This window comes from Lampris incognitus, chromosome 9 (genome assembly GCF_029633865.1).
Source record: "Lampris incognitus isolate fLamInc1 chromosome 9, fLamInc1.hap2, whole genome shotgun sequence".
In the NCBI taxonomy this organism is placed as follows: domain Eukaryota; kingdom Metazoa; phylum Chordata; class Actinopteri; order Lampriformes; family Lampridae; genus Lampris; species Lampris incognitus.
Genome location: NC_079219.1, coordinates 13,091,048 through 13,224,023, shown reverse-complemented (window position 1 = coordinate 13,224,023; position 132,976 = coordinate 13,091,048). Strand labels below are relative to the sequence as shown.

General features: G+C 45.0%; 4 protein-coding genes across 5 annotated transcripts; all 4 read left to right on the top strand.

Annotated features, from left to right (window-relative positions):
• The first annotated feature begins 38,491 nt into the window (after positions 1-38,491).
• On the top strand, positions 38,492-46,094 carry si:dkey-79d12.5 (protein BTG4). Its single transcript, XM_056286359.1, has 5 exons — positions 38,492-38,710; positions 42,180-42,357; positions 43,635-43,772; positions 44,020-44,377; positions 44,635-46,094. The coding sequence occupies exons 2-5, from the start codon at positions 42,185-42,187 to the stop codon at positions 44,830-44,832; spliced, it is 867 nt and encodes a 288-aa protein (XP_056142334.1). The 5' UTR covers positions 38,492-38,710; positions 42,180-42,184; the 3' UTR covers positions 44,833-46,094.
• A 1,400-nt stretch (positions 46,095-47,494) lies between these two features.
• On the top strand, positions 47,495-73,225 carry kcnn4 (potassium intermediate/small conductance calcium-activated channel, subfamily N, member 4). Its single transcript, XM_056286915.1, has 10 exons — positions 47,495-47,872; positions 54,588-54,683; positions 57,722-57,874; positions 57,935-58,188; positions 61,104-61,239; positions 65,230-65,340; positions 67,904-68,025; positions 69,700-69,769; positions 70,347-70,513; positions 70,651-73,225. Exons 1-10 carry the CDS (start codon positions 47,495-47,497, stop codon positions 70,652-70,654), a joined length of 1,491 nt encoding a protein of 496 aa, XP_056142890.1. The 3' UTR covers positions 70,655-73,225.
• An 11,592-nt stretch (positions 73,226-84,817) lies between these two features.
• Positions 84,818-111,998, top strand: smg9 (SMG9 nonsense mediated mRNA decay factor). The gene is made up of 13 exons (XM_056286352.1): positions 84,818-85,260; positions 92,109-92,183; positions 92,274-92,508; positions 92,643-92,740; positions 92,923-93,035; positions 96,934-97,045; positions 99,147-99,242; positions 99,438-99,523; positions 108,475-108,581; positions 108,666-108,773; positions 109,738-109,863; positions 110,028-110,172; positions 111,344-111,998. Exons 1-13 carry the CDS (start codon positions 85,114-85,116, stop codon positions 111,420-111,422), a joined length of 1,527 nt encoding a protein of 508 aa, XP_056142327.1. The 5' UTR covers positions 84,818-85,113; the 3' UTR covers positions 111,423-111,998.
• A 6,237-nt stretch (positions 111,999-118,235) lies between these two features.
• Positions 118,236-123,591, top strand: LOC130118060 (phospholipase A2 inhibitor and Ly6/PLAUR domain-containing protein-like). 2 transcript variants are annotated; one of them, XM_056286370.1, is made up of 5 exons: positions 118,236-118,323; positions 118,475-118,621; positions 119,242-119,352; positions 119,495-119,670; positions 123,396-123,591. In XM_056286370.1, the coding sequence occupies exons 1-5, from the start codon at positions 118,254-118,256 to the stop codon at positions 123,402-123,404; spliced, it is 513 nt and encodes a 170-aa protein (XP_056142345.1). In that variant the 5' UTR covers positions 118,236-118,253; the 3' UTR covers positions 123,405-123,591. The 2 variants fall into 2 exon arrangements, with proteins under 2 accessions (XP_056142345.1, XP_056142344.1); XM_056286369.1 differs by lacking the exon at positions 123,396-123,591 and having other exon boundaries at positions 119,495-119,882.
• Positions 123,592-132,976: the final 9,385 nt, after the last annotated feature.

The window sequence follows — 132,976 nt, the reverse complement described above, 5'->3', positions numbered from 1 at the left end:
TCATTTTTCATATTATCATTATCAGCCTATTTTTATCAGCCAGCCAATTAAAAAAAGTCCGCTGCACAACATGCGCACTTCCAACGCAGCCTTAATTCCCCAAAGCACAGCACGACACTCACTCCAACAACACAAACACAGAAGAGAAGCATTGAGGAGTCAGACCACTTTTCTAAGGTAAGAGGAACATGCCAGATGCCATAAAACCCACTCGGTTGGTAAGAAAAGCATGCCATAATGTTAGTTACAAAACTCACTCCGTAACTTTAGTTTCTCTGTCTCCCCCCCGCCCTTACCCTATTCGTCCATTGCAGCGACAAGGACCATCTAGTCATCCTGTGATGGATGACTGATGACTTGCACGATGATTAAAGTGAGGAAGAGTTGCACATCATCAACCCCACTCAGTCGTCCGAGACCAGTGGCAAGACTAGCGAGACGACTGGCAATGGAGACGGATGCAGATTTTTCCTCAGGGTTTCTTCCCGAAGTCTTTCCCGTAGACGAGTATACCTGCAAGGCAGCGGAGATTCTAAATCAGTTTTCCTGCTGAACTGCCTGACAAGGCTAACGAGCTTCATCTAAACGGGTTTGAAATCAGAGTTGTCCTTCTCTTAGATTGGCTGCCAACCAAGGCTAACGAGTCCAATCGACCCACCTGGTTATACCACTGGGAACCCGGTCGCCACCGCAGCAGACTTTGTGAAAACAGGAGGTACCTCGAGAAGGTGCTGCTGTGGACACATTTGCGTAGGAGTGGCCATATGCTAAGGTCCTGATGGACCCGCAGCGATCACTACACCAGGAAGCAAGAAGCCACCGCACCACTTCGCATTCCTTTTGGCAAGTAGGACATCTGGCCCAATACTCACCATCTCCCCCTCCCACACACACACACCAAAGAGCATAACGTCGGTCCGACATGAACTCGACAACAGGTTGTCAATTCAAACAGAACACAAGTTCCACTGCTGTGCTTAACCTTCAAATGTAACTAGGCTCAAAGAAAAAAGCTAATGTGTGATATTTTAGTTACATACAGAGTGTTATTGTCAGTGTTGTGCATGAACGCGCTAGAAGAGTAGCGGTCATTAAACGTGGTATTTACGTACAACATATTTTGATGTCATATACAACATCGTTAATCCCAGACGATGATGTCAGGTGGTAACCCGTTGCTAAAAAAGCAGCGGTCATTGCTACCCAAGTTCCCTTCGGGGATGAATAAAGTTTGACTGCCACAAATGTTATTTGTGTCTTGTTTGGTGTGTTTTGTTTGCATATGTTTATGTAGTTTATCTTCCAAGAATATTGATTCATTTTTTATTAAAACTACCCAGGAAGTACGTTAATGTACTATGTTGTACAGGGACACATTTAGTTGTTGCTATTTCCTCCAAGAAGAAACGTGAAGTAGAAGAAGTTTTTATACTCCGCTTAAAAGTTTGAGTTTAAAAGTGATATTGCATTGCCCGTTTGAAGATTTTATGTTTGTTCAAGTGGACTTGTTCCCTCTTGGTTGTGTGAAGCCAGCGAAGTACATTCATTTTCATATTTTTATGTTTCGTCACGCATATTTATAGTTAGGTTTCTACAGTTTGTGTGTGATATGAAGGCGTGCTAATTCTGTACATTGTCATGTATTTGAACAGTTCGACAGTGGATTTGATGATAGTGATGCGGAATGAAGTACAATTAAGATGAATAAATCCATCAGTAACGGAAGAACCACGATGTCATATATTTCCTGGTGGGATTTATATAGAGTATTTCTGGTTCTCATTCAACACTATGATGTACAACATATTTTGATGACATATACAACATCGTTTAATCCCAGATGACGACGTCAAGTGGTAAAGCGTTGCTAAAACAGCAGTGGTCGTTAAATATGGTATCATGTACAACATATTTTGATGTCATATATGACATCATTAATTCCAGACGACGAAGTCGGGTGGAAACGCCGAAATCCTATTAGGGATACATTGTTACTTATGCACTGGTGGCAATGATTGCACGCTGGTGACGGACATGTAGGAGGAGGCTCTTAAAGCTCAGAGTAGCCGATTTTAAAAAAAAAGAAAAGAAATTAATGTGAACTTAGTGTAAAATTCAAAATAATGAATGTGAGCATGAACCAGTTCATTTTAATCTCTGTAACGTTAGTTTCTTTGGCTTTCTTCCCCTCCCACACACACACACCAAAGAGCATAATGTCTGTCCGACATGAACTCGATAACAGAGAACACAGTTTTCACTGCTGTGCTTCACCTTCAAATGTAACTAGGCTAAAAGAAAAATGCTAATGTGTGATATTTTAGTTACATACAGAGTGTTATTGTCAGTGTTGTGCATGAACGTGTCAGCCCGCCCTTTCACATGGAACTAGATTCTCTCAACCACAGAACGTCCATCTGATTCTGCTGGTCTGCGGTGTAATAACGTGCGCTGCATAGGTGCACTTATGCAAAGGAATACGGACATTCTGCAGTTGAGAGAACGTAGTTCCACATGAAAGGCCATCTGACGGCAAGATAAAGTGGTGAAAATATTCAAAACATAGCGTACACTTAAACCAATTTTATTTTCTTAGGTGAGCCTTTTCTTAAATGGCGAAAATGCATTTTGTCTGTGTCCCATTTCTCAACTTCCGTGCCAGCTACTCCTGCTGAATCTCCAAACTGGTAGCGCACAGACTCCCATCTACTGCAAGTAATACACTGGCTATCGATAATTACCTCATACAACCCCACTTCAAAAAAACCCGAACTATCACTTTAAAGATAAGAGAATGGGAAAATAATGACACTAATGTATATTTTTTCCATTCAGTTCAGTCAAAGCCTGCTGGGAGCACTTCAACCAATTTATGTGGAGTCATTTTAATATTATAATTATTCAGTTTGATCAAAGTTTACTTCCTGCTGTCCATGCAGTTTAATTCATTCAATTTTTATGTTTTGAAAGTTATTTATTTTTAATTAAAAAATAATTCCACTCAGATTATTATCTCGTGCCTAAAACATAATTCAATGTATTTATTTATTTATTTCAATATTTTCTGTGTTGCTGTAAATTTTGGCACAACATTTTTTACATTTACTGCAACTGAATATTGGCCCCAAATGTCGGCTATCAGCCTCCATAACTTACCAATAATTGGTATCAGCCCTGGAGAAAAAAAAAATCGGTTGACCCCTAATACTAACACATTTTAATTGCTCTAGTTACACTCTTTTCCCAAAATCCTTCATTTATACTAATGCAGCATCAGAGTGAATGTACTGGCCATTGGCTTGCATAAAAAAATGTGAATCCAAATTCAACAGTCTAGTATTCAATCTCTCATGGGAGGCCAAAGAGAAATGATTTATTTTTTTTCGCATTGAGATAAAAAAACTGATCAACATTTGAATGATGTTGATTGAAAAAGAGGATCATATTGCTTCTCTTAAAAAAATGTAAAATACTGTGTGAATTTCACGTTTGCAAGAAATGTATGCAAATTAGAACGCTCAGCGTATGCTTCTTGCATGTTACCCTCCTTCAAGCAAACATGTCCTTCAAAAAAATTAAAAGGATACAAAGTTTGGGCTAAGCAAGGGATTAAACTGCAGAAATCTGTAAAATGTTTTTTAAATTCAATTTCATTGTAATATGTTTTAGAATACAATGAAATTCTTGTGTTCTTTTAAGTGTGCTGTGCAAAAGACAAACATAACATTGTGATATTTAGCACCTTTCTAAAGTTTTTGATGAATTCTATACTCTTCCTCAAATCATTTACACGATAAGTGAAGTTCTAGTTGGTGCTGTGTTTATCACATAACCAGAAGAATTATGGAGCATATGAAGCCTATGTGGGAACTGTGGACCAGTAGGAGACCTACTTCCACACTAACTCAGAAGCAGCTAGTGGCTCAATGCTCAAACATCAGCAGAAGGAAGCTACTGTCACAACTTGAGATAGACAGGCTTCAACAGGATGACTATAGTAGGCAGGCGATACATGAAGACAGACTCCAACCAGCTATGACAGCTGAAGCTACTGAGGTTCAAATGAGAATTATGGCCAAACTAAAGACAGTTAATCCCCGGGCTTGGCTTCCACGACTCAGTAACAAGGTATCATCACAACGCTTGCTTGCAGATGTGAACTCAGCCTTATGGAATATCTAAGCTGCCACCATAACAGAGACCAATGAGTTTGTATATACCACTGCAACCGTAATGCTGGAGATGCTTGGGTACAGGATTAAGAATACAGGTCACCAACAATAGCCTCCATGGAATAGAAGGCTGGAAGCCAAGATCAAAGCAGCACGGAGAGATATTAGCCAGTTAACAGAGATACAGAAAGGTATTATGAAAGGCAGGCCCTGGTTGAAGAAGTACAGCAAGACATCCATAAGTGAGGCCCTGGAAACTGCCAAACAAAGGCTCACAGCTCTGGCAACCAGGCTGAAGAGCTACACAGAAGAAGCAGCAGCTAAGAGAGTAAATTGTCTGTTCCTCAAAGAACCATCCAAAGTGTACTCCCAGTTGCAGAGTAAAAAGGGAATAACATCAGAACCACCCAGAGCAGAGACTGAGTGATAATGGAAAGATATATGGAAAAAGGAGGCATCACACAACACCAATGCCCAGTGGCTGGCGGACCTGACAGCAGACAACAGCAGCATCCCACAACAAGAACCAGTTATCCGTGCAGTGACCAACATCCAACGATGAGTCTCAAGCATGAAGAGCTGGACTGCACCAGGCCCTGACATGATTCATGGCTACTGGCTGAAGAAGCTAACAGCACACGAATGCACACATGAACGTCTGGCGTTACAGATGAGCCAGCTGCTACCATCAGGGTCTCACCCTAACTGGCTAACACAGGGGAAAACAATACTGATCATGAAGGATCCCCACAAGGGTACAACACCTTAAACCTACCGGCCGATAACCTGCCCCTCCATAACATGGAAGATCCTGTCAGGCATCATAGTAGCTAAGCTTAACGGGCACACGAGTCAATACATGAGTGAAACTCAGAAAGGAATTATGAACAACACCAAAGGGTCAATGCATCAACTAGTGGTTGATAGACAGAGCAGTCACACAAGACTCTTAAGATGAGACAGACCAACCTGAGCGCAGCCTGGTTTGACTACAAGAAAGCCAACGATTCAATGCCCCACACATGGTTACTGGAGTGCTTGGCACTATACAAAGCCAACAGAAAATTAATAACCTTTATCAAGAACAATGCAGCAGTGGAAAACAACACTACAGGCCAACTCAAAGACAATCACACAGGTAACCATCAAATGTGGCATATGCTAAGGTGATGCACTATCCCCGCTGCTGTTCTGCATAGGCCTGAACCCCCTCAGTCAGAGCATAACAAAGAGTGAATAAGGATACAGGTTCAGAAGTGGTGTTAAAATTATCCACCTCCTATACATAGATGACATCAAGCTGTATGGCAGGAATGAGCGAGACATTGACTGGCTGACTCACCTCACCAGGATCTACAGCAATGACATCGGGATGTCATTCGGACTGGACAAGTCAAGTGAGGTTAAATGGAGACAGAAAGAGGAAAGGTGGTGAGGACTGAAGGGGCTGAATTGCCAAATGGCAAGATAACAGACATACGGGACAGTTACAAATACCTGGATATTCCACAGGCAAATGAAACCACAAGGAGGCAGCAAGGAGGTGAGCTACATCCAAATACCTCCAGAGAGTGAGGCAAGTAGTGAGGAGCCAACTCAATGGGAAGAATAAGATCCAAGCCATCAACAAATATGCCCTACCAGTCATCAGATACCCAGCTGTAATAATAAGCTGGCCAAAGAAGGAGGTAAAGGCCACATTTTTCAGGACACGGAAACTCCTCACAATGTACAGAGGGTTCGACCCAAAATCCAACAGCCTGAGACTGTATGATAAGCAAAAAGATGGGGGCTGAGGGTGAGTGAGTGTCAAAGCCACTATCAAGGATGAAGCAAGGAACATCCACGAGTTCATCAGAAAGAGGGCCTCCCAGGACAAACTGCTGAATGAGCACCTCAAGCAGCACAAGACAGAGAGTGGGGTGAGGGGGGGGGGTTATCATGGAAGACTAAGCCCCAATGGGATGTACCATCAACAAATAGAAGATGTGCCTGATAGAGAAATCCTACCAGTAGCAAGAAAAGGCTGGACTGAAGAACAGCATAGAGGCTCTGATCATACCAGCACAAGAACAGGCAGTCAGCATCTGATTGGTTGAGGTAGAAGTTTACAACACCAGATAAGACCCAAGATGTAGGCTGTGCAAAGATGACCCTGAGACAGTCCACCACTTAGTAGCAGGGTGTAAAATGCTAGCTGAGAAAGGGTACAATAAAAGGCATAACCAAGTGGCCGGGACAGTGTACACGGACATCTGTACCGAATACAGACTGGAAGTCCCCAAGTCTAAATGGGAGGCACTGCCAAAGGTAGTTGAGAATGGCAGAGCTAAGATCCTGTGGGACTTTAAGTTCCAGACTGACAAGCAGGTGCTGGCTAACCAATCAGACATTGTGGTGGTCAACAAGGAACAGAAGACAGCAGTAGTGATAGGTGTAGCAATCCTGAGTGATAGCAACATCAGGAAGAAAGACCATGAGAAGCTAGAGAAATACCAAGGGCTAAAGGAAGAACTAGATCGGATGTGGAAGGTGAAATCCAAACTAGTCTCAGTGTTGATCGGAGCACTAGGGGCTGTGACCCCAAAACTGGGAGAGTGGCTTCAGGCGATTCCATGAACAACATCTGAGGTCTCTGTCCAGAAGAGTGCAGTCCTTGGAACAGCTAAGATACTGCACAGAAGCCTCAAACTCCCAGGCCTCACAGGCCTCTGGTAGAGGACCTGAGCTTAAAGAAAGACACACACCACTCAAAAAAAGGTGAGGGGGAGATTTATTGAGATTCTATATATATATATATAGGTTTTTTTTTTTTTTTGGGAAACTGTCAATGGTGTTGATAAACCCAGCCACTGAGGATGCACAAGCCAGTGCATCCTTAGTGCCGGTCCCAAGCCCGGACAAATGGGGAGGGTTGCGTCAGGAAGGGCATCTGGCGTAAAATCTTTGCCAAATCAAATATGCGGATCATAAATAAGACTTACATACCGGATCGGTCGAGGCCCGGGTTACCAACGACCGCCACCGGTACTGTTAACCAGCAGGGTGTCGGTGGTAACTATGCTACTGTTGGGCGAAGGAGAAGGAGAGGGGGAAAGCATGTCCAGAGGCAGCTAGAGAGGAGGAAGGGTAGGCATGTGGAGGTGAGAGTTGGAACTTTGAATGTTGGCACTATGACTGGTAAAGGGAGAGAGCTGGCTGACATGATGGAAAGAAGAAAGGTAGGCATACTGTGTGTGCAAGAGACCGGGTGGAAGGGGAGTAAGACCAGGAGTATTGGAGGTGGGTTCAAACTCTTCTACCATGGTGTGAATGGGAGGAGTAATGGGGTAGGGGTAATTCTGAAGGAAGAGTATGTCAAGAGCGTGCTGGAGGTGAAGAGAGTGTCAGAGAGAGTGATGAGTATGAAGCTGGAAATTGAAGGTTTATTGCTGAATGTTATCAGCGCATATGCCCCGCAAGTTGGGTGTGAGATGGATGAAAAAGAAGAATTCTGGAGTGAGTTGGACAACATGGTGGAGAGGGTACCGAAGGAGGAGAGAGTGGTGATTGGAGCGGACTTCAATGGACATGTTGGTGAAGGGAACAGAGGTGATGAGGAGGTGATGGGAAGGTATGGAGTCAAGAAGAGAAATGTGGAAGGACAGATGGTGGTCGATTTTGCGAAAAGGATGGAAATGGCTGTGGTGAATACATATTTCAAGAAGAGGGAGGAACACAGGGTGACGTACAAGAGTGGAGGAAAGTGCACACAGGTGGACTATATCTTATGTAGAAGGCGCCATCTAAAAGGGATTGGAGACTGCAAGGTGGTGACAGGGGAGAACGTAGCTAGGCAGCATCGGATGGTGGTCTGTAGGATGACTTTGGAGACCAAGAAGAGGAAGCGAGTGAAGACACAGCCGAAGATCAAATGGTGGAAGTTGAAGAAGGAAGACTGTTGTGTGGAGTTCAGGCAGGAGTTAAGACAGGCACTGGATGGTAGTGAAGAGTTGCCAGATGGCTGGACAACCACTGCAGAAATAGTGAGGGAGACAGCTAGGAAGGTACTTGGTGTGTCATCAGGACAGAGGAAGGAAGACAAGGAGACTTGGTGGTGGAATGAGGAAGTACAGCAAATTATACAGAGGAAAAGGTTGGCAAAGAAGAAGTGGGATAGTAAGAGAGATGAAGAAAGTAGACAGGAGTACAAGGAGATGCAGCGTAAAGCAAAGAGAGAGGTGGCAAAGGCAAAGGAAAAGGCGTATGGTGAGTTGTATGACAGATTAGACACTAAGTAAGGAAAAAAGGACTTGTACCGAATGGCTAGACAGAGGGACCAAGCTGAAAAGGATGTGCAGCAAGTTAGGGCGATCAAGGATAGAGATGGAAATGTGCTGACAAGCGAGGAGAGTGTGCTAAGAAGGTGGAAGGAATACTTTGAGGGGCTGATGAATGAAGAAAATGAGAGAGAGAGAAGGTTGGATGATGTAGGGATAGTGAATCAGGAAGTTCAGCGGATTAGCAAGGAGGAAGTGAGGGCAGCTATGAAGAGGATGAAGAATGGAAAGGCAGTTGGTCCCGATGACATACCTGTGGAGGCACGGAGATTTTTAGGAGAGATGACAGTGGAGTTTTTAACTAGATTGTTTAACACAATCCTGGAAAGTGAGAGGATGCCTGAGGAGTGGAGAAGAAGCATACTGGTACCGATTTTCAAGAACAAGGGCGATGTGCAGAACTGTAACAACTACAGAGGTATAAAGTTGATCAGCCACAGCATGAAGATTTGGGAAAGAGTAATAGAAGCTAGGTTAAGAGGAGAGGTGACGATCAGCGAGCAGCAGTATGGTTTCATGCCACGAAAGAGCACCACAGATGCGATGTTTGCTTTGAGAATGTTGATTGAGAAGTATAGAGAAGGCCAGAAAGAGTTGCATTGTGTCTTTGTAGATTTAGAGAAAGCTTATGACAGAGTGCCGAGAGAGGAGGTGTGGTATCGTATGAGGAAGTCAGGAGTTGCAGAGAAGTATGTAGGAGTGGTGCAGGATACGTATGAGGGAAGTGTGACAATGGTGAGGTGTGTGGTTGGAATGACAGATGGGTTCAAGGTGGAGGTGGGATTACATCAAGGATCGGCTCTGAGCCCTTTCTTGTTTGCAATGGTGATGGACAGGTTGACGGACAAGATCAGGCAGGAGTCTCCATGGACGATGATGTTCGCGGATGACATTGTGATCTGTAGCGAGAGTAGGGTGCAGGTTGAGGAGAGCCTGGAGAGGTGGAGGTATGCACTGGAGAGAAGAGGAATGAAAGTCAGTAGGAGCAAGACGGAATACTTATGCGTGAATGAGAGAGAGGGCAGTGGAATGGTCAGGATGCAAGGAGTGGAGGTGACAAAGGCATTTGAGTTTAAATACTTGGGGTCAACTGTCCAAAGTAACGGGGAGTGCAGTAGAGAGGTGAAAAAGAGAGTGCAGGCAGGGTGGAGTGGGTGGAGAAGTGTGTCAGGAGTGATTTGCGACAGAAGGGTATCAGCAAGAGTTAAAGGGAAAGTTTACAAGATGGTTGTGAGACCAGCTATGTTATATGGTTTGGAGACAGTGGCACTGACGAAAAGACAGGAGGCGGAGCTGGAGGTGGCAGAGTTGAAGATGCTAAGATTTTCACTGGGAGTAACGAAGAGGGACAGGATTAGGGAACGATTATATTAGAGGGACCGCTCAGGTTGGACGGTTTGGAGACAAAGCAAGAGAGGCAAGATTGAGATGGCTTGGACATGTGTGGAGGAGAGATGCTGAGTATATTGGGAGAAGGATGCTGAATATGGAGCTGCCATGGAAGAGGAGAAGAGGAAGGCCAAAGAGGAGGTTTATGGATGTGGTGAGGGAAGACATGCAGGTGGCTGGTGTGACAGAGGAAGACGCAGAAGACAGGAAGAAATGGAAACGGATGATCCGCTGTGGCGACCCCTAACGGGAGCAGCCGAAAGTAGTAGTAGTAGTCAATCGTGTTGATAAAAGCGCTCAACAAATGAAGAGCGGATATCAATGTAGGGGGAAAATTTTTTTTAATCCATAAGCAGTATTGTTTGTTTCATGTGTCACGCACTCATCAGCTGCTAATGTGATTCAACAAAGAAAACACACAGTATACGTTGCCCCACGTCGCGCCCCTAATTTCGGTAGACAGCAACCATTAGAACTACTACAACCAATGGGGCGGGTAGTTACGATGCACAGTAACCAATGGTGGGGTAGAAAACAGTACAACCAATGGGGTAAGGGGTTGGGGCTTGTTTTGAAAAAGCACTTAAATGACCAGGGCACTGTTGAAATAGGATACATATATAGAATACAACAAGGTAACGTCAAATGGGGTAATTTATGTATATCATATAATGGGGTGGTGTCGGGGCACAACTGGAAGGGCAAGCAGTTAAAATATAAAAAAATATAACATCTAATAAATGCCATGTGTATCATCTAATGGGGGAGGGGGGAGAGAATAATAAAGACATTTTACTTGTAGTTACAAAGAAGGTTTTTTTTCGGTGTCTACAGCTGGTGGCCAATCTGTTTCTACTATTCAAGGTAGACATAGTATCACGTCTGCAAATAATAAAATACTTTTCTGCCAAGCACAGGTTACATCTTTCACTGCTAATTGAATATGCATTGCTCTTTGCAAGAATTTTCCATGAAATGAGAGTAATGCATATTCAATTAGCGGCAAAAGATGTAACCTGTGCTTGGCAGAAAAGTATTTTACCATTTGCAGACCGATATTATTGGCTGAGTTAATCTCACTTCCACCATAGCTCATATGGGAAGTGAGAGGATGTTTCTAGGTTCTCAAAGTTTTGGCAGATGTTCTATATGTTGCACATTTGAATGTTTATCATAATTTCCTGCGTATGAGCAAGAACACCGCCTCTGTCTTAGTCCAGCATTTTTATTGTTGCGTGCTAAAACTAAGTGGCATTGGTCTGGCTTCAGCTGGGTATGACGACTGAGTTGATAGATTAAGGAATTTTAACTGAAGGCAAAAACAGCTTAGAAATACTTGTAGATGTAAAAGAAAATGTCACTTTACTTTTCAAAAAACAAAAAAAACAAAACAAAAAAAAACGCCTATCTTGTTAATGTGATTTGACAGCAAAGCACCAAAGTGAGCAAAGCAGACTTTTTCAATCTAAAAAGAAGGCACTGCTCTAATGCACTGCAAATACAAATAGGTATCGACCCACCTTGAGATGGAGGGGGAGCTGCATGACTGAGGAAGGTGTGGTAAAGGGAGGGAGGAAGGTTAATAAAGGTCAAAAGATGGGTGTGCAGCATTCTGTCTTGCCTTTTGTTTAAGCAGCAAATATACCATCCATACTTAACCACATTACTAGAGACCTGGGAGAAAGGGACAGGCCAGTGGAGGAGATACGGGGGGGGGGGGGGGGGAGAGAGAGAGAGAGAGAGAGAGAGAGAGGGACCCAATTCCATTAGAGACAATTCTCTCCTAATGCATATAAACTATTCCCCTGCCCAAGGACAATCATTACCTGAGGGGAAAGAGGCAGCGTGTGTGTTAGGGGAAGAGATGCTGGCGCTGATCTTGAAAGGGCCTGTGCAATCGATCACATTAAGCTCCCTGTGAAAGAGAGAAATCAATATGTTTTTAAAGGCGAAGTAGGGTGCATGTGGTGTATGCGTGTGGGCTTCATTGATGCCACCATCAGACACATGCAGAAGAGTGGCTGTTCCTGAAAAAGAACGATCAGAACTCGAGGTCAAGCAATTTCATCCCCAATACTTACATACAAAGTCACAGACACTTATGAGAAATGCATACCTGACAAGTATCTTTTATGTGTGTATGATAAGTGCCCTTGTGTTTTGCTATTATCACAATGTACACAGATATCCCTGCAGTGATTATAGAACACACCAACGACATACTGATGGAGGGGCAATAGTTTTTGAATGGAGAAAATTCTGCAGAGTCCAGACCAGTTTTGGGTCTTTAATACTCTCCCTCAGCTGTAATTGATGAGGGAAACCAAACAACCCATAACTCTTTGACCAAATTAATTGCTTCTTCAAAGGCTCCAAGAAAAAAAAAAAGAGCGATCAGTCTTAAAGTCAATGACAAGATAAGCCTAGTAAGGTAGAGATCACGGATGTGCAATGAAGAGAATGGAATGAATGAATGAAGAAAGAATAAAAGAAAGAAAGAAAGAAAGAAAGGAAGGAAGGAAGGAAGGAAGGAAGGAAGAAATGAGAGAAAGAGAGGCAACTAAATCGTTGATAATTATCAAAATCATAGAATCATCAAGAGAACCAGTCACACTTCCAGCATCTCTCTCTCTCACTCACTCACTCACTCACTCACTCAGACATGCACACACACACACACACACACACACACACACACACACACACACACACACACACACACACACACACACACACACACACACACACACACACAAACAGAGCAGTCATTTGGAGGATGGACTAATGATCCATCAGAGGAGGGTGGTACAAACCACAATGAAGAGAAATCCAGTCAAATACAGATTGTCCTAATACCTGTACTGGCACCAGACAGTTAGGGAGGCAGGAAAGAAAGAAAGACAGAAGTAATCGTAATAAGCCTGTTTGAGCGAACAATGAGCGAACTCATGGATCAAAAGGTTGACAGAAAGACAACAATAACGCAATGAATAAGAAAAAAATGGCCATTTCCCTTTACCCTGAATCTGAAAACATTGAAACCCTGTTATGAAACATATCCTCCTGGCCCCCATGATACCTTGCGTGAATTATGGGCGCGACTTCTGGCGCGTCCTGTCACTGAACCGGAACTGGCGTTTTCCATGGTAACGGTACGCTAACCATCTCAGAACGATTTGTATGGCGTCCCATTCATTCATGAGGATCTAGCAAGCCAAATTAGCTAATGATGTGGGAACACAGCCTCACGGAGCTCAAAAAGGGTGAAATAAGAATACCTTTGCCATCCGTAATAGATGGTTGGGAAGATGATGTGACAAAAGTGGCCTTGTATCACGTGCGGTAGCATTTTTAGCTATTTTGTTGAGTCCGTTGCCTGTGATGGTAAGGCGATGAGCAATTTAAAAAGCTCAGAGACGTACCAATATCTACACAGCAATAAAGCCGGCCGGGTGTTATTTAAGGATGTTGGTAATGATCTTGTCTACCTAAAAGCAGATAGAGCCAAGTCAGAGCCTGCAGGTATCTCCTAAGGCTTGGATGCTAGCATCAGTGACAGGTGACATACAGACAGCGGGTTGGTCATGTATTGCAGGGCCAGGACGCTCTTGTAGTCATGCAGCAGCAATTATGTGGAAGGCCAGGAAAATAATGATATGAAAAGACATGAAAAATTTGATTTTTATTGTGATATTTTTACAAATAAATTTACCGAACCGAAAATTGTACTGTACTTCAATTAATTCACTGCTTAATATGATGTTGTTGTTGTGGCACACAACCTCAAATCTCACAACTAACTACGTACATTGTAGTCATGTACTGTGCCTGAGTACAACTTTGAGGTACTAACACATTACTTGAGAATTTACATTTTATAATATACTATACTATACTTAGTGCCACCTCGACCAACTACAACAGTAGAAGTGATTAGTACAACAGTTCAACTGATTAGATCTAGTAGTGATTCCACTACTAGAGTTCAACGCTCCCAAGTGTTGAACTCTAGTCGTGGAATCCCTGTGTAGAGCAGGCAGTCTGTATCATCTTTCAGTGTAACATCTGCAACAGACAGCGACCTCTCAGGGGATGGTGTTGTTGTCAAGCCACATGTGATGGTTGCTCCTTTGGAGTAGCTGTGGTCCTCCATTGCTGGGTCTGCCCACTGTGTTTGGGTATCATGAAAGGTCTTTGAAATAGGACCTGGCTCCTCAGAAACCTCCATCTCACCAGACTCATCTGCAGGTAATACATAAAGTGGCATATTTAGGTCGCAACCTTTTTTTATTTAACCTTTATTTACACAGGTAATCCATTGAGACAACGGCGTCTCCTTTTTAAGAGAGACCTGTCCTGGAACGAACATAAACAATACAACACTGAGTCACAGACAGACAGGTCGATCAGTACAAAACACAAAAAACCATGAGATGTATTGCTTCAGTAGTTATCAATTCAAGCAGATGGAAAAGTACACAAAGATTGACAGAAATTAAATGTACACAAATTTAAAGTACAATGTTCAGATAATATGAATTAATGATTAGTTCATGATATTATTTGTGAAGGATCTGGAAAGGCAAATAATAATAACAAATTAGGGCTGGCTATTTTAAATAAACAATTTTTAACACTGTGCCTTACTTGTAGCTGCAAATAAGCACTCTAAACCAAGTGGTGTTTTATGGGGGACTAGGGTTTGCTAATCAGAATCTAACTTGCACACAGACATCAGGATACAGAGACTGGGTTTAATATTTTCGAAATAAATATTCTGTACCTATTGGTTAAAATGGGGAATGAAATTAGCACCTGCCAAATAAAGGGTAATGTCAAATGGCCGTGGCAAGTACAAATTTCAGGTTGCCTGACTGTCACCATGGCAGACAGGTTTTTCTTATATATTAGCATTTTTAAAAACAATGCTTCAGTTAAGAATAGTCAGGGATAGTCAGACTCTAAAAACTGAAAAAACATGGTGTAAACAAAGCTAGCAAGCTAGTCGACATCACATTAACTTACCTAGTTGTGACATGAGTCCTGATGAGTCGGCGTCTCTTCTCAGGTGGCCTCTCGTAACCCAGAAAAGGTGTTGGGTAAGGGTTATCCAGTGTTGGCTTCTTATCAACAAATGAAATGAGGGGGGGGAATACACTGAGGGGCTTTTTTAAGTTTCAGTTCTTTAGCCAACTTCTTTTTGCCTCGTCGTCTTGTGGGAGGCGATGGAAAGTGTACCATCGCTCACAGGAACAGTCTGATTTAGTTTTAGACTTATGGTCAAAGCGCTCCCATCTATGCCACTCATTAAGTTTCGTCTGGTTGTACGTACAACCATGAATTGCACATTGTCCCCGAGCACCGTAATGACAGTGTAAGCGGTTATTTTTTTGCCCGGTGCGGGATTTGATACGGGGTGTACTGCACCACGAGGCGACATCACTAACCGCTCGGCTAAAGGGTCAGACCCGTTAGCTAGGGACTAACGTGTCTTATTAGTAGTTTACAGTCGTCACCCTCCCCGGAAGCGCGCCCTCGCGCTTTGTTATTCCCGCGCTCCGAAGAGACTTCTGAGGATCTGCACACTTCCGGATCCCACCGCTGCCACCAATGTAACCGGTTATTTTTTTGCCCGGTGCGGGATTCGATACGGGGTGTACTGCACCACAAGGCGACATCACTAACCGCTCGGCTAAAGGATCAGACCCGTTAGCTAGGGACTAACATGTCTTATTAGTAGTTTACAACAGTTTATATGTAGGTTAGCAACTTTTATCACCTTTTTTAAAACACGAACAGCAGTAGCTAACACTTCTTAAGCCAAATCTGCTGCCGGTCTGTGATACTGCTTCCGCCAAACACCAGGAAGTTTTTACCCATAATCGTTTCCCCAGTGACCCCCCCCCACCCCAAACCCCGGGAAACTTGTGGATGGAGGTACTTGCATTGATGAGGGAAAGCTGTTACTAAATATCAAACTGATTTTTTTATGTGATAAGAAATAGCTACTCGCTTATATTATATCTTAGCTCTATCATCGCTACCTTTAGTTTCTTTGTGTAAGCTTTAGAAATATGAAAACGAGGGTAACTTTGAAGTGAATCTTAAATAAACCTGCCCTCCAGTGGTCACACTGAAAACGTAACAGTAGTAAGAGGAACATGTAGTAAGAGGAAAGAAACAAATTTATCGAGCGTATGTCCTGAAGTGTACTGGTCATCGTGCATACCGGGACAAATTCCAGTGGGCCGATGGACCGTCAAAAAAATAATTAACAGGCCCTGTGTGCCCTGTCATTCGGCTGTGCACATGAGAGCGTGTTGTGTGTGTGTTCTGGGAGTGGGCTCACTGGCCAATCACAACCAAGTTAGTTAATGCTGTTAATGTTCTAGATGCAAAAGTAGCGCACAGCAATGAGATGGCCAATGAAATTCATGGACAAGAAAATATCAAAAAGTAAAGGAGGGGCTGAAAAAAATTAGAGAAAAAGGAAGCAGGCATTAGAGGCAAGGCCTTCCAAATGTAAACAAGCATTAAACCATCCAGACCCACAGTGCACATGTGCTGTGCGTGTAGGTGGAGCAAGGCAGTGTTCAATGAGAATGGCACGGGGAATCAGCAAATAGCAATTACATTCCAGGGATTAGTCATATCCTAAAAGTGTCATGAGTAAAACTAGGCTAACTATATAAATAGCTAGCTTTGGCATATCCTCACCACTTTAACGTTATTTGTTGTCCTCTGTGTGTCCATACATCGGTTGCTAGCTAGCTTTGGCATGTCCTCACCATTTTAACGTTATTTGTTGTCCTCCGTGTGTCCATACATAGGTTGCTAGTGTGGGAAAATTTGTTTAAGCATCTACAATCAATAAGCTTATTTTATACAATATACGATTATTTTTTATTAACTAAGAATCAAATGCGGTATTGTAATGGTAACTATTATAGGTAATCAATTATGGCAGCCTGTCCAGGTTGTCTCCCTGCCTGCCGCCCCATGACTGCTGGGACTGGCTCCAGCATCTCTGCGACCCTGAGAGCAGGATAACCGGTTCGGAAAATGGATGGAACTATATGAAAATTGGAAATGATGGCATAAAATACAGCAGGATAAGAATTGTAGCATGCTGACAAGACCACTTGATAGTGTTCTCTGTAATAGGCCACATTGCCTAAAAGATTTAAGACACCAGTAGATTTTGGAAACCCAGATCAATGTCTTAACAAGAAAATCATGGTGTACAATGGGACACGATCTAAGGTCAAAGGTGTGGTCTAAGGTTAAGCTCCACAATAGGTGGGGTTAAGCTACAGTATCAAATAGAGTGCTTAGGACAGGTTGTTTCAGTTGCTCCATGGACCAGCTCAGTATATTATTGTATCTTTTTGCGGATTATTAACAATAAACTTACTCACATCAGACTTGTAAGTAATGGACATTGACTGGTTGACTTTTTTTTTCTTTATAAATTTATCTCTGATTTTTCCCTTTTTCTCCCAATTTAGTGGCCAATCGATCCCTTTTTTTAGTTCAATCATTCACTCTCGTACTGCATGTGTCCGCCAACTGCATCTCTCCGGCCGGCAGTCTCGAAGGAGACGCCTCGCCACTTTTGTGACAAGGCGAATCCAGGCCAAACCACTGCTTTTTCCGACACGCACACAGACGCATTCATGTGACGAACACAAGACAACTCCACCCCCCTCCCGAAGACAGCGTTGCCAATTATTGCCTGAAGTTTAACAAAAGAAACACAAAAAAAATAAAATAAAGAACATGGAAAAATATTGTGCATACATTTATACAACGATTGCCTTCACTGGAATGCACTTTTATCAATTTTATAACACTTTTTTTTGCCATATTTGGAGTGAGCTCTTTAGAACAACATACCAAGGCTGTCGCCGTCGTGTGACGAATGGACAAAGATGTTACGTAATGCACGTGACCACAACCCTCACCACTAGGAGAGTACAAGAGAAACTCCATATATAAAGAACAATAACTTAATATATTTTGCCGAACTTCAACAAGGTTACAACATGTAATATCCATCTGTTACACTAGCGCTGAAGATGATAATTGGATGGTTGATTCTCTGTGCTATGTTTGCTGGAGGACTGATACATTTGGCCTTGATAAATTACTGGCAGTAAGACTAGTGTGGATAGGTTGGCTGTATTATTCTGCGTTGTCCTGTGTTTTCTTGTGAGTGTGGAAAACGGTAGATATCCGCTTAAAGTCAGTCATGCCTCTATAAACACCATTCTCTCTGTGTTGGGGGAGCCCCGACTCGGATTTGAGCAGGCTCTCTCGCTGAGTCGGGGAGTGCGGTTCCCTTACTGGGATTCGAGCGAAAGGCTCTCTGAGTCAGAAAGCGTAACTCCCTGACCAGGATTGAACAGACAGGTGTCACAAAGAATATAACGCCTGTGGATACCGCTCTTTGTGTGTGTCAGAAATAGGCTGAATGGGCAGGTAGTCCCCCCCCCTTTTTTTCTCAAGCTGGTTTGCAGTCACGTGATTCCGATGACGCGCGAGGTTCAGATGGAGGGCAGGAAATGAAAAGCAGAACGTCTGTGAATGTTCTCATTCATCCAGGTCATGGTTATCCAAAGGAATTGAATCGAGTGCAACTGGACTTGGTATATATCCATGAAGACGTTTCGCCTCTCATCCAAGAGGCTTCATCAGTTCATGCCTTTCTGACTAGACCAAGCTAGTCTGACTGGCTGGTGATGAAACTCAGATATGATATTTATCCTCTTTGGGGTCGTTATCAGAGCTATTGATGTCCATGGCTCTTTGTGTTCCGATGTTTAGCAACGCCCATCGTTATCAGAGGTATTGATATGCATATGCGTGGCTCATTTGTGTTCCGATGTTAAGCCACGCCCGTCGTTATTAGAGCTATTGATGTGCATGGCTCTTTGTGATCTGATGTTAAGCAGCGACAGTCGTTGGGGATGTTAGTTTCGACTTCGTTAGTGCTCCATTCAGTGGTCATGAGTCGTTGGAGCCGTTAGTGACCGACTGTTGTTCTTGGAGGCTAAGCTTCTTGAGTATCCTGGGTAGAGATGAAAGGACGGCATTGTAAGTGGGAGATAGGTGGTGTCGCAGACCTCCTCCTCTGTTGAGGGATGGTTTTTCCAGTTTCGCATAGATGGCTTCCTTAACCCCTCTTTCAAACCATCTATCTTCCCTGTCCAAAATGTGTACGTCGCTGTCCTCGAAGGAGTGTGTCTTCTCCTTTAGGTGTAGATAAACTGCTGAATCTTGTCCTGAGGAGTTTGGCCTTCTGTGTTGGGCCATCCGTTTGTGTAGCGGTTGTTTGGTTTCTCCTATGTATAGGTCAGTGCAATCCTCATTGCATTGTACAGCATACACCAGATTGCTTTTTTGGGTGTGTGGTACATGGTCTTTGGGATGAACCAGTCTTTGTCGGAGTGTGTTGCTGGGTTTGAAGTATACCGGGATGCAGTGTTTGTTAAAAATTCTCCTGAGTTTCTCGGAGACCCCAGAAACATACGGGATGACTATGTTATTCCTTTTCTCCTCATCGCTCACCCGGTTGGTCTTTTTGGAACGTGTTGCAGTTTTCACAAAGGTCCAACTGGGGTAGCCGCAGGTTTTTAAAGCTCCCTTCAGGTGTTTTTTCAACAGTTTGGTTATATGCTCCCTTATGTCCCTATACTGTGTTGGTGAGATTCTTCTGTAATGCTGGGTCACTGGTACATCATCTGTCACATGTATCTCATGCTGCACTTTTATCACTCCTCATCCTCAGCTACAAATATATGAGAGTACTTCTCAAGTAACTCCCCAACAGGGCCTGCTGCTCTGGGCTACCTCCCACTTTAACCTTCTCTAGAATGGACTGTGTAACAGGTGGCTTGCTCGCCTCAGTGTCCACAGTAACCCGTTCAATGTCTGCTGAAATTCTCTGGAACTTCACTTCATGGGGCTCACCCCCGCTGATGCTCTCCATCCGAGATGGCCTCCCTGGCCTCGTCCTAGGCTGCAACCAAACATCTTCCTGAGACACACTCACAACCTGGACCGGGAACACATAATTCTCTGATGTCACTACTAAGGTGGGCACGAGTAGACCCCCTGGTAATGGAGCACTAACAGTCTCAAACAGCCATAAAGGGCCATCCTCCTTCACAATCTTGAGTCCCTTGGCCAGCACTGTAGCTACACAAAAGGCTGGTAGGTGGATGATGCCCTTGCCAGACACATGGGTGAAGCTAGCCTTGTCTACTACGCTGACTGTATGCATTTGCTGAAATGCCAGCTTCCAGCCTGACTCAAGCTGTCCACCTAACTTGGTGTCAAATTCTGTCTGCACCAGTTCTCTGCATCTCTTAATGATGTTCATGCCTAACTGTCCCGGAACTGAAGGGGCGAATCTTTAACAATCAGGAACCCACACGCTGGGATGGTTAAGTCCCATTGCCTCCATTTCTAGCTCCAGAAAACCTATGTAAGGTATATTCAACCCATCAACTGCAGTTATCTTTAACCTCTCAGATGTAGAAATGAGGTCCTTGTCATTTCCAGATAAATGTTCCCTGGGGAAATGCTCTGAAATAGTACTAACATGACTATCAGTATCTAGTAGACATGATACCTTTACATCATTTATTTTGATATCTACTACTCGGCATTCACCAACTGCATGTTCTAGTATTCTTTCCCAACTAAGTGGCGCTTTAGTTGAGCCACTAACCTCCTCTCGAATTGCCTGGCTCATTGCAACTAAGGGAGTCAGTTTTCCTGAGTAGCAGAGGGCTCTGGTGTCCCCTTGTCTTGACAGCTTTGTGTCTGGTGGCACCTCTTAGCCAAGTGCCCTACCCCTCTACACTTGAAGCAGCTGGGTTGTCCATCCTCATCATACCTTGGCAGCAGTTTAGGTCCACGGCTTCACTCTCTGCTTGTCTGCTGGGTCTGGAGCGCTGCCATTTCTTTGAGCGCAATGGTGAGTTCAGACACATTTTTTCTTAACTTGGCTATCTATTTATCTTGCTGGGCCACTGCTCTCTGAATAGCATCTAAAGGGTCAGGCTGATCCTTCTCTACTGCAACAGCTGCACAATGGGAGTCACTAACTACCTGAGACTGTACCTGCCTGTTCTTCACAGCCCTGGGCCCCAGAGGCTTACTGTCTTCCATAGACCAAAGGATAGCTTCATTACGTATTTCAAGAAGGCTAGACTGGGGGGTTTGTGCTTTACAAACTTATGGCACTCCCTACTAAGTGGGGGATCCCCCAACCCCTCAATGAACTGGTTTCTTAGCATTTCTTTCTATCTGGGTAAACCTTCTCTTGACTGTTTACCTACAGAACTTAAGATCTGAGACAAGGCATGGGAGTAATCACGGAGGTCCTCACCATCAAACTGCTTATGACTGTAGAAAGTCTGCAAGAGTTGGGTAGCACTGCGTTTTTCTCCAAATGCATTTCTCAAGAAGGCAAAGCTATCACTGGGCTGTCCTGACTGGTCTCCCAAACACAGTCGCACCTCCTCTAAGGCAGGACCTTTCAGCAGTGACAGAATAAAGTCCAACTGTTCCTCCCCAGACTGTTCTCTAGTCCTCAAAACTCTCTTTACCTCCTCAATGAATTCACCCACTGACCTCCCATCTGTAGCATATTCACCACTAAAGGCTTGGATCTGACGCTCATGTGGCACACACACACACACACACACACATATATATATATATATACACTCACTGGCCACTTTATTAGGTACACCTTGCTAGTACCGGGTTGGACCCCCTTTTGCCTTCAGAACTGCCTTAATCCTTCGTGGCATAGATTCAACAAGGTACTGGAAACATTCCTCAGAGTTTGGTCCATATTGACATGATAGCATCACGCAGTTGCTGCAGATTTGTCGGCTGCACATCCATGATGCGAATCTCCCGGTCCACCACATCCCAAAGGTGCTCTATTGGATTGAGAGCTGGTGACTGTGTAGGCCATTTCAGTACAGTGAACTCATTGTCATGTTCAAGAAACCAGTCTGAGATGATTCGAGCTTTATGACATGGTGCGTTATCCTGCTGGAAGTAGCCATCAGAAGATGGGAACACTGGTCATAAAGGGATGGACATGGTCAGCAAAAATACTCAGGTAGGCTGTGGCGTTGACACGATGCTCAATTGGTACTAAGGGGCCCAAAGTGTGCCAAGAAAATATCCCCCACACCATTACAACACCACCACCAGCCTGAACCGTTGATACAAGGCAGGATGGATCCATGCTTTCATGTTGTTGACGCCAAATTCTGACCCTACCATCCGAATGTCGCAGCAGAAATCGAGACTCATCAGACCAGGCAACGTTTTTCCAATCTTCTATTGTCCAATTTTGGTGAGCCTGTGCAAATTGTAGCCTCAGTTTCCTGTTCTTAGCTGACAGGAGTGGCACCCGGTGTGGTCTTCTGCTGCTGTAGCCCATCTGCCTCAAGGTTCAATGTGTTGTGCGTTCAGAGATGCTCTTCTGCATACCTCAGTTGTAATGAGTGGTTATTTGAGTTACTGTTGCCTTTCTATCAGCTCGAACCAGTCGGGCCATTCTCCTCTGACCTCTGGCATCAACAAGGCATTTTCGCCCACAGAACTGCCGCTCACTGGATATTTTCTCTTTTTCGGACCATTCTCTGTAAACCCTAGAGATGGTTGTGTGTGAAAATCCCAGTAGATCAGCAGTTTCTGAAATACTCAGACCAGCCCGTCTGGCACCAACAACCATGCCACGTTCAAAGTCACTTAAATCACCTTTCTTCCCCATTCTGATGCTCGGTTTGAACTGCAGCAGATCGTCTTGACCATGTCTACATGCCTAAATGCATTGAGTTGCTGCCATGTGATTGGCTGATTAGAAATTTGTGTTAACGAGCAGTTGGACAGGTGTGCCTAATAAAGTGGCCGGTGAGTGTATGTATATATATATATATATATATATATTTTTTTATTTTTTTTTTTTATTTTTTTTTTTTAAAAGAACGTGTACTACTACGACTGGCTCTGTTAGCCATTGTCTCATCCCGCCACCTGCTTATTTCTTGTACTTGGTTCTGTAATTCTTGTACAATATTTGAATTACGATCCCCTTCCCCTGAGACCTGGTTACGCTCATTGACTACCACACCGCCATCATCAGAGTCATTGGACATGGTTCTAGGTGTCACTTGCTTCAGAAATGAATACAGTCTCTCAGTCCAATGGGAGTATCAAGGATACTGCTGGCACGTGCCACTGGAAGATGAAGACTCTGCTGTTTCTGGAGGTCTTGGGACTGGGGACTCTGTAGCTGGAACCACCGCAACAGAAACAGGCAAACCTTCTCACTGGCAGCAGCCACTGTAACTGGCACACTCTGGAACTCCGCCGTCTCACTAACAGCTGCTCTCACACCAAACTGGCCACTGGGCTGGATTCTCTGACTGCCAATCTTCACCACTGCCATATTTTAATAATCTAAGCTACCTTACTGTTAGCCAATTTGCGTTTAAATAACCCCCACTCCTGGTACCAATATTGTGTAGCCTATGGAATTAGGTAGCACACAGGACACAATTATTTCTTTGGGGCTTCTTTTATTTTCGGCAGCTTCCAAGGCTAGGAAAACATACAATATGATGTACAAAATACGGCAGTCGGCTTACAACTGGACGAACAGAGTAAACAGTTGGCAAACAAGCTCACTCAACTGCAGCTAGGAGATTTGTCTAAGTCAAAGAAAGTCAAAGGAAAGGTGCAGGCTCCTGTCGTGAGGGCCGAGTTGCAGGTTCCAATTTTGAGGGCTGAAACACAAGACTCCAGCACCAATCACGGTCCCGGTAAAGGTGCTGTGAACACTAATCCCAGCCAGCACCATTGCAGTGGCTCCATCAAATGCAGGACCACAAACGGTGCCACCCATACATGTGTATGTCAACCAAGCGAGAGGTGGTTACCGACCACAACCAGGTAAAGGACAATACCCAAAAAGAGGTGGCTTCACACATAGAAATTAGAGGGCTCCACCACACAGACAGCCACCTCAGTACCCCAGCCATGGACTGCAGACATCGGCTAACTAGCCTGATGGGACAGTGTGTTGGGGATGAAATCAAGTTGGCCATCATAAGGACACCTGTCCCTTCAAACTATGGACAGGTCTGGCCATGAACATGTAACAACAGGGGTGCCCAGAGAAGCCAAGGGGGTAAGTATTGTCACCAATGCTCTCAACACAATCACGAGATGAACCCACCATTCCGATAGTGATCAACCAACAGGAACATCAATTTATGGTGAATACGGGGGCAACATATTCATGCACTGGGAAAAAAAAGGGTGCAACCTTTTGTGCACTACACAATTGTGAGATATGTGCGGCATATAACAACAGAAAGGCCTTTTCAGCGCCAACTGGACACATTCCGCCGCCTGCTGGACCATTCAGACATCTTATGATAGACTATGTGGACATGATCACACTAGTGCAGAACAAAATATACATGCTAGTGGTTGTGGACAGGTTCAGCAGATGGGTGGAAGCCATACCCACTGCCAAACTAGATGCAGCACCAGTGGAAAAAACTTTTGTGCAAAGGGGCGTTTCCCAGATTTGGCATACCAGACAAGATCAGATCGGACAAAGGGGCACATTTTGTATCAAAAACAATGGCAACTGGCTTATCAAAAACTACGGAATGCCCTGTGATGGCCTGGCGGCCTGTCCAGGGTGTCCCCCCCCCCCCTGCCGCCCAATGACTGCTGGGATAAGCTCCAGCATCCCCACGACCCTGAAAACAGGCTAAGTGGTTTGGATAATGGATGGACAATAGCAATTGTCACAGAAGCATTGGGAGGTAGATGACGATTTGGATGCGTCTACCATCCACAGTCACAAGGGATGGTGGAATGGGCCAATAGCTGCCTAAAAGCAAAAATAGCCAAAATATGTGCAGACAGCGATGGCAATATTAATTGGGTAGATACTATGACGTCCTAGATTACATTAGGAACCAGACTGAGCCAATCCCGGACATGTTTTGGCTGTGTGGGTAGGGCTGGACAATTAACATAATTTCAATTACGATTTTGGCTTCCGATCATAAAAACAAGAAAATCGAAGTAAAACGATTATTATGCCGCGCGGCGTGCAGGCCAGTGTTAGGTTGTGCTGTAAATGCAATGCACCCGTCTTTTCCATGTAGTTGTGTGCCCCGCCCCTCCCCTAAAGCTCAAACAGTTTCACTTTTCCTGTGCGTGTTAAGAGGTCGGAGGGGCGGCGTGCGTTTTTCAGTCTTCGAGTGGAAAAGAAAGGTAAAACCAATTCAGTCGTCGGGAAACACTTTGGTTTTGAGTCGGACTTGGAACAGACTAAAATAGTGTGCAAGATTTGTCACACGGTCGTGTCTGCACCCCAAAGCAACTCGACCAATTTGTTTAATCACCTCAAGTCCACTCACAAAGTGGTCTATGACAAAACTATAAAGGAGCAAAAGACACAAAAAAGTAAAAGCTCGTCGACTTCAGCCAGTGCCACCGCAACAGTCTTCTATTAAGGACACTACAATGCCACCGCATATCCCACCAGCTCCCGGAGACATCAAGAGATAACAGATGCTGTAACATTCATGCTAGCTAAAGACATGTGCCCTGTCAGTACTGTTAAGCAACCCGGGGTTCAAGAAACTAGTGAATACTTTGGACAAGCGTTACGTGTTGTCATCGCGTAAATCAAATCAATCTTACTTTATTCAGACAACAACAAAGAAATACAACACAAGAACACAAAAACATAGCTAAAAACAGCAGTTCACAAGTCCACAATGATTAAAAGCTATACAGACATTTGTTCCAATGTTTCCAGAAACAAGAGTACCTGGTGTCACGTTGCGTAGGCTCCGTTAACAGCATTATAATTGCATTCTTAGAATCAATTAATCGACACATAGATTTGTACATAAAATTCCTCAACACAGCATGAAAAGTGGGAACATTACTAGTAAACATTTCAGCAGAGTTGTTTTTCAGTTCAATTATATTTTAAGTTCAAAGTCATCGTGTTTTAATGGTTCAATAAACGCATTTATTTTCAAATCAATGAATAATCGTGTTTAATAATCGGGATTTCAATATCAATCAAAATAATCGTGATTGTGATTTTTGCCATAATCGTCCAGCCCTGGTGTGGGAACAATAAACTCCGAGTAAGGCTGCCACCTGCGTGGAAAGGCCTTTGCGCACGTGTCATGCTGTCAGTCTGTCATAATCACATACTAAAAGTGTCATGAGTAAAACTAGGCCGACTATTAGCTAGCTAGCTCTGGCATGTCCTCACCGCTGTAACGTTATTTGTAGTCCTCCGTATCGGTTGCTAGCTAGCCATGTCCTCACCTCTGTAACGTTATTTGTAGTCCTCCGTGTGTCCGTACATCTAGCTAGCTATGTCCTCACCTCTGTAACGTTATTTGTAGTCCTCCGTGTCCATACATTGCTAGCTAGCTATGTCCTCACCTCTGTGACGTTATTTGTAGTCCTCCGTGTGCCCGTACATCGGTTGCTAGCTAGCTAGCTATGTCCTCACCTCTATAACGTTATTTGTAGTCCTCCTTGTGTCCATACATCGGTTGCTAGCTAGCCATGTCCTCACCTCTGTAACGGTATTTGTAGTCCTCCGTGTGTCGGTCGCGAGCGCGTCCAACGAAACATCTCTCGGCTCTTTGCGATGGCATACATAGCCCACGGCGGCAGCTGCGTGCGCACCGTGGGGGGGGTCGACAAACTATTTGGGCATCAACACCCCCAAGCGGTCAGCAACGACATTTAACAGGAGCAGATTGAAACGGTAAAATGGACGTTACATAGGCTAGGCTACGTGTTCATTTGAAACTGCTGTAATTTGTCGTTACAAAACGCCCCCACTGACAGGCTGCTTGACGATGATGATTTATTTCGAACATGTACATAAGCAAGATATAACATACAGAAAAGGCACGGCCAATAATCGGAAGTGCTCAACATATCCACACGTCAAACTCAGCGAACAGATCTCCGTGTAATCACCAAAGTGATAAGACGGGTGTTTGCTCGAGGAGTATTTTATTGGACTCAATTCTTCACAAGTAACAACTTACAAAATAACATAGCTACCGGTAAGTAGAGAAGTAAGACAGTGCACGCCGTATTTTCCCAAAAATAGTTGAAGCTCAGTAACTCATAAAAATCCCCCCAAACTCACTAAAGTGCATCAAACATGTTACACGAAAAACAGTGCAAAATACATTAAAACATGTGAATCCACATCCACATGTGAATCCATTAGCACAAAATGGCGTCTGCGCTCGGCAAAATAACAGGTTGCTGTTACAGCGTGGGGCGCGTTCTCTCCCACACACACATACAAACACTTAACTAAGCTCGACAAAACTCGGCTCTAATTATCTCAAAATATCACAATAACAATCTCTGAACACTTTTAACATATTAGCAAGTTAGTAAAGTCACATTAACGGTTTATAATCTACAACATACCTGAAATAGGGGTGAAGTAATCACTAAAGTGATAAACCGTTTGCTTCCTCGATGAGTATTCTACTGGAATGAGGGAATTACCGCGAATTCCCCTTGGTAGTGGGTGGAGACAGAAGCAATCGAACTCAGACTACCAGATCAAGACCGCTCTGTAGATCACAGTTAAACACCATTACCGCTCAAATTGCATAACAGATCAAAGCAAGAAATGAACAAGAACCTACCATATTATTAATTTGCAACAGACTGTGAATGCATCATTTATCCTTCCAACCTGTCACATATGCATCAGATTATTTGTTACATGTTCGAAAAGGAATAGGAGGAACTATACACTTATTTTCCTACCCCTTCTCACCTACTCTTAAACTAATTCAGCTACTATACAGTTGAAACTCAATTCCCACTGTACTGTATAGTTCAAATTCAATGCAAGTTGTGCTACACAATACAAACTCAACTACTGTGAACAATAAGAGAACATTTTAAGAGAAAAATGAAAAGGAGAGAAAAACGTTACTACTTAAGTCATACTGATGGCATGTTACAATATAAGTCTGTGCCTATTGATGTCCTGGAATATGCTACTTTCCATTGCAAAAGCCTTTGAATATCTACAGAATAACCTGTCAAGAATAAAAGACGCTATCATTACCAGCAAGGAGTAGGGTGCTAAATCTAGTTGACTATGTCGTGCAATTATATTAACCCCCACCCCCAGTCTAATGGCCCAGTGGCCCAGTGGTTAGCAACTGTTGCCTCACAGCAAGAAAGTCCTGGGTTCGAACCCCAGGCCATCCCAGGTCCTTTCTGTGTGGAGTTTGCATGTTCTCCCCATGTCTGTGTGGGTTTCCTCTGGTTGGTCCGGTTTCCTTCCACCATTAAAAAGACCTGTATATTAGGGTCAATACTCCTCTCTGTGCCCCTGACCAAGGCAATGGAAAGAAGACCTGGTGTTGGTTGCTGGGCGCTGCAGCTGCCCACTGCTCCTATACAATAGGATAGGTTAAATGCAGAGAACAAATTTCATTGTAACCAAAACAACTGTACAATGACAAAATGAAGGGGCTTTCTTCCTCTTTCTTTTTTCTTAACTGACTGTCGCATATAATAATAATAATGATAATAATAATACATTTTACTTGTGGGTGCCTTTCAGAGCACTCAAGAACACCTTACAGAACACAGTTAAAAAAAGCAGCACTGTATCAGACAGCATAAAGTCAAAACGGAGCACGGTAGACAATAAAAAGTTAATACTTTTTTAGTATTAGGTAAGTATAAAATCATCATCTACACAAAACTCAATGAAGCATGGATCAAACTGAAAAGTCAGTTTGAAAAGATGCGTTTTGAGATGGGATTTAAAGGTTGAAAGAGAGTCAATGTTATGAATATCTTATGTGAGAGACTTCCATAGGCGGGGGGCAGAATGACTGAAGACTCTAGACCCCATGGTAGTCAAGCAGGCCGATGGTGTAGTGGGTTGGAGAGCAGAAGAGGATCTGAGAGTGCGGGAGGGCATATGGATATGAAGGAGTTTGGAAAGATAAGGAGCTAGGTTATTAAGGGGATAAAAGGTGAGCAGCAGAATCTTGAAGTCAATACGGTATTTAACAGGGAGCCAATAGAGTTGCTGAAGAACAGGAGTGATATGATCTATGTAAGGAGTTCTGGTAATGATATGGGCAGCTGAATTCTGGGCCAATTGAAGTTTATGAAGACAATTGAGAGGAAGACCAAAGAGGATAGAATTGCAGTAGTCAATACAGGATGTAACCAGGGTGCGAATGAGTATGGCGGTGCTGTTAGGTGGAAGTGATGGGCAAAGACGATTAATATTGGGTAGGTGGAAGTATGCAAACCGAGTATTATTGCTGATGTGAGCTTCAAAAGATAATGTGCTGTCCAAGATGACACCCAGACTCTTAACTTGAGGCCTACTAGCACCTACTAGCAGGACATCGGTTTTATCACTATTAAGTTTGAGGAAGTTGTATGAAAACCAGGATTTAATTTCTAGTAAGCAGTCAGAAAGGGAGGTGGGTGGAAGAGTGGAGGTAGGCTTGGTGGATAGATAAAGCTGGGTGTCTGCGTAGCAGTGAAAATAAATGCCAAATTTCCTGAAAATGTGTCCAAGAGGTAATAGGTAAATAATAAATAGGAGGGGTCCCAATACAGAGCAGGCCCGTAGCCAGAAACATATTTTGGGGGGGGGGGTCGGGCAACACTGCCGAAAGCTACCGGTAAATAAAATTCCCACACTGTATACTATAGCCTAATACCCGACCGTACGGTAAATGTCGACGTATTAATGGCCCATAGATAATCATCAATGCAATAATAAATAAAAGTGGGTCTTACCTTATAAAAGCAGGTCCAATCGTCTTTTTTGTCTGCAAAAGATGTCCAGTACCTCTGCCGGCGTCACCACAATGTCTCTGTGCTCCGAGAGCAATGTCAGTCCATGAAGCCGTCTTTCCGTCATTGTACTGCGCATTTTGTCCTTGATCCTTCCCAGACGGGAAAAAGTCGACATGGGCACTGGTGTCAGGAAGCGTGGTCAAAACGCGGAGAAGCTTGAAGATGCTTGGGAACAACTCACTGTTACAGGCATTTAATGCCTCAATGGCATTTTGTGGAACATAATTTGCATCTTTCCATTTATCCCGCCAGGTGTCAATTTCTGACTTTACAACTTCCAGATGCGGTGACACTTCATCAGGATGCAGGTTGGAGAGCGCTTGAGCTGAGCTGTCGTTCAGCATGCTGACCTTAGATGGCAGTAAGGAGCAGAGGTTGGAGATCACATTTCTGTGTTTGCTGAAGCGTTCCTTCATCTGTGATGAATAAAAGTCAAGCATGACTATGAAAAGCTTTTGCCGGTAGTGATTTTCACAGGCCTTCAATGGATCCTCATTGCAGTCCATGCCTCTTCGTGGTCGAAATGCAACCCCATACTTGGCTGCTTGGGAAGAGGTGTTTTGGAAAATCTGCCTGAACTCCATCTCAGAGTTAGCCCTCACCTCATCTACCTGCTTAATAACAGCATCAGCAGCTGAAACGCAACTCACCAAGTCACAATTTTCCTTCTGAAGGAAGGTGGACAGGTGGTAGGTTTTTGCAAGCATCTTCTCACTCACATTCATGGACAGCATGAATTCTGCATTGTCAATTGAATTAAAGAGCTGTGTGGCTTTGACAGATGTGTCTCCTGTGAAGGTTTCACTGATTTTCTGCAGGCTGGATCACACAGGGTCTAAAAGCCCGTTGAATGTAAATATTGGGTCGTGGCGTTCGACCCATCTCGTTTCACACAACTTCGTCAGTCGCGTTTTCTTGCAGTCGGGTAAAAGACGTTACGTCTCGTGTCGCAGACTGCATGCAGACCGCAAAGCCCAATCATGGGAAAAAGTGCAGATTTCCGAGACAATTCCAAAGCAATTTCGCACCATTTGTACAGTGCAGCACTTGTTTAGGACCAAATTCAAACTGTGGCTGGCACAGTGCACATAAACTGCTTGCTTGTGCTTCTCTTTGATTTTAGCTTGGGCGCCATTTAAACGGACACTCGTGGCAGATGCGCCGTCGTATCCCTGGCCACTTTAAAACTGTAAATCAACGCCTGCATTCGTCAACTGACTTTCGCTTGAATTTGGCGATTGCCTCCCCGGTTAACTTCTCGATATCAACAAAGGACAAAAAACTCCTCTCTGATGCTATATTGGCTGTCATGCTGGTTCACGTATCTGACACAGACAGAAAGCTGCTCCCGCCCTGAAACATCTTTCATTTCATCTGCCAACACAGCGAAACACTGCGCGGAGTTTACTTTCTGCACCAGTTTGTTTGTTATCACATCTCCAATGATGCTGATTATTTCATTTTGTACATCAGGACTGCAGTAGCTAGCGTTTGCTGCACATTTACTCAAGTGTTGTAACAGTACTGTGTCGCCAGATGTAGCCCTAAACCCGAGTAAAGCCCTGAAATTTCCGTCATTGTGAGTTGGCTCATTCAATGTCACTGGTCCTGAATCAATATCACCTCTCAGGGCGAGTTCTTGGCGACCGCAAAAAATCAACGTTGCAATGATGCTTTTGAGTTTTTCTCTGTTTTCTTGGACTCGCTTTTTTTCTCTCAGAATCTAGCCTCAGTGAAATTGCATCCATTTTATTGTTGAGAACCATTTGGAAATTGTCCGCTTTCAAACATGCATCCTTGTGATATGCCTTTTGTGCATGGTCTTTGAACGTCTCTAAAGCATGTTTCCAGTCTGAGAAGTGGACATTAATTAGCTTGCCAGCTTTTCTGTGCCCTCCCTTGCCCACATGCTCGACTGCAAACGCAACACAGTGCTTACAAAAACAACCGCCGGACCTTGTTGAGTATACTAGCCAGCCAAACTGGTCAATCCCATGACGTTGGAAACGTAGTTTACCTCCTAGTTTTGTAGGGAATGTTTGTCCGATATTGGCCGTCCCGTCCAGTGAGTATATTTCTCTTCCCTGTTCGTCTGATATTTTCCCACCAATATAATCCACAAAGTCGTGTGAAAACGTTTCCGAGGTAGAGGACGGCGGGCCGGGTCTGCTAATTCTGGCTCCGTCTCCGAGGAGGAGGGCAGTGGGTCTGCTAACACTTGCTCCGGGAAATCGGTAACGTTAGTGACCAGATCATCTGTAATGTTCTTGTTTTTCTTTTTTGAGTGGGGACACGTTGAAACAAAAAAATCAGTGATTTTACGAATATTAACTTTACTGCTCTTGCCTGATTTACAGGTAGCTTTCGGCGGCTCCATTGCTTTTGAAAAGCAAACTATAGATCGACCATTTAGCTAGCTTACCAGTGGCAGGTTGCTTAGCTGACTCGTCAGACCCCTGAGCCAATCAAAAGCGTGTGATTTTATTTGTTTTACGAAACAGACCAATAAGATACATCATGTTTGGAAACAAATTAACTGACAGGTTTAACACCTGTCAGTTACGATAGATGCAGTGTATGAGTAGGCTAGAGGGGCGGTGACAAATAATCAAAACGATAACTAAATAATTATTGGTGCCATTTCAGACGGGCCGTGGGGTTTCGGGGGGGGGGGTTCAGACACGAAAACCACCTACCTGTCTACGTGCCTGATACAGAGCCCCGGGGAACACCGGTAGTAACAGGAAAGGACTGTGATCTCAGTTCTTTTAAGTTGGACAAATTGAGTGCGACCAGAGCGATATGATCTAAACCTGTCAAGGGGGGTGCCAGTTATTCCAACGGAAGCTGATCTTTCTAGGAGGATGTTATGTGAGATGGTATCAAAGGCTGCACTCAGATCAAGAAGGAAGTATGGTTAGGAGCCCAGAGTCAGCTGCCATCAACAGATCATTAGTGAGTTTCTCCAAGGCTGTCTCCGTACTGTGCATGGAGCGAAAACTAGACTGGAATTGTTCAAACAGATTGTTGTGAGTCAAATGAGCGTGTACCTGAGATGAGACTGACTGTTCTTTCAAATGTTTTAGAAAGAAATGGTAAATTTGAGATTGGGTAAAATTATTCAAACTGGTGGGGTCTGCACCAGGTTTCTTGAGTATTGGAGATATTGCAGCTGTTTTGAGAGATGAGGGAACAAGACTAGAGGTAAGGGAGGAATGTATGATATCAGTTATTAAAGAGGATAGAGAAGGTAGACAGGCTTTTACTAAATTAGTAGGAAGAGGGTTTAACTGCCAGGTAGATGATTTGGATTTGCATATAAAATCAGATATTTCAGCAACAATTGAGAATTTAAAACTAGATAGTGAAGAAGAGAGAGGAACATAGAAGGGTGAATAAGGGGAACATAGAAGGGCAAATAAGATGAACTGTATGCAGTATTGTTCGATGAGGTCGACTGTTAATGAATATTTTAAATTTTGGCATTAAAAAAGGTCATGAAGGTGTTACATTGAGCAACTGAATACAGGTGAGGTGCAAGAGTGTCCGGTGGCCGTAAAATATTGTTTACCATGGAAAACAGGGCTTTAGTGTTCCCTTTGGCTGATCCAATTAAAATTGCATAATAAGTTGAGTTAGCTGTGGACAGGGCCTCCTTATAATGAAGTATGTGGTCGTCATACATGTCTTTATGAAAAAGGTCAGTTTTCATGTAAAGGCATTCCAGGCGACGGCCTTTAGCTTTAAGTTTGCGTAGTGCAAGTGTAAACAAAGAGGCAGAGTGGGTAAAGGAAACAGACCGGGTTTTTAAAGGAGCAAGATCGTTAAAAAGACTATAAAGTCCATCATTGTAATGAGAGACCAGTTCGTCTGGAGTGGATAAATTGTCTTTACTGGGGAGGTTATCAATTCCACTAGAAAGAGCAGATAAATCAATATTCTTAATGTTACGGAATGAGATGGAACGTGACAAATTTTTTTTGGATACTGTTAAGTTAACATCGCAAGACACTAAATGTGGTTGAAAATGCACAAATCAGATGCATTGCAATTAAGAGGCGTTACACCAGAGCAGCAAATCAGATCAAGTATGTGTCCTTTGGAGTGCATAGGAAAATCAATATATTGCTGTAATCCAAAACTGTCCTGGCATGATGTAAAATCCCTTGTGAGAGTATTGTTGACCTTGTCCATGTGTATATTAAAATCACCCAGCAAGATTACATAGGGGACAAAGAACGTAAGAAGTTTAGAAAAACAGAAAGTTTGTTTAAGAAATCGTTGTTGGGCTTCAGTGGTCAATAAACAGTGGCTAGTATAGTATAGTGGCCATATACTATATACCTATATACTGTACATATGTAATCAATCCTCACTGGCCACTGGCCTGTAGATGGGTGTAGACTGCAGAGTCTACACCCATCTACAGGCCATGACTTCTAATTTGTTGGAGTGTTGGCCAGTGGCCACTCTTTCAAGGATGAGGATGTGCACATCCTTAATAGGGAGGAACGCTGGTTTGAACGGGGAGTCAAAGAGGCCATCTATGTGAAGAGGGAACGACCATCCCTGCACCGACGGGGGGGGGGGGGGGGGGCTAAGCATACATCTGTTGCCATTTTACAATGCTGTGATTGCAACCATTCCCCAATCCTCTGTGAATCGTACACATGGCCATTGTAACTCTAGTTAATGGTCACGCCCATATTTGCATATGAAACTGATCGTTCAAAGAAGGTTGAAACAGTTCATCTGGATGCAACGTTGATTGACAGATACGTTTCATCACTCATCTAAGTGACCTCGTCAGTCTAAACTGACTGCAGGTATCCCCACCCTTATAAACAATACAGTTGCATAATGACCGAAACCAACGACCACTTTCATATGCAAATATGGGCGTGACAGTTAATTAGAGTTTCAATGGCCATGTGTACTATTCACAGAGGATTTGGAAATGTTTGTAATCACAGCATTGTAAGATGGCGACAGATGTACTCTTAGCCCCCCCCCCCCCCCCAGTTCAGGGATGGTCGTTCCCTCTTAACATAGATGGCCTCTTTGACTCCCCATTCAAACCAGCGTTCCTCCCTATTAAGGATGTGCACATCCTCATCCTTGAAAGAGTGGCCACTGGCCTGTAGAAGGGTGTAGACTGCAGAGTCCTGGCCTGATGTGTTAGCTCTCCTGTGTTGTGCCAATGTAGAAGTCACAGCAATCCTCCTGGCACTTAACAGCGTACACTATATTGCTCTGTTTGTGCCGGGGGACACGATCCTTGGGGTGGACCAGCTTCTGGCACAGCGTGTTTTGGGGTTTGAAAGCCACTGAGACGCGGTGTTTGGAGGATATGCGTATCAACTGTTCTGCCACTCCTGCCACATACAGAATCACCACTGGTTTACGTTTAGACAGCTGTTGTCTTTCTCCTCTTTTTGGTCGGCTGGTGCACTGTTTGTGGCTAGACCACGTAAAACCATGGTCTAGCCATTTTTTAACACTAACAAAATTTATTATCCATCCATCCATCATCCGAACCGCTTATCCTGCTCTCAGGGTCACGGGGATGCTAGCGCTTATCCCAGCAGTTATTGAGCGGGACTGACACCCTGGACAGGCCACCAGACTATCACACAGGGCCGACATACACCCACACATTCATACCTAGGAACAATTTAGTAGGGCTGATTCACCTGACCTACATGTCTTTGGACTGTGGGAGGAAACCGAAGCCCCTGGAGGAAACCCAAACTACACACAGAGGATGATCTGGGACGACCACCAAGGTTAGAATACCCTGGGGTTCGAACCCAGGACCTTCTTGCTGTGAGGCAACCGCACTAACCACTGCGCCACCGTGCCGCTCATTTATTATTATTGTTATTATTATTGTTGGTCAAATGTCCCCCATCACCAACTGCAATTTCACAGTCTAAGAAGGCTAAAATTTTAGTCTAAGATTTTAGACATCTGTCACATTTAATCATCAAATACACCATTCTCCATCTCTCTCTCATCTCATCTCATCTTCAGCCACTTTTCTGGGGTTGGGTCGCGGTGGCAGCAAGCTAAGTAGGGAGCTCCAGGTGTCCCTCTCCCCAGCAACGCCCTCCAGCTCCTCCTGGGGGATCCCAAGGCGTTCCCAGGCCAGACTGGACATGTAGTCCCTCCAGCGAGTTCTGGACCTGCCCCGGGGTCTCCTCCCAGTTGGCCTTGCCCGGTAAACCTCCAAAGGAAGGCGCCCAGGAGGCATCCTAATCAGATGCCTGAACCATCTCAACTGGCTCCTCTCGATGCGAAGGAGCAGCGGCTCTACTCCAAGCTCCCTCCGCATGTCTGAGCTCCTCACCCTGTCTCTAAGGCTGAACCCAGACACCCCACGGAGGAAACTCATTTCAGTCGCTTGTATCTAACCCTCAATCTCACCCTTTCGGTCACTACCCAAAGCTCATGACCATAGATGAGGATTGGAACGAAGATTGACTGGTAAATTAAGAGCTATACCTTCAGGCTCGGCTCCATCTTCACCACAACGGTCCGGTACAATGTCCGCATTACTGCTGATGCTGCACCAATCTGCCTGTCAATCTCCCACTCCATCCTACCCTCACTCGTGAACAAGACCCCGAGATACTTGGACTCTTTCACTTGAGGCAATAACTCATCCTCAACCCAGAGGGAGCAATCCACCATTTTCTGGTAATAATAATAATAATAATAATAATTAATCAATCTTATATAGCGCTTTTCTAAAACTCAAAGTCGCTTTACAATAAACAGGGTGAAACACGACGACAGATAAACATAACACAGACATACAGGGGTGGATGGGAAGGGGGGCTACGAGAGGGAGAAGCGGCAGCCGCACACGACGCCAGCAGTACTCTCCGACTTGGACAGACACAAAAGGGAAAGAGGAGAACCATGGCCTCAGACTTGGAGGTGCTGACTCTCATCCCGGCCATTTCACCCTCCGCTGCAAACCGCTCCAGTGGGTGCCGGAGGTCGCGTTCTGATGAAGCCAACAAAACCACATCATCTGCGAAGAGCAGAGATGCAATTCTCCATCTCTCTATAACAAAATATCCATTCAACATATTTCTCCGTACATAGAAAAGCGAATATGGGTGAACAAGAACACATACTCACATACATTATCTCTCCACTCATCCCACTCCCCCCATGAGAAAACACACACACACACACACACACATACATTATCTCTCTCCACTCATCCCACTCCCCCCATGAGAAAACACACACACACACACACACACACACACACACACACACACACACACACACACACACACACACATACATTATCTCTCTCCACTCATCCCACTCCCCCCATGAGAAAACACACACACACACACACACACACACACACACACACACACACACACACACACACACACACACACACACACACACACACACATACATACTCACATACATTATCTCTCTCCACTCATCCCACTCCCCCATGAGAAAAAAAAACACACACACACGCACACACACACACACACACATACTCACATACATTATCTCTCTCCACTCATCCCACTCCCCCCATGAGAAAACACACACACACACACACACACACACACACACACACACACACACACATACTCACATACATTATCTCTCTCCACTCATCCCACTCCCCCCATGAGAAAACACACACACACACACACACACACACACACACACACACACACACACACACACACATTATCTCTCTCCACTCATCCCACTCCCCCCATGAGAAAACACACACACACACACACACACACACACACACACACACACACACACACACACACACACACACACACACACATACTCACATACATTATCTCTCTCCACTCATCCCACTCCCCCCATGAGAAAACACACACACACACACACACATACCCACATACATTATCTCTCTCCACTCATCTCACTCCCCCCATGAGAAAAAACACGCACACACACAAATAAGAATCTGTGATATTGTGTGACGTGACATTACATGCTAATATGAAATTACAGTAATATGAAATTACAGCTAATATGAAATTACAGTAATATGAAATTACAGTAATATGAAATTACACACACACACACACACACACACACACACACACACACACACACACACACACACACACACACACACACAAATAAGAATATGTGATATTGTGTGACGTGACATTACATGCTAATATGAAATTACAGTAATATGAAATTACAGCTAATATGAAATTACCCTCTCATATTAATAGGCGACCGGACATTTTGAATTAAAGTTGCGTTCGGGTATGTGTTGCTGCGAGTCGGCGGCACGTGTGGAGCTCAAACAGATGTTTTTGTGTCGAAGCACGTGCAATGGAAGGAAGTGCATTACGTGTGCTTTGACTCGGTGCAGGCCTATGGGGACATCGTCTGAGACAACGTGTGCCTGGAACACAACTCGACCCGCATTACTTCACAACGTTAAGTCGGCGGTAAACAAAACCCAGGTTTCGGATCCCTCCCGTGTTTTGATTAGACGTCGCCGCGCGCGCGCGCTACCTCGGCAGTCCATATTAGGACCGGGGTGTGAGTAAAAGCTTCAAGTCAGCTATTGCTCACGGCGATGAGTAGAGGAAGTGAGTCACGGCTGACGGTAATGTTACGTCTCGCTCGCCACGGTCCGCCTCCGCGGCGTGGACGGCCTCGAAACCAGACCAGCGCCGAGCGAGAACAAGGAAGCAACATGTGCCTTCCACAATAACACGTCCTCGTCTGCTGGCTGTCGACCGCGCGCGCGACGGAGTCACGAAAGCCGAGCGTCCCTAAACCGGTTTTAGCTCCCGAGGACTTGACACGTTTGTCGTGAGTAAAGCTCCGTAATTAGACAAATGATGATTTTTTTATTATTATTATTTTTTATTTCTAAATGATAGTATCTGTTTTAGTTGACACGAAACGTACGTCTCCAACTTTACAGGCTTTGTCTCGTTTAGTTTGAGTCATTTTGTACTTTTGGTGAACTAAATACATTGGTTTATGATAGTGCCAAACACACACACACACATACATATGACTGTAAAGTGAAACGTTATAAGACGTGACACGTAAATAATTCTCTGGCGAAACTGACCCGCTCATTGGCAGCCTTTCCACGGGGGGTTTCCGCGCCTACAACCCCCAGCTGCGTTATTTCCAGCCATCTACATACAGGCTCCTGTGTCTATATAGAGCAGTGTGTCTTTCAAGGTAAACTTTGTTCCGTCTTTCTTCTTCTGCTCCCATTTCGTTTTCTGCTCCCCCAAAACCACATGGATACACGACAAAGAGTAGCTACTCGAAGAAACACGCTGCCTGTTTGGAAACACGTTGTTTGTTTGCCTACCCCCTCCCCCTTTTTACTTCCTTGTTTTTGTTGGCGGATACTAAAACTAAAGAGCTGCAAAAGCTCATGAAGTCCCACCGAAACAACACTCGAGCCCCTTTTTGGGCAAATAACACGTGAACTCGTTCGAGCCCTGCAACTGCAGTGGTTTCTGCAAAGTCCCCGTCTCCAATAGTGGCCTGCCTGTTCAGTAATTACACCTATGTGTTGCTTGTGAATGAAACACACCAGCTTGTCTGGCTTCTAAATCAACTTTTGGATGGTGGTGGCAGACCGTGAAGGCTGTCATAGGGGTGAGAAGGGTTAGGATTAAACGTGAAGTATTTGTAAAAACATGGTGTTTTCCCCTCCAGCAGTTGTTCTCTTGCTCAGTAAATGGGTCATGTTGTCTTCGCCTTTGTGTGTCTGGGAGCACTATCAGTGCCCACAGTGATACTGTAATGTAGCTGATGTAATCACATACTCTGATAACACATACACACACACAAATTACGTGATCACAACAAATTTAAGATTGCCTTTAGTATAATTTACTTGTGGTAATGATATCTGTTGGTTAGTGGGGTCGATGCCAATTATCTACTTGTGATTCAGAACATTACTGCCGTAAGGTTCTTGGTATCGTGTTTAAATCAGCTGTGGTTGGGACAACATGTAAAACAAGAACTGAATGAAAAGTTGCAGTGATTGGGGCTCTGTCGTGTTCTCACTGTTATCCAGAGTCCCTACAATGCCGAAGTTGGTTAGAAAAACATCTGTCTGGGTCAAAGCCCTACTAAGCCTCGGGAATGCTTCAAGACTTTCCGCAATTACTTTTGGAGTTTACTTGCTTTGGTTTATGAATTTAACGTCTGTAAAAACAATCTTAAAAAAGAAAAAGAATACTTCCATTCCCCCCCCGCCCTTGCCCGAGACGGGGTGCAATGTGAAAGCACCTGTATTCATTTCAGTTATGCTAACTGGTTTCATCAGTCTCAACTGACTGCAGGTATCCCACCCTTATAAACAATGAAGTGGCATAGTGACTGAACAATTGTTTCATGTGCAAATTGCTGTGACCATTAAGTAGAGTTTCAGTGGCCATGTGTTCTATTCACAGAGGATTGGGGAATGTTTGCAATCACAGCATTGTAAAATGGCGACAGATGTACTCTTAGAGACCCCCCCCCCCCCCGGTGTCTGGGATGGTCGTTCCCTCTTCACGTAGATGGCCTCTTTGACTCCCCGTTCAAACCGGCATTTCTCCCTATCAAGGATGTGCTCCTCCTTGAAAGAGTGGCCACTGGCCTGTAGATGGGTGTAGACTGTAGACTCCTGGCCTGACATGTTAGCTCTCATGGGTTGTGCCATCCTCTTGGCCAGCATCTGTTTGGGTTCCTCGAAGTACGAGTCACGGCGATCCTCCTGGCACTTAACAGCATACATTATATTTACTCTGTTTGTGCCGGGGGACCCGATCCTTGGGGTGGACCAATTTCTGGCATGTTTTTTTGATTTTTAAAGCAAATGAGACATGCCAAACACCGCGTCTACAGACCAGTGGCCGCTCTTTCAAGGATGAGGATGTGCACATCCTTGATAGGGAGGAACGCTGGTGTCAGTGGGGAGTCAAAGAGGCCATCTGTCTGAAGAGGGAACGACCATCCCTGAACCGGGGGAGCAAGGGTACATCTGTTGCCATCTTACAATGCTGTGATTGCAAACATTCCCCAACCCTCTGTGAATAGTACACATGGCCATTGAAACTCTAGTTAATGGTCACGCATATTTGCATATGAAACCAGTTGTTGATCGTTGTTTTCAGTCATTATGCCACTGTATTGCTTATTAGGGACACCTGCAGTCACTTAGATGAGTGATCTCCCACTAAACAGTGTCCAGATGAACGGTTTCAACTTGCTGTCATTACCTTACCTGGATTATTGAGCATGCGTAGACATATTTCCATTTACGTAACTGTTAGATTTACGGAAAAAACTGATTGTAGTGTCTGAGGACTTGCTCCACCCTCGGTTTAATCATACACAACAGCACATGTAATTTGAAAGTTTTTTCACCACCCTAACTCATGACTAATCAGCATATTAAAGCTGGCCTTCTGACCGACTATCGTATTGAGATTTGTAAGTTGTCTTGGATGATAAAAACATATTTGTTAGTCTTGTAACTATTGTAGAGATGATAGGTAAGTTACAGTACACTATACCAGTGTCTCGCTGTACTCAAGGTTTGTAGCTGTATGCATCCATTGCAAATAATTTCCCACGACAACACATTTTTGCAAGATGATGCACCGTGACATGCTTATCATTCTCCTGACACTGTCCAAGTGAAGTCCAAACCACAATAACAAATGGCTGTCACGCCTCAAAATAACAAGGAAACAGGGATTGGCTAGACAGGGGCATCTATAGGTTTTCCATGATGGTATATAACTTGACCATCAATGTTTCTGCTGTGCTTGCAAAATTTGAATTGTGCCATGTTAAACATGCTGCTCAACTACAGTCAATCTGTTTCTGGCACAGCTCAACCCAAATAGACCCACTTTTGGAAAATGAGCCCCATCTGCCCAGAGACTCATGGGTTTGTGTTTGAAACATTTTCTATGTCGACATGACAAATCTAGTTTGCATCTTGTTTGCAAGTATACAAATTGTGGCCTTTATTAACAGAAAGCCATATCCATAGTTGCAGAATGGCCCAGTCCTACTCAACATATAGCTCCCCTGAAGGTAATGGAAAGTTCAGGGGCCACCTACACAGGGAAATGCTGTTATCAGTAAGCCGAAGTTCCTGCTCCCTAACATAACATTGAAAGGCAGTTACTGAGACCAAAAATCCACTATCCTAATGTTTACATTATGAAAACATGGGAAAGCACAAGTATGTCGGCAAAATGGGTTTTTTTTTCTTCACTTTTAACATGTTTTTTTCCTTTGTTCACAGAAACCATGAGAAGAGAGGTGAAGGCTGGAGTCAGCTTCATCAAACGCTTTGCTGTAGAGCATGGCAAGTTGGATGAAGCCAAAGCAGATGTGTTTGCTGAGAAGCTGCAGAAACTTCTATGTGAGAAATATAATGACCACTGGTACCCCGACAGTCCCAGCAAAGGGCAGGCATTCAGGTAAAGATCTACAGCAGTAGTTCTCAGCTCCAGTCCTTGCAAATCACCCCTGCCACTGGTTTTCTATCCTGCCGGGTAGTTAATTATGCCCCTTTTCCACTGCATGGTACCGGCTCGACTCTACTCCCTTTTTTGGTTTTCTATAGGGGAAAAGTTGGGAATAGTAGCTGGTACCTGGTACTTTTTAAAAAAATTTTTCCCTTATTCTCCCCAATTGTATGTGGCCAATTACCCCGCTCTTTATGAGCCGTCGTTGTCACTGCTCCACCCCCTCTCTGCCGATCCGGGGGGACGCCCCGACCGACCAGAGGAGGCGCTAGTGCGGCGACCAGGACAAATACCCACATCTGACTTCCCACCCGCAGACACGGCCAATTGTGTCTGTAGGGACGCCCAACCAAGCTGGGGGTAACACGGGGATTCGACCCGGCAATCCCGTGTTGGTAGGCAATAGAATAGACCGCTACGCTACCTGGACCTCCTCTGGTTCTTTTTTTGGTACCACCTCTGTCGAGGTTCTGAGCAAGCTGAGCCGATCCTAAAAGGTGACGTGAAAACACTGCAGATCACTGATTGGTCAGAGAGAAACTGAACAGCTCTGTTTACAATCAGGACATACCAGCGTGGGACTCGTGAAACTCATATCGGAGTTGATGTAAAAATTTAATTTTTCAGTTAATCTCTTTGTTACACCTAATATTGTTCCCGTGAAGCAGCCATTTCGAGTTGGTCTTGATTTTTTTTTTTTTTTGAGAATAAAACACTCGTGTGGGACACTGGTAGAGAAGGTAGGGAAAACTAGTCAACATGCCCACAAGCATCGGCAGCGCTTCGCCTTTAGGGGGTGCTATCTTCAGGGGAAAACAAAGTCCAGAAAAGTAAAGCGAGTAGAGTCGAGCTGGTACTGCATGGTACCAGCTTGACATGTGCATAGGAGGAGATCTAGGGTCAAGAAGGCTGAAAGAAACTCCCGCATACTGTCTTCTATATACTTGCAGTCAGAGGTCTTTAATAACAATTTTGGTACATTGACCATCAGGTTATAACCTGGCGAAAGTCTATGTACCGATACATTGTTATTAAAGGTATCTGACTTTGAGTATACAGGACAGTGTGCAGGATAGAGAACTGAAATATTCGGGGGTCCCCGGGGAGCGGAGTTGATAACCACTTATCTAGGAAAACTCAAACTAGTACAGTTGACGCTTAAGTTCATATCTTAAGGACAACGATAGAGTTGTAAATCGCCATGTGTTTTCACTTTTTGTACCTCTCAGGTGCATCAGGATAAACAATGGAATACCTTGCGATCAAGTGGTACTCAAGGCCTGTGAGGCGAGTGGGCTGAAGCCCAGTGAGCTGGGCCTCCCACAGGAGCTCACGCTGTGGATCGACCCTCTGGAGGTGTGCGCAAGGTGAGTCACCCTCAGTCACTGGCTTGCTGAGACAGACATTTGGATGACACAGACCCTTCTTGTTTGAATAACAGCCATCTCTCAATCTGGAACCGTGAGTGAACCATCATCATCATGCCCAGAGTGAAATGATGAATGGAAGAGGGGGGAGAATGGAGTCATGGGTGCCAGCACTTTAATGTATGACTGTGCGAGGTTTTACATTGGCATTACTAACCTAACCATAAATATTCTCACCTCCTCACAGATCGAAAGAGACCTGTAGGCCCTTCACAGTCGCACGTTTCACAGAGGGAGAGGAAGAAAAGTTTGAGGGCTGTAGGGATGAAGAAAAAGGTGACTCCTTGGTGGACTCGGCAAACCATGACACATCAGATTACCACTCCGCTACCTCCTCTGATTGTGGTTCAGCTGCATCCAGTGACACAGAGGAAGAGGTGAAAGATGGCGAGGTGGAAGAAGAGCGGGGAAAAGAAAATAAAGGGAACAAGAGTGAAACAATGGAGGAAGATGAATACGTGATTACAATGGTGCCCAGGATCCGTGACAGAGTTCCAAAGGGGCATAGGGATGGAGTAAATAAGCCCAAATTCACCAGAAATCAGGTAAATGAAAGGATTTTTAGAAGGCTTTCTTTCTGACAGTAATGGTGGTAATGTATAAGTAAAGTGATATATTTGTGTGTATGTTGCAAGTGCACACTAAATATCCTTGATGATAAAATTTAGAAGTGCTTCGTTGTCAGGTGATGATACAATTCACTCCCATAGTATCGATGGAGCCAATGATAAACATGCAGGGTCTGGGGAGACTATGCTAGTCCACTTAACTCATTTTCTCCCCTCTCTTTCTCGCTTTTCAGCTCCCTGCTAGTCTCCAGTACTTTTACCACCCTGCACCAGTTTGGCCTCCATATAAGAAGAACAGTCAAGTGTTTTTCACCACAGTGTGCGCACCTCAGCCCCAGCCTGTATTCGGCTACTACATAATGCCTCAACTACCTCCTCAGTTCATTGTACCACAGGCTGCTCTCCAGCCATGGAGTGCCGTAAAGGATTAGATAAAGCCAATAAATGATTGAAGCCAAGCTGATGGACGTGAAGGTGAGAGGTCAGTAACCTTATGGGAGTAAGGGCATTAAACCTTCCCTGAACTGAGCCAATTGTGTTAAATCACTGGGTTTTTTTTTCATGTTTGCCATGACTAAAACATTTCATAAATAATCCAGCTGAAATTGTGAAATGTGCTACTGCCTGTTTCCTTAAGTTTTCCACTGATTTTATATTTTTATACACAGAGAGATACTGTTGATGTTAATAAGGTGCATTAAGTAAGACAAAATTGTGATTATGCAATCTGTGAGTGATATTTTATGATCATGAAATAATCTGTCAAGTCATCTCAATGGACTGAAATCAAAAGGCCAAGGCTCTTCTGCACTGCTAGTTTTTTTTATTAGTATCCTCAGCAGTAAGAGTGACCTTATTCATTCACTGTGCCCTTGGACTATCTCAGGAACTCTCTGCAATAGACGTGATGTCAAATAATGATCTCTTTATAGGTGCTATGTACACAATTACTGAGTCTGTCTGCCTCAACATGGTCCACCGAAAAGTAAAAGTGCACTGTGTATTGATTACACAGTCAACCTAATGCATCATTGTAAAAAACAAATAAGGTTTAGGGTTTTAATCCATTTTAATCTGTATATATGAGTTATTCTTACTAAGCTGCTTGTAAAAAAAATGCAGGTGTTTGTTGTCATCAATTTATGCACATTGCTTTTTTTAAATCTCATTCATTGTTTGTAATTTATTCGGCCACCAGTGGATGGCACTAAAATTACAACTGTTTCATCAAATACTTTTATGCTTATTTATGGCTATTTTTATATTTCATTTCTTGCTTTAAAGTACATGTATATGTTAACTGATTGACTGTTTATCCTTTTTTAGAAACCAGCAAGTCAGCAAAATGTTGAATTTCCAGGCTAATGTGGGCCTGCCTGATAAGCAATTTATTTTCTGTATGATTTTATCATTCTAACTGTACATAGCTCTGCACACTGGAAAGGAGAATCTGCTGGGGGTGTTATATACTTTGAATTTGAATAGATGTTAAATTCTCACATTTTTATGAGCTGTAATTTTTATAACCAGCTTTGTTTTTGTTTTGCTAGTTACTGTGTTTTGATACGTATTTATTTACTAACCTCCAAGTGATGTTGTACTGATATGGAGTAAAATTGCACCATGAACTTTTTTAAACCAGCTATTTTTTTTCTACATTTTCTAATCAGAGATGATTAAATCAGCTGATATAACGTTACAGTGTGTTTTCTTGCCTAAAATGAGGAAAATTGTATTGGTATCAATCTAAATGAAAAGTTGCTTTTTATTATTATTATTATTATTCTGAAAGTGCATTTTAAGCTTGGATACACATCGAGGCTGTTGGGAAGCTCAGTTAAGCACATCTCGGTTCTCTTTTGAAGACTGACTGACTTGAACGGTCTGTAAGTGAATAGTCATGTTATCCTCAGCATGCCAGCACAGGATACTGGGGGGGGGGGGGGGGCGCTGTGTGGGGTGAGCGCGTCATTTAGCCCAAGGCCATGGTGCTGTTCCTCCATGAACAGATTGAGAAGAGTGTGAAGTTGTTTTTTTCTTCTAACGATTGTTATCTTTGTTAGATTGCATTTTTGCTTATACCATTTAAAGGGAATTTAAAGCAATTTGGGGATGTCAGACCGTTTTACGATGCCATAAACTGCTTATCAAACCGGAATCAGAGGCGATGGTGACGAAAAAATAAGACGAATGAAATGTCTGAAGACATTTTTGACAATGCGTTAAAACGCAAACGGGATCAGCCGAAAGTAGTAGCAGTTAAAACGCAAATTTCATTGCCATCTCTGTGCAAAACTTGTTTTCACATCGACCGCCACAAGGTCAGTGTAGCTACTTAACCACCAGATGTCGCTATCTAACCTGGTGTCGATTTCACAGGAGAGTCCACAAACCAAGTCAGCTGAGGAAGAGTAAGGAAATATTGCCAAGGTTGAAAACGGCCCAATCTGGACGCTCCCAAGTCTCACCGGTCCACTCGTGGCACGGTGGACCACATTTAGACACCCCCCCCCTTGTTCCAAGGCCAATGTCGTTTTATTGCAATACGCTTGGCAATTTACCTCAGACAATAAAAAGCAGAATCTAAGCTAAATAACTAAATGTCGCCTGATCAATACTAAACGAAGGGGGTATCGGCACATCTCATTTGAACCGGAGTTTACCGTCTGCAAAAATGAAAGTTCCCCCGCACGCGCAGGCAGGAGCGTATGCAAGCAGCGAATCTCTTAAAAGTCTCGGGTCCTTCACGCGAATACGCGCTGCGACTCATTGGCGAGCGCACGAAACGCTCAGAAACACGCCGCAAAGAACACACACGTACGAGAGGAGTTTAACGCACACCCACATCCACATCCCCTGCAGGAAAAAAACCGGAGCACATTAATTACCCCGGCGCAAATGGCATCGGAGCGCGTAATCACACCGCGCCGATTCGCCGTCCTTCTTCTTTTTTTTTTTTTCTTTTTTTTTTTTAATTTAAGGTGAGCGCTAAAGGGGGCCGAGTGTTTCTCCTTCTAGGTAAAACTCCCGCTGCTACTTCGATGAGTGACGAACGAGTAAAGGGGGCCAGATTAACGGTGCGCCCACCGCGCTATGTTTCCCCGCATACGGGAGCGGAGCACGACCGGAGTGGGGACCGGACAGAGGAAGGGGAGCGCCGGCGCTAGTCGCCCCATACTCGCTCCGGAGATGGAGATGACCAACCTGCGTAGCAACGCAAGGGTGGACTGCACGAACTGCGACGGGCTGCTCGGCAGGAACGGCGGAGACTCCACCGAAGTGTCCGTGCCCCTGTCGCTCCCAGGGAAGCGGACGACCCCTATCGAGGGAGACAACCTCTACAGACTGAGGGACAGAAAGTTTTTACTGGAGGACAAGAAGCGCCTCTGCGCTTGGGCTCTGGGCACTGCTCTTCTCGGAATACTGCTCATGATAATACACGCCGAGATGTGCCCGTTCGTTTATAAACCGGTAAGTCTCTCTGCCTCTCTCTCTCTCTCTCTCTCTCGAGAAAAGAGAAAGATCAACAGCTTCCCTACGGGGCTTTCGCCTCCGACTGAGTTATTCATCAGATTTGGTTATTCAAATGGCTCTTATGCTGAGAACAAAGAAGAGAGAAACAAAGACATGCTTTCCGGGCAAAATGTCATCCAAGGGGGGAGAGCTGTGATAGCCAGAGAGATGCCCCCCTTCTGATAAATGGCAGTTTCGTGGATTTAAATTCGGAGTTAGGTGCACGTTTTTTTGTACGTTATCGTGTGCATTTGCTGGCTCGGATTACAGCTTTTGCAGAGAAGCACGCTGCATTGCTTAACACACGAAAGACCTCTTGTCACTTAAGCGTTGCGATTCTGCGCGAGGGCGTAACAAGGAACTCCGGGCACCATCCTCATGATGTGTGTCTCCGGACCCCCCCTACCCCCCCTATCAGCAACAAATGAAATGACTCATCCATAGTGGACAATACTGATTGGCTGTTAAAACAACATCTTGAAAAATCTTTTGTTCCCAAACCTCCGAGGACTCCATGTAAGCTCGGAGCCCTCGGGTAGTCCACTCCACCAAACAGTATCCCCCTTTGACGCCGCTGATCGTGAGGGTTAGCTAGTTGGTAAAATATTGACCCTTTTTTCCTGACGAACTTGTCCTCATAGCATAGCCTCAGCATCATATTAGTGGAAAACATTCCCAGGCAGAAATGTCAAGTATGACATCTAAAGCAGGAGACTGCCCCCCCCCAACCCACAGAGCATAGGAGATATGAGAAAACAGACACCCTCCATATCTTTTTCACTGAGTGTGTATTAAGTAGGTTAATTACACTTTTAATGATGAATCTCCATTTCAAGTAATTACTTTAAACTGTGCCACTGTGGGATGGAAAAATCCCTGGGGGGGGGGCGTCCATGTCCTACCCGATGTAGCTGTTCGACGTGCCTGGGACGGATCAAAATGTATGGGTCAAGAAGCCATGATTGGCTGACGCAAACAGGTCAGTATGACTGGTCGACCTTATCTGTGAATGTGCTACACACTGGCCAACGCACCATTAACAGGCGAGTATAACATGTGCACTGGCTTTGAACTGTACTCTACATGGCAGATATATGAAATAACGTGGCAAATAATTGGTGTAGAAAGTCGCCGCCTTACTCCACTGCTTTTATTTGTTGCTATAACAACTTTCATGATTAGCAGGCTCTTTAAAACAGCATGAGGAGCAGGCAGCGCAATAGCAGAATCTGCACCTGGGCTTTGAACCTCCCTGACCTACTGATTAGTAGTCCATTTCCAGACACGCCACTTGGTAGCACAGCCTCATGACATTAACATGCAGAACAATGCCAGGCCACACAATCAACAAATTATTAACTCTCCCCGAGTTCCTACGGCACACGCCAGCTCCACATGTGGAAAAAAGCTCTCATGCATGCCACAAAACAACAGACCACCTCCATGCTGCAAAGTCAGTGATTAATTGCAGTGTCAAGAGCCCATTTCTAGCACACATCAGCTGAAATCCTTCGTGTAACCTATAGAACGTGTCCTTAACCCCAGAGTGCGTTTTGGTGTGACGTAATTGTTTAGTTGAAGCGGTGGACATGGAGAAGGGTAGTGTGATGAAATTAACGACACTGGCACGTTTATCACATTACCATTCCAGTTTACAAATATGAACCAAGAACAGGTGTTGTCTGTCCATTCCTAACAACAGACATCAGATTCGGTACCATGGAAATGCTGATGCACTGGAAAAGTTTGTCTGCAGCAGTTAAAACATATTATTTTGGAGAAACAGCATTGCTCATTTAACCATAGTTTATATAACCATTGTCAACATTCATCTCCTTAAAACCTTTTTTTTTTTTTTTTTTTTTGCTTTGTCCAAACCATGAGCTCAAACTGTAACATCCAAGCTCTTACCTCTTCCCTGACTGCCCATTTCTCTGACCCTATGCCGTGCACGTCATTAGACTAGTTATCGTGGGCATGATTAATGCCCGCATTATTGCGTGTGATGAGTTTCCAAACTATTATAGGTGTTCCGCAATTTTTTATTTTTTTTGAGGGGGAAGACTTGGAAAAGTTGTTTCCTTATCCCAACCATTTTACCAGCTGATATTCTAAGCATACCTTTTCATGGTTATGCACGGAGAAGGGCTATTTATGGAAAGTTTTTCCACATTTCACTGCTTCCCCCACAGTGTGATTGCTCACGGTAGTTCAGGGTATCTTTCCACATCATTTAGTGTATAATTAGAGTGTTTGAATAATGTGAGGTTCACCTCTGGAGGAATGGGATATCCAACTTTTAAGTCTTGAACTTGGATGATCAGCTGTGCTTTAGCCAAGTGGGGTGCAGGCCCCGTGGCTACCATGGCGGACACTGAGGTCACATCCTCGGCATTTTTTTCTGGGTCTTTTTTAAAAAAAATTAATATGTATATTTCTTAAAATGTTAAATCAAAGTGACAAATTGTTAAAACTACTTGGTTGTATGGTGTGTTGTGAACAAAGGTTGATATCATCTCGCCAGCCTCTGCATACGCAACTCGTGGGCAAGGGGGCTGTAACTCAACACTTACTACTACAAGATCAGTCAACACTGTGTTTGAACACAGGTTGCACTTTCAAAGCACACATGACTGGTCTTACAAAAACGGTATTGGCAATATGGATGACACAAATCCTCGGGTGTCCGGGTGGCATGGCGGTCTATTCCGTTGTCTATTAATGCGGAGATCACCGGGTCGAATCCCCTTGTTACCTCCGGCTTGGTCGGGCCTCCCCACAGACACAATTGGCCGTGTCTGCAGGTGGGAAGCCAGATGTGGGTACGTGTCCTGGTCGCTGCACTAGCGCCTCCTCTGGTCAGGCTAGGCGCCTGTTCTGGAGGGAAAGGGGGAACTGGGGCGAATAGCGCGAGCCACACAAGTGCTACCTCCCCCTGGCAAAACTCCTCACTGTCAAGTGAAAAGAAGCGGCTGGCAACTCCACATGTATCGGAGGAGACAAGTGGTAGTCTGCAGCCCTACCCAGATCAGCAAAGGGGGTGGAGCAGCGACCGGGACGGCTGGGAAGAGTGGGGTAATTGGCAGGATACAATTGGGGAGAAAAAACCAAAAAACCAAATCCTCTTAGATAATTTAAGAATAATATAGAATGGCAATAATAAAGAAGGGCACTCCGGTTGTATAGTCTACCTCTAGAAGCAAGATTGGTCAATGCCATGAATGATATGCCTGGCTATGGCCTTCCATAGACTGTATTCCACCTGACCTACACAGTCAAAACAGGTAATTAAGAGTCACACCACAAGAACAGAAGCAGAGACTGCGTTCAAGATCTGAGCTTACAAACTATTAACCAATATCGCAGCGTTGTAAAAACCAGGTCCAGAAAGTAAATGTCCAAACCAAGTATTTGCTCCAACCATGTTACTAAACCAGCTGATATCATTAGCTAGTTTTCTCTCCCTAGTTGAGGAGTGCTGTTGACTAGAATCTGCTGGTGCAGTGCATGAGTGAAGCAAATACAAGGTTTGGACTTTTACTTTCTGGACCTGGTTTTTACAACTCTGCGACTATACGCTTTCAAAACGTGACATGTCCAGACTTTCGCGCACAGAATCAATCAGGAGTTTCTGCTCTGACATTTTCAGCGGCAAAAATATTCATGGTGGGAAACAGGCTAAGGCGTTATAATAGAGCTACACTGCACAGCAGAAGCTTTGAATAAACAATGAGCCTACCTTGCTCCAAAAGTGGCCCTTGTGCAAGGTTCGTGGTGATGAAGGATTCACATCAGGGCATATATCCTATGTCCAAAATAAATATGCTCTGATGTATGAGAGAGAAGTCAGTCTTTTCTGGGTCACTGTGCTGTTAAAGATTTTGGAATGACAAGGTTTCCTCATTCCTTTTCCTCTCTCAATACTGCGCCTTCATGTATCAGAATCTTGGTGGACAGGAAATGTACAGGAAATGAGGCACAGATTGTTTTGTTTCAAGTGATCGTTACCAAAATGTCTCAATCGTACCTCACTTATCACTATGGTTCATTGATCAATAATGAGAAATACCACTTCTTTTTATTTGATGGCAAATTAGAATTACGTTTGTAGCACTTCATTTCTTATTTCAAAGGGCATATTATGTATTGGTATATATTTAATCTAAAGACATATTAGGCCTCTTTTTGACAATTTTATACAACTTCCTTGAATCTGTGGTACATGTTGCTAAGTTTTGTTTTGTTGTGTTTTTGTTTTTTTTTTGGCAAAGAAATAACCCCCCAGGTAGTATGGTGGTCTATTCCATTGCCTACTAACATGGGGATCGCCGATTCGAATCCCCGTGTTACCTCCGGCTTGGTCGGGCGTCCCTACAAACACAATTGGCCGTGTCTGCGGGTGGGAAGCCGGATGTGGGTATGTGTCCTGGTCGATTCATTAACGCCTCCTCTGGTCGGTCTGGGTGCCCGTTCGGGGGGAGGGGGAATAGCGTGATCCTCCCACGCGCTATGTCCCCCTGGAGAAACTCTTCACTGTCAGGTGAAAAGAAGCGGCCGGCGACTCCACATGTATCGGGGGAGGCATGTGGTAGTGTGCAGCCCTCCCCGGATCGGCAGAGGGGGTAGAGCAGCAACCGGGATGGCTCGGAAGAGTGGGGTAACTGGCCAAGTACAATTGGGGAGAAAAAAAAGGGGGGGGGGGATAAAAAAAAAAAAAATAGAAAAAAAAGAAAAGTTTGAATCAAATTGTAATTTTCCAAGTCAAAAATTTTCCAGCACCTCTTTCTTCCTTTGTATTGAACGCGCCATTTTTGGCAGGTGTAGCAACCACCAAATTTAGAATTAATCATTTCCGTCCTTGTCTGGCTACCCCACACCCAAGAGTAAAAGAAAAATGTTTTACAAACTGGCCAGTAGGCTACAGTACATTAGGTAAGCAGTGTTCCTGGCTCCAGAAAGCACAGCTAACCGATTAATGCTATTTCTTTGCTTGTGTCCCCATAACATATATACCTTTGTTTATTTATTTGTTTGTTTATTTATTTATTTTTAGGTTTTTTTTTTTCTTCCCCCCTTTTTCTCCCCAATTGTACCCGGCCAATTACCCCACCCTTCCGAGCCGTCCCAGTCACTGCTCCACATGCCTCCTCCGACACATTTGGAGTCGCCAGCCACTTCTTTTTACCTGACAGTGAGGAGTTTCACCAGGGGGGGACGTAGCTTTTGGGAGGATCACGCTATCCCCCCCAGTTCCCCCTCCCCCCTGAACAGGTGCCCCGACCGGCCAGAGGAGGCTATGGCTACAGCTCATGACCTCGTTTCTAAACTCCTGGCTATGGCCCTGGTGTGGTGTTCACCTCTCTGACCCTCTGTAATCCATCCATCCAAACCGCTCGTCCTGCTCTCAGGGTCGTGGGGATGCTGGAGCCTATCCCAGCAGTCATTGGATGGCAGGCGGGGAGACACCCTGGACAGGCTGCCAGGCCATCACAGGGCCAACTCACACACACACACACACACATTCACAGCTAGGGACAATTTGCGCCTCTGTAATGAGTCCCTGCAGAATTTGAACAATAAAGAAATGTATCAGCACATTTTGACCCGAAAGCTCACCACATTGTCCAAAGTCAGTGAAATAAAACCGTAATGTTTACATGAGGTCAAGTGGATCATTTGAATCATTTCCACTCTTCTGAATTCACCCAACACCAATGGTAAGCAATGCTTTCCACCTTTCTTCACACGTGCATCTTGGTTCACGATATGATGACACTGAACTGAATTGGACCAGATATGAATAACTTGGGCAGATGGATGCAGCTGCTTACTTATAACAACAGATCAGACCACTTTAGTGTCTGCAGGATGTAGCGGGTTTTAAACCAAGTCTCTGGAGGTGGTGCGTTCATTGTATGCTCAAGACTGCGAGAGAGGACGACCCCTGTTAGGGTTAACCCGAATAATCTAATTTCGAACTATTTCCGAAAGGGGAAAACATTACAAGAACAATTTTAGAAACTCTCTAATGAACTCTCTGCTACGGAATGTCGTGAAATGTTAAGCTTTTGTAGAGTCTCCTAATTGGCCTTCAAGTGGATGCTACGGGAGAAATTGTGGAAAACAAACCACCCTGCCAATGCACGTCACACCATAGCACCTCACACACTTCAGCTGCCTTGAGATGAGGTCTGCAATTATCTCTTCTTTATTTATTTATTTATTTGAACCGTAAGCTGCATCAGATTCCCTCCCGGTTAAAACTTTCATCGACGTTGCCTCGTTTGTGTGTCCGCTCAGATGTCGTGGGATAGAGAGCGTCGCCTCACGCCTGTTGATTCGATTGGGTCGTGCTGAGAACCGGCGCGGCGTGCTTCTCGCTTCTCCTCGAGAAACGCTGCAAATTAGGAGACTGAAAGGGCATTATTTTAAGCCCGCGTGTACGTTTTCTTTTCTTTTCTTTTTTTTTCAGGGTGGGGTTGTCAACAGTTTCCTCTTGGCCATTATATAGCTGTCATTATCCCAGTGGGCATTACAGGCCCAAGGGGTCAGGGCATTCCATAAAACAAGGTTCCTGGAAAATTGCACATGGAAATTAATTAAATCTGAGCTGTTATAGAGTTGCATTAAACTTCCCTTTCATCTCTTATCTTCCTCCCCATTTCCTTCCCAGGGCTCTGACTATGCCTTCATCATCAACTGTTCCATTAGCATGTCCACTGGGTGTCTCCTGATCCTCATTATAGCTTTCCATTATAAAGACATCAGGGTAAGTATGCCCTTTTCTTTTGTTTCCAGCAGTTCAGATAGGTGTTTGGAGCATGTGCGTGTGCTTAGTTGTGAGTGCACATGTGTATGCCTTTAGGTGCAACTTTGTTCCTATTCGAGGGTTCGACATTTCATGTGTCTTGCATCTTTGTTTTGGTATCGGTGATGCCTTGTCATCTGAAACTAAATAGTCTTTTAGTTAAACGGTTCAACTGTGCCAAACTGTCAGTCAGCATTAGTGTTCAGTGAAATGCAAAACGAACACCAAGGATACCGTAAAACCTAGAATATTGTGTAATGTGAGTACTGTTCCGTAGTAGAGCCACTATTTCATATTACCTTGCAATTAACCATTTCCCTTATTTCTCCTGTTTAGAGATTTGTAAAATGTTATATATATATATATATATATACATACATATATATACATATATATATATAATCCAGTGAGTCAAGTATTGTGATTATTTTGCTCCTTATTTGTTGAGCACTTTCCCTACCATTGAGTGTTTCTTTTAACAGATATATATATATATATATATATATATATCAACAGTGATATAGGAAAAAAGTTTTTTTTCCTGTATCCTTGTTGATATTCCGCTCCTCATTAGTTGAGCACTTACAACACCATTGACAGGTTCGGTAAAAAAACGCGTTATATATATATATATATATATATATATATATATATATATATATATATATATATATATATATTAACTACTTTTTTTTAACTAATCACCTTAACCTCTAGCTTTATTTTCTTAAACGTTGTGTTTATGTGTAAATGTTACTGTGAGTAATGTACTAAGTCAAATTCCTGGTAATGTGAAAACTTACTTGGCTGATCCTGATTCTGAAATAGGGAGGAGTGTATGTAGCCTAAATACAATCATAATAAATGATGAACCACACATTTGCAAAGTATAACACATTCATGGCAGGCTACTGGTGAGGTAGTCTAGTCGGTGCTTTGTCATACAATGTTTTTGGTTTGTCTGCTGTCCCTGTGCGTCTTTGACAAGGAGGCCAATGCAAATGTTAAGCCGAGATAAGGATGGAGGAAGGTTAGGGGTGGGGTTGGCCATCATAGTAAGGCTAGGCAGTTTTCAGTAATAGCTAAATGGAAACTTCACCTTCAGGCAGCATGGCTCAGGAGGTAGGGCAGGTCATCTAGTAATCAGAAGGTCGCTGGTTTGCTCCAGGGCTCCTCCAGAGTGTGTTGAAGTGTCCTTGAGCAAGACACTGAACCCCCTAACTGCTCCTGATGAGCAGGTTGGTGCCTTGCATAGCAGCCTCCACCATCAGTGTATGACTGTGTGTGTGAATGGGTGGATGTGAGACACACTGTAAAGCACTTTGAGTGGTCGGTAGACCAGAAAAGCGCTATATAAATACAGACTATTTGCTTTTCTTTCCTCTCATTTCCAGAAATGATTACAAATGTAGTCACACCTTCTGTAATGAGTGAAGGACAACCCATGTGACAAATCGGTAGACAGAAGGAGTGGTTTTATGAGGAGCAGTTAAAGGGCGTCGCCATCTGTGTTCTTTTCCTGGTTGTTCAAATGGAAAGGCCCACTCAGCTGTTAGCAAGAAGCAATGACAGGGGTTAGTGCTGATGCCTGACCCCCCCCCCCACCCACCCACCCACACACACACCCACTCAGACTTCACTGACAGTGTAAGCATGGAGACTGACGAAAGTGTTAAAGGAAAGTGCAGAAACCTACGTCAGGTCACATGGGGAAAGGTTTTGAGAAAGGCTTAGGAAAATAGCATTTTGATGCTACAACATACGTACTTCTACCAAAATTAGAATTTTTGGATTTGAATACATAGGGAACACCACTGGGAAGCCACAGAATGATGTAAAAAAAAACTCAGGGATATTTTTAGGCTTGGATCCACTCCTATCATATTGATCTCAAGCAGCGCGCGTCATGAGAATGGCATTTGGCGAGAGGGAGGATGAAGGGGTCAATTTCTCTAATATTTTCACCTGCTATGTGATTCGCTGCCACTAGACTTCCCCCAGACCTCGCGCTGCCTGCCACATCCTCCCGTCTCCCGCCACAACCGATTCCTTCCAAATTGGCACCCGACATTCACAAGTCTATCCCCGCACCCCTGTTCAAATTTCAAGTCCGGTTGTTCGGTTTGGGCTGCACCAGGTAACAGGAAATGGTGAGCGAGGGGGCTTTGGTGATGCCATAAGAGTTATAGCTATCAGAAGGGAAAGGAGAGGTGCATTCAGGCTCAGGGTATTTATGTTCACTTTTCTTTTTGAAGAAAATCTATTTCATCACATCAGATATTTTTGAACCAAAGAGGGTTTGAACTGCGGACTATCCAGCACACAATTGCTTTTCGGTTCTCACACTTGTGAAAACAGGCCTCAACCTCCATCTCATGACAAACTATTACATAATGCCTCCTGTCATTATTTCTCCCCAGGTCCATTTAGTAAGTCCTAATAAAAGTTGAATAACAGAGAGGGGCATCTGGGTAGTGTAGCGGTCTATCCCATTACCTGCCAACACGGGGATCACCAGTTCGAATCCCCGTGTTACCTCCGGTTTGATCGGGCACCCCTACAGACAAAATTGGCTGTGTCTGCAGGTGGGTTGCCGGATGTGGGTACGTGTCCTGGTCGCTGCAGTAGAGCCTCCTCTGGTCGGTCCGGGCGCCTGTTTGGGGGGAGGGGGAACTGAGGGGAATAGCGTGATCCTCCATGCACTACATCCCCCTGGCAAAACTCCTCACTGTCAGGTGAAAAGAAGTGGCTGGCAACGCCACATGTATCAGAGGAGGCATGTGGTAATCTGCAGCCCTCCCCGGATCGGCAGGGGGAGGGGGATCAGCGACCGGGACGGCTTGGAAGAGCGGGGTAATTGGCCGGGTACAACTGGGGAGAAAAAGGGGGGAAAATCCACACACAAATGTGAAGTGATTGATCCTAAAAAACAAACAAGAACAATCTTCATTTGACAGCCACCATTCTCACTCTATCTCTGTTTGCCATATTCCCTTTAGCTCTTTGTCATCGATCACAACCAAGTGGATTGGCGCATCGCTCTGACCAGCCACAAGGTTCTTGTCATCACTCTGGAGCTGTTGGTCTGCGCCATCCATCCTATCGGCACCTACTGGGGCGTCGGCCTCCCCATCCGTGAGGCTAGGGGAGAGGTAGAGGAGATCAACTCCTCTGTTTTAGCGCCGCTGTGTGTTTCCTACCACCACGGGGAGGCCCTGATGGACACGGAGTTGCTGTTGTCAGCGTTGATGTTCCTCCGGCTGTACTTGGTGCACCGAACTATCCTGCTGCACAGCAAAGTGCTGCTGAGTGCCTCCTATAGGAGCATCGGCTCGCTCAACAACATCAACTTCACCTTCCGCTTTGTACTCAAGGTACTTATGAACAAATATCCGGCGCGCACTCTGCTGGTGTTCATCCTCTTCTTCTGGCTCGCCGCATCTTGGATGCTCACCTTGTGTGAGAGGTAGGTCAGAGCAGTATCTAAAGTGAATTATTTTGGATTGCTAATTTAAAAAAAAAGTGTGACCAATGAAAACCCCTGTAGCAGCCACCAATATTGCCTTCCCTCTATCTTGGTAGTGATGTCTTTGACACGCTTTCATTTAACTTGACGGCAAGCACATACAAACAACCTCCTGGGATCACAGTGTTATCTATTGTCTCACATTTTTTCAACAATCCATGAAGCGAAACCGACATATCTTATTTCTTGTCAATTTGTAGTCTGATGGGGGTTTACATTTGAGCTCGATTATTCATGTCCAGATGCTGGAATATACCACCGTACTAAAGTGAAATTCCTTTCAAGTGAAAATCCATTCTAAAACATGATTCATGGGTGTCCGGGTAGTGTAATGGTCTATTCTGTTGCCTACCAACACGGGAATCTCCGGTTCGAATCCCCGTGTTACCTCTGACTTGGTCGGGCGTCCCTACAGGCACAATTCACCGTGTCTACGGGTGGGAAGCCAGATTTGGGTTTGTGTCCTGGTCACCACACTAGCGCCTCCTCTGGTCAGTCGGGGTGCCTGTTCAGGAGGGAGGAGGAACTGGGGGGAATAGCGTGACCCTCCCACGCGCTACGTCCCCCTGGCGAAACTCCTCACTGTCAGGTGAAAAGAAGAGGTTGGTGACTCACATGTATTGGAGGAGCCATGTGGTAGTCTGCACCTCTCTCCAGATCAGCAGAGGGGTAGGAGCAGCAACCGGGACCGATCTGAAGAGTGGGGTAATTGGTCGGATACAATTGGGGAGAAATATTCCGTTACCTACAAACACGGGACTCGCCGGTTCAAGTCCAAATGTTACCTCTGGCTTGGTCGAGCATCCCTACAGACACTATTGGCCGTGTTTGCAGGTGGAAAGCTGAATGTGGGTATGTGTCCTGGTCACTGCACTAGCACCCCCTCTGGTCGGTCGGGGCGCCTGTTCAGGGGGGAGGGGGAACTGGGGGGAATTGCATGATCCTCCCACGTGTAACGTCCCCCTGGCGAAACTCCTCACTGTCAGGAGAAAAGAAGCGGCTGGTGACTCCACATGTATCGGAGGAGACATGTGGTAGTCTACAGCCCTCCCCGGATTAACAGAGGGGGGTGGAGCAGCGACCGGCACGGCTTGAAAGAGTGGGGTAATTGGCCAGATACAATTGGGGAGAAAGGGGGGGAAATCCCCCACCCAAAAAAGTGAAAAGCCATTATAAAACATGATTCACAAATTTTACTAATTTGATCTTAAACAAGTCAGAGTACATTTGCAAACTTGTGTTAATCTTAGTTGTGCTTGCACAATGATAAGAAAGTTCTCGATCTTGATCTCTCTTCCAACGGAAAGCAATAGACTCTAGAGCTTATGCTCAGGCACAAAAACAAAACAAAAACATAATAATGATAAAGGCAAGTGGCTGATTCTCCAGAGATACGGATGTAGTTTCTGTTTTCATAACGGCTCACAGAAAACTGCAGTACGGCTCATGTATGAGCAAAAGTTTAAGTCTGCAAAGGCAATCGTCCGCATGTTGGCCACGGAGCGCCTCGCTCTGTGCGCCACAGACAAGAATATTGCTTCTGCAACTTCCGGTTTCGGCAGATATTTTCATTTTCGACAAATATCGATAGAAAATTCTGTTAGAAGGAAGTGACCGGAAAAATAATGTGCCTTGTGGCTTCACCTCCGTGAGCGGACGCCGAGCCCGCGCCGAAGCGATGCCTTGAATTTACATTCACATTTACTTGAATTCACATGCGGACGCGCTGCCATTACTGCGGTGTCCAGTGAGGGTTTACCTGCCCGTGGCTGGCAGGGTGTCAGATCGGCCGCTTCGGCCATGCCCGTGAACCCACGTCGCCGAGAGAACCAGCACGTGCGGCTGAAACGAACGAAGGCGTTTCCCCCCGCCGAAGCGACACGTGGCTGGGAAGGGGTCCAATCCCTTAAACATCGTTTCATGTTCGGCGTCTGAATACAAAGATGCCGTGTATGAAAACGCAGACACAGTATTTGTGGCCTCGGTTGCGGGTAATGTAATCACTGCAAGAATGTCGGCTCCGCTGCGCCGGGAATTTTTTTGTTTTGTTTTTTTGATTCGGGCTCGAGTCTCCTTTTTCTTTATCGCAACAAAAAAGAAACCCCGTCTCTTGTGTCTCGAGCGCATGTAAGCACACAGACCTCACTACCAAGAAAACCTTACACGTGGAAACAAAAAGAGAGACTTGGCAATTTCACATTTCCCCTCAAGCCTTGATGGTCAATTTGACTTTCCTATTCAGAATGGACTCCCAATAACTTATTTAATGATAATTGTTTTCTATTTCAGTGTTCTAGCAAATTGCTCTTTAATTGGAGCCAAGCAAACATCAGTCGCAGACCTCTGCAGACTGTTTGTACAGTATGACGACATTTACTCATTTGATCCTCAATGGGAGGTTTCGCCTTCACGGGTTTTCACTCGTCGATCTCGCGTGTTTCGACCTGTCAGCGGTGATAAAGGGACCGAGGAGTGACATCCGGTGACCCGATAAACACTACAGGAGGTTTTCCTGCATAGCGACGTTAACGTTTCCATGACGACGGGAGAATTATCGGCCGTCGCTGCTCTGCTAATTGAAACCCCGCAATCAATCACTCCCGAGGTTGCGCACGGACCCGTATTCCGAACCACTTCGGCGAGCGCGAAAGTGGCCGCTAATTAGGTCCCGAGGTGCCGCCGAACCACCGCGATATCACGGTATTTACTACCCGACACTCCCCTCCGTTATCAAGCGGACTCTGCAGAGGCTGCTTGCTGCGTAGATATGACCTAGGTGTACCGCCGTGTTAATGGCTCGGGGTTTGGGTAGGGTATCCGGTGACTAAGCATTACTCTCCTGTCACTCCCTGCAGGCAAATCCCAGTCCCAACAGGCCACATGGACACGGCACTGTGGCTTATAGCCATCACTTTTCTCACAGTGGGCTACGGGGATGTGTCGCCCAAAACCAGCTGTGGCAAAGCAGTGTGTCTGTTCACCGGAGTCATGGTAACAAGGATGGGCTGCTTGGCAGAGATAATGTAGCGCTGGAAAACTGGGAGAAATTGTGGGGTTAGATGGAGAGACCATAAAAGTTAAACTAGACTGCTTTCATTTCTTTGTGTGTGTGTGTGCGCGTGTGTGTGTGTGTGCGTGCGTGCGTGCGCGTGCGTTTTGACAGAGGGGTTGCATGCAAATAGATTTTCTTGGCAATGTATTTCTTCTTCTCATTTGGTTCCTAAGCAAACACAGGGCTCTAAACAGTTTTGTTGTATCGTGGCATACAATCTCCAAACTGCGGTTAATAGGCTGCACCATACCGATTTCTACTGCGCATGCCACGCCATGCAAAACGTATTAAAAAAAACAAAACAGGAGGGAGCCCTGAGCATGCAGCCTTGACCTGGATGGGCGTTGCGAGGGCGTTTATTTCGGCCAAGGGTGCATTTGCAGTGTCCATTCTGATCAGAAATTGCTATAGCCAGGGGTGACAGCAAATGTTGTTTAACGCACAAGACGTGCTCGGACAGTCACGCTCCAGGACCTGCAGAGGTCGGAGATAACACACAGTAAATAAACCCCGGTGGTGCTCACCGCTTCCCGTTCACAACTGCAGCCCTTTCCTCTTGCCGTGCTGTTTTCTGGATTTGACGAGATATTTTAACCACTTAACGTTCCCTTGGTGGATTACCAGTCTGACATTGTGTGTATTTTTTCTTTATTTTACAGCCTAATAACATTTGCTAAATATTCTATTCTATTCTATTCTATTCTGTTCTATTCTACTCTATTCCAGCTTCTGTACAGTGCACCTAAGCAGTCCAGACAAGCCAAACGTGTTCATGTGTTTGTCCCGTGTAACAGCTGTAAATGAAGGCGGTATAAATTGTTGTACTTATCTGGGGGCTTGGCAGCACCAAGCACTGTCTCACACCAGAGAATTTCTTAAAAGAAATAACGGGGGGGTGGGGGGGGGTGCTGTCAGCATTCCTGGGCCCGCCCCGTGCACCACAGTCATACCATGTGTTTGACCTGCAGGGTCCTTCTGCTGAGTGATGGTCTGATTTTGACGTGTCCCCTGTATTTAAGTTAGGGAGACATGGGGGGATTTTAAGTGGCTAATATGAAGAAGAGAGGCGGCGGAGCAGCATGGGCCTGCGTTCTCACGATGCCGTGTAATGGTACTTAAGGCGTGTGCAAATATGCACTTTAAGTATGAATCCATTTTTGTTTTGTGAGGTAGTAGATGTTTGGCCTGCAAATAGTCCAAGAACCTGAGTGAACCGGTTTTTTTTAACCCTCCCCCCCTTTTTTCTCCCCAATTGTACTTGGCCAATTACCCCACTCTTCTGAGCCGTCCTTTCCCAGTTGCTGCTCCACCCCCTCTGCCGATCCGGGGAGGGGGTGCAGACTACCACATGCCTCCTCCCATACATACATATGGAGTCGCCAGCCGCTTCTTTTCACCTGGGAGAGGATCACGCTGTTCCCCCCAGTTCCCCGTCCCCCCTAAACAGGTGCCCCGACCGACCAGAGGAGGCACTAGTGCAGCGACCAGGACACATACCCATATCCGGCTTCCCACCCACAGACACGGCCAATTGTGTCCGTAGGGACGCCCGACCAAGCCGGAGGTAACACGGAGATTCGAACCGGCGACCCCCGTGTTTGTAGGCCACGGAATAGACCGTCACGCCACCCGGACACGCATGGGTTTGGTTTTTATGGTAGTCATACAAACATCAGAAAAAATTTGCCACAATCGGTGCTAAAAGCAATAGAGTAAAAAAAAAAAGAAAGAAAAGAAGCACGATTCAACTTGGGTTTAAATTGTTGAACTCGCATGTTGTCCAAATCAAAGTGCTGTTGCAGATTTAAGATGATTTGACGTTGCATTAGGAAACACTACTTCCTGCAACAGCGGCTCAATTTGTATGCCTGCGTGGGGATTGCAAAGAAGACGCCACACGTTCCAGTTGTGTCTGATTTCAAGATTACTTCTTGAACAATCTCTGAATTTATATATATATATATATATATATATATATATATATATTAATATGCATGTTTTTTTCCATTTTTGTGTAACCCTGTAGTTACAGTGCTTGCTTTTTGGTAACAAAAGGTGGCGTATTAGCAATATTAAAGCATTTTTCTTTTAATCCCAGTAACATTCCTGCAAATGTTAGTCACAAGGAAGAGCGACTGAGGTGAGATTGGCTCAAAGAATAGAACTGGGTCACATTTGGTGCCAGTTAAACAAACACAGAGTAACAAAGTGGGATGAAATGAGCTGCTCGAGTCGGCCGCCGATGAGTGTTTGAGGGCCGCCTGGAGGCTGAGGGACCCCAGCTTCCTGCCCCTCCGGGGACCCCAGCTTCCTGCCCCTCCTCTGCTCATATCGTTTCTCACCGGCGCAGACGGTAAGCACGAGTCGCCACAGAGGTGCGTGAGGTGTGCACGAGTCGGGTCGAGGCACCTTTCTGACACAGTGGAAACAAACTTTTACTCCTCTCTTTATCCCTCTCCCCTTGCTTTTAAAAGCCTTCCCCCTTATAAGGGAAAACTTTCCACCATATCCATTTTTAGGTGGTTTATAGACTTTGGCACTAGTAGAACAGGAGGGCGTGCCAACCTGTGCCAATGACATGGAAAAAAGATTTTCCTACTCGTTATAGGGGCTGCTCTGTGAGCCAATGAGTTCGAGTCATGCTCACACCTGTAATGCGGCTCAGAAGGCCTATCATCAACGCTTCCACTCGGCCTGAGTGGAAGCGTTGGGTTTAATTGCTAGTCGTGTTTAGGAATCGTCAACGCCGTTCACGCCGAACCAGCGGGTGTCAATGGGTCTCCCATTTTTTTTCCTCCTCATTATGACTCCTGGTAGGATTCCCATTGCATCATGGGGCAAGTCCACCACAGATAACTGGCTGACATAACGTACCAAGGTGGAAAGATCTTAAAAGTCATGCAAGAGGGCTGATTTGCAATAGACTGATTCAAATGGGTGTTCATTTTCTTGTGCACTGGCTTGATCTCTCTCTCTCTCTCTCTCTCTCTCTCTCTCTCTCTCTCTCTCTCTCTCTCTCTCTCTCTCTCTCTCTCTCTCTCTCTCTCTCTCTCTCTCTCTCTCTCTCTCTCTCTCTCTCTCTCTCTCTCTCTCTCTCTCTCTCTCTCTCTCTCTCTCTCTCTCTCTCTCTCTCTCTTTCTTTCAATTATGCGGCCCGAGAAAAAGGATAACAGGTAATGACTGACCTACATCACACTGTATGCCAACGGCTATCAGCAGCGTCTTAAGGTGGAAATGTTAAAGCAGTGTTTTGTATGCGTCTCCCATGACCCTGTCTGGTAGTGTGTGTTTGGAGTTTGTGGCTGTGGCTTGCTCCGCGGTATATCTGAATTTTCGTCATCATTCTGTAGTTCCCTGTCCAGCAATAGCACAAAGCTATTCTCAGAGGAAACCCACACTATTATAGTAGTGCCACACAAGCCTATGTTTAACCATCGAGCACCAAGTCTAAACATAACTTTGATTTAGCGGCGGAGCCCATATGAGGTATTACGATCAACATACTGTTGATTCGCTTGAGCAGAGCGGTGCAGGGAAACTCGAGATCGATACTTAAGAGGATTGAGGCGGAAGTAACTGGGCACAACAAGCAAGAGCCTTTGGACCAGGCTGTGAAAACAGTCCAGATTAACATCAGTCTCTCTGGGGCTCTGCCTTGTTGATGTTGGTGCGGTGCCAGATATATTGTGGTGCACTCGAGCCAGGTCCACTGGATGCAGTTATATGAAGTGAATCGAGTACTTGTTTTTAATGTCACGTTTTAGTCCCTCATGGTCTACTTTTGCATGAAGTGAATGAGAGAGAATGAAGTGTCCATTTTGAACGGGTGCATGACCACTGAGAAACTGTGTGGTTGGGATGCTAATGGTTAGCATTTCAGTAACCATACCAATGGCTCTGTGTGTGTGTGTGTGTGTGTGTGGTTTTAGGGTGTAGCCTGCACTGCCATGCTGGTGGCAGTTGTGACCAAGAAGCTGGCCCTGAACAAAGGAGAAAAACATGTACACTTCTTCATGATGGACATCCAGATCTCTAAAAGGGTGAGAGCATTGCTTTGTGCATCCCAGTTTCCCTAACACACACATAGTGATGGGCCGGGGGGGAGGGGGGTCCCTTTAATTAGAAGGAAAATCGCCATAAAACCGAATAGATAGGGCGCCCGAGTAGCGTAGTGGTCTATTCGTTGCCTACCAACACAGGGATCGCCGGTTCGAATCCCCGTGTTACCTCCGGCTTGGTTGGGCGTCCCTACAGACACAATTGGCCGTGCCTACGGGTGGGAAGCCGGACGTGGGTATGTGTTCTGGTCACACTAGTGCCTCCTCTGGTCGCTCAGGGTGCCTGTTCCAGAGGGAGGGGGCACTGGGGGAATAGTGTGATCCTCCCACGCGCTACACCCCCCCCCCCCGGTGAGACTCCTCACTGTCAGGTGAAAAGAAGCGGCTGGCGACTCCGCGTGTATTGGAGGAGGCATGTGGTAGTCTGCGGCCCTTCCCGGCTCGGAAGAATGGAGTAATTGGCCAAGTACTATTGGGGAGAAAAAGGGGAAATAAGCCACCTAAATAAATAAATAAATAAATTTAATTACTCCGTTACTCCATACTACTTTATTCAAAATTGACCAATGACTATTTTTCCTCTTTGTGAAAGTTGAGAGGATAACGGTTCTTGTCTGATTGACAGCGACTGGATAAAATCATCCCTCATACAAAGTCAGTGGCCGACCTCATTAACTGACGGTATTTAATTCGTTAAGCCCACACGACTGCCTTTTAATAGGTGCGACCAATTCTTACAAGCCGGGACATGAACCCGTATCATATGTACCTGAAGGGAAAATCACCCTGGGTACTTACGACGGTGTCCAGAAAATCTGGTCCCTTGTTCAAACACAAAGGAGCCGCACCAACAAGTATCTCTTGATGACATCGCCGGCGAGTCTTTGCTGGCTTTTCAGCGAGACTTGTTCACAAACGCAGATGTAGGCGAGCCCGCTGGATATCATGGGGATAACATGTCTTTCAGCCGCATTCGCTCATTCGCTGGTCCTCTAATGGAGAGGCTGCAGATGACGGCTCTTATCGGACTGACATCCTCTGACAAATGAAACCCCCTCATGTAATAACGCCGGGCAAACAGTCTGTTAATCTCCTGCTCGGCCGGGTGGGGGGTGGGCTACCTCATGGTGAGGAGAAAAACAAGAATGGCGATACAACAGATCGAACTTTCTAGGCTGGAAGTGCCAAGACTTTCCATGTGGCATGCATGTTATGGTTTTTGAGTCTTTTTATAATATTATTTTTTTCCTTAAATAGGGCGCTCCAGAGGCCGGGATACTGTGGGAAAAAAGGTCCGGGGGGGTCAAGGGGCAGGGTGAGGAGGCCTGCATATCTCTTTATAGCCGTAGCAAGGCGTCAAACGGGGGAAATAATCATGTCCCTGTCAGGAAAAAGACTTGTGTTAGTCCGGGACGGTGCAGGGATGGACAGGAAACGGGCTGTTCTAACGTGTGTGCATGTGGAAGTGACTAGCAGAGGGGGTTACTCCGTTGAAGCCCGGGACAGGATTCATCTGTTTGCTTATTGTTGGTAAGGAGGGAGATGCCTAAAAATAAAAGCTCACAAAACAACTTACGCAGTCAATAAAACAAACAAACCGCAATTCAGTCTTTTGAGAGAACAGCAGCGTATGTGAATTTTAAAAATTGGTTGCACAATATTTAGCTTCTGTTTAGTTAGTTGTATTTGTACAGCATCTCTGCTGTACAACAGCTTCTATGCATATTGGTTGGTTGTGGTTGTATCCTCTAATGAGGATACAACCACTTCCCTTCTCCTAGTGGCTGCATCCTGTCACTGGGTGCATCCCCACCTCTTGCTTATAGTTGTTTTGGTGTGTGTGTGTGTGTGTGTGTGTGTGTGTGCTTGTGTGTGTGTGTGTGTGTGTGTGTATGTGTGTGCTTGTGCGTGTGTCTGCATCCTTCTGAGGTGTCTGGTGTAATCCAGATTTACACTGACGGGAACAGGGGAAGACATCTGGAAGCAGACACCGACAGACCCTAATAATAACCCTCACAACAGGGCCAAACTGACATCATCACAGGGCAGTTACAGTGTTCTGCACAGGAAGACCAGCAGACGTTAATAGAATCAAAGGGAAAAAAGGAGCGAGTGACACTCAAAGACGTTATCCTGTTCCTCAAATGTATTTCTCAGTGTGGCGATCGTGTGCCCGTGCATCTCCCTGCTTGGGCAGTGCTGTGTCTATTGAAAGCTCGAGAGAAGAAGAAAAAAACAAAAACCCTCAGTCCCGACATCAGCCTACTTGTGCTTTATCTCTTTACAGCCACCGTTGAGCAGTAGGGTGAAACACGCAAGACTCAGAATCTCAAAATTCAATCAGCGGGTTAAGACGAGCCACGCTCCCACTTCCCTTCTTCGAATATGGCTGATATGAAGCAGGTCCTATCCAGAAATCTGGTCAGATTTGCACATTCGAGGCCCCCGAGTCCCAATTATGGCTTTCAACCTTGATTGGGCTGTATGTTGATGGTGTTATTCAGGCCCTAATGGTTGAGTCATGGTGTTCATGTGTCTTTACCAGATCCGGCATGCAGCTGCTAATGTTCTCAGGGAGTGTTGGCTCCTGCACCGCACGAACCTGACAAAAGGCAACAGCGGAGAGCACCGGAGACACCAGAGATGCCTTCTGGAGGCCATCAGAGTGTGAGTCATTACAGTCTCATGCGTGTATGTGTGTTGGTATGGACAGAGGAAAATGTGGGTGGTTGTTTGTGTACACTGCATGTGTATTTTATGGCTCATTAACACACGCTCATGTTGAACTAACGGGCGGCAGTTTGTGATGATTATAATTTCATTCGTTTGCCCTCAACTGTGCAGGCAGGGCTGAGTCCTCCAACTTCTGAAAGATTTAGATCTCAGATCTCCATCGGGCGAATATCAACCCATTGACATATAGTATCTCATCTGTGATGTCGATAGCGCCTATATCATGTCCGAGGGAACAGGATGTGCTTTCAAGAAAGAAAAAAAAAAAGGCCAGTGCTTTCTCTCAGATAAGAGACAAATGAACGACTCATTAATTGAAGGCAGAGCTGTAACGACTGGTCAGCGACTTTAACGACAGGAGCTGACAGTCATCAGCGTGAGACGTCTCCATAATGGCGGCTTGTCGTCTTCAACTGTCCTTCTGCACCATGGGGGGATTGTTGTTGTTCAGCTGGACCCCCTCATCTGTCTATGGACAAGCAGGTTACCCAAGACAGGAAGCTCAGAAGTGTGATTGCACGGTTCATTATCCAGAAAGCAGGATTATTTGTGGGTCAGCATGGGTGGAGGGAGTTGTGCTTCCTGCTTTGCAGTGTGCAGAACTGCTTTGAAAGTAAAAGAAACCAAGGAAAGTCCGAAAGGGAAAAACTGAACGCATGACCAGGGGAGACTTTTTGGGGGGGGGGGGCTTCGATACATGGCACTTCTCTGTTCTGCAGTTCAGCATAGTCTGCACAAACCCCCTGGTCGTTTTAGTGGACACAGCTGTTTAGCGGAGGTTCCGAGCAGTATTGGTTTCCGCATTTCTTTTTCGGGGACTTCTGGTTTTCTCTAATGTCGAAACTAAATTAAGCAGTTTTCCAACCCCAACAGTCAAGAACGTTCGAGCACCGCAGCAGTTTTAGTGATGTGAAACACACAAACGACTCGCTGAGGCGGGATATATCATGCGCTCTGAGCTGCGGGCCTTGTCCTCGAGTCCTCAGGGATCTGTAGTTGTTAGTCAAAGTTGTTATTTCTGCTCAAGCATTTTGGATCCTCTCTACTTGGCCGGGCGTTTCAGAATAAGAACCGGGAAAAAAAAGAAAAGAAAAAAAGTCTTGAGTATCGGGCAAGTCTTCACACTGAAAAAATGTAAACTGTTTAATGAAAGAAACAGAAAAATGTGCTTATTTCACAACTAATAATAGTATCAATAGAGAGTCAACGACTTGGACACATGAGATGACAAGAGTTTATGTGTGACCCTTCTATTTTAATTCTGTGTGTTGATGTAGTAATTTCATTGATTAAATTTAAGGCCCCCCCCCCCTATTTTTTTTTTGCTAATTTGTTGAATTTACTCATAGATCAGTGGTGCTCGTCCATGGGCCGCCACGAAGGGCCATGTGTATGCAGGCTTTCTTCCCAATCAAATACTACACTGGCAGATTTCACTAAACAGTCCTCCGTCTGATTGAAAGTGGTGTTTAATTAGTGAAATCAGCAGGTTTTGTGTCGGGCTGGAGTGAAAACACACGTACACTTGGCCTCCCACGGTACCTGGTTGAGTGCCACCGCTCCAAATATAATGACATCTGTGAAACCTTTTTTCCCCATCCCGGGCAGATTTCGGCATTTGCGCCTCAAACAAAGGAAACTGAGAGATTACGCCAGTGAGATGGTAGACCTCCCCAAGGTAACTACACCCGTCACTGCACCGTTTTGTACGTTTCATTGGAAAGGCCAATGCCAAACAGGGTTACCCAGGTCCCTTTAAGAACAAACACAACTTACAGACTTGTTATTCAGTATATAACTGCTTCAGCTATTTATCACCAGGTGCTGAGACACATAAAATGTCTGTGGAAAAAAAAAGAATAGGGGAAAAAAAAACTCCATAAAATGTCTCAGCGTTGCAGAAAATTAAATTTTCTACGTAATTCACGGGGCAAGACCACTTTTCTTCATGGAATAAGAAGAGAAAAAAAAACATGATAGAGGGGAACTCTGCGAAGGGTGATGCAGTTCAAGATAGAGGCCTTCTTGTATTTAAAAATTAAGTTTTAAAATACACAGGACACTGGCCAATTTGCAAAATGTTCGGAAAAATTGTGCTCAGAGAATATACGTAAACACCGGAGCCCCAAAACATGAGCAAAAACATGATGGATCTTGGTTGGTTTTTTTTTATTTTTTTTTTAATAGCTGGGTTCAACATGAAGTCAGACTCTCTAACCTTAAAATGTGTACACGGTGTGGCTGATTTCTAACAGATGCAGATGATCATGTGTGACCTTAGTGCAAATTGGAACAACTCCTATCGGGAGCTGGAGCAACGCATCCTCTCCATGGAGCAGAAGCTGGATGAGCTGAACCGCTGCTTTCAACAAACCTCCGAGTTGCTGTCTCAGGCGCTGCGTCACCACAACCCGGAGATTAGGTAATGCAAACTTAACACTTACACTCAAAGGTTGGAGAAACATAACTAACCGAGCACACAAGATAAGGTATTGGCAAAGCTCGCATAGGCTTCATTTCGTGAAAACGCTGAGATTAAGAGTCGTGTTTTCGCTACAGGTGACATGTGGCCCTATGGATTTGTCGAACATTGGAGATGGATGAAAGTCCTCTTGCCCACAATATCCGTGAAACTGGGATGGGATGGGAAAATGGGATTCCTCTGCTCTGGAAGCTGCTCTGAATACTTGCCCTGCTGCACCACTTGGAGGACTGGCTTACCTACAACAAATCTCCTCTTCTGACCCAGTGCTTAAGACTGCAGAACGAGTCAGAAGTGTACCACTGTGCTGACAAGATGACCTTTTACTCAAGTGGAGTCACACTATATTTGGACTTGTTCAGCATGCAAATTTTTTTTTTTAAACAAATGTATTTATGATTATGCACAAAGCACTGCAAACAAGGACCGTGGTGGCCCTTATATTTTCAAAAGGCTTAATGGCTTGCTCGCCGATAACTTTTAATAACTGAGTTGCAATTTATCAACTTTTTCGCCTTGGCTTCATTAAGGGACTCCAGCATTGCCTCATTCCTGTGGAATACAAGTTTTTTCTAAAGAAAATTCTTGAGATGTCTTCCAATAAAAGAAGTCCATCTGGTGGAAATAACTAACAAAAAAAAAAAAATTCAGTAATGGTTACTTTAGAGTTAGAACCCTGAAAATGTACATGGTAACACATACCCTTTTGGTCCTTTCTTGCTGCTGGTGTATTTAAGACAATAGCTATACAATAGCTAATCTGCGAATACTTAACGATGAACATTTTTGTAGTTGCTCATTTTAATGATTACTGTCAGGTCCTGGCAAAAATGATGCGGCTAAGTGGTTTTACCTCGTCACGCTGCAGCCAAATAAGGAAGACTGTAAGGCAGGCAGCCACGAGTTTGATGAAGCAAAGTTAACGTGGCTGACGGGCAGATAAAGCCAACCTAGATCATAGAGGACCTTTGCCAACGGATGCGACATCAATCGCAAAAATGCAGGTTAGACTGTGTGTTTTGGTACAGCAGTGGGGAAGACACGGTCACAACGGCCCTTGTGACTGTTTCATTCGGTATGACTCTCTGGGATTTATCAGTCAAAGAGCAGTGTTACCATTCATAACATATACAACAAAAACCACCATCTTCAGAGCGGAAAATTTATTTTTTCTTTGGAAAATGCAAGTTGAACCAGCATACATATGTTTCCTTCAGTATGTATGTCATATATAATGCACCCTTTTACATGTTCTCACTGTTTAGTCCGTAAGATGGTAGGCCTCGTTCCCTCCTTGGGAACTTAAAAACTTTTGTAATTGTGGGACGAATCACTTATCTGGGCTCCCTTTCTGAATGTACAAATTCAGTAACTCTTGCTTGATTTAAAATTTTTATACCCTTCTTAATGTGGCTGTCATCTTAGTAACGCTTAACAATTGGTAGCTACACCTGTCCACACAAGTAAGGAAAAGCTTTGATGGAGGTTCTCTTGCCGCTTGTCTTAAAGCAATTAATTTGGCGCCATCTAGTGGAGCTATAAGGCAATGGATAACCAAGTGATTACAAACGTTATTATTGCCTCAGAGGGGGAAGAAAAAAAATGCTGCACTTTTAGACCCCTACATATATAAAATGCCTGACCTAGAAACAATAAACTTCAATATTCAATTTCAAATGGGTGTTGGGAAAAAGAATGATAAAAATATAAATGTTTATTTTACTACTTTTATTAATCCCCATGGGGTAATTATTTCTCTGCATTTAACCCATAAATGCATTTAACCCGTGTGGCTAGGAGCAGTGGGCAGCCGCTAGTACAGCGCCCAGGGACCAACTCCAGTTCGTCTGATGTTCTCCATATTCATTTAATATGGAGAACTGATTTTTTGGGTTAACTTTTTTATTGCTACCAAAGATGTTCAAACCGCATGACGGACAAAGCACTTTGTGAGAAATATTGGCTGAAACTGGACTAATCCTTTTTTTCTGGGGAAATAAACTGGACTTTAAAATCATTTCACCCTATGCTTTTAGTGGGGAAAAACACCCTGATAACTTTTTACTATTCTATGACAATGTAAAATAATGGGGAATTAATTCTTTCAATTTGGCCGATCATTTGCACACAACAAAACATACCTATCCAGGACACTTCTAATTAAAAGCCATTAAGAGTCAAGATTGTGACTTTGCTTTTGTAACAAATAAAATTGAAGATGAACATGGTAGCAAATTACATAGCATGCTGTCTCACTCTATACAATGTCTTTTGTCTAGAGATGTTCACTGCTGCTGCAAAGTCAAATAAACATACTGCCCACAGTTGTTGCCCAAGTTATTCAACTACAGCATGTCAGATGAAAATGCAGGAGGGGAAAAACAGAAGCTCTGACAATGAACCATGAAAACAACAGCATTTTTGGGTACTTTTTTAGTTGGAGGCCTTCTTCTAGCGCTTACCTTTTTCTGTTTTTAAGTTGGTGCCATATGTAAGCAGAAGGCCTCAAAAAGATCTGTCCACAATCGCAAGTGAGGGGCATTTTGCACTTTCTCTTCACTGTCTGTTTCCAAGCACGCCGAGGAGGAAGGTATTTCCCTGCCTTTCCCCTCGTGTGTTCAACTAAGAGTTTTGCCCCAATGAAAGTTTCCCCGCAGCCAACGCAGATGTAACTAGTGGCCTCAGCGTGTTGCATGCAGTGTCGCAGAAGATGTAGCCGGCGCAGGAAGGTGCGACCACACTGGCAGCGGTGTGAGCGGCGGCCCCGGTGGAGGTAGCGGTGGCTGATGATGAGCGAGAGCTGCCGTGAAATGGCACCACACTGTCTACAGGGGTAAGGGACCTTGGTGCGCCAGCTTTTTTTCATACGCTCCTTCAGGGCCACTTCCTGACTGTCATTCTTAAACATGGCCACAATTGTCAAGGGGGATATTCCTGGAGAGGCAGATTTACAGGCTTCAGTAGATGACGTCCTGTTAATGGTACTATCAGGGACAGACGCCTGGGTATAAGAAAGTTGTGGGGCTTGGTAGGTCACTTGACTTAAGGCACTGGTTGTTCCCAATCTGACAGCTGTGGAGTGGCCTGTTAAAATTGGTGGTCCGGGTCTGACGGGGGTCAAGCAAGCTGGTGATTTATTTGAAAGAGATTGCATAACAACCTGTATTGCAGTTGCCATTCCCCGAGTTGTCAAAACTGTAGGTTGACTCCCTGTAATATTTGATGTAGTGACAATCACCAGTGGTTTAGGGACCTCGCTGCATTGAGGATGTGGCTGATTGACAGAAGCAAGTGATTTTCCATGAATTAATCTAGACGTCGAAGGAATGGATTCTGGGTGGAGAGAGAATGGTGAGGAAAGGGGAGGGTTTGATGGCACATATACAGGCAAAGACGCAACAGAGGGCATTCCAACAGAAGGACTACTGCCAATGATGGGAGCTAACGTGGCTTCTGCAGCAGCAGGATTAGGAATAATGCATAATTTGGAACTGACCTTTGTACTATGAGCGGCAACTATATGGTCAAACAAACTAGTCTCAGTAGAAAAAAGGGCTTTGCACATATTGCATTTACTTAGTGTTGAGTCATCACAACTGAACAAAACAGTAGGAGAGTTTTGTCCTTTTCCTTTGGGACAGAAATGGTGCCAGAAAGAGTCCATGACACGGAAGACTTGGCCACAGAGGTCACAGTTAAACAAACGCATCCTATGTTCATGTAGCTGCTTATCATTGGGGAAGTGTCTTTTGCATTCAAAGCACTGAACATTTTCCCTTTTGCCACTGCAGTGGAACAAATGGACCTTCACATTTCTGAATGGCCCTCTGCCACACTGAGAGCATGTGTTTTTGTGAAGGCTGGCAGTAGATTTGCTAGAAGAGGTAGTGGAAGAGGTAGTGGAGGCTGTGTCAGTATCTGATGTCGTAGTATCTGGACAGTAGTCTGAGACCTCCGGAGATGGAATGGGTGAGTCTTCGTCATATGGCTCCCCCTCTACAAATTCAACCACCTTGTCTCCATCTCCACAGGAGAGCTTTTCTTCAGTGTCCTCCAATTCCACTTTCAAGTCCATGTCACGGTAGGTTTTTAAATAATCTGTGCTATCACACCCATTTACCTTTATTTCACGAGGACTTTTTATCTTGCCGTCTTGATCTTGGACAACATAATTATGGTCTTGTGCCACATGTTCAAAGCTGTGATCTGGAGGGGGATCCCCCTTTAAAGTAATGGGTAGAGTCATATTGGATTCAGTCAACTCATTGCCAAAGATCCCATTGCTCTGCATTGGAACTATGTCTGTATTACGACAATCGGCACTGACTGTACTTACTTTATATGACTGTTTTTTTGGCAGTTTGATGAAATGACTTTCTTTATGGTTGTTTAAGTCCAATACGTTGTCAAACAATACTTCACAGTTTTCGCAGTAACGTTCATGTGGGTGTGCATTCTGTAGGTGTATGCCGAGTGATGTCAAGCGCCGAAAAGTCACCAGGCAGATGTAGCAGGTAGCTTCAACATTGTGGCTTTGGTAGTGTGTAACCAACGTTGTTAAGCATTTGAAACTCTTGCCACATTCCCAGCATTGCATTACTCTTCCAGCTGTTCATTCAACAGCAGCCTATCTACATCATCACTGGAGTGTTCAGGTGTAAGGAACTGATCTGGTTTCTCAGGGAACGATCTGAAATTTACAGAAAAAAATAACATTACCATATCATAAATAAGGATAATGAACAAAACGGCATACTAGGTTTCTTAATATGGATCAGGGATAGTTATGTCGTCTAAATACGCGTTGGGACTACGTTTGGGCTACAACTAGAGCCAAACAGTACTGGGGGGGGGGTCGTTGTTTTTTTTCCTTTCTGTATTACAATATCAAAGAACAAAAATTAGTTACATAATTTCACCAGACATGCAACTTCACGTTTGAAGCTCCATTTGCAAAATAATCTATCCCACTGGCAATGAGGTTTTAGAGGGGCAAATAAGGCAGTTGTGCAAGTGGTAATTAAATCAGACTACTACTAATTATTCCTCAGATGCGCTAGAACACTTTCCTTCAAAAAAAAAAAAAAGTGGACCTGGCCAGATTTCGTGTTCTATCAAGCAATAGGAGTTTTTAGTCGAACGTGACACAGACAAAACTTTACCCCAAAACGTAGTTGTACCTTGAGTGGGGGAGGGAGAGTCAAGTCCTGCAAGAGAGATTCAACGTTACCTTACTTGAGAGGATGCCTACGTAGCTCATACAAAACACGGTTTAGGCCAACAGCCAAGTTTTAGCCTGTAAATCGCCCGGAATGTAAAGAAGCGCCACTTGATGAATTAGACATACGCCGGTATGAAGCGCCACTCCGGCCTGTAAGTCGTCAGGATGTAAAGAAGCGCCTCTGGATGAATTAAGACCTACGCCGGAATGAAGCGCCACTTCATTAAGTAGCGCTTCCTTACATACCTGACGAGTTGCAGGCTAAAACTTGGCTGCTGGGCTCCGCGGTGTCTTTTGGTATAAGAAAACTAAGAAGCACCACTCCAAACACAGCACACAACACTTGTGCGTGTCGAGGGAAAAATGACACTTTTGTTCCAAACGCGTATCGGGGCTAAATACATCATGGGGGGGAAAACGTGTTTCATTAGGCAAAGCTGGAATAGTAACGCCAGTAAAACAGCACATTTAAAGCATAATAAGACTTTTCATTATAGGGATATGAAAAAAGGAGTTATTCCCAATCCGGTGAGAATTATGTTTTAAACACAAGTAATATTTATATGCGTTACGCGTGGCCTAAAAATCAAAGAATGTATAAAGTACCTTAGAACAGGAAGTCCAAACATTTCAGAGCAAAATGCAACAATGATGGCGCCTCCACGAGCCACTTCCATATCCGTTTTAAACCGGAAAGGCGGTATCACCTCTTTGCCTACAGCTCCCGTAATGCCTCAGAGGGGAGGGGGGGGAGGTTGTCAGAAACCGTTTCCTACTTCCCGACGGAGTGATGACGTCATTTTGGGTACTTGTGAGTTCATCAGCATCCATAGATCCCTAGTGATACATTTTGAATGCTCAGACGTCAGTGTGATCAGGTGGTGGGTGGATTGATTCTATGTAGCAGATTAAAGTCTCAACGAATCAAACCGATCAAATTAATCCTCAAACACTCTTATTCATATAGTACATCCAATACACCGGTAGAGGGCGCATATGTGTGTGACAGCGTTACATTGGCATTGCGTGCCACGTCTGACGTCATTTCTCAGTTACATACGGTAGTGACAAGACGACGGGCCGCTGTCTCAAAGCCCGTGCTATTTATCCGATTGAAAAATAAAAGTTGCCTTCAATAAGGTCTGTGATCGACACATAGCAAAGTCTGATTGTCTTGAAAGTGAGATTCTATCTTTTCATAGTACGCCATAATCTATGACGTATGAATCAGTTACTCACAAGAACTCTATTAGTAAAAAGGTGATAAATGCTGACAGTCTGACCATAACTTGATATTAGGGTTCGGGCGCAGCACCTGCGTCCATTTATCGCCTACTTACCGGTAGGGCTAAAATTCATAGGAATTCTGGATCCTATTAGCCAATCCCTCCGCTTTTAGAATATAATTAATATTATCGGTAGAAGGCACATACGATTATGTTATCACATATTATAACAATTATAACATGCTAATAAAAATGTAAGAACGTTTTAATTTTGCTTCACTGGGCTAAAGGGCATAAGGGGCCACTAGTAGTGTTTGTGCACACTGTTGTACCCCATGGTAGATGTCAGGGGCATACAGCCTATGCTAACAATTGCAGTTTATTACTGCAGCTCAAAAAGTGACCAAAATCAACTTCAACCAATCTACAATTAAATAAGAGAAAAATCCTCAAAGCGAAAAGAATCAATGTTAGCGCTAGACACAAACGCAGTTACATCCCTATGCAGTTTTTTACATCAGACAGAAGGGTCCCTGTTAAAGGCGTTTTCTTTTCTTTGCTTTTCTTTTTTTAGGGAGTTGTTCCTTATCTGACGCGAGGGTCTAAGGGCAGGATGTTGTGTTGCTGTAAAGCCCCTTGACGCAAATTTGTATTTTGTGACACTGGACTACAATAAAACGGACTTGACAAAGGCTGGATCTGGATAAATAGTGGCCAGCCAGAACATGATTTTTATAAGAACTTTTGACAAAATTTTTATAGTTTTAATATGAGTTAATTACCACTTCAAAATGCATGAGTGCTGACACAATTTGATGCGTAGAAAATCAGTAGGTGACCAAAATACTGATTTTATTTGGATATATTTAGCTGTTGTTGTTTTATTTTCAAATTGGAAAATATAATTTTATGTAATACTATATATAAGCCCTGTGATGGCCTAGTGGCCTGTCCAGGGTGTCTCCCCACCTGCCGCCCATTGACTGCTGGGATAGGCTCCATCATCCCGCGACCCTACGAAGGATAAGCGGCTTGGATAATGGATGGAATGGATGGAATACGATAATATAATTGTGTGGCGATACATAATTTCGGGTAGATTCACCAGGGGCTGCTGCTCCTTTAAGGCGCTCAGCGTGCTGACGTAGGCACTGCTTAGAGTTTCCGGGGTGGAGCCATGTTTGCGGCAGCCTAGCGGTTAGCTGGTTGCCAGGAGAGATTGTGCTGTATCGGTGTCGTGTTGTGTGGCGAGTAAACGGGATTGACTCGACTCGATCTCTCCGTCTCCTCATTCCTGCACTCCCACATCGGTGACCCCGCACGTTGACAACGAACATGTCGACCCAAAGCGATGACGACACCGCTCCGGCTCCGAGTGATGCTAACGGTGTGGCTCATGTTAGCGCTAGCGTCTCAGCAGCAACGGCGAAGTTGCCCGACTTTTGGCAGCACAGCCCCCGGCCATGGTTTCAGCACATTGAAGCCCAGTTCGAGCTGGGAGGAATAACGCGGGACGTTACGAGGTATTTCCATGTGGTGGCGGTGTTGGATGCCCGGACGACGGCTCGAGCTATGGGGCTACTGGACGCCCCGCCCGGCTGTGGGAAAATACGGCGCACTCAAGGCCTTCCTTTTGCAGCTCTTCGAGCTGTCGGAGATGGAGAAGGCGGAGCGCCTGTTGTCACTCAACGGACTCGGCGATAGCAGACCTTCTGAGCTGCTGGAGAAGATGTTGGCCGTTTTGGGCTCGGCGGACCCCTCCTTCATTTTCACCCATTTTTTTCTACGGCAGCTCCCAGCGCCTGTGCGCACAGCGCTAGCCAGCTCCCCCTCTCCTCCCCCAAAGACTACCGCGCTCTGGGTGCGGCAGCGGACAGGATTTTCCTTACCAACCGGCAGCAGTTCGTTCATGCGATGCTCCCCACCCAGACCTCGCCCCCGCCTCTGGAGGACGCAGCGGGCACCGCGGCTGCGGTGGCTGCCCGCCGCCAGCGTGCAACAGCGGGTTGTGTTATTACCACAACAGGTTTGGTGCCAGGGCCAAGCAGTATCGCCCGCCATGCAGCTTCGCCGTCCAGGGAAACGCCAGGGCCGGCGAGAACAGCAAGCTGTTGTTTATCAAGGACGCCTTATCTGGCCGGCGGCTGCTCGTCGATTCGGGACCTCAGCGTAGCATCCTGCCTGCATCGGCCGCGGACACCATGGCCGGGGGTCAAGGCCCCCGGATGGATGCCGCGAACGGCACGCCCATACGTACCTACGGTACCAGGTATGTGGAGGTGTGTTTCGGCGGGGGGCGTTCCGGCTGGGACTTCATTATGGCCACGGTGTCGGTTTCCCTCCTGGGCGCGGACTTCCTGTGCGCCTTCAGGCTGCTGGTGGATGTTACGAACTGTCGCTTGATCGATGCTGTCTCTTTCGCTACATACCCGTGCACACTGGGAGGTGCAGGGACGCTCGGCCTGTCAAACATGCTCGCCGCCGGAGATACGTATCAACGACTGCTCGCAGAGTTCCCTGACCTCACCACACCTACGTCTCGTCAGCGGTGGCCAAGCACGGCGTGGAGCACCATATTGTGCCATCGACGCCCCCCCGGTCTATGCACGTGCTCGGCGCCCTCGACTCTGCTAAGCTCGCGATCGCCAGGGAGGAGTTTGCCACCATGGAACGCCTCGGCATTGTGCGCCGCTCGGACAGCCCGTGGGCTGCGGTTGGAGGATGTGGTGTTTGACAGCACCAAACGCTCCTCTGCGACGTTTTCACGGGCCAGCCCCGCCCCATGGTGCCCACCGGCCGGCGGCGCCGTGTTTTTGACGTGATCCATGGCCTTTCCCACCCGGGTGTGAAGGCGTCCACTAAGCTGGTGGGGGCCAAGTTCGTCTGGCCTGGCCTCAGGAAGGACGTCAAGGCCTGGGCTGACTCCTGCGTGGTGTGCCAGCGTTCCAAAGTACACCGTCATACCAAAGCCCCCTTGGCGCCATTCCTGGTGCCCGAGAGGCGTTTTGACCATGTGAATGTGGACCTGGTGGGCCCCCTGCCCCCCTCCCACGGGTTCACTCACCTTCTCACCATGGTGGACAGGACCACCAGGTGGCCGGAAGCTGTTCCCCTGTCATCGACCACGTCTACTGAGGTGGCCCGGACGTTCATCGGGTCCTGGGTGGCCCGTTTTGGCACGCTGGCTGACCTCACCTCTGACAGGGGCCCGCAGTTCACGTCTGAGCTCTGGACTGCAGTCGCGGAGGGGCTGGGGGTGAAGCTCCAGCGCACCACAGCATACAACCCACAGGGCAACGGACTTCGTGAGCGGTTTCATCGGTCTATGAAGGCCGCTCTTCATGCCAGCCTCACGGACAGCAACTGGGTCGATCGCCTCCCGTGGGTCATGCTCTGCCTTCGCTCTGCCCCCAAGGAAGACCTCCAGTCCTCGTCTGCCAAGCTGGTTTACGGCCAGCCGCTGCGTGTCCCGGGTGAATTTCTCCCGGACGCTGTGGCCCCCTGGTCAGCAGCTTCTCATCGGGCTGTGGCCCGGGACAGTGCCAACGCTTTCGCTCCGATCCCTACATCTCACCACTGCCTCCCTCAGTCCTACGTCCTCAAGAATCTGCTGTCGGCCGGGTACGTCATCATCCGCCACGACAGCCACCATAGCCCCCTGCAGCCCCCCTACGACGGGCCCTTCCGCGTCCTGGAAGCGGGGCCTAAGAACTTTGTGGTGGACATGGGGGGCAAGCCGGAGCGGGTCTCTATGGACTGTCTCAAGCCTGCCCATTTTGACCTGGGTGGGCCGTTCGAACTGGCCCTGCCCCCGCGGCGTGGACGCCCCCCTTCTCCGGCCCCTGGCCCAGCCTCGGCCCCTGCCCGGGCTCCGGCTCTGTCCCCTGCCCCCGCCCCCATACCCATTCAGCGCAGCCGTTTTGGCCGCCTGGTCCGCCCCCCGAGACGTTGACTGTTTCACTGAGGACTGTTCACCTGTTGGCTGTTTGTGTTTCACTGAGTACTTTTGTGTTACATTACTGTTTTGCATTTTTTCGTGATGGTGAATTCTGGGGGGGCCTGTGTGGTGATACACAATTGAGGGTAGATTCACCAGGGGCTGCTGCTCCTTTAAGGCAGACGTTCAGAGTGCTGACGTAGGCACTGCTTAGAGTTTCCGGGGTGGAGCCATGTTTGCAGCAGCCTAGCGGTTAGCTGGTTGCCACGAGAGACTGTGCTGTATCGATGTTGTTTTGTGTGGCGAGTAAACGGCCACACCAGAGGGCCAGCTGGTCAACTTCCTGTCTATATGCAGAGTCATCGCCATCACGGATGAATCAAGTCAAGTCAATTTTATTTTGTATAGCCCAATATCACAAATTACAAATTTGCCTCAAGGGGCTTTAGCAACACAACATCACGTCCTTGGACACTCGCATCGTATAAGGAACAACTCCCCAAAAAAAAAAGAAATAACAGAAAAATTAGGAAAAAACCTCAGGGAGAGCAACAGAGGAGCGATCGCTCTCCCAACATGGACAACGTGTAATGGATGTTGTTTTTACACAATTTACAGAATACAACATTGAAAGAGGATAACAGAATTAAATATATGAATAATATGATGGAGAGAAGGCCAAGCAGCGTCCAGAAGCCACCGGAACAGCTCAGGACCCGAGCCATGCGACCACCATCACCATGTAAAAAAAAAAAGAAAAGCCAATGATGATGATGATGGCAGGAGTTTAAATTTGCATAGCATACTTAATAGGTCTATTCTTATGTTCCCCATTGTCTTCGTATGGAAAACTACTACTACTACTACCACCACTAACTACTACTACTACTACTACTTTCGACTGCTCCCGTTGGGGGTCGCCACAGCGGATCATCCGTTTCCATCTCTTCCTGTCCTCTGCATCTTCCTCTGTCACGCCAACCACATGCATGTCCTCCTTCATCACATCCATAAACCTCCTCTTTGGCCTTCCTCTTTTCCTCTTCCCTGGCAGCTCCATATTCAGCATCCTTCTCCCAATATATGGAAAACTCCCAACTAAATATGAATAATGTTAAGTACAAATCGGATGCTTAAAGGCGTTGAATGTAAGATTTTGCAGAGATGCTACTTGCAACTAAAGGAGGCATGGACGAGTGGTGCGTGCGAAAATTATACCTCAAGTGGACATCGCGGGTACAGCTGTTGGGATTGCATAGTCGAGCTTTTGGCTTCGACTGCTGTCAGACCAACCCAACATTCGGGATTTTCAAGTCTCACGTTGTAGAGTTATAGTAGACCAGAACTATTAAATTCGCAGTGACGTTTCCTAACGAACTCATTTAAAGGACGAACACGGTGTAATCGGTTAATATCATTAAGTCTACCGAGCGGGCGGAGTTTCTTCCATCGCCTTGTTTACGGAAAAATTCCCCAAAAAATCCACTCCTGCGGGGGTGGGGTGGCTGATGGCGGAAATGGCGTTGGAGTCGGAGAGCGGAATTCGAAATGAAAATGAGGACACGAGAGGGTTGAAAAAGAAGAAGAAGAAGAAGAAGACATCAAATTGCTCAAGTGATTCTAGCCAGTCATTGAGAACAGAGGAGACGTATCTCGTTGGTATGAAAGCTGTGACAAGAGAAAACGGGATTTTCAAGGACCCACATGAACTGTTGACTTAGAGTTTGTTGACTTCGATAATGAACTGTTGACTTAAGAGTTTGCTGGAGGAAATAAGCGACCCCACGGCTGTGTGGTCAAAAGGAGAAGCGGTCTCGTCTCCTTTCTTTCATCCATTGTTAACTCCACATTAACACACACACACATATATATACACACTTGGAGATGTTCGGTCGATCAGGATAACTAGAAGTTGGATGGTTATCACTGATTGTATCTCAAGGCGTCAGAGGGTTAGAGCCCTTAAGATCGAGGTATTTAGAAGTTATCTCTGTGTGACTTGCTTCCCACTCGGATTAAAAGCAAAGAAGAAAGGAGTGATGAGTGATGTGCCGCTGTTAGTAGAGGCTGAGTCATTTCGGGATGTTGCAGGTGTTTGTGGGGCAAGAAGAAGGACTAGATCCCGAGATGGGGAGAAGGAGGACAGGAATTCTGTGTGCGTAACCTTTGAACGGGAAAAGGTGTACCTTGATTGTGTGTGTTACGGAGAGAGGCCATATGAGAGAGCTCCTCTCAGACGTTTTTTGTTGTCAAGAATACGGATGCTGCAGTATATGGAAACGGATGATCCGCTGTGGCGACCCCTAACGGGGGCAGCCGAAAGCAGTAGTTGTAGATGTTGCAGCATGTACTGAAGTCAGAAGATGCGGGAGATTTGGGGAGGACAACTGCAATGTTGAATATTGTAAAGCTGAGAAAGTGCAAGCAAAGAGCCTGCACTGCAAGGGAAATCATATGGGGTCAGTGCAGTGTCCAAAAAGAACCGAAGGAAGAGAAAGGGAATAAGAGGAGAGCAGAAATGAGACTGCCGCACGCTGAAGCTGCTAAGAGAATGGAGAGAAATGGCGAGGTGGTGGAAGTGCAAAAAGAACCGGAGCAGAAAAGGAAGGTAGCCGACCAGAATATTCAATTCGATTCAATTCACTGTATTGTCATTAAAAACCATGAGCAGGCACGTGTGTAAAAAACAAATGAGGGATGTGACTTCGCCAAACATAGTATAAGATATATACAGATGAAGACTAAAAGCTATAAAAAAAATCATGAGTATAAACATTGACAGACATTCAGTGGGTAGCCAGGTTCAGGTGGGTTACAGCTTGGGGAAAGAAGCTGTTTTTGAGCCTGGTAGTGTGGGCTCCGAGGCCTCTGTAGCGCCTCCCAGAGCGCAGGGGGGAGAACAGTCTATGGTTGGGGTGGGTGGGGTTTCTGCTGATGCTGAGACCCTTCGAAGGCAGCGTTTGTGATAAATGTCTTTTATGGCTGGGAGCTGGGTACCGGTGATATGCTTGGCCACCTTGACGACCCGCTGCAGAGCTTTCTGGTCCACTGATATGCAGTTGCCGTACCACACTGAGATGCAGCTGGTCAGGATGCTCTCTATGGTGCAGTGGTAGAAGTTGGCGAGAATTTGGGGGGATAGACGGGCGCTCCTCAGCCTCCTCAGGAAATGCATGTGTTGTTGGACCTTTTTCACAAGGGCCTGGGTGTTTGATGTCCAGGAGAGGTCCTCGCTGATATGGACTCCAAGGAATTTAGAGCTGGAGACATGCTCCACTTCCACCCCCTTGATGTGTATGGGGGAGTGGCTGCAGCTTGTAGACCTCCTGAAGTCCACAATCAGCTCCTTCGTCTTCTGCACATTGAGGACAAGATTTTTGGTGGTGCGCCCTGATGTGAGGTGCTGAATCTAATCCCTGTAGGCCGTCTCTTCATTGCTGGTGATACGGCTTTCTACAACGGTGTCATCCACAAACTTAACTGAATGTCTGCATGGACAGGAGATTTTGGTATTTATTACCATGGTCATAAATTGTACTGCTGAAATAAAGGGAAAGTCGGCAAGTATCAAGATGGTCCTGGAGGCTGCCAGGAGACATATGAATATTTTTGACATATCTGGAGAAGATCAAGACGTGACACTGCGGGGAGGCTTTGTATCAACTCAGGCTGGGTCTGGGTTATAGAGGGGACAATATCGTGAACGGCATCACTTTGGATGTACAATGTAATTAATCTGTACTGTGACGTTCTTACGTTTCAGTAGGTGGCGGTAACGCGACATTTCGGATGCCAACCGCCAATTAAAAAACCAACAAGACGGAAGAAGAAGAGTCCGCTCATGCGGGCAATGCCGAGATGCCAAACAAGCGCGCATTTACCCGGCGCGCGTTGTCGTGACCATCGGTGCGTGTTTTTAGAAATAGAAGTGAAACGAAGAGTTGAGCGCTGTCGTCGGGAGTCACAAAACAACGACAGTGGCGCAAAGCCTTTTGGCCGCAGAGTTGTTAGCTGTCGCTTCGAGCGCAGTGAGCTCGACGGCGCCGTTTTCCGCAGACACGCCACGGTTTGCGACGCCGATGCTCGCTAGCTAACCGGCACTGCTTGTGTTAGCCGCCACTTGTTTTAGCCAAGGCAGTATTTGGTGGGCGGCAGCATGTCGGAGTCTGGCCACAGTCAGCCTGGGATGTACGGACAAGGACGAAGGAGAAGACGACGCCGGGGAGACAGGGACACAGGTCCTCCGGGGCAAAATCTGTCTGGTCCCAGTAGGGATCGGGAATATCAACCCAGGGAACGACGGGTAAATATAACTTCAGCAATCAGGCCATTATTGAGTTTTATTTATATGGCACATTTCGTGCATGAAATGCAATGTTCCCTGAACGAGAGCAGATAAAGAAAACACATAAAAATATAACGCTACATAGAGTAAGAAAGATCCAGGGAATATACAAATGCATCATGTATACATCCACGTTAAATACACGTCCACACCACACCCCTGGTAAAATGGTTGGTTTTGTGATGTAAAAAATGAAGCCAAGATATATCATGTCGTCATCTGGGCGGCACGGTGGCGCAGTGGTCAGCGCGGTCGCCTCACAGCAAGAAGGTCCTGGGTTCGAGCCCCGGGTAGTCCAACCTTGGTGGGTCGTCCTCTGCGTGGAGCTTGCATGTTCTCCCCGTGTGTGGGTTTCCTCGGGGAGCTCCAGTGTGTGCGTGTGGGCCCTGTGATGGCTCGGCGGCCCGTCCAGGGTGTCTCCCCACCTGCTGGCCAATGACTGCTGGAATAGGGCTCCAGCATCCCTGAGAACAGGATAAGCGGTTCAGCTAATGGATGGATGAGGGAATTCTGTTTTTTTTTAAATGCAACCTATAACCACAAAGACATGCATGTTAGGGTTAATACACTGTGTCCCTGCGGCTGCCCACTGCTCCTACACAGCTAGGATGGGTTAAATGCAGAGAAAGAATTGCCCCACGGGGATGAACGTGTGTGTGTGGATGTCCGCCCTGTGTGATGGCCTGGCGGCCTGTCCAGGGTGTCTCCCCGCCTGCAGCCCAATGACTGCTGGGATAGGCTCCAGCATCACCGCGACCCTGAGAGTAGGATAAGCGGTTCGGATAATGGATGGATGGATTAATAAAAGTAGTTAAAAAAAATCTTGAGCGGCATGGCTCAGGAGGTAAAGCGGGTCGTCTAGTAATCGGAAGGTTGCTGGCTCGTTCCCCGGCTCCTTCAGAGAGTGCGTCGAAGTATCCTTGAGCAAGACACTGAACCCCTGACTACTCCTGATGAGCAGGTTGGCTTCTTGCATGGCAGCCTTCGCCATCAGTATATGAATGGATTAACGCGAGGCATACGTTGTGAAGTGCTTTGAGTGGTCAGTAGACTAGAAAAGCATTTAGCATTTTACCATTATAAAAAATAAAGTGGGGGTCCGCGGTGGTGTAGCGGTCTAAGCATCGGCTTTGTGTCGACGCAGTTGCCCATTGGGGACCGGGGTTCGCGCCCCGGTCTCGTCAGATCCGACTATGGCCGGACTCGATGAAGCAGCAATAATTGGCAACGCTGTCTTCGGGAGGGGGGCGGAGTCGGCTTGTGTTCGTCACATGATGCGTCTCTGTGTGTCGGAAAAAGCAAGTGGTTCGGCCTGGAGTCGCCTCGTCACTTCCAGGCGTCTCCTTCGAGACTGCCGGCCGGAGAGATGCAGCTGGCGAACGCACGCAGTACGAGGGTGGGTGTTCGAACTAAAATAGGGATCGATTGGCCACTAAATTGAGAGAAAAAGGGAAAGATCAGAAATACATCTTAAAGAGAGAAAAATAAAGTGAGAAACAATCAGGAAAAAATGTAGGGAAAAAATAGAAAATTTACAATAACCAGGCTGCATATGTGTACACACCCTTTTATTATTTCCTAGAGGGGGTTATGCATGCATGCGTGCGTGCATGTGTGTCTGCAGCGAATATCACAGACTACTCGACCTGTCAGCCTAAAAATGTCATGCACAGTTAGGACTATGATGAAGAACCTCTCTCTTGAGGTGATTAAAAACTTTGTTCTCGTTATCGCTGTTCCCTCTCATTCACTCTTTAGCTCGCTCGACCAACGCTACTTTCCGTCGCCGCCCACCCTGAGTCAACTGTGCGCATGCGCGACTCACATCTACGGTTGCGCCACATCAGGCAGCGATAGTGTTAAAACCAAAACATTATGTATCCGTTGCGGTTTGTAGGGGAGTCAGAAGATGTGGGAGGTGTGAGAAAGACAACCACAAAGTGGAGGAGTGTAAAGTTGAGAATCCCAGAAAGTTGAATCGGTTCATCTGGACACAACGTTTAATGGGAGAAACGTTTCATCACTCATGTCTGTGAATGTTCTCATTCATCCAGGTCATGGTTATCCAAAGGAGTTGAATCAAGTGCAACTGGACTTGGTATATATCCTTGAAGACGTTTCGCCTCTTGGATGAGAGGCAAAACGTCTTCACGGATATATACCAAGTCCAGTTGCACTTGTTTCATCACTCAGCTAAGTGACTTTTTCAGTCTCAGCTGACTGCAGGTATCCCCAACCTTATAAACAGCATAGTTGCATCACAACTGAAACCAGTGATCGGTTTCATATGCAAATTGCCATGACCATTAGTTAGGGTTGAAATGGCTATGTGTACTTTTCACAGAGGAATGGGGAATAGTTGTAATCACAGCATTGTAAGATGGCAACAGATGTGCTCTTAGCCCCCCTCCTCCTTGGTTCAGGGATGGTTGTTCCCTCTTCACATAGGTGGCCTTTTTGACTCCAAATCAGCTTTCCTCCCTATCAAGGATGTGCACATCCTCATCCTTGAAAGAATGGCCACTGGCCTGTAGATGGGTGTAGATTGTGGAGTCCTGGCCTGACGAGATAGCTTTTCTGTGTTGTGCTATCCTCCTTACCAGAGTCTGTTTGGTTTCCCAATGTACAATTCATGGCAATCCTCCTGTCACTTATCAGTGTACACTATATTGCTCTGTTATATGCCGGCTAACTCCGTCCTTGGGGTGGACAAATTTCTGTTTTTGGGTTTGAAAGCAACCTCAATCCTCTGTGAAAAGTACACGTGGCCATATTAACTCTTAACTAATGGTCACAGCAATTTGCATATGAAACCGATCAATGGTTTCGATTGTGACGCAACTGTGCCGGTTTTGGTTGTCATGCAACTATGCTGTTTATAAGGTTGGGGATATCTGCAGTCAGCTGACACTGAAAAAGTCACTTAGATGAGTGATGAAACGTTTCCCCCACTAAACGTGTCCAGATGAACTGATTCAACTTTCTGGGATTCTCAACTTTACACTCCTCTGCTTTGCAGTTGTCCTTCTCCCATCCCCAACATGTTCTGATGCTCTACAAACTGTACAGAATACATAATGTTTTGGTTTTGACACTATCGCTGCCCGATCTGACTCAGCTGTAGATGTGAGTTGTGCATGCGCACGGTTGACTCAGAGCAGGCAGCGATGGAAAGCGGCGTTGGTCGAGCGAGCTAGAGAGTGAATGGGGGGAGGGAGGGAACTGTTGGGGACAGCTGCAGTCAGCTGAGATTGATGAAGTCATTTAGATGAGTGATGAAACGTTTCTCCTACTAAACGTTGTGTCCAGATGAACGGATTCAACTTTCTGGGCTTTCCTTACCTAGATTTTTGAGCACTTACCAAGACGTAAAGTTTAGGAGGAGAGAGCAAAGTGCCTGCACTGCAAGAGAAATCATGATACGGGGTCAGCACAGTGTCCAAAACGAATTAAGAACAAGAAAGTGAATAAGATGAGAATAGAAAGGGGATTGTTGTATGCCAAAGCTGCTAAGCAGATGGAGAGAAATGTCAATATGATGGAAGTGCAAAAAGAACCGGCATAGAAAAGGAATGGGGCTGACCAGAATATCGGCATGGACAAGAAAGGATTTTTGGCATTCATTGCCATGGTCATAAATTGTGCTGGTGAAATGAAGGGGAAGTTGGAAAGAATCAAGATAGTGTTGGATGCTGCCAGGAGATACTTGAATGTTGTGGATAATCTGGATGAGCTCTAGCTGTTACACTGTGGGAAAGATTTATTTATAAAGATTTTATTTATAAAAATGAGCAAGAAGAAGATTATGTGTTTGGTTATGAGTCTTGAAAGTAAATAAGAAGTCGATCTTATTTTGCAAGCCAGCACATCATTCACTGCTGATCTCAGCAAATGAGAACTGAAGGAACACTAGATGAACCAAAAATAATTCGCCTTATTCACCTCGCCGCCATATGGAAGTGCCATAGTCTCTGATGTTGAAACTCTGCTATAAAAATACAATTTCAAGAGTAGGATTAATCAGTCACAGTTGGAAATCATCTCAGTAGCTACAATAAAACATTTCCCATGACTGAGCTATGTTTTCTTGCCGTTTTATCGCTTTAAACTGGATGAAAGTCAATCAGTAGAGCAGCCATTCACCTTCATTCATTTTATGTCGTGAAAATTGTGATGGTTAAATATATTTGACATCTTGTAATAATGGCTTTGAAATTATGATCTCTTGTCATTTCATGTCAGACTTGGTCGCTTTCTTTTTAGGGTCCGCCTAGGGGGCTGCGCATTCACAGACTGACAGGCAAAACGTTTTTATTAGGTAGTTTTTTTATATTGAGCTTCTTCCATATTTTCCATTCGGTCGACGTGGGCGCTGCACAGAAGTCTTATAATGACAGGAAAAACACTTTTTTTTCTGCCTGTGTGTGCATGTATTTCCCTTCTCCCAGTAGGGTTAGGGTTAGGGTTAGGGAAATAAGGGCTTGTCGCCGAGTTTGAGCACTGGAGAAGGGGAGGTACATTCACCTGGTGGAGATCTGCACTCTGAGTGCAATTCTCTATTAATTGGGGATGTGACTGTGTTCAAAATTAACCAATCACATTCAAACTCATGTTAAATAGTAGTTAAATAGTTGGTATGCTCCTGCCATCAATTAAAGTGACTATGATTAACCCCAAATAAAGTTCAGCTGTTGCTGTAGGATTTTCCTGGCATCTTCTTGGTTCCATCCAACTGCAGAAGCCATGGTCCACAAACAGCTTACAAAGCATGAATGGGATGTCATTGTTGAAAGGTATTGATCAGGAGAGAGGTACAAAAGAATTTCCAAGGCATTAGATATAACATGAAACACAGTGAGAAGACAATCATCAACAAGTGGAGAAAATATGGCACAACAGTTACATTACCAAGAACGGGATGTCCCTCCAAAATTGATGAGAAGAAAAGGAGAAAACTGGTCAGGGAGGCTGCCAAGAGGCCTACGGCAACATTAAAGGAGCTGCAGGAATTTCTTTTTGGGCCCCCCCCCCCTTTTCTCCCCAACTGTATTCGGCCAATTACCCCACTCTTCCGAGCTGTCCCAGTCACTGCTCTACCCCATCTGCCGATCCGGGGAAGGCTGCAGACTACCACATGCCTCCTCTGATACATGTGGAGTTGCCAGCCGCTTCTTTTCACCTGACAATGAGAAGTTTGGTCAGGCGGATGTAGCGCATGGGAGGATCATGCTACCCCCCCACCCCCCGAACGAGCACCCCGACCGACCAGAGGAGGTGCTAGTGCAGCAACCAGGACACATACCCTCATCTGGCATCCCCCCCGCAGACACGGCTAATTGTGTCTGTAGGGATGCCTGACCAAGCCAGAGGTAACACGGGGATTCGAACCGGTGATCCCCGTGTTGATGGGCAGCAGAATAGACTGCTACGCTACCTGGATGTCCAAGGAGCTGCTATGGGGTAGGGTGGCAAGACGGAAGCCTTTTCACATGAAAAAAAAACAAACATCCAAGCCCATCTAAATTTTGTAAAAAGATACAACCGCTCTCTCAAAGCCATATGGAAAAATATGTTTTGGCTTGATGAGACCAAGACTGAACTTTTTGGCCATAATTCCAAAAGGTATGTTTGGCACAAAAACAACACAGCACATCACCAAGAGAACACCATACCCATGGAGAAGCGTAGTGGTGGCAGCATCGTGCTTTGGGGCTACTTTTTCTTCAGACAGAACTGGGGCTTTAGTTAAGGTGGAGGAATCATGAATAGCTCCAAATACCAGTTGATTTTGGCACAAAAACTTCAAGCATCTGCTAGAAAGCTGAAGATGAAGAGAAATTTCACCTTTCAGCACGACAACAACCCAAAGCATACATCCAAATCAACGAAGGAATGGCTTCACTAAAAGAAGATCAACATTATGGAATGGCCCAGCCAGAGCCCAGACCTGAATCCAACTGAAAATCTTTGGGGTGACCTGAAGACGGCTGTACACAGGGGATGGCCTCGCAATTTGATGGATCTAGAACCTTTTCGCGAGGAAAAGTGGGAAAATATTGCCAAGTCAAGCTGTACCAAGCTGACAGACTCTTACCCAAAAAGACTTGAGTACTGTAATAAAAGCAAAAGATGCTTCAACAAAGTATTAGTTTGGGGGTGTGCACACTTATGCATCCAGGCTATTGTAAGTTTTGTATTTTATTTCCCCTAAAATGTTTGATTGTTTTTCACTTTATTTTTATAGGTTGCAGTTTCAAAAAGATTCGGAAAAGTTTTGACATGATTTATCTTGGTTTCATTTTTTTACATCACAAAAACCTGTCATTTTAACAGGGGTCTGTAGACTTTCTATTCTGTATGTGTGCGTGTGTGTGTGAATCCTGGTGGTTGGGGTGGGGTGGTTAAAGGAGTGAATGTGTTGAGCGTATTTATTCATTCATTAGCCAAACCGCTTATCCTTACTCAGGGTCACGGGGATTATGGGTAATTGTAGAGCTGAGATAGGTGGTTAATATATGTGCACAACAAGATTAAAAACAAAGAATTATACATGGAAAAAGAGATTTACAAAGAAAACCATTCACAATATACTAAATATATACAAAAATGTGTAGTGGATGAAACAAACTCTGTTTAGGATAAGGCTCAAATAATGGGTATGAATGTTTTTATAGGCACTGTTGAGGGAGCATGTGGACCTGGGTAAGGTGGTGGGAGGCAGGGATGCAATTTCTTGTTTATTATGCTGTCGATGCCACTTTTACAACTCACAAGTCAGGACTTACTATTGGCCTACCTTGAATTAGGATGGGAGCGAGGATCCCCCAGGACCAGTCCTTCAGAAAACACCTATCATACTGGCAAAACCCCCTGGTGAAAGGGTATGTAGTCTTATGAGATATTTGCTTAATATTGTCTATCCCATGTTAAGCATTTTCTCCTGACTTGTGCCCTTGGATCTTTCTTTGTAGTCCAAGCCATCTCAAAATGTGCCTGTCAGTGGAGCCCCTGTCCTTGAGAAGCCCATCATGCTAATCAAAGCCAGAGAGGATGGTGGAAAGCCAGGCATACCTCCAGAGGTGACCCCTGTACCCTCTGGTGCTGGGTCTTCAAAGTTGGAGAGGGAGGGACAGCGTCCTACCCAGCCAGTATACCAGATCCAGAACCGAGGCATGGGTGCTTCTGCATCGAGCAGTGCTGTAGACCGTAAGTTAACATTATTTTTACAAGTAATGTTTTTTTTTTTAGTTGAGCCATTGGCTACTAAAATAATGTGGCGGTAAAATAACAGCTGACGAAAACTAAAATGTACTTCTGAAATCTGTCTATGTGGCACATAGCTGTGATTGGTCAAAGTAAACTCCTACCTCTGGAGAAAATGAAGCACAGCATCAAGCTGGTGGACGATCAGATGAATTGGTGTGACAGCGCCATGGAGGTGAGTTATTAGGTAATTAATCTGAGTGATGTATCATATGTTCGAGCGGTAAATTTACCTCAGGGATTATTGCCTGAAGGCCATGTGATACCCGAAAATGAATTTTATTTTCAATTCAGAAATTAGTCAAAGCTTCAGATAGAAACTGTGAAAAAACAGTGATGTTGTGATGTGTGTTCTAGTATCTGAGGGACCAGACAGATATGTTAGTGGTTGGAGTCATTGGCCTTCAAGGAGCTGGGAAATCCACCATCATGTCACTGTTATCCGCAAACACATCTGAGGAAGACCAAAGGTAGCGTTACTAGGGCGGGACGCAGTTAAAGAAATCCAGTGGAGTTTTCCTTTTAAAACGACTTTGTTTTGTTTAAATTCTAAGTTTCTCAAAAAATACACGTTGTGTGTGTTTTTGAAGCCTAACAAACAAGTTGAATGCATTTTCTACCTGTTAAAATATTCTTAAAGCCTTTTTTTAGTAATTTTTTTGAAAGCGGCATTCTTTACATCTGCTTGCGATCCTCTCGTTTTATTGGTGGCTATGGCAGCAGTTATATCCACCAACTGTCAAATTGGGTGAAACATTATTCAAATATTCTCGCCTTTTAATTTCATTGACATGACCAAGTGTTAGCAGTAAAACCAGGCAATTTTGCATGTAACTAATAACAAGATGTTTTCAGCCGAGGGAGTGAAAAGTTATCAATCTAATCTGGCTAGCTAATGCCATCTGATGGTTATTGTTCACAGTATGCAAATTAGCCTATTTAGCATTCTCTACTACTTTTGGCTGCTCCCGTTAGGGGTCGCCACAGCGGATCATCCGTTTCCATCTCTTCCTGTCCTCTGTATCTTCCTCTGTCACACCAGCCACCTGCATGTCCTCCCTCACCACATCAATAAACCTCTTCTTTGGCCTTCTTCTTTTCCTCTTCCCTGGCAGCTCCATATTCAGCATCATTCTACTGATATACCCAGCATCTCTCCTCTACACATTCAAGCCATCTCAATCAAAAACAAAGAATATCAAAATTTAGCCTATTTAGCATTAATTTTGTTTATTTTTAAGATCAAAATGCATATTAAAACTTCAGAATGGATAGGGCATCCGGGTAGCTTAGCGGTCTTTTACATTGTCTACTGACACAGGGATCGCCAGTTTGAATCCCTGTTACCTCTGGCTTGGTCGGGCGTCCCCACAGACACAATTGGCCGTGTATGCAGGTGGGAAGTCGGATGTGGGTATGTGTCCTGGTTGCTGCACTAGCGACCCCTCTGGTCGGTCGGGGCGCCTGTTCGAGGGGGAACTGGGGGGAATAGCGGGATCCTCCCACGTGCTACGTCCCCCTGGTGAAACTCCTCACTGTCAGGTGAAAAGAACCGGCTGGTGACCCCAGTTGTATTGGAGGAGGCATGTGGTAGTCTGCAGCCCTCCCCCGATCCCTGATGGAGCAGTGACCGGGATGGCTCAAAGAGTGGGGTAATTGCCCTGGTATAATTGGGGAGAAGAAAGTCCAGCAAAAAAAACGAAAACAAACAAACTTCAGAATGGCTAGAGGCTATGTTAAATTCTCAAAAGCACATAATTTAGTAACATTGGCTGTTGCCCAGTAAATTGTCAAGACTAACCTCAGTAAAATAATGCAGTCATTCTTGTCATCTTCGTGCTGTCTTTTTCATTTTTTCTCTTCCTTGTGTTTTATGTCTTATGTCCACAGCAATGCATAACGCATCATCCCCGTGCATGTGCATGTGCATGTGTATGTGTGTCCTTGAGTGCATGCTAGAAGAACATGTGACACAAACAATATTGGGATCTGCTTTACTTACTGTGCGCTATAGTGCCAATAGTGGTCAAAAACTCCATTGGAAATCTTTAATTGATCTCCTGTGTGCTTACAGTCAATGTTTTGTTGAGGCTTGCGTTCCTTCAAGTGGGTGAGATTGAATGAATTCAAGTTACTACATACTTGCAGAATATAGCACCCAAATGCTCAGGTTCTTATTTGAGAAAGAAAAATGTTTGGAGAGGTTTGTACACCTGTTTGTACTGCACAATTATTTAACTGAGAGACACACTGCTCTTCACAAGTAGACTATTAATGAGATTACGTTGGCCTCGACTTTATATACAGACGTGCTCAAACTTGGTTCCCTTACAGCTGACTGAAATAACGCTTCATTCCCCCTGAAAAGTGATGAAGTTAAAAGCTGTTTTATCATGTGTACTTGCATGCCTTTGGTATGTCATAGAATAAAGCAAAGAAGCCAGGAAAAGAGGTGAATGATTGCTTTTCCTACAAAGGTATTCTAAAATTGGCTGGACACATTTGTTGGTACCCCTTAGAAAAAATAATAAATAATTGGATGTTAGTTATAATTAGTTTCTTTAATTAGTAGTACATATGTCTCCAATCTTGTGATCTAATCAGTTATCCAGCCTATTTAAATGGAGAAAAGCAGTCACTGTGCTGTTTGGTATCATTGTGTTGCACCACACTGAACATGGACCAGAGAGAGAAGGAAAGAGTTGTCTGAGGAGATCAGAAAGAAAATTATAGACACACATGGTAAAGGTAAATGCTACAAGACCATCTCCAAACAGCTTTATGTTCCTGTGACAACAGTTGCAAATATTATTAAGGAATTTAAGGTCCATGGAACTGTAGCCAACCTCCTCGGGCGCAGCCGCAAGAGGACAATCGACCCCCAGATGGAACAGAAGGATAGTGCAAATGGTAGAAAAAGAACCAAGGATAACTGCCAAAGAGCTACAAGCTGAACTCCAAAGTGAAGGTACGTTGGTTTCTGATCGCAATATCCATCACTTTTTGAGTGAAAATGAGCTCCTTGGGAGAAGACCCAGGAGGACTCCACTTTTGAAAGAAAAACATAAAAAAGCCAGACTGGGATTTTCTAACATGCATATCGACAAGCCACAATCCTTCTGGGAGAATGTCTTTTGACCAGATGAGTCAAAACTGGAGCTTTTTGGCGAGTCACATCAGGCCTGTGTTCACAGATGAAAAAAATGAAGCTTTCAAAGAAAATATACCTACAGTGAAACATGGAGGAGGCTCTGTTAAGTTTGGGGGCTACTTTGCTGCGCCTGACACAGGGTACCTTAAATCTGTGCAGGGCACAATGGCATCTCAAGACTATCAAGGCATCCTGGAGCGAAAAGTAAACTGCCGGTGTCAGAAAGCTCTGTCTCAGTCACAGCTCATGGGTCCTCTAACAGGATAATGACTCAAGAATGGGTAAGAACAAAACATGACTCTTCTGAAGTGGCCCTCTATGACTCCTGATCTGAAGCCCATCGAACGTCTATGTAAAGAGCTGAAACCTGCAGTATGGAGAAAACACCCGTCAAACCTGAGACAGCTGGAGCTGTTTGCTCATGAAGACGTCTCACTGAGAGCTGCAGAAAACATTTGATTGCAGTGATTACCTCTAAAGGTTGTGCAACAAAATATTAGTTTAAGGGTCCCATAAAGGAAAATGGCATGGAAAAAATTGTTTTATTTACAATATTACGTTGAAAAAAAAGTCAAAAGCTAGGTGATTTCTATGAAATATGAAATAAACAATGGTGGACGCCAATTACTTTTGTCAGTTACGAGTTATTTCAGAGAAAATTGTGCATTCTTTGTTTTTTTTTGTGGGAGGGGTACCAACAAATATGTCCAAGTCATTTTAGAATATCTTTGCAGAATAAGCAATAATTCATCTCTTTTCACAGACTCTTTGCTTTATTCCATGACATGCCAAAAGCATGCAAGTGTACATTTGACAAAATCACTTTTAACATCATCACTTTTCAGGAGGAACGGAGCATTATTTCAGTGAGTTGCAAGGGTACCAGCAAATTTGAGCACGTCTGTACATGATGCTTAAAATTGTTGGCCTGTGCATCTTTTCCCTCATAACTGTACTGCCAAATGCTATGGTGTAATAACCTCTACGCTGTGTCTTGACTGTAACAGATGTTGTAAACAACCATTTTCACTTGTTTCATCAGTTAAATCAGATGAATGATGTAAACCTGTGAAAAAAGCTGAAAATGGAAATGTTGAGTTATTGTGTCCTCATGGAAATAGACATAACTTTTGTCCTTGCTGTGACAGAATCGATGAATTAGGTGGGGAGGGTAGCATGAACTGTTTGTAACAGTTTTTTTGTTTTTGTTTTCACAGGGGGTATGTGTTTAGGGCCCAGACTCAAGAAATCAAGGAGAGAGGAGGAAACCAGACCAGCGGGATTGATTTCTACATCACACAGGAAAGAGTCATTTTCTTGGATACACAGGTAAGAATCAAGTATTGCTTGAGCATCTCTTTTCCTTTCTTCGGATATGATGCGATGAGATCTCTCAATGGTTTCCCAAATGTTAATATCCTGTTAGAATGTTAGATAGTGTCTGAAATGTGGTGGAAAGTATTTAAAGAGATAGTTTCATGCTGTTTCTGAGCACATTTTTAACACGGATGATTCGAATTACAACCGGTGTGGTTTACGAATTACAACCGGTGTGGTAGGTGTGGTTTTATGATTTCATAGCTATTGGCTACTGAAATTCAGGGTGGGTGTGGCTGGGTGGGCTAAACACTGGGGCTAAACCGCTTGCCGTAGAAAAATGAGAAATTCATTGGTGACATAGATAGATAGACAGATAGATAAATAGATGGATGGCAATACAGCTAGCAAGATTGATAATAAAATCTCAACAAAACCAACTTCAATTCGAACTAGCAAGGAAGCGGGGGGGAGGCGGAGAAAAGGGTAAATGTGATTTTAGGGCTACCATTTGTCTCATCGATCACATCCACACTTCTTACCTCGATTAACAACAGGAAAAGTTGGATTTTGATTCAACTATCACTTTAATGGTGTTTTTCCAAGGCAGGGCTTGGTAGTGCAAGCATTTTACTTGTATTTGTTCCCCAAAAATAGACATGCGCAACTAAGGAAAAAAAGCATGAGCTTCTGTACGTGTTGAAATGAAATGTAAATTAAATGTAAAGGTGAACTGTAGTTTTTCCTTTTTTTTCCACACAGCTCTATAGGGATAGCAAAAAATACTTGCAACAGAAACTAAGGCGCTCGCCACTCAGTTTTTAAAGTACAAGTGGCGCTGCAGGGAGGGAAATTTAAAACGCAAAGATGAGAGCTAGTTGGACAGCGTAAAACGGATGAAGGAAAACAAGGTTATTATGAAAAATAATGATTTTTGTTGTGGTGTGGAGGAAATGGGAAACAAAAGAGCAGTGGCTATAACAGAAAAGGGTGAGAGTGATGATCAACAGAAACGGCGAGGACGAACAAACTGCTGCTATGATGACCAGATGCAAATGGTCCAAATGCAGTACAAAGGTCAAGATTTCGCATGACAGATTTTTAATGTCCATCCATGCATCCATCCATTATCCAAACCGTTTATCCTGCTTTCAGGGTCACGAGGATGCTGGAGCCATTTACCAATGCAAAAAGCGTAGAACTTTGACATAATATGTATTAGGCTTAATTAGACACATTTATTTCCTGCCTGCAGTTACACAGTCTGTGTAACTGTTGTGCATCAGTGCACAACAACATATGCTTTAATAACAGATTGTAAAATGGATTGCTTTCGGCATGAGCAGTGGTAAATCATTAGTGGTCTGCGACTTTGTGCCTGCCTTTTGGATGTTTTTTGACCGAAGAGCGTTACAACCGATCCAACACTTCGATATGTGAGAGTGGAGAAGTTCATGCAGAGAATTCCAGAGATTGTTATTGGATAATAATCAAAACTGACGAATTAATGTTTGAATTGGAAAAAACATTTACTTATGTTATTTATTTTCAAAATACAGGATATTGTCTCAATATGTGGGTCAAATTGCTGTGCAGTACAAAATAAAGTGGGATGCTTGGCCAGCCTACCTGCCGCTTCCACAGTTAAAGCTGCTCCAGACGAGAGCAGTAAAATTGAGGCTACGCTTTGCCTCACTTGATTGTCTACAAGAAAGTGATAACAATAAGCGATGTGCGAAATTGATTTGTCAAATAGCAGACTCTGTGAAAGAACAAGTTGAAGTTTATCAATTAAAACAAACAACAAAGACCTAATTAACAAAGCCTGTTATTTTGAATTTGTAAATATGCTCCTAAATTTCTCTTTGTGCTTCTGGATTTATGAAAATATGGGAACATGTGCTTCCATTAAAGATATTACCATCAAGTCCTGTAAGGATCTGAGGTAAAACATTGAAACTAGCTATTGCAGCTCTTGACAATAATGAGAATTTTCACATTACTAGATTTTATGTCACTTGTGTACTTTTTCAGTGCCTGTATCTGGCCAAAGGTGGGTTCATATTCAAGCCACACGTTGTGTTACTCAGTTCTGTTTTCTTATTTTCTACAGCCTGTCCTCGGCCCCTCCATTTTGGACCATCTCATCAACAACGATCGGAAGTTGCCTCCAGAGTATAACCTCCCTCACACATATGTAGAGATGCAGGTCAGTGGGTAGCCTGTAGAGGGCATTGTTTAGCTGACTTGAAGAAAGTAACCAGCATGTGGAAAGCGACGTCTCCTTTGTGTTCTCTAAACCCTTTTCTTTCTTTTTTTCTATTGCTCTTGTGCACTTGTGCCAACATGAAATGTAATTCTAGAGAACCACTAACTTGCCATCTATTTTTGATGTCATCAACAGTCTCTTCAGATCACTGCCTTCCTGTTCACAGTGTGCCATGTGGTCATAGTAGTACAAGACTGGTTCACTGACATAAACCTGTATAGGTAGGTAGCTGTCCACCTGCCACAGCCCTACAATGTGCACACATAGAAATCCTATTAAAACCTGGAAGCAATGACTTAATTTGTTGCTACTGGTCTGCCTTGAAGCAGTTATATTTATTTTTTTGAGAAATCTAAGATGGTGATTGGTTATTTTGAGTAAATATCAATAGGATTCTAGGAGAAAATCTGCTACAGCTAGAATGAAAATGGGACTAGAAACACAACAAGGTTTTATTTCATCCTTAATGGCTGCATCTTGTTGTATTGAGTCATACTGCCTGTCACATTAAGAGTCCTTGACAAGGTGTACCATAGAAATCAGATGTTACCTCACTTTATGTACATACTTTATGTGCAAGCAAATAATGCTATAGCTTAAAAAAAATCATAGGCTACCTATAGCCTATATAGTCGAATAATCATTGCTAAATTTGTATTTTTATAATCATATATAGCATATGATTTACAGTTTACATCATGACAAAAAATGAGTTAAATTGGAATATTAGAAAATATTTCATGTGGAAGATGCACATTGAAGTGCAGCAAATAGTTAACAGCAAAGTCCAGGTGTGGGATTCAATAGTGAATTATTATACGTTTGGCATCAGCAAAACAAATCCACAGGGGGATCTTCATGCACAATTTTGGGGACTTATATTATGAAATTCACTCAAACATTGTTCTCCACGTGGGCCCTCATGGTAAATATGAATTTTCTAAAAATAATTTAGTTTTTCTCGGCAACAAATGACTGTTTGGTTATTCTGAAAAAAATATGATTATCTTAATTTCAGATGAAAGGAAAACAAAAACATTTTAATTGCAAAGTTTCACCACCTTATGATATGATCAATGGAGAAATGCCTCGTTTGCCAACATTCTTGTCGCCCCCTGCAGGTTGAAATACCCGTTGGCTTCAAAACCTAATGAAACAATCCCCTATCTCAGGGTTCCCCAATCAGTTTTCCCCAAGGGCCAAATCTTGTCATGCATACCAAGCCAAGGGCCAAAACATCTGAGGAAGTTGTTTTATGTGCAGATGTTGTTGTTGCTGCTATTACGATTATTATTATTATTAGTAGTAGTAGTTGTAGTAGTAGTTGTGGTAGTAGTTGTGGTAGTAATTTAGGCCTGGGATTCTTAAAGCCTGTGTTGAGGGTCACACAAGAAAAAAAGAATGCACTCTTGAACTAAAATAAGTCCAAAACCAACCATTTAATTATGGACAAAAAGAAATGGACGTTCATTCACAAATCAGTGAGAGAAATTGAGAGCGACAGGATGAGGCAATCCTTCTGCTGTCGGGCCTGTATTCTGTCGTGGCAAGTCTGAGGCACTGGCCAAGATATGCATTGGAGTGGCTGTTTCTTTCCTGGTTCTTGATCGAGTTCATTGAAGAAAACAATGACTCACATATGTACGTGGAGGGGAAACTCGTGAGTAGGAGCATTGCAATAGCTCACATGTTTTGAATCGAGCTTGGGGAACCACATTGATCCAAAAGTCACTCACTCACCCCAATGTGCTTGTGTTGTGCTTTGAGCAAATCAGATGTTCTCATCTCCAAGACCTCCATCTGAAGAGTTGCCTTATCTATGAAAGGTACCAGCCTTTTGGCCTCTGCAGTCCACTGGCCGTCAGCCAAAACGGAGAACAGCCGTCTCAGCAAGTGGAAGATATCACCTGAGAGTTTAGGAGAGCTTTCAAATCATTCCTTGAAGTTTTCTACCAGGCTTGTCACAAAATCCTTCATTGATGGATCCTTCTGCATGTCGTTCTTCTCGCAATGCTCCCGCAGATGTGGAAAGTGCCAATTTTTCCCATGAATATCTCTCTCCAAAAGGTTCAGCTTTGACCAGAAAGCTTCAACTGCCTTGTACATGTCTGCAACAGTATGGTTCTTGCCTTGTAATTTTAGATTAAGGTGATTTAGATGAGATATGATGTCACAAAAAATAACATATGCCATCACCTTATTGTCACTTAAAAACCTCTGATATTCTTGGGCTTTTTGGCTCCACAGTCCAGATAAAAATGACTCAAGCTCATCACACAGGTCTCACACTCTCTCCAACATACAACCTTTGCTCAGCCAGTGAACACCACTATGAAGCAAAAGATCCTTGTGTTCCACTGACATTTCCTCCAGCAGTGCTCTGAAAAGGCGATGTTGCAGACTACAACTCTCACGAACAAAATTTAAAAGTCTCGTCACAGGATCCATCGCCTCTTTCATTTCCCCACACAGTTTAGTGCACAACACTGATTTGTGAATAATGTAATGAAATGCTAAGAGTGCTGGGTTAACAGCGGCAAGCCTGCTTACCAAGCCCTCGTGTTGTCCCATCATTGACGGAGGCCCATCGGTGACAGCGGGCACAATTTTGCTCACATCCAAGCCATTCTTCTCAAAGAACTGTTAATTCATTAAAGATGGTTTCCCCAGTTGTGTACCCAGGCAGAGGAAGCAAAAAACCTAACTCTACCTGAAAGGTCTTCCCATCAAAAAATCTTGTGAACACGTATAGCTTTTCCATATCAGTTCGGTCATGGGATGAGTCTATGGCTAGTGATATATGGCTTCTGCTTTGTTCAAATCGGTGAATAGATTGGAAAAACACTCCCCCACTAAAAGTTCTGCTCTTCTTGTTTCCATGTTAGCCAGCAATGGCACCTGCTTTAATAGCTCCACAACCGTTTTTTTTTTCTCATCATGATTTAAAACTTTGCCAACCATATCAATGGTACGTTTTAATAAACTCAGCTTTAGTGAATGGCTTCTTAGCTTTAGCAAGATTCCATGAAACATATAATGATGAAGCTGTTGCACTCTCTTATCCCCCCCCCCTTTTTCTCCCTAATTGTATCTGGCCAATTACCCCACTCTTCCGAGCCTACCCGGTCACTGCTCCGCCCCCTCTGCCAATCCGGGGAGGGCAGTAGACTACCGCATGCCTCCTTCGATACATATGGAGTCATCAGCTGTTGCACTCTCTTGTGCCGATGTTGATTTACAGATCGTAGAAACAGAGTGCTTGTATGATGTTATCATATTTGCTATTTTTTGTTTGCGTGGTCTGATTTTGCAGGGTCGTTGGCATTAAAACCTGCAGCATGCATAGTGTTGAAGTGCCGCTTGAGATCATCTGCTGTGCAGACAGCTACGGTCTGCATGCATATCAAGCATGTCAGTTTGGCATTGGCGTGGCCCGCTAAAATAAAACAAAACTGATCAGTCCAGTCAGATTTGAACTGATGGTTTTCCTGGTCGATTTTTCGCTTTTTCGCGCAGGCCATGTTCTCAGTTTAGGACAGTTATTGATTATCTGTGACTTAGCTGGTGAGTGGCTGTGTCTAGTCAAGGACCGTAGAGAGCGCTGAGCACGTCTTACATCAACGCACGCTTTACGGCATAGGTGAAGTGTACGGTGTGGGTTGAGATCAAAATAAAGTAGAGCAGCACACTTTATTTCACGTGTTGCGCACTTTATTTCACATGTTGTGACAGGTGCGTTAGTGCCAATGGGCCTGCGGGCCACTATTTGGGGTTCAGGGCCCTATGTGCTCACCGTCCAGATACACATGAGGAAAAAAAAAAAGAGCAGCTCCTACGAAGGGTTCGCAGCAACTTAGAAGTTCACCTCCCCTTAGGAATTTTGAGAATTCTGACTTGTAGCTAGAGAGGATATTTGGCTTTTTCTTTTTCATAAGGCCACTAATGTAATAATATGATTGAGGCTTATGGAAAACAAATGTTTGGAAAATCTCTACGTATGTGTGAGCATGCACATGGGTTAGAGGCTTTGCATGTCATGTGCGTGTTTTCATTTTATTGTCAAACATTTCAATTTTGGCCATAAAGGTCCTTGAAATGAAAAAGTAAGACGCCAGGGAGGCCTGCTTTCATTCTTTCCCAAAGAGATTGTATTTGCTTTGTGTATCTTACTTCTGTGTCTCCTCTGTGTGGTAGTGACAATATTTTGCAGAACTGCTGAACACTCGAAATTTAAAGGACCAGTGTGTAGGTTTTCGGGGGTTTTATTGGCAGAAATGAAATATAATATTCATAACTATGTTTTCATTAGTGTGTTATCACCTGAAACTATGAATTGTTGTGTTTTCATTAGCTTAGAATGAGCCCCTCATATCTACATAGGGAAGTAGGTCCTCTTCCATGGAGCCCGCCATGTTTCTACAGTAGCCCAGAATGGACAGGCAGCCGCTCGCTTTTGTCTTAAGCCGGCAGCTGCGCCCCAATGAGCAGAAGTACAGCACTCTTAAGATGCACCGTTACACCAAAGCACCCTTGGAGCAGTTCTCGGTACCTGAAAGGAGGTTCGACCATGTCAATGTGGACCTGGTGGGGCCCCTGTCTTCCCCTCACGGGTTCACACACTTTCTCGCCATGGTGGACAGGACCATCTGGTGGCCAGAAGCCATTCCGCTGTCATTGATGATGTCCACCGAGGTGGCACAGGCGTTCCTTGGGACTTGGGTCGCCCGGTTCGTTGCCCCATCTGACGTCTCTTCCGACCCAGGGCTCCCAGTTCCCATCCGAGCTGTGGAATACAGTCGCAGAAAGCCTGGGTGTCAAGCTGGGTTGTGTGAGAGGTTCCACCGCTCCATGAAGGCTGCTCTTTGGGCTGGCCCCAAGGACAGTGGCTGGGTCAACAGGCTCCCGTGGGTCATGTTGGGGCTCAGGACAGCCCCGAAGGAGGATCTCCAATCCTCGTCTGCAGAGCTGGTTTATGGCCAGCCGCTGCGGATTCCCGGGGCTTTTGTCCCCAATGCCACGGCTCCTTGGTCTGCAGCCCAACAGTGGATCATGCTCCTGGACAATGCCAGAGTCTTCACGCCAGTCCCCACATCACAACATGGCCTTCCACAGGCTCACGTTCCGGCAAGCCTGCCGTCAGCAGGGCATGTGTTTGTCCGCCATGATGTCCACTGTGAACCCCTTTGACCGCCCTATGATAGCCCGTTTCGTGTCCTGGAGGCCGGGGGCAAGGCCTTCATAGTGGACATCGGCAACAAGCCAGGTGAGCCTTACACTGACTCACCTGGATTTGGACCGGCCTGTTGAGCTGGCTCAACCCCTGTGACGGGGGTGCCCTCCTGCTTTGCTCTCACGCCAGTTCAAGGCCCCTAAGACTCCTCCGGCAGAGGCCCGGCCCCAATAATACAAGGCCGGGCCGGGTGGGTGATTCGGGCTCCGACCCGTTGAGTTTTTCTGTCTTTTTCAGGTTTTTGTGAATTCTGGGGGACGTGTATAGCGGGCTGTGTATGGACTCAGGCAGATAATTCACAGAAACCAGTTTTGTACACAGTGTTATGATTACTGGCTCCATTCTTCATGCCCAGTATATTATTGCCACCTGGTGAACTTCATCCATTAGGTAATTGGGCACACACCTGTTTCCCCCGTTTTTTACACCCCGACTGGAGTCACTTTGTTGTCTATGTGATGTGTGTGACTAAACAGCAACGGCAGCCAAAGAGAGAATTGGTTGACTCGATAATTTCCCAACTCCTACAAAGTAATACCTTGTAAGACACCACTTAAAGAGAGCTCTAAGGGGGTCCGGGTGGCGTGGCGACCTATTCCGTTGCCTACCAACATGGGGAAGGCGGTTCGAATCTCCGTGTTACCTCTGGCTTGGTCGGGTGTCCCTACAGACACAATTGGCTGTGTCTGCCAGTGGGATGTGGGTATGTGTCCTGGTTGCTGCACTAGCGCCTCCTCTGGTCGGTCAGGGCGCCTGCTCGGGTGGGGGACATAGCATGATCCTCCCTCGTGCTACGTCCTCCTGGTGAAACTCTTCACTGTCAGGTGAAAAGAAGCGGCTGGTGACTCCACATGTATCGGAGGAGGCATGTGGTAGTCTGCAGCCCTTCCCGGATCGGCAGAGGGGGTGGAACAGTGACCGGGACGGCTCAGAAGAGTGGGGTAATTGGCCTAATACAATTGGGGAGAAAAGGTAAAAAAAAAAGATCTAAAAGTTTGTTTTATATATTTACATATATATTAATTGAAGTTAAGCAATACAAGGAGTAAGAGAACAAATTCCTAAAGAAATGAATGAGAACGTCTGTAGGTCAAAGATTCAACTAGTTTATCCTACCGGATGATTCCTGGTTATAACTTAATAAATATCTATTTAATTATTAGGTTGATCAGCCCACATAAGCTTATTGTCTATTATTATTGTCTATTGTTGTATTTGATTACAGTTACTTTTGCGGTGGCTCATATCTATCTCTAGCTCTTTTAGTTGTCATGACATTATGTATGCTGAATTGCCAGTTTATTAGGTAAACCCCCTGCCTTCACACAAAATGGAAATTCCAACACAACATATGTTAGGTGACTGCGATGTGTGGTATTAACCAAGCAGACCAGCATTTCTAGCGTCAGTTGGTGTTCAACTGAGCATTGGAATGGGCAAAACGAGGGACCTTAGTGACTTTGAATGTGGCATGATAGTTGGCGCTAGGCGTGCCAGTTCTAGTAGCCTCTTCCAGATGGCTGTCGTCCTGTGCTTTTCACGCACAAGCATTTCAAAGTTTTACTGATGATGGTGCAAAAACTAGAAAACTACCCGTGATTGGCAATTCAGTGGACAAAAACAGCTTGTGGATCAGAAGCGTCGAAGGAAATTGACTAAAATGTTGTGCAAGATTACAGACGGGGCCGCAACTAGGAAAATCAAATCCAAATTCAGTATTGGTGTGCAGAATATCCCCTCAGTATGAGCATGCACCACTTATCAGACTTTGTCTCAAATGGGCTACAACAGCCAAAGACCCTAACAGGTGCGGCTGCTGTCAGCTAAGAATAAGTAAGAGCATCTTGAGTGAGCACAGGAGGATCAAAACTGGACTGCTGATGAGTGGAGAAAAGTAGTCTAGTCGGGAAAGTCTTTCATCATCCTAATGGAAGTATCATAATTTGGCATAAGAAACATGAGTCCATGGAGCCATCGTTTTTAGTGTCAACAGTACAGGCTCGTGGTGGCAGTGTGATGGTGTGGGGAATGCTTCCCTAGCACACATTAGAGCCCCTGATACCCACTGAGGAAAATCTGAACAGCACGGTGTAGCTGAGCATCCTTGCTAACCAAGTTCAACCCTTCATACAGTTTATCCACACTCGGACACTTCCAGCATGATAATGCACTATGTCACAAGGCACATATTGTCACCGAATGGTTCCAGGAACATGACATTGTGTCATTGCTTCAGTGACCTGCACAGTTCCCGGATCTCAACCCTATTAAGCATTTTTGGGGTGAGGTGGAAAGGGCTGCTGACAGCAAGAATGTTCAGCCATCCAAACTGCAGCAACTGCGCAACAAAATCATTTAAGCATGGTACAACATTCCTGCACAATGCATCAAGCATCTTGTAAAATCCATGCCCGGATGAATTGATGTCGTTCTGAAGGCAAAGGGGGGCGCAACAATTTACTAGAAAAGTGTACCTAATAAACTGACAAATGATTGTATGTATATCAGATTTTGAGTCTGACCTTGGTATCAGGACTTGGGCAAGAGTAAGCAGACTAAGAGGCAGTGTTCCTCTGAGGGCCCTTTGGGCCACTCATAACAGCATCCACCCCAGTGAACTCTTTGAATAAGACACTGAATCCCCACAAGCCCCAGAAGTGCTGTTCCATAGCTGACCCTGCGCTTTGAATTTCCTGGGGGCCTGTATGCAAAAGGTATTTCCCTACAGAGAAAAATAATTTATCACATTACATTCCTCAGCAATGACAGGTCAGCAGCATCAATATAGTCCACTGGGTAGTATCTATGGATGTTCAATTTCAACTTTATTCAGATTCAGACAACTTTATTTATCCCAGAAGGGCAACTCAGTTCTTACAGTCTACCCAGACATACACAAACTCCCAGACAAGCGGCAATCATCACTATGTCAGAGACAACAGACAGATCAGTTCATGGGCAAGAGATGCACACTGTCACCCTCATGTGGCCCTGCATGCAGACTCACACGAGGACCAGGCGAAGGGCAAAAATTCATATAAGTTAAAAGAATAGAATAATAAATTAATATATGATGTGCCTTCTTGAGGATGCAATTACAAAGCGAGATTAGCTCGTAGCGAGTCGCCATAATACGGCGCCATCTTCTATCTCAATGTCTGGTGAGGTTGGAAACATGGGAAATATATTTGATAATTTTCAGATATTGAAGTCCTAAAATTTCTCAGTAAGTCTGGATAAGCATGTGTTCATGCCCTATGCACATATAGCTACACATGTGATTTAATTTTAAGCTGACAGTGATATAGACTGACGGCTGTATTTTTGGCTGGACCGCAACAGCAGGGCCAGCCCCCACACATGTGGTTGCTGCTCATGGGTGAGTGACTGAGTGAGTGCCCTGAGTGAGTTGTGGAGTTTAACCATTGGTCAGACGACCGAGTTGGGGGTTTCCCCATTAGCCGTCGCTCTTTCAAAATGAATCGGCGCGAACAGTTTTCTATTGCGTCATCAGCTGTTCACGGAACCGATGTCAAAACAGCTGCTTTTTAAACACAGTCGTGCGAAAACAGCTATTTAATAAATGTAGTCGTGGTCCAGCCATACACTAGGTTTTAACCTAGTCTTGTTCAAGATGCCATAAATTGTCCCAGTCAGTCTCCCAAATCTTAATTTTCATTCCAGTAATTAGAGTCTGTGAACAGTGTGTAAATGTGAATAGCAAAGGAATGAGTTGAGTAGCAGTAGACACACTTGAATGTCAAAACAAAATGATTCAATGTCCTTTTAACTCCTTGATAAGGATTTAATAGTTTTGATGATGCTATAGTAGCAAACTCAATAGCGTAGTGGATTTCCATTCATCCATTTGGCAAAAAATAAAAAGTAGCAGACTGAAAAAAAGAACAGGCTAAATATCCTCATATTCATGTCTCTGGTTAGATTCCTTCAGACTGCTGAGATGCTGAAGCCTTCTACCCCTTCAACAAGCCATGACAACACAGGGTCGTCAGGCAATGATGATGGAGCTGAGTACTATCCCCATATAGGTAAACTCTCAATGCATAAACACACACACACATCAACATGATCAGTGTACTGAAGATAAATGCCCCCCCCCCTTCTCCATTTAGTCTTCCTGCACAACAAAGCCAGGCGAGATGAATTTTGTCCCAGGAATCTGAAAAACATGCATTTTGTGGTGGACAAATTGATGGCCCACTCTCATCTTCGATACAAAGGTCAGAAGGTCTCCTTTTTTACTACTCATTACATGATTTACATACCAGATTAACATGTTGTGTGGTATTCATTTGACATGTACCCTAATCCATAAAACAAAAATGAGGTCAAGTCGATTATATTTGTATAACCCAATATCACAAATTACAAATTTGCCTCAAGGGGCTTTAGCAGCACAGCATCCTGTCCTTAGACCCTCGCATCGGATAAGGAACAGCTCCCTAAAAAAACCTTTAACTGGGGGAAAAAATAGGAAGAAACCTCAGGGAGAGCAACAGAGGAAGGATCTCCCTCCCAAGACGGACAGTGTGCAATGGATGTTGTGTTTACACAATTTACACAAAACAACATTGAAAGAGGATAACAGAACTATAATGGAATTATAAAATGTATGACAAATATAATGAGGAGGATGCCAAGCAGTGTCCAGATGCCACCGGCGCAGCCCAGGACCCGAGCCACGTGACCACCATCACCATGTGAAAAAAAAAATTAGTCACACGATATTTATTGACAGATATGTTTCATCACTCAACGAAGTGACATCTTCAGTCTAAACTGACTGCAAGTATCCCCACCCTTAAACAACAGTTATCATAACGACCGAAACTAACGACCAAATATGGGCGTGACCATTAACTAGAGTTTCAGTGGCCATGTGTACTATTCACAGAGGATTTGGGAGTGTTTGCAATCACAGCATTGTAAGATGGCGACAGATGTACTCTTAGCACGCCCCCCCCCACCTCCACCCCCCTCGGTTCAGGGATGGTCGTTGCTAGGATCTAACATAAATGGCATGGATCTTATCAGGGTTGGATTTACCCCCTCCCCCCCGTTTTTTTTTCTCCCCAGGGTTGGATTTATTTCTTGATTACTGGAAGAGATGCTTACCTCAAATTGTGTCAGGCATCACGACGTACCATGTGCTCATCCTTTATTGTATTTGATGCCTGCTTTCAGGAACGCTGTCCATGCTTGACTGCAGTATTTTCCCTGGGCTGGGGAAAGACTATCTGGAGACAGAGGTTAACATGTTCCTGCTGCCTGTGCAGGAGAATGAAGGGGAGGATGTTCTGACCAAAGCAGGTAACAGCAATTTTTCAAGTGTTGCCAAGACCCAGCTCAGCCCATCTGACATGAAGTGCAATTTTTTTTTCTGGTTTATTGCATAAGGTTAGAAGTCAGTCATTTGATTTTTTCCCCTTGTAATTCATTCAAAAACATGTTTGTGACTGTTGCACAACATTTAGGGTCTGGGTCCTCCCCACTCTTCTCATTGCTGCCGGGATACAGAGGACATCCTACATTCTCCTCTATGGTTTCCAAGCTCCGCACCCAAATACTGGCCATGCCCCGGTGTCAGCTGTCACACACCATCCTTACTGAGAAGAACTGGTAAAGGAACTACAAAGAAATAACTCCTCCTTCCAACCCCTTTGTTTTATATCCTGTCTAACATGAGTTGCTAGCGCACAACAGATTTATGGAGTCATGGAAAAAAAAATCTTTGTTCATCGTGTCTCACACTTAAGTGTTTATTAAAATGCATAAAGGTTAAACTATTATCCAGTTTCAATACATTTTAGCCATAACTGACCTAATCGTGGTTCATATTGTCATGAAAAACATGCAATAGTCAGTAAATTTTAAAATACAATTTCTAGGCTTTGGAAAATTACATGAAATTATATTTTTGTTAAAGCTAATGCAAACTCTTGAAGATTTATTTACCAATTAAAAAAATGCAGGCAGAACCTTTGCAGTTGGGCTTTAAAATTTCAGTTGTGTGTGTGCATGCAAGAGTTTCTGCCCGCTAGCTTTGTTTGTTTCTTTCTTTCTTTCTCATGCATTTATTTATGTATGTATTTGTTTGTTTGTTTGTTTAAGTAATTACTTAATTAGCCCCCCCGTGACATGCCAAATGTTTGGCCCATCCCAATTGGGCTTACAGGACACCACTGTTTACAAAACGTACATCTTCTGGTATTGCACATACAAAAGATGTGGAAAAAGTAAAAGAAAAGAAACGCAAACAAAATAAAAAAATTCAGATGAGCTGTTCACGTAAAGAACTGTTACATATCTACAGATTATCTCGATAAAGAGCTTTTTTCCTCTTCTCCCAGGCTTTCCCCAGATAACTGGCTAGTTTATGTTTCATATGTGAATAGCCAACTCGGTCTTTGTGCGTCATCCATATTTACAAAATCAGTATCTATTTTTATCTTGCTAAACAAAGCATCGCACCATTCACAATAAAAAGGACAGTAGAAAACAAAATGCACGTCATTTTCTGTATCATTTAGACAGCACATTGGAAAAATCTGCTTTTCTTCCTCTAGATCAACATATACATACACAGCTGGGCACATAGAGATCTTTGCTTTTTAGACAAATTATATACAACATAATTCTCTTTACCATATTCAGTTTTTTTTAGTTATAAATACTAGTATTGGTTAGCTAGCTATCTTGTCGACAGTATGCCTGGCAAGCATGGTTTCAATAATCTGGTGAACTCTAATCCAATCTAGTATTATCTAATCTAATTTTGCTGTTGTTGCAGGTTTCACTATGCAGCGCGCATCTGGGATGGGGTGAAAAAGTCCTCAGCCCTCTCTGAATACAGCCGCCTGTTGTCCTAGTGAGTACTGTCAAGGCGCTCCAGAAAAGAGTCACACTGAGAGACAGGAAGCTCTGAGGTTGGACAAAGTCACTTCCGTATCGTGGGAGGGACTAGCTGAACAGTGTCATCGAATCCCATTTGGTGGTAAAAAAATGGACATTGCCCAGGACACCATGAGGAATATGCTGAGCAGACAGAACTGAGCTTGCTCTAATTGTAAAAGATTGCTTGATTACTACATATCAAATATGTGGGCGTTGAGTAATAAAAGCCTACTCTGCACCAGAAGGGACAACCGTCACATGTACATAATGTAACCAAAATATGTAAATATTTTTTGAGAGCCATCATTGATTTCAGATGTGCTAACAACTGTCCTAGTATACTTGTTTTGTGGAGAAATGTTTTCTGAGAGAAAGTTGCAACACCCCTGTAATAGTTTTTTGTTTTGTTTTTTTTTGTTTCTTACAACTATTGAACATCAACACGTTGTACCTTGTTAATTTGATGAAATAAAAGGAACATTTCAGAGATTTAAATTTTTGTGGTTCCTTTTCATTTTTACTCCTCTAATATCTTTGAGGGCAAGGCTGAAGTTAATCACCATTAACTTGATTTTGGTCATGATGAAGGTTGTCTTCGGAACATTTTCAGGATGTACTTAAGTATTTAACCCCTATTTCATGTAGTTATATAACTTTTTTTTTTTACTAGTCTTGTTACAACAAGTCACAATGTCTGAACAAATCTTACTTAAAATTCTTTAAACCTGAAAAGCTGAAATCTTAGATGAGTCAATAATTAAGTCGTAAGTGAATAATGTGTTGACATGTTGACAGTTGGATCCCTTGTCTGCTTATGAGCAATTCAGTTGATTCGAAAGTAATAAGAAAAAAGACAAGTACTTGTGAAGTCCCAAAGGACTGTTCATGTCAGAGCAGACGTGGTACCATAAAGTCAAAGACTTGATGGTACCTAAGCGCTAGTTGCAACAGACTAGACATAAGGAACTGTATCCTGTGTTGTGAGCTCAAGCTCACCAATAAGTCGCTAGAGGAGTGTGCCTGTAGGCTCCAGCTAGCTGAACGGTCCACCAGGCCCAGAAAGAAACTCGTTAAGCATGTGTCAAGGCCCAAGCGGTGCTTAATGCACCCCCTGCAGAAGCAGAGCTAGAAGCTGAGGGAAGAACAGGGTCTGACATAGACACTGATGTTTACTTGGCTCAACATCAAGCAGCCCCCCTAGCTAGACAAAAGCTTGTGTAGCCCCCTCTCGCAGCATCGGTGTAGCCAAATCATGCCCACTAGTGCCTGAAGGGCTCCTCAAATCTAAGGCCGTTAAGAGCAAAAAGATGAGTAAAGGTTACGCCGTAGCTAACCCCACCTACCGTTACCACTATTCCTCACCCTCCTCCTCTGATGAGTATGATGAGAGGCACCATCCTCTAAGAGACTCATCAAGTAGCTCAGAGAGCAACCATTTCAAAAGGTCAAGGAAGGTATGGAGAGACCATTCCTCTGGCCTCCACATGTGCCAACTTGACTCCCTTGCAAATGACATAGAATGATTCGACTCTGATAGCCATAGTTCCAATGTTGAAGGCTACCTGAGCATTGCCTATCTGACCTGCCTCATGCCACACCACGTGAGAAGCTGAAACTTAATCTGGAAGACAACCAGCAGGAGTGTTCATGCGTCTTGGCGTCTGTGCCTTATCCATACAGATCGAAACAAGAATTCACACACTTCATGAACGTGGTCCCCCAGTTACCCCATTCACTCTTTGTTGGAGCAGACATTCATGTCAGGCTGGGAACTCAGCTGGATATGGTCAACCATGAACTCTGAGCTCAAGCTAACATCGAGACGTACCCGCTCAAAAATTTCAAGCTATAAAAAGGAGAAAACAAAGAAAATTGAACATTTCAAAAATTAAAAACTTCAAGTATGTGGAAATTTATATTTCAACATTACATGCACAACTGTACTACTTCTGTGAACTAGGCTAAACTAAAAAAAGAAGACAAAAAAGGAAGAGTCAACATTTCAAAAGAAAAGATGAAACGCTTCACATATATGTGGGAAAGGAAGAATAGGGTGGTAGTAGTAGGGTTAGCAAGCCTACTCCTTAGGAAAGTTCATGGAAGCCTGCGGTGCGAGGGAGGAGCGGACACCGAGAGAGTTGGGGACATTGACTATGGAGTCACGCTTGGTGTGTAGTGTTTGTATGTGTTTTTACAGCATGTATGCTGTAATGACCTCCTTTTCATGCTCACAGATGATAACACCGTTTCTGAATTAGCCGTGGAACTTCGGCATGTTTATTTCGCTCCATGCATAACGTGCACATAATCCGACTGACCCTCGTCTACCTTCCCGCTCCCGTGGCTGCTCTGTTTACTATCCCATAACTCCCTGTGTCCTTAAAGGTGTATTCCCCTAATACTAAACATCACATCCGCGATGCCTACCGTGCTGACCCAAGCACTGAGGAGGAGTCCCAATATGACCAGAATAATGTGGTGTCCTAATTTAGCTAACTGCCTTACTAATCGACTGGGAACTATGGCTGTGAGTCCAGTCTGTTCCAGGATGAACTTTACCATTTTGGTCCCTTCAGCCAGAAGCTACTGTTGAAGGAGGATGTCGATTTCAGTCTCTGTTATAACTATCTGGACTGAGGTGATGTAATGCAATGTCGCCTATATCAATGGTACCTCCTTGCGGAAAATTGAGGAACACCGTTTGGTTGGGGATTTTCATCCTAGTGACTGTGTCATGCCGGTCATAAGACATCAGGATTTCAGTGCTTGGGGTGTTAACAAGCCACTAATTAGCTGGTCTTTCTACCACAGTCTCAGTGCTTTCCTCTTTGATGGACAGGCTACCTGTACATTTTTGTTCAGAGGCATCGGCCCCCAGGCCACACAGGCGATCAGTTGTGTGTCTAATGAGTGGATTACTTGCACAGACCCAATTGATATCTTTGGTGCGGGTGCACATGTCCAAATTACTAGGGAGAAAGTAGAAATCAGGGTTGTCATTGTGGTACGCTAACAAGGGTAGAATGTAGGATTTTTCCCCCCACTCAGGCTGCTGATTGAGCTACTGATCTCTCTCAACAGGTCTTGCATCAGATCTCTAACTCAGTGGTGAGCAGTGACCTTTGAAGCTGGGTATGCTACCTCGTCCCGACCCCGGGCACGCTTGCTTGCTTGCTGGTTGTCCATCGTGCCTGATGATGACCATCTTCTTATATTTGTGGGTCCTTTGAGGACTCAGATAGCAGAAGATACCTGCGCAGAGATGGTTTTTAAAGTGGCATGGGGGGTGCGCTTCTCCCAACGCCACATGACTTGATTGTAGAGGAGATGGTTCCGATGGCAAGGGGGATCCCTAGACGACCGGCACCTCCACACAACTGCAGGGGGCTGCCGGAAATCCGGTTTTTCGGAAACCACCTCGAAGCGTGCCGCCACAGCTTGCTTTTCTGTTGGGGTAAGCTCCCTTAGCCTTATGTCTTCCCAGACTCACCCACAAGGCAGCGGGGCAGTGGTTGATAGGTGCCAGGGCATGTCCACCAGGGTGGGCCTGCACACCATATCTCTGGGGCCCACTGCTGCTCTGAGATCCCCTGCCAAGTTAGCCTAGGGCCGCAAGACCCCAGTTACCACGTGTGGCCACGGGGAGGCCTGGCAGGAGTCTTGGTGAAGGAGAGGCTATGTACTGGCAAGGGAAGGCTTACACGCTAGGATGCTTCCCTATTCGCCACAAAGGCTAGCCAGTGGCAGCAAGCTAAGGGCAGGAAGGACACAAGCGGGTTGGAAGAACACATGCACCTTCCCTCCAACTACACACTGCTGCACTAGACGCATCCCAACACCCTGTGTGTATGTACACACACACACACACACACACACACACACACACACACACACACACACACACACACACCCTCTTTGGTAACGTACCTGTGAAGTCTGCACACATTGACAGTGCTGCACAGTAACTCCAGACTGTAGAAAGCTGGGCGAAGTTGGACACTCGGTGGTTTCATCAGTTAGCATCGCTACAAAGCTTGCATCTTTGATTTCAGATTTTATTTCATTCAGCAGCACATTCCCCACAGATTCCATCAGATCATTTTGGATGTGGCTTGACACGCCAGAAAAGACACTGTATGTCTCCAGATGATGGGCTAGCCTCTCATCATATTTTCTGAGTAGGTTGACGAGCTCAATATAATTACCACGATTGTCCGATCCTTCCCCCTCTGGGTGTCCCCGTAATGCCTGCTCCTGGGTTCTGAGGTACACAACGATGTCCACGAGTCTCTTAAACACGTCCCTGTTTTTTTTAACGTGCTCGTTATGTTGCTCTGTGGCTATTCGCCATACCTGACAACATTAGGCTGTGGAAAAGAGGGAGATTTTCTGGAGTATCGCCAAATGGCCCACCCTCAACGCCCCGGCCCCCATTTAACCCTACACCACAGATCAATAGAATCAGCATGGAGGTGTTTAGGAGAGATGGCAGTGGGGTTTTTAACTAGTTTGTTTAACACAATCTTGGAAAGTGAGAGGATGCCTGAGGAGTGGAGAAGAAGCATACTGGTACCGTTTTTCAAGAACAAGGGCGATGTGCAGAACTGCAGCAACTACAGAGGTATAAAGTTGATCAGCCACAGCATGAAGATATGGGAAAGAGTAATAGAAGCTAGGTTAAGAGGAGAGGTGATGATTAGTGAGCAGCAGTATGGTTTCATGCCAGGAAAGACCACTACAGATGTGATGTTTGCTTTGAGAATGTTGATCAAGAAGTATAGAGAAGGCCAGAAGGAGTTACATTGTGTCTTTGTGGATTTAGAGAAAGCATATGACAGGGTGCCGAGAGAGGAGGTGTGGTATTGTATGAGGAAGTTGGGAGTTGCAGAGAAGTACGTAGGAGTGGTGCAGGATGAAGGAAGTGTCACAATGGTGAGGTGTGTGGTTGGAATGACAGATGGGTTCAAGGTGGAGGTGGGATTGCATCAAGGATCGGCTCGGCCCTTTCTTGTTTGCAATGGTGATGGACAGGTTGACGGACAAGATCAGGAAGGAGCCTCGATGGACTATGATGCTCGCGGATGACATTGTGATCTGTAGCGAGAGTAGGGTGCAGGTTGAGGAGAGCCTGGAGAGGTGGAGGTATGCACTGGAGAGAAGAGGAATGAAAGTCAGTAGGAGCAAGACGGAATACCTATGCATGAATGAGAGGGAGGACAGTGGAATGGTGAGGATGCAAGGAGTAGAGGTGATGAAGGTGGATGAGTTTAAATACTTGGGGTCAACTGTCCAAAGTAACGGGGAGTGCAGGAGAGAGGTGAAGAAGAGAGTGCAGGCAGGGTGGAGTGGGTGGAGAAGAGTGTCAGGAGATATTTGCGACAGAAGGGTACCAGCAAGAGTTAAAGGGAAGGTTTACAAGATGGTTGTGAGACCAGCTATGTTATATGGTTTGGAGACAGTGGCACTGACGAAAAGACAGGAGGTGGAGCTGGAGGTGGCAGAGTTGAAGATGCTAAGATTTGCATTGGGAGTGATGAAGAAGGACAGGATTAGGAATGATTATATTAGAGGGACAGCTCAAGTTGGACAGTTTGGAGACAAAGCAAGAGAGGCAAGATTGAGATGGCTTGGACATGTGTGGAGGAGAGATGCTGAGTATATTGGGAGAAGGATGCTGAATATGGAGCTGCCAGGGAAGAGGAAAAGAGGAAGGCCAAAGAGGAGGTTAATGGATGTGGTGAGGGAAGACATGCAGGTGGCTGGTGTGACAGAGGAAGATGCAGACGACGGGAAGAAATTGAAACAGATGATCCACTGTGGCGACCCCTAACGGGAGCAGCCAAAAGTAGTAGTAGTAGTTATGGAAGAGTATGCCAGTATTTCACGTGTTGTTGCTCAGTGGTGGTGGTGGTGGGGGGGGTGTTTCAAGAGCTGCTGATGACAACAAAGGACTACATACTTGGACGGACTGGATTGTTTAAACTTACCCTGATGCTTGCAAATGATACAAACTGAAACATCCTGTACATCTGCTAAGGTCGTTAAATTTGGTTCTGAGGTTTCCTGTAGCACAATTTCCTGTAGCCATTCCCTGTCATGTAGAGCTGTTAAAAGCTGAACTCCATCCGTTAGAGCTCACAAACAACCATGTATCTGCTCGCTCTGATCCTTGGGAGTGTGCTTCTCCCTGAAGGCAAGTTTTTATTATTTAACTCAAGTTATTTTTTCCTCTAACTAAGGACAGGCATCAGTTGGCTGTGAGATTTAAGACACTTTTCCTCCAGCATCCTCATTATTATAGTTAAACATATTTTTAGACTGCTGGAAAGCGTAGACCAAATAATACATTATTTTGATGAAAAAGTAGTCACAGAAAGATGAATCATGAATCAGCTCATCCGGACGTAACTTTGTGCCCAGATGAGCTGATCCACCTTTCTGTGATTTCCATATCTGGATTATTGAGCATGCATAAAGACTATTAAAAGGTAGGCTTCGTAATAAAAATGTGCCTGCAACGCAATTCACAGTAGTAGGTTTAGTTTTTCTTTTTAGATTAACTTTTTATTAGATGCATGGTCAGACTGTGAGTGTATGTGTGAGAGGGAGAGCGAGAGATGACGTGCAACAAAGGACGCCTCCTGGAATCGAACTGGCGACAGTTGTGGCCATGTGGCATGTTCTGTAGTCATTCGGCTATGGAAGCACTCCAGGCCAAGTTCAGTTCTAACTTGTCTATGTCTGTTTCCTGTTTTCTCAGCCTATACATTGATATGTTATGTGTGCATGCCTCCTGGGAATACAGTATGTTCATTCACGGTAAAAACTGCACCAGTCCCAATATATGTGGAGCAGTGAGGGTCACTCAGTACCAGGGTATGTAGTTCACAGTGGTATGTGATTATCTAATTGCACAAGTTAAGCTCTTTTGCAATTATTTCATTGGCAGCTGTAGATTGCCTTATGTAGCTTTTTCAACATCATAAAAAAAATCTGACAGAAACGTCTATCTTGTGTCTGTTTGCAGGGGAGTCTGAACTCCTAGATGTCAATAAGATATCTTGTTTCTTGCCTGATGAGTGTCAAGAGGGCTCAGTCAACTACGGACGGGGCAGGACTGTAATCAGCTTAACATGTTGCTCCGCTGACCGCTGCAACGATAAGCACACCCCAAGTAACTATCTTTACTTACCTTGTTTTGTATCAGAGAAATACAGCAGCAAATACTACAAAATGGCATCAAAAATTATTTTCCCTGAAAATGGTTGAATACAGGGGCGGCATGGTGGCGCAGTGGTTAGCACAGTCGCCTCACAGCAAGAAGGTCCTGGATTCGAACCCCGGGGTAGTCCAACCCCAGGGGTCATCCCGGGTCGTCCTCTGTGTGGAGTTTGCATGTTCTCCCTGTGTCTGCGTGGGTTTCCTCTGGGGGCTCCGGTTTCCTCCCACAGCCCAAATACATGTAGGTCAGGTGAATCGACCATACTAAATTGTCCCTAGGTATGAATGTGTGTGAGTGTGTGTGTGTGTATGTCGGCCCTGTGTGATGGCCTGGCGGCCTGTCCAGGGTGTCTGCTGGGATAGGCTCCAGCATCCCCGCGACCCTGAGAGCAGGATAAGTGGTTCAGATAATGGAGGGATGGATAGTCTAATACATCAGTTGAGTCTATCACCAAAACCAATATGTCTGATAGTGGTACATGTATGCTAACTTTTATTTAATAACTGGCAACTTATCCAGAACTGTGTAACAAGTGGTTGCAGTTTTAAAATAATCTGAATGTTATCTGTCAGAGCCCGGCGTGCCTTCTGCTAATGGGAAAAAGTGCTACGTATACAATGACCAAAACATCACTGACATTCTTAGCTGTGTGGGGAATGAAGATCGCTGCGTCTCAGCAACAGGTAACAGGCCTATGGCATCAGACGGATGCCTCTCTGCTCTCCCAACATATTTCACATTCTTCAGCTTAGTGGAATGTTCAGTGATGAATAAAGACCTGGATAAACATTGAATAAAGACAGTAACTGTGTTCTGTATTCACAGTGATGACGGAAGGCAGAAAGATTTCTGTGAAGGGCTGTGCCTCCAGGTCCATGTGTTCTGGTAGTGGTTCAGCACAGATGACAGGAGTCCTAAGTGACATTTGCTGCTGCCAAGCTGACCTGTGCAACAGCGCAGGAGGCGTTGGTGTGAGCCTTCTGCTCCTGGTGGCACCAATGGTCTGTTTTACTCTGTTGTCTTGACTGAAGCACAATTGTCTCACCCACCCACCTCCTCCTCTTTCTTAAAGGTTTCAGCCAACATTGTTTTTGCTGTTGCTTTATCATAGCTTTGTACTACTCAGTAAAATTAAACATTTCATAAAATTAGGTCCATTTTGATAGGGTTGAAAATACACTCACCAATGAAAAATGAGTAGAAAACTTTGGGCTTTCATGCTGCCCTCTCCTGGGGCCTCATGTATCAGTCATTACTGTGGGCAAATTTGTTCTTACACACCCATGGATTTTTTTTAGCCCTCAAGATTGTCTGACAGATAATAGCAGGGCATGATGGTTATTTGTAAGTCCTTCCTCCTAACATCTATTGTCTACCTCTTGCAGCAAACAATCACCCAGGCTTGCAAAGACATCAGTGTTAGCCAATCGATGTCTAAATTCAGGGGTTACCCCAGTTCTACACTGGTCTCTGAGAGAAACTTCAGGGCTAAAAAATCCCATGGGTGTGTCTGGACACTCTCATGGGTGTCTGGACAATCTCAGTACACTCACCTCCAGGCCTGCACGCCCAACTCCACCTGCCCCTTGGCTGTCAGACTCAGTATGTAGTGACAGACGGAGCCTTAGAGTGGCACAGTGCCAATGGAGAAAAGGCAAACTCCCAGAGGACCTTCTCAACTTCCAATCTCTACTTTCCACTTTCTCCTCCTCCCTCTCTGCTGCTAAGGCTGCCTTCTGTCACTCTAAAATCCTATCCTCTGCCTCTAATCCTAAGAAACTCTTTGAAACCTTCTCTACTCTTCTTCAACCCCCACCTCCTTCTCCTACTTCCTCCCTTCTACCTGATGACTTCAAACTTCTTTGACAAGAAGCTAAACGGCATCAGATCCTCCTTTTCTCACCACCCGGTTAGTGCTGCTTGCACTATCCCATCCTCTGCACCCTCCCTCACCTCTCCACATCCAACCCTATCCCACCTCGTTCCCCTCTCCCCCGACGAGGTCCTCAACCTCATTACATCCAGTCACCCCACCACATGCTCCCTTGACCTGGTCCTTCCCCCTCTTCTCCAGTCTATAGCACCTGAACTCCTTCCCTTTCTAACCCACATCATCAACACCTCCCTCCAGGCAGGATGCTTTCCAAGTGCCTTCAAGACTGATAGAATCACCCCCCTTCTCAAGAAACCATCACTTAACCCCTCTGATGTCAAAAACTACAAATCAGTTTCCCTTCTACTCTTCTATCCAAAACTTTCGAATGTGCCGTCTTTACCCAACTTTCTTTGTACCTCCACCAGAACAACCTCCTGGACCCCAACCAGTCTGGGTTCAAGGTGGGTCACTCGACAGAGATGGCCCTCCTTGCAGCGACAGAATCGCTGCACTCTACGTGAGCAAACTCTCTCTCCTCTGCCCTGATACTCCTGGATTTGTCAGCTGCGTTCGACACAGTGAACCACCAAATCCTCCTCTCTACCCTCGAGAGGCTGGGTGTCACAGGCTCTGCACTCTCAATTTTTTTCATCCTACCTGACGGGTTGCTCCTACCAGGTGACATGGAGGGGATCTGTGTCGGAGCCTCGCAGACTGACTACAGGCGTTCCACAGGGTTCGGTTCTGGGTCCTCCCCTTTTCTCCCTGTACACGACATCCCTGAGTTCTCTTATTCGTTCACATGACTTCTCTTACCATTGTTATGCCGATGACACCCAGCTGATCTTGTCCTTTCCTCCCTCTGACACACAAGTAGAGGCACGCATTGCTGCGTGTTTGACTGACATCTCAGAGTGGACAGCAACACACCACCTGAAGCTCAATCTGGACAAGACAGAGCTGATGTTCCTTCCGGAGAAAGGTTGCCCGCACCGAGACCTGGCCATCACAAGATAACACTGTCGTGACGCCAACTCGGACTGCGAGGAATCTGAGTGTGATCCTGGATGACCAACTGTCGCATCGTTGCAAACGTTGCATCGGTTGCCTCGCTCCTGCAGACTTCTCCTCTATAACATCAGGAGGATTTGTCCATTCCTCACTGATGAGGCAGCACAGGTGCTCATCCAGGCTCTGGTCATCTCCCGGCTGGACTACGGCAATTCCCTCCTTGCTGGCACCCCGGCGTCGGCCATCAGGCCTCTGGAGCTTGGTCAGAAAGCTGCAGCTCGTCTGGTGTTCAACCGCCCTAAGTTCTCCCATACAACGCCCCTTCTCATGTCCCTAAATTTGCTCCCAGTAGCTGCTCGCATCCAGTTTAAGACTCTGGTGCTAGCCTACCGGGCAGTGAAAGGAACAGCTCCTTCCTATCTCCAGGCCATGGTCAAGCCCTACACCCCAACCCGACCACATCGCTCTGCTGCCTAGGGATGCCTGGTTTCCCCGTCACTTAGAGGCCCCTGCTGCTGATCGACCCGGTCACAGCTCTTTTCTGTCCTGGCCCCACAGTGTTAGAATGAACTCCCCACTGATGTTAGGACAGCGGAGTCGCTGCCCATCATTCGGCACAGGTTGAAAACTCACCTCTTCAAGAAATACTTCCCTGTTACTTGTTCTTAGCAATTATTGTATTCACTCATTTAAAAAAAAATCTCTTTCTTGCGCTTTTACTTCAGCATTGGTTAGCTCTTAGATGCTCGTTTAGATGCACTTATGACCTCTGATGACTAGTAGTTCTCCTGACTTCCTACATTCAATGCACTTATTGTAAGTTGCTTTGGATAAAAGTGTCGGCTAAATGACTCTAATGTAATGTGTGTATGAACAAATTTGCCCATAGTAACTATTGATACGTGAGGCCCCTGCTCTTTTGCAGCTTGCATATTACTTTTCACACTGAGTAAAATCAAGATTTTCTTACAGCATTCGTAGCAATGCCCCCTTTAACTACTGGTATTCTGCATCTGGGTCTCAGATTGTGCTTTTCTAGTCTGAGGAGTGAATTAGTTAAAGCTGTACTGCGGATTTTTCCATTTAAACAACTGGAATCGTTTACAGTCAAGATATCGCTTGTACAAGAGTATGTTGTTAGACCCCTCTGACTACACTGACAGTTATTACCTTAAAGGTAAAAATAAAAGTGTGATTTTTCCATACATGTGAAGGGAATACATGCATAGTCCTTTGGAACAAACGTTAACACTCTGTGTTGTTTAGAATTTTCCAGTGTTTCCAAAATATGAAATGCAAATGATAATATATCAGTATGTGTTCAGTTAGTGTGAAGATGTCACTGTTCAGAGCATATTGTACAATGCTCTATACTGCACACCTGTGGCCAAACTATAAAAAAACAAGCTTACAGAGGCTTTGAGTAACTTATAATGATGCTATGAGAATACTACTAAAAAGACCTAGATGGTGTAGTGCAAGTGAAGTAAGGGACCCATGCGGGGCCCATAGCAGTTTTGCCCTTTGAGGCAACTATGTGGGCTTACTGTGGGCAAGCCCAACTGTGGTCTTACCCAAAGTAAGCCCACATATGCCCTCTGTGGGTTAGCCCATGCAGGGCCCACAGCAGTTTTGATCTTTGAGGTCAACCCCCTGTTGACAGTACAGTTAAAACGTTTTAAGATTACAACTGCTTTAGGGTAAGCGGTACTCAATCTTTTTATTTACCACCCATGCCCAAAGCTGCATATAGTCTGACCCCAGGCCAGGCTAGATTAAATACTCTACCTGTGGCTAACTCATACTGTGCACTTACATTTCAATTGTTGTTTTCTTCAGATGCTGTGACAAAAAGCAGCCGGGCCACAGCATCCGAGGTGGAAGCTGCCATTAAAATGTGGCTCAGAAATGCCAGGGATAGAGACGGAGGAAGGAGCAGAAAGAGCAAAAAATAAATAGTCTTAATGTTGTTTTTTTTAGATTTAATGTTCTTATTGTGTTCAAATGTTGTTCTATGTTTGTTGTTCTGTTTTACAAAAGCATTTAATTTGGTATATAGTTTTGTTTTTCAATTCCAATTGTTTCCAATTTTCAATAAATTCTTTCTTCGTATAATTTATATTTTCTTCATTTTTTTTGTTTGAGCTAGCTGTCAATAAATGTCACTAGCATATACCAGGTACACATGGGGCACTATGGGCCCGTGTAGGACTACTGCTCCCAGCCCAAAGTGTGGGCATACTATGGGCATGCTGCAGGCCCACAATGGGTCCCACTGAGGGCCCACTCTGCTTAGTGTGGGCAGCCCACACTGAGCCCAGAGTGTGGGCTGCCCACTGGGGCCCCACCAGGGGCCTTTAGTGTGGGGCCCACGTGCCCCACATTTCATGCCGGTAACGGGGCCCACAGTGGGCTGCCCACAGTGGGCCCTCTGCTCCTGACCGCAGTGGCCCCACATGGGCCCCAAAGAGGCATTTTTGCTGGGACCTTGGGGTCATCCCGGGTCGTCCTCTGTGTGGAGTTTGCATGTTCTCCCCGTGTCTGCGTTGGTTTCCTCCAGGTGCTCTGATTAACTCCCACAGTCCAAAGACATGTAGGTCAGGTGAATCGGCTGTACTTAATTGTCCCTGTGTATGTGTGTGTGTGTGTGTGTGTGTGTGTGTGTGTGTGTGTGTGTGTGTGTGTGTGTGTGTGTGTGTGTGTGTGTGTGTGTGTGTGTGTGTGTGTGTGTGTGTGTGTGTGTGTGTGTGTGGGCCCCCTGTGATGGACTGGCAACCTGTCCAGGGTGTCTCCCCACCTGCCGCCCAATGACTGCTGGGATAGGCTCCAGCATCCCCGCGACCCTGAGAGCAGGATAAGTGTTTTGGATAATGGATGGATGGATGGGTAATTCAGCCTTAGCTACTCACTTTCATAAGCTGCATGCAGATGGCAATTGTATCAGTTCGGCAAAATGTGAAGTTGTGTACAAGATATGATCAAAAACAAAAAGTATCACGTTTTGTCTACTTCATTTGATACGAATAAATTATTGTCTTTATAAGTACTTGCAAACTAAGTGCTTGTTGTCAAGGGTTGTGGAAATTTTTGTTGAAGAATTCATGAAACCACGAAGGGGCATCTTGAAAGTATGGTAGAATAACAACAGCAATTTCCCTCCAGAAACCATAGTAATCAAAAGAACTAAATCAGTGTACCAACAGAGACAATAATTGGATAAAATTCTTGAGCATTAGGATTTTGTACATTGAGCCCCCCCCCCCCATCAACATGGATTCCAAGACATTAGAAGCCAATGCCTTGTGCCAGTCTGCAGTGGTGTAACGTGTAAGAAACGTAGAAAGTCATTGAGGAGAGTGGTTGTGTGAACACCCACTGAAGGAGGGGAGAGCAATTTCCCAGTAATAATTAATTCCCTTTGCAGAACTCAGAAACAATTTATTGTCATTTCATTGAATGAAATGAAATTTCATTTCCCCCAGCCCACAGCAGTGCAACACAAAAGATAAAAACACATATCCAAAATTTCCCCAAAACGACACCACCAAAAACAAAAAACAAAAACAGAGAGAACAAAGCAAACAACACAAACAGTTGTGTTTGAGTCAAGAGCACCTGGTGTGGTTTCTCACCCTTCGCTATGCACCAGTTACAAAATGGGGGACAGATCAGTTCCCTTTCTGAGTGTCGGGCGTGGTTGTGCTGTCGTCTTTTGGTTCTGGAACTCTCTTGCAATGGCTGGCATGTATCCACGTTGCCCTTTCTGCAACCTTTACTGCTGTTTCTATTGCCTTGTTTTCCTTCTTAGGTCCTTCGCCGCTATCCAGCCCCCTGGCCTCAAGTCATGTAGTGGTCCAGATGCTGGCTGGGGAAGGGCTGCTTTAACCTGCTTGTGGATATCAGAAAGCACAGAGGAGAGGTTTGCACCATAATGCAACATTTCATCTTCACAATGGCTAGTTTTTTGGGAGTTGCCTTTTAACAGATCCAATCCCAGTGTTGCGTGGTCTCCCGAACAAAATCTCAAATGGGCTTCATCCACTCCTGCTTCTGATCCTTGCTGTCATATGCATTAACACAATAAGGAGAGCCTTTGTCCATGCCAAACCTGTATCTTCACAGCATTTGGACAATTTTGTTTTTTATTGCGCCCTTTTCCCCTTGTAACTGCTCCTCCATGAGCTGGGTGGTAGGCACAGTGTTGTCTCGTGTTTATGCCTAGGTATTCTCCTACTTTCTTTAAGACCATGTTGACAAAGGGTGTGCCATTATCACTACTGATTTTTCTTGGAATTCCCCATCTTGGAATGATTGCCCTGATTAATGCCTTTGCCACTGCACTAGCATCCTGTTTTGATGTAGGGAAAGCCTCAACCCATTTAGAAAACATGGCAACGATCACCAAACAATACCTTTTCTCTTCACTGGGTGTTAGCTCAATAAAATCCATTTGTAATTGATCAAATGGTTTGTCTGGTGGTGGGTGAGTGGCTTGCGGTGTTTGGATAGCTCAACAAGCATTGTTGCTAGCAGAGATGACACAATTTTGACAACATTTTTGTGAGAAATTTGAGAAACCTTTTGTGAACCAATATTTTTAGATTTCACTCATCATCCCCCCTTTTGACACATGATCCTTTCCATGTGTCAATTTTGCATAATGAGGGAGCAAATATTTTGGTAAGCATGGTTTTCCATCAGGACCCAACCAAATACCATCAGTGACAACACAGCCACACGTTTTCCAAGCAGCTTTTTCATCCAGCGAGGATCTTTGCTACAGTTGCTGTGAGTCAAGTGTGGGTGTTAGTGGGTTAGACTCAACAGAGGCACACTGTGGTATCATTTCTGGTGGGATCTTTTGATCGTTTTTTGTTTTGCTGCATTTTTGCAGCTGCATCCGTCTTAGCATTGCCCTGAGAAATGCTTCACATTTACACACAGCTATGTGTTTGGGCAGGAGGGTGGCAGTGAGCAACTCAAGAGACCGGTTTGTCATGGCCAATTGGTTTTCCAGATGATGTGAGAAATTGTCTGTATTTCCACAGGCTGCCAAAATCATGGACAACACCAAATGCATATCTGCTGTCAGTGTACATATTGACAGATTTGCCCTGAGCCAATTTACAGGCTTCTGTGAGAGCCTTTAATTCTGCAGCCAGGGCCGAGTAGTTAGATGGTAAGGACTGTGCAATTTGAGTTTTGTGTTGAGTTACCACAGCAAATCCAGCTTGTTTTTTGTTTCCCAGTGTCTGGGTTGCGAGATGCCAATCCATCAACAAAAAGTTCTAGGTCAGCATTCTGCAGAGGTGTCTCCTTTAAATCTGGCATGGGAGAACAAACTTCCATTATGACTGCAAAACAATCATGCTCCTCTCCGTCACCTGGGGCAGGCAGAAGAGTAGCAGGGTTAAGAACAGTGCATCTTTTCACAGTGATATTAGGCATATCTAACAATACCGTTGTTATATCTTAGCCAACTGGCTGTGGAAAGATGGGATGTCTTTTGTTCAAGCAGAATCAAAGAGACTGCATGTGGAATAAATAAAGTCAAGTTGGAGTAGCCAACAATGTCACATGATGCAACCACAACCTTTTCAGCAGCTGCTACAGCTCTGAGGCAGGAGGGAAGTCCTGCAGCTACAGAGTCAAGTTTACATGAGAAGTAGGCTACAGGTCACTGTCAGCCTGTTCTTGCAGCAAAACTGATGTCATATAACCTCCTCTTTTGTCCACAGTCTGTGTGAATGGTCTGGTAGATCCAACCTGGGTGTTGTTTGCAAGGCCTGCTTCAATGTGATAAAGGAAGCAGCAGCTTCAGGTGTCCAGACTACTGCATCTTCTGCACTGAGGCCTTTTTGATGCCAATGGTGCCTCTAGTTCAGCGTATTTTGGAATCTATTGTTTGCAATAGGACGTCGTGCCCAAAAAAACTCATGATTTGTTTCTTCATGATCGGTTTAGGAATATTTTGGATGGCTTCAGTATGCTTGGGTGAGAGGGATTTGCCTTCTGCAGTGATCACATGACCCAAAAATGAAACTTTGTCAGGGACAAACTGGAATTTGGACAGGCTCACTTTATGGCCATTTTCAGCAAGATATGTAAGTAGTGCGAATGTGTCTTTTTCACAGGCCTGTTGTGTTGGTGAGCAGATCATTAAATCATCTACATACTGCAGGAGGACACTGCCCTCGGGCAGCACGAGAGAGATTCTAAGCTATTTTTCAGTACTGCATTATACACTCACTGGCCACTTTATTAGGTACACCTTGCTAGTACCGGGTTGGACCCCCTTTTAGCTTCAGAACTGCCTTAATCCTTCGTGGCATAGATTCAACAAGGTACTGGAAACATTCCTCAGAGAGTTTGGTCCATATTGACATGATAGCATCACGCAGTTGCTGCAGATTTGTCGGCTGCACATCCATGATGCGAATCTCCCAGTCCACCACATCCCAAAGGTGCTCTATTGGATTGAGATCTGGTGACTGTGGAGGCCATTTGAGTACAGTGAACTCATTGTCATGTTCAAGAAACCAGTCTGAGATAATTCGAGCTTTATGACATGGCGCGTTATCCTGCTGGAAGTAGCCATCAGAAGATGGGAACACTGTGGTCATAAAGGGATGGACATGGTCAGCAACAATACTCAGGTAGGCTGTGGCGTTGACACGATGCTCAATTGGTACTAAGGGGCCCAAAGTGTGCCAAGAAAATATTCCCCACACCATTACACCACCACCAGCAGCCTGAACCGTTGATACAAGGCAGGATGGATCCATGCTTTCATGTTGTTGACGCCAAATTCTGACCCTACCATCCGAATGTCGCAGCAGAAATCGAGACTCATCAGACCAGGCAACGTTTTTCCAATCTTCTATTGTCCAATTTTGGTGAGCCTGTGCGAATTGTAGCCTCAGTTTCCTGTTCTTAGCTGACAGGAGTGGCACCCGGTGTGGCCTTCTGCTGCTGTAGCCCATCTGCCTCAAGGTTCGACGTGTTGTGCGTTCAGAGATGCTCTTCTGCATACCTCGGTTGTAATGAGTGGTTATTTGAGTTACTGTTGCCTTTCTATCAGCTCGAACCAGTCTGGCCATTCTCCTCTGACCTCTGGCATCAACAAGGCATTTTCGCCCACAGAACTGCTGCTCACTGGATATTTTCTCTTTTTCGGACCATTCTCTGTAAACCCTAGAGATGGTTGTGCGTGAAAATCCCAGTAGATCAGCAGTTTCTGAAATACTCAGACCAGCCCGTCTGGCACCAACAACCATGCCACGTTCAAAGTCACTTAAATCACCTTTCTTCCCCATTCTGATGCTCGGTTTGAACTGCAGCAGATCGTCTTGACCATGTCTACATGCCTAAATGCATTGAGTTGCTGCCATGTGATTGGCTGATTAGAAATTTGCGTTAACGAGCAGTTGGACGGGTGTGCCTAATGAAGTGGCCAGTGAGTGTAGATAGTAGGAGATTCGAGTCCCGGGTGATGCATGTGCATTTTACCATATCAGCAATTTCAGGCTTTATACCATTCATGAAGCAATCATAAAGATGGGCTTCTCAAGCGGTGAGTGGGTCGTTTGGCCCTATGGCAGCAGGTCTTTCAATGCCACAATGGACAGTGTGGACCTCTTGTAAGCAGACAAGATAGTCAGCAACAGCATCGCCATCCTTCTGCTTGCAAGCACAGATTTTAGTCATGTCCATTCTCAATGGGAAGGCCACTCAAATACGCTCGCACAAGCGGTTGACTGCATTTTTGTAATTTTGGTTGTCATTGTGGTCATAGTCTATGTTGGTGAGTCTTACGTCCTCTTCTGGAAACCCTGCAGAAACTCTTTCCCATTGGTTTCCCATGTGTGACATGAGAAGATGTCAGAGTTCAGTGATTGTGGGTTAGAATTCTCTGCAAAATATCTGGAGTTGTTCAATGAACTTTGCTCCACTGTCAGTAACAACAGGGAGGTGAGATGACACTTTTTTAATATTTTTAAGTTTCCATGGTCTATGTACCAATTGACCATTTCCTTGTCTGTCTGCCACCTCGATCACCGTGAGATTAATGACATCACACACACTGCCTGCGGTGTCTTGTCATACTGGTGTAGCACGATATTGGGTTCCTTGCCTGGTATGATGTGGTGACACCTTTTCCATTCCCATATATGGTGGTGGAGATACGTGATCTGTACTGCCAGCTCCACCCAGATGACTAAGATCTGGATATTGCGGTGCCGGTTAGGGTGGTGCTGTAGGCTGGTTTACTAGGAGCCGTGGTGGCGATTGTTGCTGTTGTTGTCTTCTTGGCGGAGTCGAGTCCAGATCAGGATCCGCCTGCATTTTGACACACTGAGACACAGATGAGGATGGAACTGTCCCCGCCGTAGTTTTTCTGTCCCTGATGTTTGATTCTTCTCTTCTTTTTTTGTTGTTGATTCCCCCCCCCTTTTTTTCTCCCCAATTGTACCTGGCAAATTACCCCACTCTTCTGAGCTGTCCCGGTTCTTGCATCACCCCCTCTGCCAATCTGGGGTGGGCTGCAGACTACTACATGCCTCCTCCGATACATGTGGAGTCGCCAGCCGCTTCTTTTCACCTGACAGTGAGGAGTTTCGGTGGTCTGTCCAGGGTGTCTCCCTCCTGCTGCCCAGTGACTGCTGGGATAGGCTCCAGCATCCCGCCACCCAGGTTGGGATAAGCGGCTTAGATAATGGATGGATGGCTGGATGGATATCTTACCTATACATAGTAACATGGCCCCACTAAAATCATAAGTAAAATTTTGGCCTGTCTCTCAGCAGGTTACCTGATTAGACAGCTACATGATATAGTTAGTCTCCCACCTTTGTGGAAAACAACTAGGGTCAAATTAGGTTAAAGATTCTGACCACAACCCCCAGAATTGATTTCCAAACAGGGCTGTGATCAAAGCAAGGACTCAAGAGTTCAGACAGGTCTCAAGGCATTTTTACACATTTTAGCCTGTTTACGACAAATCACATATACATCAGTGTCAACTATTTTCCAAAGTGTGCTGGAGTTTATTTTTTCCAATGTGTGTTTCTTTCCTTCCAGCCAGCCATTAGTTTCCATTCATCAGTACGGTATGACGCACAAGTCCATGACTACTGGGATGGCATCCAACGCTTTACCTGTGGCCCCGTCCATAGGGTTAGGGGTTGTGTCAGGAAGGGCATCCCACGTAACATTTTGCCAAATCAGTATGTGATTGCCAAGATCATACTGGATTGGTTGAGGCCCACATTAGCAACGGCCAGCATTGGTGCTGTGCCCTCTCAGGGTCCTCTGTGTGGAGTTTGCATGTTCTCCCCGTGTCTGCGTGGGTTTCCTCTGGGTACTTCAGTTTCCTCCCACAGTCCAAAGACATGTAGGTCAGATGAATTGGCCTCAGCCATACTACATTGTTCCTAGGTGTGAATGTGTGTGTGTGTGTGTGTGTGTGGGCCCTGTGATGGCCTGGTGGCCTGTGCAGGGTGTCTCCCCGCCCAATGACTGCTGGGATAGGCTCCAGCATCCCCGCAACCCTGAGAGGAGGATAAGCGGTTGGGATAATGAATGAATGAATGACCATTATCATTGCAGGATAATGCAGATGAAAGTGCAAATTTGAGCAGTTATCACACATTTGTTGTGACTACTTTCACTTGTTTGTTTTTTTTTTTCATTTGAAATTTAAACATACATGAGTTCTTCATGGCGACAGAACTATCAGCAGCAGAGGCAGAGAATATTAAGGAGGGTTTACCCCCTGAATGTTTGAATTAAAGAAAATTGAGAAGTTGGTTAACTATTGCAAAACCTAAAATACCATGCTAAGCCTTTGTCTTCAAATGTGTTGTGACTGAACAGACAACTTTTCAAATTTGTCTGGGCTCTCAACTGCATTATCCCTGTATTATCATATAACTGTATTATAACATAACTTACAAAAAGTAAAGGCAAATAATGTTGACTGTGATGGATTACCTATCTCAAGCAAATTTTAAGTCTCTGCAGGTTGAACTATATGAAGGGAAACCAGTGGTTGGCAGGAAGTTAGGATGAATGAATCTGCATGCTTTGGAACCTCGTCAGCAGTAATGTAAAGTATAGTCAAGTTACACTGATGAGCCAAAACGTTATGACCACCTGCCTAACATGCTGTTGGTCCTCCAACGTAGGAGGACCAACAGCTTTTGGGCATCCATTGGCAGTGTTTTGGTGGCACACAGAGGACTCCTCCATATGCCACCAAAACACCACTGACCCACTGAGGTGTGGGTTGTACAAGACCCCTGAAGGTGTCCTGTGGTATCTGGCACCAAAATATTAGCAGCAGACCCTTTAAGTCCTGTAAGTTGCGAGGTGAAGCCTCTATGGATCGGACTTGTCAGTCCAGCACATCCCACAGATGCTCGATCAGATTGAGATCTGAAGAATTTGGGGGCTAAGCCAACACCTTGAACTCTTCATCATGTTCCTCAAACCATTCCCGAACGATGTGTGCAATGTGGCAGGGTGCATTACCCGGCTGAAAGAGGCCACTGCCATCAGGGAATACCATTACCATGAAGGCGTGTACCTGGTCTGCAACGATGTTTAGGTCGGTGGCACGTGTCAAGTTGACGTCCACATGAATGGCCTGACCTAGTGTTTCCCAGCAGAACATTGCTCAGAGCATCACACTTCCTTCACCAGCTTGTCATCTTCCCACAGTGCATCCTGGTGCCATCACTTCCCCGGGTAAATGGTGCACATGTACACAGCCATCCACGTGATCTAAAAGAAAAATGGGATTCATCGGACCAGGCAACGTTCTTCCACTGTTCCAAGGTCCAGTTCCAACACTCGCGTGCCCATTGCAGGTACTTTCGATGATGGACAGGGGTCATCATGGACACTCTTGACTGGTATGTGGCTATGCAGCCCTATACGCAGCAGGTTGTGGTCCATTGATGCCCGAGGGCATCAATGAACCTTGGGTGCCCAACACCCTGTCACCAGTTTGTGGTTTGTCCCTCCATGGACCACTGTCGGTAGGTATTCACCACTGCTGACCAGGAGCACCCAACAAGCCTTGTCTTTTCAGAGATGCTCTGACTCAGTCGTTTGGCCATAACAACTTGGCCCTTGTCAAAGTTGCTCAGGTCTTTACGCATTTCTCCTGCGTCCAACACGTTGATTACAAGAACTGATCGTTTGCTTACCATCTAATCTACCCAGACCTTGACACGTGCCCTTGTTTGGAGATGATCAACGTTATTCGGTTTACCTGTGAGTGGTCATAATGTTTTGGCTCATCAGTGTATCGTAAATGGGCTGAAACATGTAAAAACACCAGTATTGGCATGCATTTTTTCATGCCTGGTATCTGTTTAGGTTAGTTTATTTGCACACTAATGAAATATATAAAT

Bases quoted from the DNA above. Each gene is read 5' to 3' on its own strand.
- LOC130118060 (XM_056286369.1), top strand. From the start codon at position 118,254: ATGTTCATTCACGGTAAAAACTGCACCAGTCCCAATATATGTGGAGCA. The intron at 118,324-118,474 runs GTATGTAGTTCA...GTCTGTTTGCAG, and splicing joins GAGGGTCACTCAGTACCAGG to GGGAGTCTGAACTCCTAGAT. The intron at 119,353-119,494 runs GTAACAGGCCTA...CTGTATTCACAG, and splicing joins TCGCTGCGTCTCAGCAACAG to TGATGACGGAAGGCAGAAAG.
- si:dkey-79d12.5 (XM_056286359.1), top strand. From the start codon at position 42,185: ATGAGAAGAGAGGTGAAGGCTGGAGTCAGCTTCATCAAACGCTTTGCT. The intron at 43,773-44,019 runs GTGAGTCACCCT...ACCTCCTCACAG, and splicing joins CCTCTGGAGGTGTGCGCAAG to ATCGAAAGAGACCTGTAGGC. The intron at 44,378-44,634 runs GTAAATGAAAGG...CTCGCTTTTCAG, and splicing joins CCAAATTCACCAGAAATCAG to CTCCCTGCTAGTCTCCAGTA.
- smg9 (XM_056286352.1), top strand. From the start codon at position 85,114: ATGTCGGAGTCTGGCCACAGTCAGCCTGGGATGTACGGACAAGGACGA. The intron at 92,184-92,273 runs GTATGTAGTCTT...CTTTCTTTGTAG, and splicing joins CAAAACCCCCTGGTGAAAGG to TCCAAGCCATCTCAAAATGT. The intron at 108,774-109,737 runs GTCAGAAGGTCT...GCCTGCTTTCAG, and splicing joins CTCTCATCTTCGATACAAAG to GAACGCTGTCCATGCTTGAC.
- kcnn4 (XM_056286915.1), top strand. From the start codon at position 47,495: ATGTTTCCCCGCATACGGGAGCGGAGCACGACCGGAGTGGGGACCGGA. The intron at 57,875-57,934 runs GTAGAGGAGATC...CACCACGGGGAG, and splicing joins TCCGTGAGGCTAGGGGAGAG to GCCCTGATGGACACGGAGTT. The intron at 69,770-70,346 runs GTAACTACACCC...GATTTCTAACAG, and splicing joins AGATGGTAGACCTCCCCAAG to ATGCAGATGATCATGTGTGA.